This window comes from Betta splendens, chromosome 14 (genome assembly GCF_900634795.4).
Source record: "Betta splendens chromosome 14, fBetSpl5.4, whole genome shotgun sequence".
Taxonomy (NCBI): domain Eukaryota; kingdom Metazoa; phylum Chordata; class Actinopteri; order Anabantiformes; family Osphronemidae; genus Betta; species Betta splendens.
This window is the reverse complement of record NC_040894.2, coordinates 3,256,843-3,399,615: the sequence shown is the minus strand read 5'-3', so window position 1 is coordinate 3,399,615 and position 142,773 is coordinate 3,256,843. Positions and strand designations below refer to the sequence as shown.

The following is a 142,773-nucleotide window of genomic DNA, read 5'->3' as shown; positions in this document are numbered from 1 at the left end:
ATGTTGCCTAAAAGTAACGTTATCGAGCCGGCGGCTTACTCCATCCAGGCTGCAGGAGCTCCACGTGTATTTATAGTGAGAGCACTGTCGGGACAGCATGAATTATTAATAGATCCTGATGCAGATTTATCGGTGACCTCTAGGCCACCTGGGCCCGAACACACACAAACACACGCATTCGCATACTCAGTCAGTGTTTGTGTTTGTGCACTGAATTAGTGGCTCCAGTGACTTTTTTTCTTCTTATGACTGTGTGTGTAGTCCAGTGACCCACAGGAACAGCCTCCAAGGCCATCTTCAAGCCTTCCGTTGGTCGATCTGTTCATTGTGGAGGCCCTCAGGTATAAATTAGTACGGCACATACTTACAGAACATACGTTGGGCCTAAACTAAACGCACACATACGTACTACTTATGTCGGAGCAAACCTCTTTTTAGGCTTTTTCATAGGTTCTGTCTTGACTTTTAGCCTACTGTCGTTGGATTCGACTGAGTTCACAATTTTCTCATTTTCACTGCAAAATTCTTGATCAAAAAACATACAAACTGATCCGTGGCCTCACTCTTCGACGCCCCCCCCCCTGTCCGGGTTCCAGGCTCAGAGGCGGTACTTTCTCAGCAGGTCGGCCTGCCACATGTACTTCCTCTCCGGGAACCTTTCTGGGATCTTAATCTTGCGGAAGTCTTGGATGCACTTTTCCAGCTCCTCCTCCACCGTCAGCTTCTCCTTGGTGGGTCTTTTCTTGCAGGTGCTGGTGTCGCGGGAGCTGGCCGTGAGCGTGCGCAGCAGGTCGCTCTTCCGCCGGTGCTCGGACTGCTGCAGCATGGCCACGGGGCCCTTCTTCGGGGGCCTGTCCAGGGTCTGGACGTTGGCGTGGGGGTGCGCTTGGCGGCTGACCGGGCCGCAGATGACTGTTCCCTGGGGAGAACTGGCCTCGGACTGGCTCTCGGAGCTGGAGGTGGAAAGCTCGTTGAACGAGGTGCCGCTCTCGCCGTCGCCTTTGTGGTTTTTGCAGCAGCAGTCGCACGGAGGCGAGGACCAACGCGATGGACCACCTGGAAGGAAAAACCAGAGAGCGCGGACATTTTATTTAATGTAGAGCTATTTTTTCCCCCACCTTTTTTTGTTTCTTTCTGGGTCAATCAGCATGAAGAGAAAAATGAGACAGTGACACAAAGAGAAGCACAAATTAGCCAGACAGGAGAAGAAAGGCAATGTAATAAGCACTGACTGCGGACAAAGAAGGAAAGTCAGCTAATGCCAAATGACTATCACCTAGAACAAAGTGACATGACATGAGGGACAACTGGCTTCCTTCCAATCTAATCATGGGAGTGAACCCGATGACTGTGACAGACTGGGTATTGTTCACAGAACCAGTCTCGTGGACCCACGCTGTCAGGAAACAAGTGGGAGCCTTGTCACATGAAACACCGGCAGACGCACAACGACCGTCCAGATGTGCACGCTGCAAACAGGTTCACACCAAACACGCAGAAGCTGGACTCATTTAAAGACGCTGCAGCACAAACAGAAGACCTTTCAGCACCTCGAACACTCGCGACGCAGTTACAAACCAACAATGAGCGAAGCTGTCGGATAAAAGAGGAACAGACGCCAAACAGCACAGACGTGTGCAGTTTGAATGCATCAGAGAAGCAGTAAAGGAAGATCCATTAGCACTGATTCACTGACTCACTAGTCAATAGTTCAACGCCTGGGTTAAAACAGCTATATTCAGTTTGAAGATGATGTAAATCATTTTAGAAGCATCAAATTACTTTATTTCAGTGAATTCCAGACTTTAATGAAGTATTTAAACTACTTTATTATAAACCTTGAGACATCTTAATTATACTACTCTACATACACTTGATAACATTTTCAGCTGATCTGTGCGTAGAACAGATGTGGTGCAGGTCAGAGGGGAGCTTCTATTGAGCTGCTTTCACCTACGCGGTACAGTGTCTACAGTAGCACTACGCAGGAGGTTTTATCAAAAAGCTGCAGTATCTCAGCGAGTGAATGAAATCGGAGCAGCTGCCCACAAGTTGTGGTGTGAACCAATAACGAGACAAAAGCACTGATCCACAATCATCGCTCAAAGGAATCAATGGCTCGGCCAAACTCGTGTGCGAGTGCGCAGTAAGCTGCAAAATAGAGGGGAGAAGCCGAGCGGCGCGGCACCTCTCACTCCACGAAGCAGCCATTCATTTTTGATGCTAACCGCCTGAATAATTGAAGGGGGATCTGTTGCTGATGGACTCCTCTCTGTTTAGACGAGGGAAGCGATCAAACCCCCGAGGCAAACACGCATGCAGCTGTGTGTACAATTCAGACTCGTGGCTCCGCCCCTCACCGTCCACACACACACACACACACACACACACACACACACACACACACACACACACACACAGGCCTCAGCTTTTCTCTTCTGCAGTGCCATCATCTCGTTTCATGTGCTGCCGATAGTAAGAGGCTATAAATAATGCTGCTTAAAATAAATAGCCTCCTTGCTTTTAATTCTCTTTGCTCTTAGCAGAATATTTGACTTGTTTATCGAGAGGTTACAGAACAGACATCAGTTCATCTACGCACTATTTGCTCTTGAGTCTCGGTAATAAACAGCCACACACGTTTAATGGGTATAAATAGAAGAAGCTGTTCCTGGACTGTTTGACACAGACTCCCACTGTTGGTCTAAAGGCAAGTGTACCAACACTCAGCTCAGTATATACTCACACACAAACATGCACACTGCTGCCTGCAGCCCTGTGATGTAAACATCACTCATCAAATGCAGAGGCAGAAATCAGTTTGGAGTCTGCAGTTCATCACTGCAACTACAAACCGTGTGAGCCTCAGACCCAAACATGCCATCGTCATATAAGAAGCAATCATTGGAGTGATGTCATGTTTTAGCAGATGCTCTAATTGATTTATACCTACTTTTGTTTCAGTACAACCACAGACGAGTGCAATTAAAGCCAATGGTGAAGCTGCAGCATCAACTCCTGTCTCGTACAGTATGTCTCCAGCGCTTTGCTAAGAGTTTGTGGGTGTGTGACCGTACAAGTCTACGTTTGATAAATGACTCTGAAATTCAACTTTGGCATCTAGTAGTTTAATCCACCTCCGATCAGGTCTTTGTTGTATGAGTCTTGACAGTGATGTGCTGCTTTAAATTGCAGATATTAGATGTAGCTATTAGAGTTTCCAACACGGCGCAGGAGAGGTCTGATTTATCATCCAACTGGTTCCTGTCAAACTTAATGACAAATTGGCTGACAAATAATGGGAACATCTGTAAAACACAATCAGCGAAGCTCAGACTTTTACAAATCCCATTGATACTATACAGTAATTACATACCGTAACACAACTGTGTGTGGTGCTGATGCTTTGAAAGAAACACACACTTAGTAGTTTAGGCATAGATGTGTGAAACACAAGTTAGCATCAGATAAAGACTTTCCTGAAACTTTGACTGCGATTTTGCAAACAACATTTTATTAAGTCAAACGTCTAATGAATAAATGGAAACTAAAAAGTCCTGAACTGAGGTGCCCCCAAAGTCAAGACTGTTCTAAAATGTTACTTTGCTCAAAGCTCCACCACTAATTTTATTTTTGAAAAAACATGGCACTGATGTTTACGTTGCACTGAACTAATTACGCCTCAAAATGTTTGCCTGAAACTTGATATTTCAGAAGCTCCCAAGCTAATTCAGCCGAACCACAGGTGAATGATGCATTCCGGCAGCGTGTTCTGCAATATACAAATGTACACTGACGGAGGTGCCATAATTAAAGGTCAAGGTTTCAGGCTTTCAAAGGCTGTAGCTGCTCCACAGGCTGACTGATGTAATTATACTGGTGAGGAAGGATGCATCCAGTTACAGACGACGCCTGCATCCATCACTCAGGTGGACGTTTGGAAATGGAACTGTGCTTATTATTCCTCGCTGATAAATTTTCCTGCCCGAGTAATTGGACAGTGTCGTGTTTGGTGTAATGGTTGTGGTTTTTACCAGGTACCGCGGCCAAGTTCCCTTCTGATCTGTTTCCTGTCATTGTTGTAGATTAGCTACTTAAAGTGTTTGTCTTTGTGACAGGTCCACGTCTCCCTTGCATCATCCAGTCACTCAACGATAAAACCTGGTTCATTGTTCTCGCTCAGGCGTCACGGGTGGAGCGTGTTTCCCTTCCTGTCACTCACTCCTGCATGAGTCCCAGCATCTTTTCACATCCAGAGGATAAATCCCATGGGTGAGAAGCGGGTGAGGTTTCTGTGGCAGGAACATGTCTGGATTTTGGTAGGATCTGAGCTGAGTAACATTTTTGTTGCTTCCGTGACCTTTAATGTTTTTGCTTGTGAGGAAGTTCTCACATGCAGACAAGTGCAGCCCAGGCTCCTACATTTACCTTAAAACTAAGGTGTTTCATGAAAGTGAGGCTATAGGAGCGTGTTTAGGTGCGTGCGTGCGTGCGTGCGTGCGTGCGTGCGTGCGTGCGTGCGTGCGTGCGTGCGTGCGTGCGTGCGTGCGTGCGTGCGCGTCTGCCTGTGGTCATTCCTCAGCGTGTAAGTGACTTTGGCCTTGGAACTATTATCTGTATGCCGATGGGCAGAGAAAAGGAGGCTGGTGTCAGGTGGGGCTCCCACTCATGTCATCAGAGGTGACAGACTGTCGGCTTTGCCTCTGGCCTTCCGTGCACACGCACGCACCAGCCGATGTGTGCGTCTGTGGCTGTGCTGTGTATGTAGAGCAGCTAGTAATTCATGATCTCATGTTTGTTCTCCAGTGGAGGTGGGCAGGCGTGGGTGTAATGATCAACACACACACACACACACACACTAATAGACAATGAATCTCGACAGGTGCTCTCTGCTCTGATGTATTGATCGCAGCAGGAACAGCCACAGCTTGTGTAGCTGTGGTCAGTAAATTAAACGGACGTACATGCCCAGTTAAATTGTGTGAACGCTTCCCTGCATCTAAAGCTTTCATCCTTCTATAGGTGTTATTGTCATGTGCCCTCACATCGACATGGTTGAGGCTGTGTAACACGTCCTCTGACATCCAGCTCAGTATAAACTGCTTCGTTCCGTGTCAGTACCTGTGGTTCTGTAAGTGAATGCAGGCGTTTGTAGTCCTGTCAGCGCTCTGTGTCTCAGCACCGATGCATCATATAATTTCCAGGCCATTGTCTTATTTTGGGCATCAAACGTTTTACATTTGGTGAATGTGTAGAATAGGCTTCATGATGAGGACCTTTTTTTTTGAGGCTCGTCTCTCGTGCAGGTGGTGATAGCAGTTCGTTCCAATCGAGGGCTCAGCTCCGCACCTCCACTATCAGCCGCTCACCTGAAAATAATCCCTTCCCGTCGCAGCCTCTGAAAGTTGGCACCAGCTAAAACGTCAGCCAATCAAACACCATGTCTCTAATTCTGCTACGTTCTCACAGCCTCAGTAACAAGAAACACCGCTGGTGTTTGGAACACTGAGCTAGTCATAAAGCATGATTCAAGCCCTTTGTTCCACAAAGGTTGGATGGAGACTTCAGTGGGCTCTTGTTTATTTCATTATGTTGTTAAATAGTTTAGTTTTCCTTCTGGAAAAGCAAAACTTTTACAGTTAGTTTTTTCCATTCTCCCCTCTCTCCCTTAATGCCTGTATCGATGGGCCGGCGCTTCAGTCCAAGTGTATGGACGATTGCCCCCTGATTGATTTCTGTCATACAGCCTCTCAGCACTGGGAGGTTGTTCACCGGAGATAAATGATGCTGGCACAACAAAAGCAAATAAACCTTATCTATCCATCACTCCCTCTCCCACCGCGGCTCCTCTGCCTGCATCTCTAAGCTCCCGGGTCTCTTCCCCCCAGACTCTTCCTTTCCCCGTCTTTATCGTTTTTGTGTCCGTCTCTCTCACTTAGTTACTTCCCATATTTCATCCTACATGTTTCCTCCTAGCAGCCGATCTGTCTTGTTTGATCTTGGTTGTCATGGGTTAGATACTACTACTCAAACTGTCACTTTAGTGAAGTGTTATAGTCGAAAGAGAAGCTGCACAACCAACAGATCGACTCATTTGTTATTTCTGGGCAAAATATAAGTTAGGCAGCAGTTGGGCAGAATCAGTGAGACATGAATATGAAGTCAGCTCAGTGAATGGAAGGGGCTTAAACGGAGCCGTTTCTGCTTTGGCTGAGATTATCAGTGCACTTACACATGGTTCCATACCATTAAGGCTTCAGATGAAGTGTCCTAATGAATGGTTTCCCTGCTGTTCAGCTACAGAATTACAGCCTTTTTTTTTCCTTTGGAAAAGTAAAACCAAATATGCCAGATGCTGAATATTAGTGACAAATGTCTGCCCCTTTAAACGTTTGAATCTGGTGCAACAAAATGTTAAAATTAAAATTACATCATAAAATAACTAACTCTAAAATACAGCTAACTTTGATTACAATATTACAAATAAATATTTGAATGCTAACAAATCTCAGTTCTCATATTGCTGCAATTCCAAAGGCTTGGGTTCATTTAAATAATCATAGTCCAAACAAAGCAAGCAAAGATACTGTGTGGCTTCTTCCTTTCTGAGCATCCGATCATCGTGGACCATCAAGGACCACAGAGAATCAAGCAGAAAATAGGGCAAATAGAATGCTGGATGAACTGTGTGTACTTTTCTGGGCACGAGTCGGTTTTCTGGTTCAAGAATGATTTAAAAATGTAAAAAAAAAAAGGATTTTGTGTTAGTTCAGAAACTTAGACACGCTTTCTTTAGATGTGCACAGTCACTGCTCTTTGTTGCTGCTGCAGCTGAGCAGCGTCCAGCACAAAGGCGAAGCCGATGCCTTCACAGGTTAAATGTAATAAAGCATGTGATAATGTGTTTATCCCTACAAGGAGAATGTCTTTTCACACGCCTCGCTCCGCGGAGAGGTCACAGGAACAGCAATTAAAGTTGGCAGTGATTCAGCGCCTTGCCCAAGGACACTTCAGCATGACAGATGCTGGTCAAGCCCGGAGTCTGGACCTGCTTTACATCTCAGCTGTCTGGTTTTTAGCCCGTAGGAAGAAGCTCGGTGGGTCAGATATTGATTAAAGTGTCCCGGGCCCTGGGAATGAGCTGTGGACAAAGATGTCAGCTGTCAAATCAAAAGTCAGCGCGCTCAGGATGCACGGGCCGCGTGCTGCTCTGCAGATTGTTAGTTTGAGCTGCATTTGCAAGGTTGGCATAATGGATAACGAGAAAGAAGCACCTCCTCTCCCTCCGCCTCCGTGTTTTTGTCTTGATGCAGCATAATTAGTTCCTCACACAGCAGCATCAAATGATGTGTGACTGCTCAGGCCCTTTTTTATCCCTATGTTTTCTTACCAGTGTTTAAAGACCATGCACCTCTGTGTGTGCGTTTCCACTCACTATTTGTTTTGCTTTTGAGGTTTGCTGAATGAAAAATGCTGCTGTTTCCCCCTAAGCAGGTGTTAAAGTTAATTTGGCTTCAGAGAGCGACGTGCTGTGGCCAGAGTTACCGTTTCTCTTTTTATGTCCCATTCTTTCTGCATCTTGATCCTTGTTCTCGCTTGTTTTTAAACCTTACTGTGTTTCTGGATTGATCAACAGTCTAAACCTACATTACCTACAGTACAACTGAAATGCACAGGCAGAGATTAAAGCAGGTTCTCTGAAAAACTGGCACAACCATGAGAACAAATGATGGATGGTGGATTTTTATTACTGGCTTTTGCTCTAGTTTTATTGTAGAGGCATAAGAAGCTGTTGGTAGCAAAGGGAGGAGCAGAACTGAAGCAGCCAAATGAGTAGAACAAAATGGATGGAGTTTCACTGCAGCATAAGAAAATTATAGAACAACACCCCACTCTTCTCAGCTGAACATGAGAGATTTGTAATAGAGAGGACTAATGTCGCCACAATGAAAACTTCCTCTTAGAGAAACTCAGCTCATATTGTTACTGCTTACAGTATATTTAGCAGGTCTACATAATTAGCCTGGTTACATTGATGGAAAATGTTGGAAAGGAGAATTTCTGCAATCGTACAATCTGAACATATTTAGACATTAGCCGCATGTGTGTGTGTGTGTGTTATGTACTGTAGCTACAGTCAAAACATTTGCATAATGTTTTAATAATGGAGAATCAAAGCAGCGACTCCTGAAGTGTCTTCACGTGTGATATGCAAAGAAGCCTAAACTCAACAGTTTTATGTAAATTGTGTCTGTGGTAATAAAAGCGCGGCTGACTCCTGATGAACAGAAGTAATCTGTGTCTGCGGATGAATTTCCCGTAGATGATGTCAGCACAAACAAACAGGCTGTAATCAGCAAACAGCATTATCGCTGCCCAGCAGAGCTCTCGCTCGTCACGATCTCCAGCTCTTTGTCGCCCGCGTCCATTCATTATCCATTTGTTACACTCGGTGTCGTCAATCAAGTTTCTTAATATTTTTCGGTCTTTCTTGGGAGATTCCGAGGTGTTCCCAGATGTGATAGGATGTGTAATCCCCCCACACACACACACATGCACACACTCAAGTTCTAGCAGCGAAGGAGCAGCAGCATCGCATCTCATGGGAAAATGTAGCCATTCGTTTTCCCAAGGGCTTTTATTTGATGAGCACCAGCATCCCATGATCACGGGTGCAGGTCGGATCCTCGCTCCACTGGAAAAATCTAAAGCTTTGCTTTACACTTCAGCTCCCACTTCACCACATCGGACAAGAAGAAGCAACTAAGCTGTCAATCTCATGGCGCCGTTTCACCAGCGGCTGTGAACCAGACGCAGAGAAACTTCACTCGCCTCATTTGGGGAGGAACTTCCTCCCATCCACACGAGAGCAACCCAGCAGTTTCAACCCAGCGCCGCGGTCTTAGGCCTAAAGCCTTCGTAAGGCTGTGTGCTGAAGGTCTCGGTCTGAGGACAGCGGCGGTCAAAGCTCCACCAACAGCTCAGCTGAAGCTTGTGATGAGGCTCAACGCTGACGGACTCACTGCACATTCACTTGGCTCATGTAAAGTAGATGAGCGATTGGAAGGTTGAATATCAAACTCAGCCTTTGCTGAGTTCAGGATAAATGGTTTCGTTTCATTATCTTTTAAATGAAAACTTATTAATTGTTTTGGTCATCATCAACTGATAATCTTCGTAGTGGGTCGGATCTACGTTTCAGTCCCATTCATTCTCAGCCTTTTCTCAGTCATCTGACCCCTCTTACCCCTTTCTGCCAACATAATAGAGTGCCTTTATAGACCCATCCCTCGCTCCGTCTCTCATTTCTATTTTTGTCCTCTCTTATGTTCTCATTGTTCTCTGTCACTCACTTGTTCTTTTTTTAGTAAGTCTAAGTGCCCCTTCTAGCTCCGGCTCCTATTGTGAATTGATAATGGATTGTCAGTAGTTTGCTCTGTCGACGGATGCAGCGGGAAAGAAGTCGCAGGACGTTTTGTGTCCATCGTAATGAGTGTATTCCAACCTCAGCAGCTCCAAATGTAGCAGAGGGGTTGCTAGTGTAGAATTGTGAGGCTCCACTAACACCAACTGCTAGTATTTAGCTATAAACCTGTGTTTATTAACTAAATGCTAACATTAAACCTGGCTTCTGAATATTAGCTCCAAAGACACTTTCACCACACGTCTGATCCAGCGTGATGCTGGATAGAGGCAGGATCAAGGCGGATGTCCACCATGAATACTTGGAACGATGACAGGATTGACTGAGAAGTAGAGGAATCAAAAGATTAAGAAAGGCTGTTGTTGGCTAAGAAAGGTGCACAGACTGAATCAATACAACCTTATCATGGTGCTAAATCCTCACACGTCCTGGCAGGACTCTCTGTACTTGGCTTCTTTATCTCTGATTCCATCATGCTCTCTTTTTACTTCATCTGTTTTACTCTTTTAATGCAGGCGGCCACATGGTCCCGGATTGTTGTTCTTTATTGAGAGGAAACAGATGTGATGAGCTCTGGAGCGATTTGGGCTGAGGCCAGAAAGGATCGTTTTCCATTAGCCAGGCTTTTGAACCCCTCGCGTTCGTGGAGTTCCACCTTCCATGCATTCAGTGCATGTGGCTGTGAGAGCGCATGCTTATGAGAGTTTAACGTCTCGTCCCCGTGACCTGTGCAGAAACAAAACACTACATGAACTTGAGAACTGCTTCTCTCTCTTTCCACTCCACTTCATGCATCTACTCCATGTTAAGTGCCCCGGCCTGCAGCACCGGCGCTAAATGGCTCGTCGCAGTTGTCCCATTTCACCTGGAGTATTCCCAGCAGGGAAGATTTAAAGAAAACAGAACAGGATGTGCAAGACAAGGCGTAGTGAACCAAAGGAGGAGGATCTTCCCTGAGGGGCTGTGGCATCTTTACCATAACCTACTATAAAGTTCTACATGTTGATTCTCACTCCCCCCCCCCCCCCCCCCCCCCCCCCCCCCCTCTCTTTTAAATTCTCTCATCAGTATTCCAGCTCATCCGTCCCACTTCGCTGACATCATCCATTGTGCTGCCTTTTCACCAGCATCTTGTCGTTTCTGGTGACGTGCTTTTTCTCTCTCTGCGGCCGCTGTGTTTTCTTGTGTCTCTTCGCTCATAGAAACGGAGCTAAGTCCACGTGTGCTGCTGTGAGCAGGAGGTTTGCGTTAGCCGTCTGTAAACAAAGGCCTGTGCAACACTTGCATCAAAGAGGAGCAGTGTCCACTAGGCCAAAGCCGTCAGTGAGGACAATGACGGAGCTGCGTGGCGACTGTAGCACTTCAAAGAACGCGCAGCCTTGAAGGCAGCAGCTTTGAAATCGACTTGGAACAAGAGGAGTTCTGGAGAACCAGCGCAGTGGACAGCTTCCCAGGGGCCTCATTAGGGACATGCATGATGTGTAGATGGAGGAAGTGGGGCAGAGCTATCAGACACACAGACGTGAGGTCGTAAACGCCCTCACGTGCACCCCATGAACGCCTCTGATGGAAAAGGAAGACGCGACGTCACCGAGATCTTTGTGGCCAAAACCACAGTTTGGAGGTTCGGCCTTTGCCGTGTTTGTGCCAGTGAATGGAGTGTTTTCCCGTGCGTTGGCGCCCGCGGGTCGGGTCGTTGGCGGCGGCACTTTCAGAGCGTCTCGTCTGACGCCGAGTGTCGTTAAGCCGCTCATCTCTTCACACAGCTGGGCGTCGCTCGCGTGCAAACGCGCTCTCCTGCAGATCTGACGGGTCCATATGGTGCCGCCGCCTCACACATCCATCAAAACGGTTGACTTATGCTTTTTTAATTGTCAGATCCAACGGATACTGTACGTACAGTACTTCCACCACCTGTGCGTCCAGCTTCAGCACTAAGCTCTGCTTGACTGTGTTCAGACTGTGTCTTGTTGGTGACTGCTGCCTGATTGGCGTCCTACTGTACCTACAGTACATTCAGCGGAGGCAGGAGATGTCATAATGAGGCCAGATGGCGCGGGGGGGGGGGGGGCTGCGTTCCTCCCCTCCAGGAGCAAACGCATTTACGAGACGTCAAACTGGAACGAACTCGGAGGGAGGCGGACGAGCGAAGCAGATTTTCTGTGCGTCAATTAAAAGTGCTCCACTTCAAACAAAGCCGTAATGACCTGCACCATCAACTCTGACCTATAGAGCCTCATTAGGCTGTAACACTTAATGTTACTTAATATGGAGCATTTGTCACATTGTGCATTAGGATTCCAGCACAAAGCGGAGCAGCCATCCGCCGCCTTTGGCGACACCTGTGGCCGAGCAGGACACCCCCCCCCCCCCCCCCCCCCCGTGTCCCGTCTCGCTCTGCTAAGCGTATGTCGCTTGTCACATTGGATTGGATTGTGTGCGGCTCCTGGCGGCCTGGAAGCCACGCGCAGCGCTCCTCCGCGTAGCTGCTGTCGGTGTGAGATACACCGCCTCCCTAATCTTCTAATTGGTAGGTAGCCTCGGCCGTTACCTGAGCGATGACAGGGTGGAATCGATAAAAGGCACAATGCTAAACGATGTGTCCTGCTGTTCTGTCCTCTCTATTTCTCTCAGCCCGTTTGCTTCTCTCTGTCACCCTCTCTGTCTAAATTCGCCGTATCCAAGGCAACTGACATTTAATCTCAACGCGGCACTGAAATAAACAGTCCTTTAATTTGTCTTTATTGCGGCCTCATTGTTCTTTTCTCCATCTCCTTTTCATATTTTGTCATGCAGAGTGAGTAAACTTCACCATGTGCCTCCATTCTTCATCAGCTTAGGAAAAAAAATCAATGTTTCTCAATCAGTGCCACCAATTTAAGTCCACGATGCCCTCGAGCTGCATCATTCACTGTCTGTCCCTACATGACATATTGCAGCCTACTTCACTAAAAGTTATTATAATGGACTTTAATGACAGCAATAAATGGAGGGAACCTGCTGAGAAAATGGACAGAATAGGACATTACAAGCAAAACGCACGGAATTTCATGATTTTTTTTGCAAGTGAGGATGAAAAGTAATAATATGTCTGTGCTGGTTTTTAGAGTTGCTCATCACAAGCAAATTAGCATCATCATAACCGTCGCCATCATCATCAACATCAGCTTAGCTCCATTCATCTGAAAGCACATAAAGCATTCAGCGCTGCTCTGCACTGAGTAAACATTCAGCGTTGGTCGCTTTTTCTTTGCAGTCTGACATTTTACGCTCACTGTTTGAATAAAGGTGCCGTCATTGCAGCCTCTGTGAATAGACCGCACTCCCTCGACCATTGTCACGTCTGGGTTTCTGGAATATGCGCATGCATACGGAGCAGAAAATGAATAAATTCCCCGGGGAGAATTATGTAGGGTTGAAAATGGTGTTTGAAGCCTGCAGCGAATGGTCACACCAGATTATTCTGCTGGTGCCAGAAAATGGTGACAATCAGTGATTTCTTGGCAGAACTTCATAAAGCTCTGTTATGGTCGACCAAATACCAGTAAACAAACAAACACGAACCTTAAAATAAGAAGAAGGTGATGATGGATGTTCTCTCGTTTGGTAGAAAATGAAAAAGCCCATCAAAGTTCACACGGAGAAAAGTGAGATCAGGGGAGAATTCATAAAGTTTATAAAATATTTTTCATGGTGCTGTCAATATCTGTCAAAGTCAAAACATCTGACGTGTTGTGACGCCAATATTATTTGTTTTCGCCATAAAACGACCTGTGTTTAAATTACATTGTAGAATCGCATCATTTAAATGTCAGAGGGGAGAAGTGGACGGCGTGCAGCTCCTCAGCCTGGGAACAATAAACAATTTAGTTGTTCTGCTCCCTATTTACTAAACATGAGATTTTGTCAGTCTCCTGGTATGAAGCGGCATCAGCCATTCATTACAGATTGTTCTCCATCTGCTGGGGAAACAAACAGCCAGGGGTGGAAAAAAGGCTCCCTCATTTTAAAAGCAGCAAAATAAACAGGAGTCTCAGGGCTGGAATGTGAGCGTCGTGTATCACTTCCTCAGCAGAGTTCAGTCCAACCGCCGGTGAGATCTCTGCAGACGACGAAGCTGCTCCGTTCAGAGCAGGCTGAAGCGGCTGCTCGATCGCGTCTGTTAATCAGGACGTTGTCGGAGCGGCGGCCTCGTAATCTGTGAATACTCCTGAAAAGCACTCGCCGGTTTCCAGACCAATTAACAGACGGCGAGAAAAACGGCCTCAGAGGAAGTGGCGCCTTCCTCCACCCTTCGTTAAACCCTGTCGGGCTCGGACAGAAGGAGCACGTGTGGAGCACGGGGGCGGATGTCACCACGGCCGGCGCTGTATGAAGGTTAGAGCACAGCGACCGCCCAGGTCCCACCCACGCAGCGCTACGTCAGGTCCCACCCACGCCGCGCTACGTCAGGTCCCACCCACGCCGCGCTACGTCAGGTCCCACCCACGCAGCGCTACGTCAGGTCCCACCCACGCAGCGCTACGTCAGGTCCCACCCTCGCTAAGTCAGGTCCCACCCACGCCACGTCAGGTCCCACCTACGCCGCGCTACGTCAGGTCCCACCACGCTACGTCAGGTCCCCCCCTCGCTACGTCAGGTCCCACCTACGCCGCGCTACGTCAGGTCCCACCTACGCCGCGCTACGTCAGGTCCCACCTACGCTACGTCAGGTCCCACCCTCGCTACGTCAGGTCCCACCTACGCCGCGCTACGTCAGGTCCCACCTACGCTACGTCAGGTCCCACCCTCGCTACGTCAGGTTCCACCACGCTACGTCAGGTCCCACCACGCTACGTCAGGTCCCACCCGCGCTACGTCAGGTCCCACCACACTACGTCAGGTCCCACCCACACTACGTCAGGTCCCACCACACTACGTCAGGTCCCACCCGCGCTACGTCAGGTCCCTCTGCGCTACGTCAGGTCCCACCACGCTACGTCAGGTCCCACCACGCTACGTCAGGTCCCACCACACTACGTCAGGTCCCACCCACACTACGTCAGGTCCCACCACACTACGTCAGGTCCCACCCGCGCTACGTCAGGTCCCTCTGCGCTACGTCAGGTCCCACCCACGCTACGTCAGGTCCCATCCACGCCACGCTACGTCAGGTCCCACCCTCGCTACGTCAGGTCCCACCCTCGCTACGTCAGGTCCCACCTACGCCGCGCTACGTCAGGTCCCACCTACGCTACGTCAGGTCCCACCACGCTACGTCAGGTCCCACCCTCGCTACGTCAGGTCCCACCACGCTACGTCAGGTCCCACCACGCTACGTCAGGTCCCACCCGCGCTACGTCAGGTCCCACCACACTACGTCAGGTCCCACCCACACTACGTCAGGTCCCACCACACTACGTCAGGTCCCACCCGCGCTACGTCAGGTCCCTCTGCGCTACGTCAGGTCCCACCCACGCTACGTCAGGTCCCATCCACGCCGCGCTACGCTAGGTCCCACCACACTACGTCAGGTCCCACCACACTACGTCAGGTCCCACCCTCGCTACGTCAGGTCCCACCACGCTACGTCAGGTCCCACCACGCTACGTCAGGTCCCACCCGCGCTACGTCAGGTCCCACCCTCGCTACGTCAGGTCCCACCCACGCCGCGCTACGTCAGGTCCCACCACACTACGTCAGGTCCCACCCGCGCTACGTCAGGTCCCACCACGCTACGTCAGGTCCCACCACACTACGTCAGGTCCCATCCGCGCTACGTCAGGTCCCACCCGCGCTACGTCAGGTCCCACCCGCGCTACGTCAGGTCCCTCTGCGCTACGTCAGGTCCCACCCACGCTACGTCAGGTCCCATCCACGCCGCGCTACGCTAGGTCCCACCACACTACGTCAGGTCCCACCCGCGCTACGTCAGGTCCCTCTGCGCTACGTCAGGTCCCACCACACTATGTCAGGTCCCACCCACGCTACGTCAGGTCCCACCCACGCTACGTCAGTTGAGACCATACTACGTCAGGTCAGGTCCCACCCACGCCTGCACTACGTCAGGTCCCACCCAAGCTCTGTCAGGTCCCACCCACGCTACGTCAGGTCCCACCCACGCTGAAAACGCGCTTCACATTTGTTATTAGCATCGGTGCTACAAAAGCGCTGTTCACTCATTCACTAAAGCTCCTGTTAATTGAGCTCTGATCAGCCTGTCAAAACTGTGCTGGGTGGATGAGGAGCTAGGCCGCCGACAGGCGCCGTCATTCCACTTCAAACATCTAAATTTGTTCTCAACATTTGATGTTCCTGTTCTTTCCATTCTTTCCGTGCGTTTCCCATGGGTCAGGAGGATGTTGCAGAGTCTTTTGTCCCAGGAGAGTCTGGAGCTTCTAGAGCGCATTCATTGTTTGTGAACTGGTGTTGATGTGTCTGCACACAGACTCTTATTATCTGCTTTCCGATTTTGGGGATCACATAATGGGCCGATGTTCCAGTGGAACGTTTAATCTGGTTACTGGTATTTCTTACATAGAGTGAGCACATGACTCCTGGGGGTTGGAGGAGTGCGGGTGTGAGTCAGCTGCCGCTGTGTCTGTCCACTGGCTGCAGACTCCTCTCAGTTGTTTGCACTAAGCTCTTTAACGATCTGAGGCGTTTTGATTTCGCCTCCGTTCCTTCCTTCTGGGTTTTGCATTCTTCGAAACTGACTCCCTACTTTACCTTTTAAGGGATCTGTGACTTACTGTGTGGCACATGATTAGAAGCAGGTCTGTACAGCCGTTTCTTGTGGGACTGCAGATGGGAGCAGTGACTCTAGCAGCAAAAGCTTGCGAACAAAGGACGGTTGCCAGGTTTGACACATTCGTGCCACCCTGCACAGGATTACAGGACGGCTGCATCCACCAAAGTCAAACAGTAGCAATCTGTGCTTTTCCTACATATTCTATATGTAACATGTCTTGTTCTCCAGCTATGCTCCAAAAGGTTTGCATTCTGGGTTCTGGGAGTGTTTTCAGTCTGTAATCAGTAACGGCATCAGTGCTGTGACTTCTGAAGCCTCCAAAGCTTCTAATACCTGTAGACCCAGTATTAGAGGAAGGGATTTGAGTGTCACTATGTAAAATAGGTAAACAGGCGAGCGCTGCTGTCTGCACATCAGCAGGCCTCCACGCTGATGGATGAAATGGCTTACAGAGGACACAAGCGCTTTGACATTGATGGACAGTGTGATATTGCCTCTCTAATCTCACCTCCACTCAGCCTCACACACACATTCCTCTCCGTCCCTTCACCTCCGTGTCCCACTTTATTTTTTGTTTTGTCAGTTTTGCTCTGGCTCATCTGTGCGCTCTCTCTCATTCATCTTGCCCCGCTGTATTATCTGCCTCCTATTCATCGTCTCATCACGTCCTCCCGGCCCTTGCGCAGCTTTCGGGCCGCTCGGCGCCTCCATCCACTCTGCCTCTCCCTTCAGCTCCCCTCTCTGTCCTTGTTTGCACACACCAACACACAGATTCCTATAATCATTTCACAAGATCAGACAACCACCACTTTGTGTGAAGGACGCGGGGGAAAAACGCCAGCCACCAAACCTGAGCAGGATCCACAAGAACACACACAAGTAAAAGGCTGCGTGTTTGTTCTGCAACAGATAATTCAACACTGTGTGACTTAAGTCAACCTGCTGTAGCTGTCCTGACTTAAAAAGACAGTTTCCATTTGTTTGTTGGTTTGCTTGTTTTCCGCAACGGATCTGATAACACGCTAGTGTATTTATTTTCTTCAGCTCTATTGTCATCTCATAACTAACTAACTTGAAATCAGTCTGTTCTGTAGGATGTTAGAACTCTATGTTTAATCAGCTGTTAGGAGTAATGTAGCAATTAATTATATAAATACATGAATTTATTGAGTTGATTATGTCAAAGACTGTAAATTATCACCTAACTGTTACTGTAGAACTTTACCTTTTCTTATATAATGAGGCTGTTACTGACAGGTAAATAATAAAAAAAAACGTTGCTACTAGTTATTACTTCTTCGTCTTTATGTATTTGTTAATGTTAATACCAACACAAGTGCCTCTGTTGTTAAAGTGTAATAAGGGCTTAAATTTTGTTAGCTATGAGTTGTCGATGTTTGGCAGACGTTAATTAGCTCCTTAAACATTAATTAGCATAAGTCGACGCACCTCGTTGTGTGTTTGTTTGAGGATTGTGAAGCGTGTTCCGCGTGTCTATAAGACGTCGCACGCCGTGAGCGCGTTCCATCTGCTGCTGCATCCATTGTTGCACTTTGTTTCATCTTTATTTATGTAGCATGTTGTTGCCATCTGCTTTGCTCTTTTTTTTCTTCGCACTTCCTCTTAGTGATACTCGAACGTCTCCGTCGCAGCCGCGTGCGGCGAAACACGCCTTCGACGGTTCGCATTCAGGTGGAGAGGAGTCGAGAGAGAGAAACAAATGAGTGGATTAGGTTTTAGTGGGTTCCTTGTGCTTTATAAGAGTCAGCCGTGAGGTTTGCTGTCTGAGCGTAGCTTTGGTCTCCTTCTGCTGTGAAGTTCTGACTTCCTATCGCTGCCTCTCTGCCAGATGATTAACCTGCGTGGACTTAGTGTCACTTGTCTCTTGGTGCCAGGAAGGAATATTTTCTCTTCCGAATGCATTGTGCGACGGCATAAAAGAAATAGACGTACAATAGGACCTAATTATTTTTGCATTTTTCCTTTTCTTTCTGGTTGGTGTTAATTTTCTCTGCCGCCCACGTTTTTTTTTTTTTTTTTTTGCCAGCAGGATGCTTTTGTGTTTGTCTTTTGTTTATCCGGTACCCGCTTCCTCGTTTGCTGCGTGACCTGGTTGTGCATAAAATAGAAGTATTCCAGCCAGCATTGGTGGAAGAAGTGGAAAACAGCATTATCCTCTCGTACGACTTGGCTGCGGCCCGTTTGATTACGACAATCAGCGATGGATGGAGGGAAGGTGCAGAGGGAGCGTGTCCATGTGTACATGTGTGGGGGCTGTGGGTTGGACACTCCAACGCACTCTACCTCACTCTTGTGCTCATCTGAAGAACATGTGGGACGACTATGAAAGAGAACACTGGCTTCTCCTGAAGGGCCCTGAGAGCAGCCAGAACCCAGCGCTCCGTCCCAGCGGCCTCACTCTGGTTCTCGGACTTTGTGCTGCGCTTCGTGGGGCGTCGGTCCGTGTGGGTGGTTCCGCTTGGCGCTGACGCTCTCCGTGGACATGTCATTGGTGCGCGCTGATGCATTACCGCCTCGCTCCAACAGCGGCTCCAGTGGAGCACGGAGCAGGTAAACCGCTCAGGAACTGAAATCGTCCTTAATCTGTTTCACTGTAAACACGGCGGTGCGCGGTGCGATAGTGTTTTTCAGGAGGAGGCATGAATCAGTGAGTCATGTGCGCTTCAATGTTTCCTGAATCACAAATTCCCAAGTCGCGTCTGTCTCTTACGTCTCCGCAACAACTGTTGCCAAACTCCCGTTAACAGGGCTGCATGTTAATCGGCGCGTTACACAACAGTTCCTTCAAATAGCAGCTCTTCAAAGACGAACGGCCACACAAAAATAGTCCGGCAACAGTCGTTTGAACGGCGCTGATTTGACCAAATGACTTTGCGAATGTGTTGATGATGCAACCAAAGATTCAGGAAACGATCTGAGCCACACACACCTGTTCACCATAGTCTGTCTAGAAGCACCAGCAGAATCCCAATGACTGGATAATGATCTCAGGGACGAGGAGATTGATCCTAGCTTTCGTCACTGTAATGAGAGATTATAAGACCTTGAACAAATTCCACTGGACTCCCAGAAGAACTGGCAGCAAAGACAGAGAACACGGGAGTCGACCCATTGTTGTAGCGTGCCTTACATAAACTGTACAGCTTCAGCGCCAAACAGCTATAGATTTAGTTCTCCACCAAATCCTAATGTACATGTCTATATTTCTTTGAGCAGTTGCAAACCTAAATTACACTGATTTTAATAATGGAAAATCTAAATTAGCCAAACATGACTTTAATAGCAGTAATATAATGTTAGCATGAGATTCAAAGCTCTGGCATCAAAGTATTTTCCCTTTGAGTAACATTCTTTATTTGTTTCTGTCATCTGTTAATTGCCTTGTGTGCTCGTGACCACATGTTGCATATGTGCTCGGTATTATGTTGGCTTTATTTGAAATGTAAATTACTGTTGGGTTCGTGGCCTCAATTTAACATCAAAGATGTTTCCAAAGTGCTCACTTCAGAGAGAGATGAAGGTGCATTTCCTGCAGGTTTTCCTTTTTTTGTCCCATAATCACAACCTTTCACTGGATACTTCGCATCAATAAAGGTACTGTAAGTGGCCTCCATCTGCAGGAGCCAGTGTAGTGTGGCTGTCCCGTCACTTAAGTGACCTTTGACCTCAGGCACTCATATGACATCATCAACCAGAAAACTCTGACGGTTGCCAGTAAAAACCTCGCGTTTTATGGGCTGTGAGGGGAAAATGAAACGAGGTTTTAAAGGAGTATAGTAAAATCCTGACAGACAATATTGAACAAACAACTTTAATAAACTCTCCCTCTCCTATTCCTGCAATATCTTAACCTTCGTCCCTTCCTCTGCTCTTGTAGAGTGTCTCATTCCCTCTCTTCTCCATCACTCTAGTACGTGTGCGCCTGTGACCTACTCCTGAGTCTTCTGCACGGCGATGGATTATTTATTCAAAGGGAACACTATAAATCATGTCATCCCGAGCAGCATGTGATGCCCAGTGAAGGAGAGCGAAAGAAATATGAAAAGCACGTGAGGAACGGTGCGACAGCCGGGCAGTTTCAGCACCGAGCGACCATTTTCCTCCAGAGGAATATTGTAACGTTGAAAACCGTTAGAATGAAACTTTACTGTAGTCTATTGTACAATGAGCCTTAAACGTGCAGTAGAAACCGGGATGAAGCTTTCCCATTGGTGGCTACTGGCCAGCTCAGTTTCAGCAAATCCTTGCATTGCTGCTGTATTTATACATTCAGTGGTGACCAGTGAGTGCATTTCCACAAACACAACCCATCAAGTGTAGGACAAAGGCTGAAAACAGCGACGTCTGTGACAGTTGGAGACGGTTTGAGTCTGCGGAGTGGGTACAGGTGCAGTGAGACTGTGAAACGCTGACAGGTGACGGCCGATGACAGCGCAGCGGTTTTATTGGTGTCACCCACTCTGCAGCACGCGGGCGACCAAAGCTGAGACAGTGTAGTGTAGCCACGTCTCCTCTCACCTGTCTGCAGAGACACAGAGGCTGAAAGTGACCGGGAGCGAGGCGGAGGAAGTGAGAAATGGAAGAGGCGAAGATAAGCTGTCGGTGGCTTTAAGTGCGTCGAAGATAAAAGGACATAACGCGGAGAAAGTGATAGAGAAGGGAGAGGCTCCGTGAGCCAAATGAGGATATAGCCATATATATAATTGCAGCCATTACCAGCATTAGTCTAGTGCTCAGATTCTCTCCCTGCCTGCACGATGCCCCTAAAATAGCCCCGCGCTCTAAATTATGCATGGTAATAGAAACAGACAAACTGCAGCAGGACAATTCCCTTTTCCTCTTACTGGCATATTGCTCCTTAACAAAGTTGGAAAACAGTGAAGTGTTCTTCTCAGGCACACAATCATTTCATCAATACAAACAATAAATGGAAATCATCTCTATCTCACATTGGCTCATTAGAATTCGTCAACTGTTTCAGGGCACAGACTTTTGATTTATTACAGGTGGCCGAGGCCACGGCTTCTCTTCCACCTGGATGAGTTCTGGGAAATGAAGTGAAAAAATAAATATGTTCAAAATACTGATTACATTTAAATCCGTTCATGAATAAACTCTTTAAAACAACATCCTGCGATCTTTGGGTTTCTGGCTTGTGGTGCAGTTCCTGCTAAATGACCACACCTTCAAGCCGCAGAGTCATTTTCTTTTGGAGTCAAAACATTTCATTACTCATCTAAGTGGCTTCTCAGTCTGCTAACCTCTGATGGTCTAGATGACTGAAGATCTCCACAGACACACTTTGGTAATACGAATGTTACACAGCTTCAGTCAAGCAGAAATAATTGGTCTTCTCTGGCTGCTTAGAAGTGAGGCGCTCACTCAGGAGCCTTCAGACGCTCCCATCTCCATACCGTTCATTGAATCTGTGCCACAAAAGCCCTTTAAAGAACCTCTCTACACTACGGTCCAGTAATTGGAGGATGTTCTTACTGTTGCTTTAAATGACCCTCGTTGCAGTTATTTCAAATAGTTACACAATTACGTTCTAAAGACAAAAAAATGATAATCGCTCAGCAAAGGTTCCTTTAAAAAGTCTGTATGGATTTTGCGCTGACTTACAAACGGTGGGTTATTGATGCTGTTACTACAAACGCAGCAACTCAGTATTCAGTCAGAGTCCTTCTCTAAGTGGGGAAGGCTGTGCGTGCGTTAGTAGGTGCTGGATTTTTTATTGCCCCAGCCTGCGCTGTTTCAGCAGAGTGCCTTTCCAAGAGCTCTCATTAAGAATGCAAATAAGGTTCGCCTCAGCAGCTACAGCACGCGGAGGCCTGAGACAGAGGGGGAGGAGGCGTTCAGGACCAGATCTACTGCATGAGGCCGAGGGAGGGAGAGACTCTAACCACGCCGTCCCCGCTGTTCGTTTCAGTGGGTGCGACTCGTGAGTGTAAAGCGCTCAAGGTATTTTCCATTAGATGTGCTGTGTGTTCATGTGCTTCACCACGCTGTCATCTCCGCCATTCAAGCCCCACTGAACAGGATTGAAGCCGCTACTGTACAGCGACATGTGCGCGTCTCCCCTGCGCTCGTGCACGCCCACACTCTTTTATGGTTATTATTACTGGATGTATTAGTGCATCAGTCCCTCCACACATTTTCTTCACCCACGGAGGCACTGGATGACGCTAGTGGTCACTTTCAAAGAGCGTGTTTAATATTGTGGCTCAGACACTGCACATGATCAAAGTGGCCACAGCACAAAAGCACATCAGCCTGAAGCACAAGGCACTTCTGTGACTACTGCAGGGAAGCTACATCTGTGGTAAATGCTTCATACAGCTGCTGACAGGTGTTGGCGTTAGTTTACATTCACCCATTCGATTTTCATACAAGTTCAGGGTTGTGTCAGAGCCAACAAGTAATGAAAAGGTTAAAGGGAAATAGCTAAAAGCACGACTTTCCAAAAAATCGAGTGTGGTAACAGGAGTGAGTGTCCAAACCTCCAGTTGGACAAGTAACCGAACCAAATGCCAAACCTGTGGGAATCAGGATCCGAGCTGCAGGTGGTCCCCGACAAAGCGTTGGTAAAGCGTTGCATCAGTCTGTGTAGGAGACAGCTTGAGGAAAACGGGCAAAGGATTCTGTCACTTCCTCCATTAGCGAATGGAGGCTGTGAATTTAGATGTTAAATGGGACTTAGAGGAGGATCATACATTACATTAGTGTCAGAGAAATTATTTTCACACCATCAAATTTCCACAATAATGGTCTATAAAATGACAAACAGTCACAACAGTCACAAAGGTAGATTTGATGAATCTGTGTGTTTCGACAGCTGATCAAATCATAAATATAAACATCGCTGAAGTAGAAAATTTGAAAAGTTGAGAAAACAAAGAAATGTTGCTGTTTCCTAATTAAAATAGATTTACTGCCACTGCCTCTTCATTTTTATCCCGTCCTCGGATGCAGTGCAGACGGGACCACCGCTTGGTGGATGTGTGAAGCGTTCAGGTTTCGGCCATTTATCAGAAAGTGCTCAAGACCCCGATCGATACTGTGAACATTCAGAAAATGGAGTGAGCCATTCTTTCACCTGGCTTTAACGTGAACATTGATTCCTGGGAGGCAGGTATTGCTGATCATAATGATGTGAGTGAGGCCATTGACTGGATGCATTAGACGGAGCAAACCTGTGATTCCCCCGCCCGGCTTTCATTTACTAGTGTGTAAACCTGCAGTTCTAATCACACACATTTGTTGTGTTTGATCTGGTTCGTCACTGCTGTGTTCTTTCCTTTTCCTCTTATTGTCTCATGTTGTTCCTTGCTACCAGTCGCTGCTGGAGGAGGCAGAGCGTTGGGGGTTATTTCAGGAGCACTTGACCTTTTTAATTTCCTGTTTTGTGGGAATACAATTAGCGAGAAACAACAGCTAAACATAACAAGAACCTCATTCAACCAGCTGCCAGAGCAAAGCTAGATATCAGTGTTTATGTAATTTGAACAGCGCTCCCTTGTAATTGGCTTTCTTTTCTCAGAATATTACAGGAAATGGGAAAACTGACTACAGTATGAAGAGGAGGTAATTGGATTGGTTATAGTAATTATCTGTGCGTGTGATGCACGGAGGCAGTCGGCTGCCTGTGCATGTTTGTGTTTGTGCGCAGGCCTGTGTTTGGCTGCTCCTAGCATGCGGGAGTCCTAAAACAAGAGCGAGCCCGCTGCATAGCGCTAGCGCTGCATGAGCAGACATAAATGGGTCAAAGAGTGGCTGAAAGATGTGCAGGCACAAACAACAACACCGGAAGTTCTCCATCTTTGTTCCACCAGACGCCTCGGCTCGACTACCCCCCCGCGCCCCTCCCTGCCTTTCCAAAGAGGAAAGCAACTCTTTTGTCGTGCATTAGCATCGAGGCTCCCACCTTCCACCCTGTCAGCTGTCAAAGCCTCCACCGAGGAACACTTTGACCACGCGTCAATGACGAGCCTGCTTATCGATGGCCGGAACGAGTCGGGCGCACAGGCGGCGGGAGGGAGCCGGAGGAAGACGTGCCTCTGCAGGGAGAAGCAGACAGATGCACGGAGGGAGGAGGAGAGGGAGCGGCGGGTGTGTCTGACATTTCTAGCGTTGGTATTTTGCTGTATGAGGAAACCCAGAGGGAGTGGACTGGAGGAGCGTGCGCCCACACAGCCCCCTCTAACATTTGTTTAGGACATCCTTGCGATGACTTGCCTCGCCCAATAAAGCGTGAAGGAGATGAGGACTTGTCGTCGAGTGGCTCTGAAACATAGATCAAGTAAACACAAGCATGAAACACAGCGAGAGGCAGCGGAGATTGATGGGATAAGACAATGGGACGGATCAAGTAATGGCAGAACAATTGCGAGGGTCTAAGGGCTTGTCGTGATGATGCACAAATCTTGTGCTGCTGCAGGGGCCAGGTTTGCATGCTGGCCATTAGCAGGAGAAAAGACTGGGGAGCAGCTCGACTCTGAGCAGATAGCTTTTCATGTAAGTGGTGCATTCACTGTACGGCCGTCGCTCAGTTCTCCCCATTAGCTGTTACACAGTGTAAAATTAGCATTGTCACTTTGTTGGAGATGTTTGAGGCCAGAGCTGCACACCTACACAATGTACCTCACAGATTTCATGGTAATAATTGGCAGGCTCCGCGTCCGAGCCCAGACGGGTTTGAAAGCCTTCGCCACAGAGCAGCAGACATAACATTATACAACTGTTCTCACAGGCTGAGTCGAACTGCGCTGAACTGCAGCAAGTAAACAAATTTGGATCTGACATTCTGCCGCGCTCTCCCCTAAGTAACCAGCCAGATCAGAGGAATGATCACAGCCACTGTTTCAGTGCTGCTGGACATTTTCCTGTGCAGCCCATCCATTAGTAACTGTACGCCGTCCACCGCTCCATCTGCAGCTGCGAAAAGTTCCGTCTCCAGCGAATTCGCCGAGGCCGCGCGACAAACAACGGGAGAGCGGAAACAAAGGAGGCCTGTGTTCAGCGACCACACGGATTCATTATTCATACAGTCCACAGCAAGTAAATGGACATTTAATTATTAAAAGCACAAGAAATAAGCATAAGATTCCTTCTGTCGTTTGAAAACAGGCCAGAAAAAATAAAGCTCTTGATTTCATGACGTGAAAAGTCACTTAATGCAAAGTGGTTTCTAGTATCTGTCTTGCTGTTCAAGCTCAGCTGTGTGACAATTGGTTGCACAAACTGCTGACAGTGATCAATGGGCAGGCCAGAGCCATGCCCTGCACACCTTTGCCTCAGCAATTACCTCCCTCTCCTCGCTTCATTTCTAGCCTCCCTTCATCTCTGCCTATATATTTGTTGTATCAGCAGACTAAAAATGCCAGCGACGATTGGGAGTTTAAAGGTCATCCTTGGCCCTTGTAGAGATGGGGGGTGGGGTGGACTAAATGTTATTCGCAATCTGGGTAGTGTAGCCAGTGCTTGGTCAAAGAAAAAGGGGGGTGGGGGGTCACAGGGTCTGATGAAAACAAATCCATCACTTTGCTGCTGCCTGGTAACAGGTCAGAGAGCTGACGGGTGCCAGGGGCCACAGGGAGCTTCAGGTCATGAAGGTATATGGAGGAACAGGTGTTTGAGGTTTGCTTATAGCTGACCAGGGTGGACGAGGCTGTGGCTGCAGTGGAGATGGGGAGTGTTTTACCTGCTCCGCGAGTGAATCTGTGATTCACCGTCATTTAAAATGCTTCTCTAAATGGATTCGCTCAGGCTGGGGTTCCTTAAGAACCAAATCCAAGTCGTTTTCTACACATTATTCACAAGGTTGTGAAAGCTGTCAAGCAGTTTTCACAACCTTGCTTCTGCCATGACACAGGCTGGTGCAAAGAGCTTCTTCCGGGGATTATGTTTAAAAAAAAAAAGGCCCACACACGAAGCTTCTCTTGAATTCTGACCTTGCTGGAGGAGGAGAATCTCCCCACCTTACCCCACATAACCGTTCCTAAAAGGATGTGATTCGCTCAATAATTCATATCACTTCGACCGCTCTACCACGCCCTCGTTTGTTACTCTGGACACATTGCTCGGTGAGGCAGGAATACTTCACAAATCACGATTACGAAATAGCAGGAATGTTGTGCATGTAAATGAATACAATCCAAGCTGGGCACCAGATGCTGTTCAGTGGTTTAGCATGCAGTCAGTGCAGCAGGGTCAGTTTCTGCACCGCATGCATTTTATAAGCATGAACATCACATAATGTAGGTGTTGGGCTTTATATTCACGTTAAAAATGGTAACAGCCACCACCAAGCGCTTAGTCACCCTGAGGGCGAGAAGCAGCTTCATTGTGAGATCTGCTTGGACATGATTGCTGACTCCAAGTCCCAGGAAGTTTAGCCAGACGCTGTAATTGCTAATCGTTCAAGCTTGAGACACACCTAACAAGGCATGCCCCTTGACTTGAGTGCATGCCATTCTCCAAGGCTTCCTGGCTGTAGTGAATGTGATAGGCTGCCCCTGGAGACCAGGGTAATGTACATCTTTCTGCAGCATCTAATGGGCTAATGGGGTGAGTGTGGGAAGGAATGGAGAACACCCTGACGTCGGTCCGGTCTGACGGGTGCTGTGATACAGACAACTAGGAGAAGGAAACAATAAAACTGCAATGAAGGGAAAAAGCCTGTGAGAATGCGATGACTTGATATAGTCTAAAATAAAATGGACAGCAGGATTAGAGGTGCTATGGTTGTGTGAGAGCGAGGGGGCAAAGAAAGAGGGGAGAATAGAAAGGTTAGATGTAATTATAAAGATAGAAGGCGGGTGAGTCCGATACGGAGCGGCAGAGAGATGGTGAAAGGGAGAGCGATAGCGCGTTGAGCGAGTCACAAACTGTTAGAGCGTTGAGATGTTGAGCGGAAAAGCAATTTAGAGCTTTAATCAGATTGCTTTTGAATGTGTAGGAATTAGACTTTTGGCCCAGAAGCTGTCTTGGCTGCGACCAGACGCATGCGGCATCCAGCGTCCAAGTACAGTTGGATCTGTGACAGACAGACAGCAGTAACAACACCCCAGAAACCATAGTGTGTGAGATGCTGTGGGGGAGATTAGCAGATGAATCAAAGGAGTTCAGCATATTTGTAACGGTTGTGCAAAGAAAGCGATAAAAGCCTGATACATTGTTTTTAATGTGCAGTCAAAAGCTGCTGAGACACTGATTTCAATTTATGAATCCCTCTGTGTTATTAATATTACAAAAAGAAACCCTGCTTAGGTTTATTCTTACATGTGGCTGAATGAGAGTGAGTTAAAGCAGCCAACACCAGCTGTTGACTGTTTGTGCATTTCATATAACGCTGGGAGGAGCTGACTCGGCTCACGTACAGTCTCGTATATTTCCGTATCTGCCGTCATGTAGCTATTTTCCTACTTTCCCAGCCTCACAAATTGCAGGCTGCCGACCCTTCCCATCACGTCCCATCCATCTGAACCCCCAGCCCAGGACAGGCGCCTAAGCATTGGGAATTATTTTCGTCACAATTCGCTGTCAGGGCAAATTAGCGCAGTGGGCTGAACTTGAGCGTCATGGGTGATGGAGAAGAGAAAGGATAATGAGGGGAAGGCGCAGAGGGGAAGATGGGCAAAGAGAGCGAAACAAAGAGGGCGATGGGGTAAAAGGGGGTTGGAGGCGAGGGTGATGTGGAAACGTTGGGAAGGTTTGACACATGGATAAAAGATGGAGCGTGAACTGAAAAGACGTAGGGGTGTGGATGCATGGGGAGCAAAAACCAGAAAGGAGGGAAGTCAACAGAAGAAGCAGCTTATTTGATTGTCGTTACTGGGATCAGGGCATTAGCTATGAATCACTTACAACAGTTGGACTCAGAGTTGCCTCCCAGGTCTGTCCTCCTTTCTATTCACACCACCACCGACAGAGAGATGCACTGCTCTGCTTCTCTACAGCCACTTGAACAGACTGTATTGATTGGACCTGACAGACCGATTCTATCCATCGTTCTGTCTATGGGCCAAGTTCAGTTTGGGGGAAGTGGTCCAGCAGTTGGTTGTGGTAAACGTGCGGCGCTGGCAAATGCATTTTGTCAATGACTGTTTTCACACCTATAGAAAACGCAATGTGAGCATGTGTGTAGGAGTGGATTGTGAGGAGGAGGACGAGGCTGTTGAAGAGGCGGTGTGCCGTTTGCTCGCATGTGAGGGAATGTGGAAGCAGAAATGCATCCAACTGGGGAGATTTGCAGTGCATTCTCTGTCTCTCCCTTATTTCTTTTCACCTCTTCCTTTGCGCCCTCTCACTTCTTTCTCTGTGTAACCTGACTGCTTTGATGTGCGCTAGACTCTGAGGGAAAACTTCAGTTCTTTCCAAAGACCCCAAACAGAGGAAGAAATGTTTGAAGAGAGAAGGCAAACTTGCCTAATGGTGTGTGGGTGGGTGGGAATCGCAAACCCTGGCAAAGAAATTGGTTTTTATTCTGTAATGCAAATGCAGAGAAATTCACTGTTTAATTGTATTGTTGATCTGAAACATCCTCTTATTAACGTTGGGGTGTGTAGTATACAGCTCGTGTGTATGTGTCCTAAACCCAAGCGTGTGCACATTCTGATGAACCGAGGCACAGAAAGAAAGGCAGGCTATGAATGTTTAGACAGCGTAAAGGAAGACTGCAGCTGAATGTTTCAGCACCACAGAGACTTTGTGAATATTTCAACACCACGGAGAGAGACATAAAAAGCCAAAGTAGCTGCGTCCCAATTCCACACTTGTCATTTTTAAATGAGAACTGCATGTAGTGTATTCGTTTTAATAAACATTATTCCAGCCTGATGTCACAGATGTCATGACATCACTGCACCAATAACACAGCCTTAAAACGGCAAAAAGTGGCCATTTTTAATGAATGATATTCAAAGAGAAGAGTCTTAAAGTTTAATTAGGGGTCCAGCTGTGTGTTAGAGCAGTGTGAGCCCAGCAGTGGTGGGTTCGAGCACGTTCTGGTTCAACACAGCAAAAATGTAGAGACGCTATAACAAAACAATTCATAGAGCATCACCCTAAACGGCTGATTTCCTTGGATTCAATGACTATTGATAGTCGTTTGATCAGTTGGTCAGTCTCAGGGAGCACAGCAAAAACCAACATAAGTTAATGTTTAGTTAAGTTAACTTTTAAGATTAGCTTCAAGTCAAAATATGTCTCAAAACCTCTAAGACCCAGGTTCTTACATCTGTGTGTGCCATAAATAGGTGTAGGTCCTAGAAACAGTGATGGTTTTATAATAAGACATGTAATTTTTAGTAGGTCATTGTCGCTCTTTGATCATGATAAAAACCACTGATTTGAATTTGTTTTTCCTGAAAGTGTAGCCTGAATGTTCGATGTGTGCTTACACTCGTGATGCCCTCGAGCACGGTGCGGTCTCCAATTGCTCTGTTTTAGCTGCTCAGTGGAAAGTTGTTGTTCTGGAAAAGTCCCTGAGGGGCTGATATGAATATAAAGTGTGTTGCTGTAAAGACCATGCTTGGGGAAGAACATTGAGATTAATTTCCTGGATAAATGAAGGTTGCTGATTATAGGGCGGCGGCTGCTTTCTGAGAGGAGCCGCCCTCCAGTCACACGGGCTATCAGTGGCATTTTTGTTTCAAGAAACGCTCCCCGCCTTTGTGTGTCTCCGTCTTCGTCTCCATCGTTGAGCACAGTCTCTAATTAATTAATAGCATGCGACTGTAAAATTGCTTTCACCCAGAGTTTTCTATTATATACAATGCCAAATTTCTGAAGCAATTACATTTTCTGTGCCATTGTCAGGAGCATGATTGAGTATTAGCCTCCTCGTTATTACATTAACTATTTTTAGTAAATACTTGCTATAATTATTCCTTTTGACATCATCATTTTGTGTTGTGCATTGCTTTGGGCTTGAGAGCCTGTTTATTTCTTTGAACCATGTTTGCACGCTCACGTTGTGGGACAGGTGCTGCTCAGGGTGTGCGACAGTGTATGTTACTGTGAGTCCTCCATCTGACGCTGTCACTTGAAGACAACAAGCTGTTCATACGTCATGAAGCTGATGGCATCTATCTATTTTTTCCACTGGAGCTCTTCAAACGAATGAGAAGCTTTTTTTTTATCAACACTGGCCATTTCTCAGGAGCAATTAGCTACTAAATACCTTCAACACGTCTGTTGGCAACTTGGCAGTAATTACATTCCTTTCTAGAGCCAGAGCGATCGTGTATCTATATGATTACTGACTCCGGTAGCGGTAATGCATCCATGCCAAGAGGAGGAGCTACACTACAGTAGTTTATGCACAAGTAGCATTTAGCAGTAAACATAATGCAACGCAGGCAAAGTCAAGTGGAAGGGGATCGTCGTTATGCACAATTTCACAAAAGGTGCCTTTGAAAGCGCTGGAGTTCCCTGCGCTGCTTTCACAGCAGTGACAAGGTGACGGCGCTGGTAGACAGACTCTTTTCAGGCCTAACTGCCACTCACCAAGTGTCACTAAAAGGTAGGCTCTCTCTTAAGTGCGCTCTCGGGGCAAGAGGGTGAGATAATTGCCTAAAGTATCTCAATCATGTATTTTGGTGGCTGTGCAGAGTAGCACTGTGGGCTAACATTCATCAAATGTAATCATCCAGGCTGGTGTCAGACGGAGGGTCAGCGCTTATCCAATCACGCACTTACATGCAAATGAGTTTGTCCATCGGCGGCCGCGACTTGTATAATTTTGTGCTTTTATGCAAATCATGTTCGCATGAAATTCATAAGTTGAATGAACCTCCTGGTTCAGCAGACATCGGACAATCGCGGCGTCCAGAGGTTGGGACGCGTGCAGTAATTACAGCGTGCGTGTTTTCTGATGACACAGAGCGGCTGAAGCAATAGGCTCCGCAGCGAATCCAATGCGCTCCCTAATCTGCTGCAGAGGCCACTTAAAGAGTGGGAATTAAATATATGGAAATGAAAGTATTGGGGGCATAATAGCTTGGTACCACTTTAACAATCTGCTAATTGCAGCTGTGCGTTCTGGGACGGAGCATCGCGCGTCCTGCAGGACTGTCCAACGCGCCCTCAATGCAACGTCTGTCTCTTTCCCTCAATGTCTTTTCCATTCGCTTTCCACACAGAGCGCCGTGGAATTGATTACACAAAACCGCAGGTCAGAACAGTCCTCGGAATTAATGGGAGGGAAACAGACCCTCTACCCAAATAAATAATGAGGGACCTGGCTCCATTAGGACGGCAGATACTGTAGATCATGTTTGCTGAGTCTGGTATAATTCAAAGTGTGCGTTTTGTAATGAAGGTGCATTTGCCAGATTCTGAGTGGATGGGCCTTTTCTCTGCAGATGTTGTCCTCATGTTTGCATGGAATTCTCATTTAACTGGTGACTCTTTTCTGTTTGTGTCTGTACGTCAGTCTGTCCATGCTGCGCCTCATTCTTCACCCAGTGGCAACTGGGATCGGCTCCAGCGCCTTCACGGCCCCACACACACAAGTATAAGCAGTTTGAATAATGTATTAATGGAGCTTTTAAATCCCACTTCAATAACTATTTATTTATGCCCTAAATGATCTCGCATCAGAGCATTTCAACTCTAGATGCTCCAAAATAAAAGGTCTCTATCGTCCGTGATTCTTCCACTGTACCCAGAGCACTGGGACACACGTAAATTGGATTCAGTAGAGAATTCCATCAGGGACCAGACATGTCCTCAAGCCGTCAGCGCCGGTATCATAATGTACAAAAGACATCCAGCATGTTTCTGCCAGAACAATCACAACTTCAAAGGCCCCCACCCTCAACGTCTGCTGTGAAAAATCATTCTCAGGCAAACCTCAAGGTCGCGTCTGTCGACTTCCTCTCAGGTGCTTTCAGGTTCCCTTCAAAACCAAGCTGGTAGAAGCGGGGCGTTTTCTTTTCCCAGCATGCCATGGGAACACTGGTCACTGATCACTGGTTCTCTCCCATAAGACAGGGAGAAACATATGGAACCTCTAAGCAGCCATTGAAGACCAGGGTGAACCGTCAGTAGTAGTTTGAGTTTAGTTACTGTCTTCCTGCCTGTCTGTCTGTTTTTATGTCTCATGCTCTGTCTGCCTGTCTGTCTGCCTGTCTCGTGCTTTGTCTGTCTGCCTGTTTGTCTTCCTGTCTGTCTTTCTGTCTCATGCTTTGTCTGTCTGCCTGTTTGTCTTCCTGCCTGTCTGTCTATCTGTCTGTCTTTCTGTCTCATGCTTTGTCTGTCTGTCTGTTTTTATGTCTCACGCTCTGTCTGCCTGTCTGTCTGTCTGTCTGTCTGTCTTTCTGTCTGTCTGTCCCATGCTCTGCCTGCCTGTCTGTCTGTCTGTATGTCTGTCTTTCTGTCTGTCTGTCTGTCTGTCTTTCTGTCTGTCTGTCTCATGCTCTGCCTGCCTGTCTGTCTTCCTGTCTGTCCACCTGTCTGCCTGTCTCTACTTCTCTCTCTGTTTTATTCATGTGAATCTACTGCAGCTCATGCTTCATCCGTGCTGCTTGTGTGCGTTGTGGCCTCTCCAGATGCGCTGCTGCCTGTCAAAGCGCTCCCTCATCTGATGATCCATGAGTGTGTGAAGTAACGGTGAAAGCCAGCGCACGGACTGGAAATATCGCCTGGTAATAGCAGATTCCCACTTCCAGAGCTTGTGACCTTGCAATTTATGGAGCGTCCAGCGATGGAGATGCATGTGTGCAACCTCCAGGTGAGACAGAGATTATATAGTGTATGATGGCTCCGACTGATGTTTTTGTCGGCTGAGAAAACAACCAGAGGGTGGAAGCGCATGAGTGATTCCCTCCCCCACTGCTGAGGTGCCTTTGAGAAACGCTTGTAACTCAGACGTGCCCCAGTCGAGTGCCTCAGATGCAAATGACAGGAAAGTTGCGCCCAGCGGCGAATAAAACAAAGCCGTCCCAGGAGGGAGACGGAGAGTTTCCTCCCTCTGTGAATTAGAGCTCGAACTTTTTTTCGTTTGATAAATGTGTTAAAAACCAAACAAACATCGTGTTCGTGTTAAAATGAATCATCATCCTTTCACAGCTTAATCACTTTGGTACAGAAAAGCAAATTCATGCTGCAGTTTATGCAACTTTCTGCTCAGAACTGGTGTGAGCACTTCTAGAAGAGTCACCATCATCATCACACACACACACACACACACACACACACGGACGGGTTCAGTGACCCGCGGGTCCTGGATCGACAGCAGAACCAGACGCGATCCACAGCTACAGCATCAGGTTCCCCTCGTGTATTTATCCTTTCTCACCATCGATGGAGGAACTGGCCGTGACTTGGTGCCACTCTGACATTGGAGAATAAGTTGAAGTGAACCTGTTGAGTTGCAGCGAGTTAACTTTAGAGGTCAGGAGCCGGAGAGTTCAAAACGGATGAAGCTATTGTAGCTTGTTACGCCATTGTTACACCATTCTCTGTGATTTAACCTCCTGTCCGAGTGGAAGAGGCTGCACGAGAGACGGGCCCTGATGAATGTAAGGCAGGAGTCTGCTTTTGAATATGCTTTAGGAGTCGTTTGCTATCGAGGGAACATGCTGTGAATCTGTTAGCAAACCCGCGCTTCCATCGGATTATTCACCCTGTTCTGGTGGTGAGCGAAAAGCTAAACAAATATTAACAGATAGGTGGAGAACGAAGCAGAGACTTCAGGAGCGTGTGGTTAAACTGGCGCGTAAAGTATTTCGCTAGGCTTTGATGTGGTTTAGTGGAAGTCACAACCACAGACTGAACCAAAGTTACAGACTGAACCACTGTAACAGCCAATGACGTCATCAGATAAAGTGTAATTGAATTTTCCCAAGCGTGATGAAATGAAGCACGTGCGCTGCAAAAATGTGTGAATCCCAAAGTTGTCCTTGACTAAATTTAAAAATCCCTCATAAAGTATTAAGGCTTTTGGCGCCCGGCCTCCCATAAATAAAGTCGTACTGAGATGCATTCATCACACCGTAACCAAGTTGATCGCAGGAAGTCCTCCACTCAGCATGAACGCACAGAGTCATCACTTCAGTTGGCGGCTCGATGCCGTATATGAGAGGCATCCATTCACATTAGCAGCCCACCCCCACATCACTCTCTCTCCATGCTGATAAAGCCTGTGTGTGTGTGTGTGTGTGTGTGTGTGTGTGTGTGTGTGTGTGTGTGTGTGTGTGTGTGTCTCTCTCGAAGGCCAGAGCAGGAGGAGCTGAGACGTCTACGGATCGACAGCGGAGGCTGCGACTGCTTATTCTGGGCTGCTGGTCTGTTCACCTACGCGTCCAACAATCCAACACTGAGCTATAAGTGAAGCCGCTGCGCAGCCGCTGCTCTGTGACGAGCGGCCGCGTTTTACAGGGTGTCAGGCTTCTCATATTTTGAGGGAGCTCGAAGTGGAAGCTGATCAAAATGCCGGTACTGTTGGATACCTCTGCAGAGCTGTTCCGAGCACGTCTGCCTGATAGCGGACCCTGGGGCAGACCCAGAACACGCTGCAGGGATTACATATCCCATCTGTCCTGGAGACGCCTCCGGATCCCCCAGGACGGGCTGCGGCGCTCAGGTGGAGGCGAGAGCAGCTGCTGCGAGCACAGCTTGATTCAGCGGCACCAGATGCATGAATGGAGCCGTTGAACGGGTGTCTGATGTTTGCTGGACAAGTAAAGTTGAAAACCACGTGTTAAAGGTCACTTTCATTCAGGGTCCGATGGCTTGTGAAGAATTGTTTTTGACAAGATGATGCAGGAAACGCACAACCTCTGCTCCCTTTGTTGTGGTTTCAGCCTCGTGTAGATGGAGGGTGATAGTGTGGATCAAACTCGGGTCAATAGATAAAAATAATCTGAATCAAAACCAGAGTTTAGCAGGAATGAAAGCTGATTTTCATTCTGTTGTATGTGTAGGTGCAAAAATGTCTGAATGTAGTAAAATAATAGATTTCAGAAAATCCTTTTCTCAAGCCTAAAACAACTTTTATCTTTTGGCATTTGTGCAGAAACAGCTCGCAGCCCCACTCATCCTTTTTTGAACAGACCTTTACAGGTTTATTTCACAAGGCAAAATGTTTGGTCCGTCAGAGTATTTATGTTATGCATCTTTATTGTAGGAGCAGCTGACGGCCACCAGGCGCTCTGTGTACAGAGACCCGTTTCAGTGCCTCACTGTGAGTCTGTCAACGGCTGAGAGACATCATGCAGCATGAAGCTAAATGTGCAGACGGACAGAGAGGTGGGAGCACAAAGGACCAGCTGGGGAGGGGCTCACTCCTCAGGCCTCTTCAGAGGAAAAATAGCTGGAGGCCAAGCAACTAAAGAGAAACACGAAAGTAAAGACGCGGTATTAAAAGGCAATCGTGCTGTAACAGGCTTCACAGGAGCGAAAGCCAAATCAGAGCAAACCTCGGGTGTTTCAGCAAGAAAATGGCAAAGAGGCGCCAGATCCCGAGAAGCCTGGAGCAGTGAAGGCAGCACAGACCAAACAGAGATCCACACACGAGTGAAGTGGGTTAATAAAAGAGTGGATGAGCTGTGGAAACGGGAGCAGTGTGGAAGGAATGCGCCGACGGCTCCGACTCCGACTCCGGCTCCGGAACCGTGCACTCCAGGAAATCAGCCGCGGACCAGTCAACGACGCTTCATGGGAAACGGAGGGCACGACACCTCCACGCCTCAAACGCTCCAGAGGAAACCAAAACACATGTGAAGCGCTCACAGCAGCAGAAACAGAGCAGAACAAACGAAGCCCACCGCCTCGGAACCCGACGCCCACTTCCAGGTTTCCATCCAAAACACGCTTTGGTTTTGCCAGTGATCTAAACCTAAACAGGTCTGTGTGTTTTACCAGCTTCTTCTTATCTGATTTATTTGCTCTCTCTCTTTTAGCTTCAGAGTGTTTGGACTGGTTGTGTACTGATCCATCTCTTCAGAGGTCCAGAGGAGGCGCTTCTGCGGATGTTAATGGCGTCTGAGGACAGAATCTAAACGACGCTTCTTCTGAGGTGTTGCTCAGAATCAGAGAAGTGAGATCTAAAAAGGCTCGTGTCCTTTGTTTCCCCTCACACGAATCCACTGCGACGCAGCGTCCAGAAGAGCGAGCGTCGCTCTTTAACAAGAACACGTCGTTAGATCACAGTTTAATTATATTATTGGTTTGTTACAACAGCCTGACGTGCGACATCCCACCACGTACGCACAAATGGAGCCTCTGCTCTCCAGAAATCAGAGCGATTGGATTCTCCTCCTCAGGTTGGACTGAAGCTCTGCTTGTCTCCACTGTGACAGACACGCATCAATTACCAAACCCTCCAAAGCTCTGACCGAGTTCATCTCTGCGAAAACAGCGCGTCTCTGGGCTTCATGTGTGACTAACACACACACACACACACACACACACACACACACACACACACACACACACACACACACACCTGTCCACTGACCACAATCACACAGGTTCACCAGCAAATCCTTATCTCCCCAAAGCTAATAAAGGCTCGTGTGGCTCGGAGGCGGTTCCAGAGGCCGCATGTGGACGAGCAGGTAGACACTCAGACAGACACCTCATTCAGACAGACACCTCATTCAGACAGACACCTCATTCAGGCAGACACACTATTACTTCTGCAAACAAATAATCAGACCCTTGTGTGGAACAGCGCTGAATAGTAAACAGCTAGATGGGACGGGATGATAGTGGACACTCTATAAATCATCCTCACTATGAGACAGAAAACACAGAGTCATTAGCCACAAGCTCTTTAAATCCGGCTCAGCCCAAACACAAGGTCCGATCTGATCCTAACTCATTCTTTCTGTTCGTCACAGTCTGAACTCGCACAGAAAACAAGTGATATTGTTCTTTTTTTTGTTTTCTGCTAATGGTTCTTCTCACACATCAAAGATTATGGGGATTCTACTGCAGTACATTTGTCAGGTTCTTTGTGTTTTCCCAGACCACCTGATGATGAAGATGCTTCGGCATCTTCGTCGCTGCTGAAGTGGATGGAGGCACCTTTAGCGGCTCCTCTGATGGAGCAGCAGGTGGAGGAACCCAGAACCGTGGAACGCTCCGCTGTGTGCATTTCCAGCCAGTCTTTTAAAGCTGCTCATTGTGAGGTCAGTCATGTTTGTGTAGGCGTTGTGTAGTGCTGCTTTATGCCTGCTGCCTCTTGGCATGTTCAGCACAACAGCGTCCACAAACCCGTGAGTTCACAACTCTGATATAATCTGATTTGTTCACTTTGAGCTTTGAATAAAAGGAAACGGATTAAAGCAACATTTCAGTCCATGAGGCTCAAGGTTCTGATCAATGATAGAGTTTTACTGATATTTTACATACGGGCGCGTATGTTGTTTACTAGATTAAACAAAATGAATCTCCATCATCAAGTGGAAAATGTGGGAGCGACTGCTTTATATTCCTGATAACTCCACAGTGGGAGATATTGTGCTATAACTATAGACAAAGTCTGGGTGTTTAAGTGAGCAGTCTGATCCATAATCTGCTTTCTAATGAGAGCCATTTTTCATCGGCGAGCGGCTGCTGTGAGTGTGTGTGTGGTGGGTGGGTCCCACAGTATATGTGTGCTTTAATGGACAGGGAGCTTCACAGCCACTTAGGAGTGAAATGGTGATGACAGTATGCTCCAGCGCGCGCTGAGCACCCCGCACTGACGGACGGATTACTAATGTGGCGCAGTAACAAAGTGGAGTCTACTGTATCTCATCCGTTGTAGCGCACTTCACCAACATGTGTGTCCGTGTGTCGGAGGAGGAGGTTTTGCGTGACCTTTATTTGTGCCTTGTCCTGTGGCGTTAATAAGAAATGATCCCTCCTCCATTATACATAAAACCTCTCATCTTTTTATGGACCATCGCGATATATCACATGCTCTCATCGCCGCCGACCGTCGGTGGTTTCGCTAATTTCCTCTGGAGCTGCTACATTAGAGCCTCTGGCGTTCTTAATGGACACCAAGACTTCATTTCCACGTACAAATGAAGAGCCGCTGACGTGGCGCCCTAGGACCGCATCAACACTGTGGAATGAAACGACGCCGTTATGACCATATGCTCGGCCAAGCGGTGGATCGCTGTGTGCGACTCCAATGAGGCGCGGGGGATCAGGGATTCATCCAAAATAGTTCAACAAGGGAGGAGTCTGAACATTCTCCCGGACAGAACAACATTAGAACCTTCTTTGTGAGGCTCTGATGAACAGCCGTGCTTCCGTCTGAACAGCGCCACGCTCCCGCGGCCCTTCGTGTGATTAGGCAGCCAATCAGCACGCGGAGTGGAGGTTCTCTGCGTCGTCCTCGCTCGCAGCCGATCTGGACGGGCGCGCGGCGCGGCCATTAAGGCGCCGGTGGGCCGAGGGCTGAAGAGGCTCTCCAGCTGCAGTCTCTGTCATTACGGCGGCCGCCGACAACTTATTCCAACACAACAGGGAAGAGCATCAGCATTATATCAACTGTGCCCACCGCCGCAGAGAGGATGGAGTGTTAGGAGACCTGGAGGAGGAGGAGAGGGGCTGACGGGGGGGGGGCGGTCGAGGCTTGTTGCTGGTGATCCACTGTTCCCTCGCTCTTTTTTCTGCCGTTCTCCTCCTCCCTTTGTCTCGCTCCAACTCTGCAGTTCCCTCAAATCCTCCAGGGGCTCGGGATTATGGGAATGTGTGCTGTGTAGCTGCTCTAAGCTTCCAGGGGAGAAGGTCAAGGGGAGACTAGACAAACAAGAAAGTCTGTCTTCCTCCCGTACGACTCGCTCAACGCAATTTATTCTCCCGGTTTGCGTCTGATTCGCTTGCTTTAACCTACAGTACAGACGGCGACTGAGTCCGCTTCCATTCAGAAATGTAACATTCGAACACCCACGGCTTCCATCGCTCTCATTCACATCGCTGTTGTTTCTCCCTCGTTTCTGCTCTTTCTGTGGCTGTTTAATCGCTTCCTATTAATTACTGTGCTCCCGTTTGTTTCATGTGAGTATACGATAAAAAAACATGTGCTTTAACGTCACAACTGCTACAATGTAAACAGCGCAGCTTGAAGTTATTACAGTAGCTGTTACCGTGGTGACCTTCTTTTTTTGTCTGGCATCTAATAAATATAAGCTTTGGCAAAGCAGCGACTGTAACAGTATTAGTGGCAGGAGTCTTACTGTAAATTTGCTGTAGCAGTCGTAGCCACAGAAGCAGCATCACCGTCACAGTCGTCCTAGTAACAGAGGCGCTAGCAGGACGCATTCATCACTTTGTTCCCCAGCTGCTTCCGTCCTCCGTCCCTTCTCTCAATCTGAATAATGCAGGGCTGAGGTGTGCGGTGGCGGCCTCCCCTGTGGAGCTGAGTCCAGGGTAGCAGCTGTCCCTATCAAGGCTCTCCTCAGAGCTGTCACGGCCTGTCTGCTCCTCAGCTAATCACTTCCTACAGGACTGCAGCATGGGACCGCCGCTAATGCCGGCGCTCGTAGCGCTAGCGCGATGCAGCTTCACGCGGGCGTGTGTGCGTGCGTGTTTGTTCAGTGCAGATGTGTTAGCTAGCAGCTCAGTGGGAGCGCAAACGCCTCGAATCGAGCAAAATGGGTTATTAACACACACGCTATGACAATTACCACAAAGTTCCCACCTAGCAAAACACATTTGTCGTGCGGAGTTAAGCGTGTGTGTGTTAACATGCTAATGGAACAGTGTGCGGCACAAACGGTCACGTCACAAAGAGGCCGCTGACTCTGACACGCATTCATTCCAGCTGAGGTAAAAAAATGAAGCCGGGGGAAACATGTACCAGCCACAAAATGTGATTTTCCAGTCGTCTCTGCAGAAAAGTTCCCTTTTTCTGCCACGCAGATGCTTTTGATGCTTCTGCTGCAGTGCTCCGTCGGGCCCTGCAGTGAATGCTACTGAACCCACTGTCAACACAGATGATTAATTATCAGTCACTCCAGCCATGCAGCAAATTGGTAAATACATTTGCCTTCTGGGGTTTTCTGGGGCCGGACAGAATTAGAATACGGGCGAACAGAGAGGGAGACCGATAGGTGCGATCGGAGGAGTGTGGAATCCAGGGCAAACGATAACAAGCGAGAGGACTGAAGGAGATAAAGGAGGTACAGGCTTCCGGCGAGAAAAACACGGAGCTCGTGAGTGGAAGATGGTGAAGTTGTGTCAGTCAAGCGAGGAATGAATCACTCGTCTTCATAAACATACCTGAGAAAGTTGGGCAGATTTCCTGAAAACACACATGTAGTGTAAGTGTATCCGCCAATATTATAAACTGATGTCTCATTGCGTCTATCTGCCCCCACGCCTTCAAGACGACTCCGTGGGCCGTAAACTCCGTCGTGAGCTTAAACGACGTGGGATAAATAAGAGAGAGAGAGACGCGGTGTCAGTGTAATGTCAGCGGCAGAGGAGACGCTGGGATGTAGAACGACGCGGCCGACGACGAGCATAAACAAACAGACAGACAGACGGGGGGCGAGGGGGGGGGTGAGACGGGGGGGTGAGACAGCGCGCTGAGGCGTGTAAATGCAACTGGTGCTCGGCCCGGCGGTGCAGGGAGCGAAACGAAGCTGGGACCGGGAGGCGGGGGGGGGGGGTGACTCCAGCGAAATGAGCAGACGTGAAAAAGGGAGACGCTGGAAGATGCCCAGGGGGGAGGATGGGGGGGAGCGGCGCGAGGAGCCTGCCAAAACTGTGAGAGGCAGATAAACAAGAGGCTGAGTGACTGCGTCTAATCCACTGGCGACTGCGGCGTTTAACACACTCCCCACGCGCGTCTCTGCGCGCTCACCTGTGCACGCTGGCTTTTGTGCGCAGGTGATTGCCACATTAATGTGCACGCCGTCGCCTGTGTGCGAGTCTGCTGCACCGCGCTGAGTTGGAGGCTCCGCGCTGAGGAGCGTGTTGCTTTTGTGTGTTGCTTTTGTGTGTTGCTTTTGCTGAACAATAGTCAACAAAGCCGGAAAAGCAGCTGCTGTTTGTCAGTAAACAAGCGTGTGCGTGTGTGTGCGAGTGTGTGCGAGTGTGTGTGTGTCTGTGTGTGTGTGTGTGTGTGTGTGTGTGTGTGTGTGTGTGTGTGTGTGTGTGTGCCACCACTTGATTTGGCTTGTTTGCACTTGTGAGGATCACGGGAGCCGAGGGTCCTTCAGTCATCGTAGCTGCCGTTAATGCAGCTCACTGAGTCTGAGCCCAGAGCGTCGTTTTGTGTTTTTTTTTTTTTTTTTGTTCGTTTGTTTGTTTGTTGGCTCCACAACCATGTGACCGTTTGACTCATGATTTATGAATGTGGAGGTGTGTGTTTTTTCCCTGAGGCTCATCTCGATCCGTGTCATCACAAGAGAATCTGGGAACAAAACTGAGGTTTTGCCAAACATCTGGACGACTGTTGAACAAAACACCTTCCACTTCCACCGTCTCATTCACAACTGTACAAGTTCACAATTAATTGCTTCACATTTAGAATGTAGACATTTCACAGTAGCAACTGAAAATCCTACAAAGAAAGACAAATAGAACATTGACGCCTGTAAGACTGGAGGCCAGTGTCTTGACTTGGGTGAAATCCGTTCATGCTCCACTGTGACCGTGGGACTCGCATACAGCGTCTACTGTGGTGTGGGCATTATTAGTGGATGTCCTGGAAGCTGCCTCGGCACAAAGATCCCAGCGCTGTTGGCAGCTTCTCCACTGTTATTTGTAGCCACACTCAGCACACTGTGCAGAGTTATGTAACAAGACTTGCTTTAATCTTTTGGGATTTAAACTTAGAAAATCAAAGCACTGATTTTCACATATGGTGAAGTGGTTTATGCTGCAGTCTGGGGCCAGAACAGGGTCCAGGAGGTTCTAATGAACTCAGAAATGGAAGCTATAGAAATATAGTCACAATTACACTGAGCAGAAATGTTGAATTAGTCTGACACCTCGTTGTGTGTGTCTCCATTTACTGTAGCGTTCAAAAACATCCAAGTATGAGGGTCGTAAAAATAAAGTGACACAGTCTGTTTTATGACAGCTATGAACGCGATACGTGATAAATAAAACACTATCAGATCAGAGCATATATTATTGCACCATCAAATCTTGCAAGAGCTGGCGTAAAAGTGGCGATAAGCTCCTCTCTGCCAGATCCTCAGCAGATACTGCGGGCCGCGGACGGCGGAGGCGCAGAAACGGGCCAAAGCCGGGAGGAAACGCAAGAAGGTGAAAGGGTGGAGTGGGTGGAGTAGAAAATTGCACGTTGATGGGAAATGCCAAGCTCCGACGACTCCGCGCTCTGAAGATTGGCTCCTCTCAGATTGCAGGGGAAATATTAAAATCTGGTTAAATCGCACGAAACGTGAAGCGCGAATGCTGCAACACGCTGTAACAGGTCTGAAGCCACGAATCAAAGCACGGCTGGTCAGTTAGGAAGTGGCTGGGGGACGTGACGGCACCGTTGAAGCTCGTTACCGGCGGGATTCTGGAAGATTCTGAATGAACCCACCGTGGATTTCTGACTTGTCTCAAGCGGAACGCGTTATAGACGCGTGCTTCCTGCCCACGCGCGCACACGGAACACGTGTCGCCCTTTGCCCTCGCGTCTCCGCCACCGGGCGCCCCACGCGCCGCACCGCTAAAGCGAGTGCGCCTTCTAGTGGCGCGCGCGCACACGGACCTTAAGGGAAAGACGTTGCACTTACGGTAGAAGACGTACTCCGTGTAGCTGGACCACACTTTGTCCTCGGTGTGCTGGTTGACGAACGAGGCCGTGACGGACGAGTTGCAGGCCACCATCTGGAAGCCGCACTCCGACAGCATGTCGAACGCGCGCTCCAGGTGCTTGAACTTGAGGTAGAACCGGGACGTGTAGCGATCCGGGGTCCGGTCCGGGTCCCGGCTCTCGTTCAGGGTCTCCCCGAAAACCTCTTTGGCCAAGGCCACGCGTCCGCAGATCAGGATCCGCGGCACCCTCCGGAACTTGGCGTCGGTCTGGCTCTCGCGGCCCATGGTGCACGAGCCCCGGTACCCCACGGTGATGAAGCCGCTCTTCCGGTCCGCGGGCACGAGCGAGGGCGGCGGGCACTGCCGGTGGTCGCTGCCCTGCGAGCCGTCCTCGTAGTCGCTGTGGAAGTAGTCGTCCGGGCTGTGCTTGACGTCCTCGGGGGTCAGGAGCTTCACCAGGTCGGGCAGCTGGAAGTACTCCGCCTCCTTCTTCAGCCGCCCTTTCTCCGGGAAGTGGTCCGGGAGCACGACCTGCTTGTCTCGGAGGTAGTCCAACACATACCGGAATAGAAAGCCGTCCCGGTCGATGAAGTACCGGCCCTTGGGGTCTCTCGCCAAGTCATTCGACGCGTCCTTTTTGGAGGAGAATATTTTACCGAGTAATGAATTCGGGGTGCCCACTAGCGTGGAGTGACGCGTGTAATAAACCTGCCCCCCCACGTTCAACTCAACCACATCTGGGAAACTGTTCTGAACGGACGCCTGCTCTTTGGGATTAGTCCTACAGTTTCCGCTCAGCGCCATCGTCCACGAGCAGCTGCACGCGCGCTACACGCCTATTTCTGTGGCAAGTTTAAAAAAAAGGAAAAACAAAAGGATCGATCGCTGTCAGAAGTTGCCTACGCGGTGCCCTCGGAAATTCTGCGTCGCGAGGCCTCTAACTCCATCTCACAGTGGTCTGAATAAGCATTTTTCATCGGTCTTTGCCCATTATCACCTACCAGTCTCTTCCAGTTGACGAAAATGGGGACGGAGGTGACAGTCCGGGGAGTCCCTGACTTCCAAATAGGAAAAAGAATCAGTGCTGCAGCAGGAGAGACGCGCGTCCGGGCGCATCCACGGTTTGCATCAGCGGCTGCAGGACTCCCATCGCTGCTGGGAAAAGAGCATCGCGGGCGGAGACGTTAGAGGCTGGAAGAAGCCATTTGCGTCACATGAGGAGAGAAACCTGAACTTCTCTCACTTTTTTCTCCTGCGCGTAATGTTCAACAAATAAGAACTTTCCACATAAACGCCCAATGCCAAAACGGAAAACGACAGCGGAGCTGGTTAAAGGAGAAAGTCCAATAAGTTGTTGGAGGACGTAATCCGATCAGGAGAAGGTGCTGGTGCGTGGCCGCCACTTTTGAGTCCTCATTTGTCCAAAAGCAGCGGATTCCACGGGACGTGCGGACGGACGCGAGGCGGCGACCGCGTCTCAGTGGCGAGAAACTTCCAAGAGATTACGCACGCGGACCTCGGGAGCCCTGGAACGGTTTCCCCGTAGCCTGCCACTACAAACACGTCGCTCCACACCGAAATAAACTAAGCGCGATTCTCGGAAAACATTTCCGACGTTTTGTCCTCGAGACGTGTTGCTTTCACTGACTGCTCGTCCACTTTCTTGTCCGTCCGGCAGCGCAACGCACAGACCGGCTGCTGCTGGCTGCTTGTAGCGGGAGCTGTCCGCGGTGCTGAAACGAGCATCTCCTCCCCCACTTTCCTCACCCTTCCACCCTCCCCTCCCCTACAGAGCTGGGTGGTGTCTTCGCGGCTGCCCCCTTCCCGTCACACACAAACACACGCACACACACACACGCGCGGCGGCGCGCGCACGCACATGCACGCGCATGGCGATTCCACGCTGCTGTGCAGGGGTAAAACCGATACATGGTGTAAAAACGGACACATCAAGTTGTAACTGTGGCCTCTCATTTATAATATAAGGCGACATCAACAACTACCTTATTTAATATCTGTTTGAGGAAGTTTGAGCCTCTCGCAGCATTCGTCTTTGTACCATTATTATACAGTAAGAAGCTAATGGTGAAATTTGACCCCAGCTTGAATCAGCGTGGGTGACGTTTTGATGGGAAATGTAAATATATAGGCTAATATGATTCTTTCGCATTGTTCTCAACATGATCCTGTTCAGCGTTTTCATTTTTGACCCCGTTTTCACGCATTTCATTGCCATTTGTACCCGAGACCCAGATAAATGGCTGATGCTGCCGCTGAGTTGTAGCATAATGTGGGCTTTCTGCCTTGCGTTTGAAGTGAGCAACAGCGCCCCCGTCTGTGCGGACGGCGACACGCACGTGATTTCCTCCTGTGTGTTATGGTCAGATGCTCACATGGACGACTAACATTCACCGTACGCCCCATTTATTCTTCACAGGCCTCGTGGTTTTATCCCCCATTCTGTTTTGCACAGAACAACTGAACAATGTGGATTTATTTTCCTCCTGCAAACCACAAATGTAAATATAAATATAATATAGAGTCAATTATAAATGCATTATATAAATGTATGTTTGACACAGATTAGTGTGAATTTGCACACGTGCTTATTTTCCTCTGGCTTTTATGTTTCCACTTTCACTAAACTTGCCTCAAGCTTAACTGCGCTTCCACTATTTCTATGTCTAAATGTGTTTTTCCTCTCATGTAATTATGGCCCTGCTTTTTCTAAATTACATCATGTCCTGTTTGCAAGTGCTGACTAGTCTGGTAATGGTTATTTTATTATGCTACACGGATCAGAAGGGTTTATTCCTTGTGCATAAAGGTTTCTCCGTTGTTTTTCATTTTTACGGGGGCATTAGCGTCTGCGCAGCGTCTCGAGTAGTCGTGTCTGTACGTGGCCTGAATTACCAATAACTCTTCCCTCGTCCCACATTTGTACTGCAACACTGAGTCCAAACATGTTTTAAATGTGCATATGATGAAACTGGAGAAATAACAAAACAAGAGTCACTTTGAAATGCAAACACATTTCCCAGAATCCCCTGACTGTTTAGTTTGTTGTTACTGGATTTGTTCCCAAATGGTTGTTGGTATTTTTGAAAAGTATAGGATAAACATATGAAAAGAAAAGACGTCTACTCTCCATCAGCACAGAATTTATTGTACAAAAAGGATCATTGTGTAATTTTTGGACACATTAGGAAACATTAGTGAACTACTGCTTATGGACAGTTCGCAGAGCACATTGAATATAGTCTTGATTGTCAAGTATATAAAAAGTCCTATGATTCAGTCAGAGTTGAAACCAAACAACCTGAATACAAGTGTGCGTGAGCAGCGCGGATGTGAACCTAGTCAGGACCCGAGCAGTCACGTAGAAGTGGCATCGAACCCTCCACCACCGCCGCTGCTGCTCTGCCTTTCCAGAGCAGACCGTCCACCGCCCGCTGCTGGTGCAAACGTAGTTCATTTCAAGCTCACGTCCTCCGTCCCCAGTGAGCGTTTGGGTTTGTGGCGTAAAAGCTTCAAAAACACGCGTCAGGACCCGTCACGGCAGCGAGCGGCGCGTTCCTCCGCGCTCTCTGTTCCGCTGCGACATCAGAACGGAGATCAAGGACCTCGCTGGAGTGAAGATTCCACAACGCTTCAGTGACTCGAATAAAGCCTGTGGTTTCTTTGATATTTTGCTGCTTTTTAATTTTGAAAACGTTACTTTGGACACGATATCCGAAAGAATTTTAAGTTGCAATCTGCAAATCCTCACCTCTTGACAGATCGACTCGCAGCGCAGTCATTTTCATTCTGTTCGGTGCAGGCTGGTCACAGATGGCTGAAATAAACACCACACTACTTCCACTTCAGTCCTTTATTACAGCCACGCTGAACGATGCCGGGCCTTAGATGGGAAATCTGCAAGTACAGCAAGCGTTCAATGCATAAATTTAGTGGGCTCAGGGAGGATGAGTCTTTACAAAATGAAATTCTCGGCGTGCTTCAGCCGTACTTCAGACGTGGACCATTATGAAGAGTCATTTGAAGGCGCTCTGTTTCAGCTGAACGCTGGATCTGGATCCAGCGAGAAACTAACGGGTGCAGGAGACGGAGGGAGGACGAGGTGTCTGTCAGGTGGAACAAGCGGCTTTAGGAGTGATTATAGATGTCACACAAAGGACAGTGCTGATGGCGCCGTGCCCGTTTATTTAGAACTCATCAGCGCTGCCAATAATGAGCCGTCAACCGCTGTGAGTCACTGCTAGATTAGATGCTCTGAAGGTAAACGGGGAGTGGAGGCTGAGAGGACAGTCTCTACCGAGCGAGAGGAAATCGTCTTAACGAGCTCTGTGACGTCATTCGTCGTCTTCTTCCTCATTTGTTGTTTGCTTATTTATGCTACACACAAAAATAGCTTTTAACCGCAGCACTTGCTTCATTATTGGATGTGTGTTTAAAAATCGAATAATCCTCCCCGTGTTTATTGCTTAAAACCCATGTTTCTGTGTTTGCGCTCTCCTTGTTGAGTGTGATGCTGCACATTCCAACCGCCGGTACGAACGGGATGAGTCACGCGTCTGTGCTTTGAGCTCACTTCAGACGTCTGCCGACGAACTGGTTATCGTTAAGGAGCGTCCTGTCTCTGCATTATTGATCTTCAAAGATGAACGCGGTGGAAATCCTCGTGGGGAATCAGCAACAGGTCCCAGTGCCCCAGATTTTTTGGATCCAAACGAAATATTTTTAGCAGACTCCTGACTTATACTTGCACCTGAATCCAACTCCAGAGTCAGTTCAGTTGAGGGAAGTAGATCCAAGCCTCCAATAAAAGTCACCTCTCACATGATAACGTCCGTCTTATGATGTATTCACATTTTCTGCTTCCCTCTGTGGCTCGTACGTGGACTAAACGCCAGCAGAGTGACAAATTAAGGACGTTTTTCTTCCAAATGCTGCAGCGCAAGACTCTCTTGGCTCCCGAGCAATAAAATTACAGCATCTTTGGATTTCTGCCTATTTCAGCAGGTCACGAAAATGAGTTTTCCGCGCTTTGTGTCGCTTTGCAGCTTTGCCCCTCAATCCCTCATCATCCACTCTGAACAGGCTGAGGCAGCTTTCCCTGCTAAACTGGGTCCACTGCTCTCCCTGGAGACAAGGCTATTTAACGGAAAGCCCACTAAACATTAAGGGCTTTGGCAGCTGAAGCAGAGCGGGGTGTTGAGGGACAGACAAGTGACTCCTGGAGCCGGGATAAGTAGAAGCCTCCAAGATGCCACAGAGAGCTGAGGAGTCTCAGCTTGTCGTCTGGCCAGTAACACGGCAGCGGAGCTGTCATCCCACTCACTAACACGGGACTCTGCAGGTGTCACCGGGACCGGTGGAGGCATCAGAGTAGAGGCTGTACCACTGGAGCCAGGCTGAAGCAGGGAGAGCGGAGCCAGAGCTATTTTGGATGCAGCCAGCTGAGTCTGGGAGTCGTTCTCATGTTTATACGTTAGCTCTAATTGTGGAGCTGGCAGCGACAAAGATGCACGGAGCCCTTTTATCACGTTTGGGCTCAGACCAAAGGGAAGCTGTGCCGCGTCCTCCTTCAGGATATACGATCTGCATATTTGCCCGGAACCAAATGCTTTTATGAGCATTAAACACAAGTATTTCTATTCCACGTCAGGTTTGGTTTCCGGAGTCGACCTTCTGTCCTCTTTGGGCACGTTTAAGTTGTTGTCACTTCATTCAGTGGTGCTGATGCTGGAGCTACGGCTCGCTAACGATGCAGCTAACGCTAGTGGCTACAGCTACGTTGCATCTGTGTGATAGTATTCATAGTAATAATTGTAATAGTAACAGAGACCTTTCACTTAATGTTCACGTTCTCTTTCACCCACTTGTGCCCAGAGAAAGAAAACGAATCCCAGAGTCAAACCAGCAGCTTTTATTTGCATCTTCCAGTCGCTGGCATTTTATTCCACTTGCGCCATGTGAGACTCAGCAAGCAGTTGGCCCGGATCAAGTTGTGGGTGTAGTGAAAGGATGGGAGGGGGCGGATCTGACAGCTCCACAGTGAAGGAAGAAATCACTGTTCATTTGTTAAGAATACAACATCCACTGAGTCAGACGGTGTGTAAATGTATTCTGACTCATGCTTCTGTCTGTTTTGCATTGGACACAGATGAGCCGTGATGAGCACGTACAGAGCCATCATTTAGTCTGATCCATGTCGGACCCGCTGCACATTGGAAGACGTCTGCACCGCGTCACTTCTGCTGTGTTTTCATTGTGCTGCTTTAAAAATAATCCCAAAAGACGATTCACGAGTTCCTGTGTTTTAACGTTTCTCCGTCCGGGCAGCGCGGCGCCGTCGGGCCTGAAGGGACCTCGACCCTGTTGATTTGGCAAGTCATGCAGATGAGATGTTGCTAAGCACCCACCAGTGTGAAGGCCACGTGGGAGCAGGGTGTGTGTGTGTGTGTGTGTGTGTGTGTGTGTGTGTGTGTGTGTGTGTGTGTGTGTGTGTGTGTGTGTGTGTGTGTGTGTGTGTGTGTGTGTGTGTGTGTGTGTGTTAGAGCACGTCTCTCCCTCCTCTGTCTCGCTCCCTTCGGTGGTTTCCCTGCATTACTGCCTGGCTCCTGGGATTAAAGGGTGGTTTCCACAGGTCCTTGAATGTGTGACAAATCACCCAAAGTCCTTTGAACCGTAACAATCTCTTTAAAATGATTGTATCCAATTTGCCTTTTTGACTAATACCAGCAAAAACTGTCAGATGGTTTTTCTGTATATACAGTAGTAAAGCTGCACATGATCCATTTCCCTCTAAATCTATTAGTCAAGATTCACAGACACACAGCAAAGTTAGGATGAATGGAACGTTCGAAGCGCTCGACACATGAAGTGAAAAATGAATAATTTCTGCCGTGGTGAGAAAGTGAATGTGACAGATGGTGAGTGGAGGATGTATAATTGAACGTGTGGTGGGTCTCGGTTCACTCCTGTCGCCAGTCATTTCATCAGGAATCCACACTGTCTGGTGGGGAGTCGCCCCCAACAAAACATCAGCAGCAACAGGACTCACTGCTTCCTACTGTCCAGTTTGATGTCCACATTTGTGTAAAAATTTCTATTCATCAACTCTCCATTGAGTAGTTGTAACAGTCCAACAGTGCGGTGGAACCGCGAGACGCGTGAATTCAGTAGAAGAGAAAGTGTCGTTTTTCCTCAACTGCAACCTTCGCAGGAAGAAGCGCAGCTAAGATCATACCTGTCCTCAAAGGGCTGTCAAGAAGCATTGTGGGAAATACGGGATGAAGAAGAAAATTGAGGTGACAGGTTGAGGGAATAGGCCCGCTGCCAAAACAAAGGAAATTGCCACACTTCGTCATCACTTCCAGAACTTCTGAAACGCTTTGAACGTCGTAAATTGGAGATATGAAACCATGGGAGAGGTTTCTGAGGCGCCGAGCGGCCGGACAGATGATTGGATAATGTACGTTAGCAATTCCACCCGAGTCCCAAAAGAAATCTATGCCTCTTAGTCTCGGACCAACTTTTACCCCTGCCATCAAATCATTTGTTTCAGCTGGATGGAAAAATGGCAGAAGAGGAGTGAAACGTCAGGCGGTGAGTGGAACCACACTGACTTAATCTTTCATGTGTCCTGCTCTGTATTATGTTTCTAGCAATGGCAGCTCTCATGCTCAGATTAACAAACACTCTCCTACTATAATGAATCTTTACATTATAAATTCTCCATGAAGACATCATTATTTCGACATCAAACCTCATGCAGATATAAATTCCAATTGATGTGTGCTCCACACATGTACGGCTTTAATGGAACGGGGCTTTAATTGAGAGGAGTTGATTGTGCATTCTGCAAACGCTGTGAGCGTTGGAGGAGGTATTGACTTTTGCCGACGGAACTCGAACCAATTATTGCACCGCTACAATAACACGTCTCGCATTGAGTAACTGCAACAAAAGTTAGGGGAAAGTGGAAAATGAAAGTTGGCAGCATGGCTCCGGGAAGAAGAAGCATGGCCATGCAACTGTTTGTAAGGTGAGATTCATTTTAGAGGCCTCTGAATGCGTGTTGACAGGTGGAACACTCGTGGGTCGGCTGCCGCGGTCCCTGAACGCAGCCGGAGGCGCGTGAGGAAGAGGATGGCGAAGGTCCACAGCGCGGATGCCAGGAAGCATCAGCGTCCAGTCCAGGTTTACCATTCAGAACCACAGGTTTACACGGGGTGACACTTCCTTAATGGTGCATGTGTTTGTAGGAGAGCGTCAACGTCACCCAGGGAACTGCTGTCATTTCTGCAATTCCCCATCAATTTGATCACAAATACAGTTTAAACATCGCGAGCATCGTCCGTAGATTCAACCGAAATGTGTTTTCCTGTTCATTATCGTTTTGTGAGGCGCTGCCACGTCTCGAGTGGGAGGAAGTCTCATTCTGGAGCAAACAAACTTGAGGCGTCTTCAGCTGCTGATTGTTATTTCTGTGCTCACTCACAAAGAGAAGAAAGCTGCTCCAGAGAAAGGGGCCACGCGAGCGCCACATGCCTGCTAATTCACGGCCTGTGCAACAGACACGTCAATGGAGTGCCAGCAAATTGAATTAGAGGCATTTAATCTTGAGTGTTCTGAGGAAATGTGCGCTTCCACTGCTACTGTAGATAAAAACAGCGGCTGCGCGTGTTTGGCGCCACGTTACGCAGAAGGATCTGCTACTGTATCTGCATAATTCATTCTTCTGAGGAACATTTAATAAGATAACTTGGGCATTTTCGCTTTCGTCTCAGTCCTTAACCCCGGAGAGGCAGGGCGAGAAATCTTAATGAAGGTACAGTAGGAGGTTGTGGGACGAGAGGATGCAGTGGAGGGGATTCAGCAGTTTTAATGCACTCATCCACCCAGGCAGTGACAGCAGGATTACAGCTGAGACTAAAAAAAAGGCAATTATGACAGCGTGTGGCAAAACTGCCCTAAATTCAATTACCCTCTCTAGCTCGCCTCAATTCCCTTATAATAACAGAATTAAAGTAGAGTGGCAAGTATAGAAATGATTGAAAAGTCAAAAGACAGAACTATTTTCACATCAAACCGTTTTTATTCGTGCAGAGGTTTGTTCATCACATTTTATGTTGCTTTTGTAATTGTTTCTTTCATGTATTGTTGTACTTGCCTGTCCGTCACCGTAAACAGAGACCGTCTTGGAGCTGCTGTGTGTTGGAGCGCGTGATTGGTCGCCTGGTGTGGAGACTTCATCGTAGCTCGTGTAAACTCACTGACGTAAATGTTTTGTGCTGTTTTGCCCAAAAGCTTTGTTTGTGTTTTTTTGTGCGAGACCCATAACTCAATCACTGTTTGTCTGTCAGAGACTGAAGAGGCTCAGTTTGCTGCCTGTGAATAATGAGAATGTTTCCCTTCATGTGCTTTTCCGCTGCATTATTTTCCTATTTCTGCTTCTTTATAACTCCAGGCTAGGAGCACAGCCAAGTTTATGTAATTTACTTTCGTTTCACCCGCCACCAGTTAATTTATGGTAAAAATTCAGACATTGTTGTGAACGCCAGAGGTGCTTTTGTTTCAGCATAGAGGGAGAAATAATACAGTATTAATAAGCCTTGGGCGTGAGGCCAAGGTAGAAGTCGTTATAGATGTCACACTGGGTAATAGTTTTGCAGTACAGTAGTAAAAATGTTGCTATTTCTTATGTTTTCTCTTGACCTCGACAATTCAGAAATGAAAAGTATATTGCACTGTGTCTGTGTGTGTGTGTGTGAGGGGGGGGGGGGTCTGTTTGAAACATTATGTGAGTTCACCAGGTCTTACATTGTCGATTATTTTTCTTATTTTCATACATGTATCATAATAATATAATATAATGTATATGCACTATAGTAACCTTTCAGTGGATCACTGGTGCTTTGATTCCCTTGTGTACATGCATCCCATTAAATCACTTAATGTGCTTTTCCTGTGATATTTACACACCGTTCACGGTCTTGTTAAAGGTTGATGTGCTCTTTGTCATGAGGGCAATCCATACCATTAAAAAGTCCATGCACTTTAAAGTTCTGACCTTTAAAACTGAATTATTACTGCTCCTCCTGCTGCAGCTGCTTCCATCATATCTCTCCCTCTCACTGAAGAAGTCTGTTTACCCAAACCTGTTGGAATAGTCAGCGTATCAGTCCTTTCAGTCATGTAAATATGCATTTTATAAACCTGAAATCTAGTTAGTTTTTATTTTAAAACGCTAAAAATCAAAACATCTATTTAATATACTATAATGTCTGTGGCTAATGTAATACCAGCATTTGATGCTAGAGGGCGCACTAGATTTGCAAAGATTATCGCGTTAGAGTCCTTCACGGCTTCCGTTGTCTACATATCATCCCGGAAGCTCTACCTTGTCCTGACACGTAGCAACCGCGACCAAGTTGGCAGGTATGTGTTATTCCTTGCCATAGTTTGGTTTTATAAAAGCATTGTTTATGTAATAAATGTTATACTGAGTAGAAATGCCGGCGCTGACATTCTGCGCAGTTCTCCTACAGTTAGTGTTAGCTAAGCAGCTAGCCGAGCAGTTAACGGTACCTTAGCCACATTAGCCTACATCAGCTGTTTTATTTGGGTAAAACCGGTTATCTTTTTAAGTGTTTGCAGTTGTCGAACTATTAGGTAGTTGTTTGTGTTGTTTATTATTTCACAGCATGCACATTAATTCTTTTTTTTGTATGCATCTGCCTGCGTTAGCCTCATCAGGATATTAACGTTACAGTTAGTTAATGGAAGAACTCTTTAGCACTTTGTTCCTAATAATAGCATACAGTATAGTCACGTTGTGACGCTTAACATTTCTTAGTACTTTGGGGTCAGTCAGTGGTTTGTGGTTTGTTTTAGCAGACGAATAAATAAAATCATTACTAGATTGACTGCAGGCTAACGCTAACGGCTCTGTTTGCATGCGTGGACATGCAGCTGCAAAGATTTGTGCACCTCCCGGCACTAGTACATGCTTTGTCGAGTTTTGTTTTTCTTCGGCTTGTCTCCATGAAGTCGCAGTCTAGTGCATCTGATTGTTCATGAATTTAAAACAGAAAAAAAACAAAAGTTGATGAAAGTATTTCCTCTTTTAACAGGAACATTAAAGAAAGCTGTCTGTGACCTGCAGCAGCTTTATTTGCCTATTTTCTCATTACAAATACCCCAAATATCATCATGATGATAAAATATGTCCAATCTACCGACTGTAGGGTGGTAATGATGATTGTTCTTGGTTTTTATTTTTCTGTCACAGTGAAAGATGTCAGGGTTTGACAATTTCAACACAGATTTTTACCAGTCCAGCTACAGTGTAGATGACCAGAACCAGGGTGGCTATGGGTACACGAACACCGATAACCCCTACAACAAGTAAGTGAAGAAAGCCTTTCTCACTGGCTGTTGACACCTACACCATAATGTTTGCACGCTGTCGCTACTTTGTTCTGCTGTTATGTTTTATAATGATTTTGACTGTTGTTTCTCAGGCAGTATGGTCAGTATGACTACTCGCAGCCCATGGGTTATGCCTCCCCAGGGATGATGCAGCCCCAGCAACCATACACAGGACAAATCTTCCAGCCTACACAAACCTACACACCATCACCTTCACAGTCCATGTATAGTAGCAGCTTTGATGACGAGCCACCGCTTTTAGAAGGTAGGTAAACTACACCTCCTGTTTTTGTTCTTCTTACACAGCTTTTGAAAAGTCATGATTAGCAGTTTTATTCTGTTCAATACAATGTATCCCTGCTTACAATAAATTGTTTACTTCTTTGCCTCATTGTTTGTTGTCTGTCAGCCGGAGATTTGACTTGTCATTATAGTGTGTATTGCCTTTTTGCTATGCCTCTGTCCTGTACACTATGACAGTGAGCCAATTTGCACACTTCCAAATCTGGACTAAAGCCAGAAAACTGAATCAGCATTGTTAATTTCACTTTCTGCTTTTACTGTGAAATGTCAAAATGCCCGTGAAAAAATTCTGTTGCTAGCAGTTTGTGACTACACTATTATATCAGCAAATTCACTGCTAACACTTAACGTTCACAACACCAGCTGCCCCAGAGCTCTGTCTTGTCACTGCCATTCAGTGCTGTCAAGATGTGTTATGTCAAACAAGATAAGATTAATTAAAATCAATTAACCTAAATTAGATTAAACTAGATTCTCTTCATGTTTGATCTAGCTCACACTGCATTTACCTAGAGGTTAATCTATACATTTAGTCTACTTGTTCTCAAATAATCAATCAAGTGATTATCTGTCAAATTTATCCTACGTCTGTTGTGTCATCTCATGGGGTTTAATTAGTCTTTAAATTATTTGATTTTATAAGAAAGTATTGAATCTCATATGTCAGATAAAGTCAGTTGAAATTCAATTCAAATCTTGTGAGAATTTGTACAAACATGTTACACGGTTCTTCTCCACCCTCGTCAAATCAGATGAGGGAATTTTCTTTTTGAAGAAGTGGTTTTCTGTCTCCAGTAAACAGGACGTGGCTCAGCATCTTGGAGTCATAACACACCAAGCTAGCATATCTATCTGAAAGTATGTGCGATAAGGAGTTTTAAATGGAACTGGGGTGTTTTAGTCATATATGGTTGCTCAGCTAAACAGAGAGGCCTGTTGACTTTTGATTACAGCTTTAATATCCTACGTCACTGTAGCTTTGAACTTTTTTTATCCCCTGTGCTAGAATTGGGAATCAATTTTGACCACATATGGCAGAAGACTCTCACAGTGCTCCATCCACTGAAGGCAGCAGATGGCAGCATCATGAATGAGACGGATCTGGCGGGCCCCATGGTTTTCTGTTTGGCCTTTGGAGCAACACTTCTCCTGGTAAATGTCATTAAACAAGCCTTAACCTTATCATTTACCTTTTGGTATAAATACAGAAAGGATACTGCACCTGTGTATTCACCTGCACATGTTGTGTGTATTCATTTACTTTTATTTCTGTCCAGTCCGGTAAAATCCAGTTTGGCTACGTGTATGGCATCAGCGCTATCGGCTGCCTCGGCATGTACTGCCTGCTCAACCTGATGAGCATGACCGGCGTCTCCTTCGGCTGTGTGGCCAGCGTGCTGGGATACTGCCTCCTACCCATGATCCTCCTCTCCAGCTTTGGAGTCCTCTTCTCTTTACAGTGAGTGCCTAAGACACCAGATCGAGTACTATCGATCACGATTTAATAGAAACAGCATGTGTCTGAAGGATAACTATTAATAAACTGATCAAAGCTTTCTTTTTTTTTTTAGGGGCATGATGGGAATAATTCTAACGGCAGCGATTATTGGCTGGTGCAGTTTTTCAGCCTCTAAGATCTTCATCTCTGCGTTGGCCATGGATGGACAGCAGCTCTTAGTTGCTTACCCCTGTGCTCTCTTATATGGTGTCTTTGCACTTATCTCTGTCTTCTAACCGTTTAAAAAAACTACTCTCCAGTTTCTGTAATCTCAGTCTAATTGCACTCAGTGTAACTAGTGTAGGTATTGGCTAATTATGCTGTTATTACAGAACAGGAGCTATTTAAAATGGCACTAAGCCTTTTTTTACGAGTCCCCTTCACTCACTGCATCTTGACATGACTGTCAGCAGACTGGACTTGACCGTCTCACTCATGTCTGCTCTCCTCCCTGGCTCCTCCACGCGCCCCAAAGGACACACAATCCTGGTAAAAAAATAACTGTACTGTGGACCTCTTCAATCCTTCATTGTCCCTGTGTTTTTTAGGGCATGAAGATGCAGAGGTGAGCAATTAGTTTACACAATGGAGACCGGAGGAGAGAGATTTCATTTGATATAGGCAGGAAAATGTTCTTTGTAAACACTGCAGCTTAATTGAGAGCCAGTGAATCGGCCACATATCATACTTTTCTTTTCAAAAACCTGGTGTGAGTCATGTTTGGCAAACATAGTCAACATCTGGAAGACTAAGGGAAACTTGCTGTCAATCTGCACAAGAAGACAGTGTCCAGGACAGTGATCTGATGTTCGATGTTTTTATTATATTCTTATGATATTCATTTGAATTTTGATGCCTTTCAAGAATAAAAAAATACAGATTGCTCAAGAACTATTTTCAAAACCAGTTTTAATTAAACTGTCTATTGGTTGCTATGGTTACCATCCTTATCGTCCACTCGCTTAATACGCTTTGATGTGTCTGTTGTTCATGTCTTCTCTTACACATTAAAGTTGTCCATGAATGTTTTTTGCCTTGTCATAATCAAAGGCAGGTAGTTGTAAGTAGTGGTACAACTTCTAAATGGACTAATACACACACTGTCAGTGTCTTTATAGTATTTGCTTTAAAACAGAAAAAGCTAACATGCCCCTAAGGAAGTGAAATTATATTTAACTACAGAGCAAAGTTTGATCCTGGGTTGTTTTATGAGAAAAGAACTTAAATGTATCATTGTGTTAGATCTGAGATCAGAGTCTTCAAGGTTTCTGCTACCTGTACACACACTTGTTCAGGCGTTAACCACACAGTTCCGCCACTGCCTCATGAGTTGGAGTTTTGTAACCGTCAGCCATCATCCAAGCAACATAGAATTAAGAATGTGGTTTCTGAAGTGGTCGACTTACAGGTCAGATGCGGTGATACGTTTTTAAGCGATTTTAATATTTGACTACAGGTGAAACAGAGTGTTATGGGACCTATTTTAAACATTTACAGCCCAGTGCCTCTAGATGACAGTGTTGAGTCACGTATCAACAGGCCTCACATGACTAATGGCTGTGTTTTTGGCAGTAACTACATGCCTCCCTCCTCAAACCTTCCTTACACTCAGTTGGAATAAGATCTGCATCTATGAGTAGTGTCAACATCGTGGGGCAGTAACTCACCACGGCTCATGACTCGCTCTGTTTGTTTGTTTGACTCAAACCAAAGGCCGCCTGCCCTTCCTTACGTAACGTGGTCTAATCGGTCGATATCCATGTTGCTGATTGGCATAAAACAATCCTTTGCTTCAGTTATTAAAAATGTCAGAGTATTGGTCTCCGTCTGCGCCGTAAGCTGTTTTACAGTTGACCGCTCTGCTCGTCTGCACCGTGCATTCACGTTATCTAATGGAGGATAATCTCACCTCCATCTGGCTGGTCTGAGCCACAGTCTGTCTAAGGGGAGAGATAGAATAGAACAAACAAATCACACGCTGACTTCAGACGTAACACTAGAAACTTTACTTTGAAGAGTCACCTGCACAGTAAATATAAGTTTGTAAGTTCCATGACATAAAATTCAAAGGTTACTTCTGCTTCTGCCACAGATGCTGCATGTAAAAGGTGGAGGTTAGTTTTAAGTGGCAGCAGCAGATGTCGCTGGCTCAGTGAACAGATGCTGCCTGTGTTCGGACTGAGATGCGCCTCAGAAAGCCTCCGCGCAACCAGGATAATGTCTTGAACGAGGGAGCAGACGAGCGACAGGTGGAAATGTACCGATTTGTATTCAGCAACGCAGCGCCGCCTTTTAATGCATCTGCAAAGCCACGGGCGCATGAATATTCACGGGCAAACCGTTAGCACAGCACTGTGTGTGATTTGCTCCTGCACCTCATTAGGCTAATTGTCCCCCCTCGTGGCACTGCGGATTCTTCCTGCAGCGCATTCAGAACTCCATGAACTAACGCAAACACTGAGTCCGGCTCGTTTGTTTGGTTCAGTTCACTCAGGTTCACTTTTGGACGCGCGTGTGTTTACTTCCTGTTTTTTAAGGAAATGTACACATCAGATTCCTTCAAACCCATTTGCTGTATGCAGCAACAAACTGATTTAAGTACCAGGTTAAAGGCCTCTGTGAGATGTATTTGAGTTCCCTGCATTGATCCCAGGATTCCAATCTTAAAGTCGTAATATAAAAAAGTCACATTTCCAAGGAACAGTCATAATTCTTAGATTAATGCCTCTATTCAAATATTTATATAGTGACTCTAATCCTGTGGCACTAATACATTTGTGAGAGCTTTTCCTTCGTGAAGAATCAGCAGACAGTCCTGACGCTTGCTCTTATTTTCCCACTGGGAGGAACTGGCAGAAATGTCTTCATTGTGTTTGGCTGATTCGTTGCAGGTGAAGTTGCACCTGTTAAAATGGTCAAACCCCCGGATGCCTTTACTGCTGAAGCCTTTGATCGCAGATATGTGTATTTTCAGAATCACCTTGTCCTCATTGTCTGTGAGAGACATAAAAATGCACCGAGTTCACTCCTGAAGAAGCGTTTGACACATTGAAATAAAAGCGGTTTGCATTCAGCTTACGCTGGGATGCATCCAGTCTAGAAGAGACACTTCACCCCTTCAGATGATTCTGTTTGCTCTGGGTTCTCCACAAAATGTGTGTCCGTTAAAGCTCTCTCCTCTTTTCTGTGAGGCAAAGGGATTAATGAGATGAAAAAAGCCAAACAAAGCAATAAGGAAGGATAATCTGGACGCCCTAATGCTGAATGACCCCAGCGTCTGCGTGTCTGCTGGTTTACGGGGCAAATGTGAGTTCAGACTTTACTGGACATGACATAAGTATGATGGCAAATATTCATGCCATTCCATATTTGTCTTTATCTTGTTATGCTTAAAGTATAAAAGTGCAAATCCTAAGTTTACATTTGGCTTTAATGGTCTGGATGATCATTCGATATGGAAACAAATCCTCAATAATCCTTTAATGTGAATAAAAAACTGCAGTCTAAGCTTCATCTGGCTTTCGCTCAGAGCTTCAGGTTGAGTTTTTTCTATGTTTACCAAAGCCTGGCGTTCTCACTGCAGCCGGATTCATCTACCGCTGCTCAGTGGAGTAAATATAACGTCACCCTTATTTCAGGAGTCATTAGCTCAGTAGGTAAAAGTAGCCGATGCAGAAGTGGCCTCACTCTTTCTCTCTCCCGTCTCCAGGAACCTGGAAGTATCTGCTGTGATGCTGCGGAGCTGCAGGATGATGATGGGCCAGCGGGAGAACCTGGACCAAGGCAGAGTATGACAATAGTACAAGCAGTGAAAGGAAAATGAAGGTTCAAAGTCAAAAAGCAGCACAATTTATTTTAAAATAAGGGTGTCTTCATGCGTGCATTCTGAACCAAGAGCCTCCAGAGCTGCGTCTGAGCCGCTGCCGCTCGCCGTTCTGTCCCTGCGCTGGTGGCGAACAGTAAATCCAGCGCAGCAGCTGACACTTGGTCTTATTTATGGCACAAACAGGGCCCTGTTATGCAGCTTATCAGCATGCCTCGTATCCAGGCTGAGCCGCGTTTGAGCAGCGGAACAGCAGAATATGCACTGGGCGACACCTGGCAAACGCCTAAAAGTCCCGCAGTTACTTTCCTCCAAGTCTGGACGGCGGCTAAAAGGTTGCAGCGACAATCCGGCCATTTGTCTGCAGCGTGACAAGAGGTGTTAGGCATCGAAAGATGACAGGCCATCAAAGGCCGCGCTGTTGGGCCGAGCAGACACTGCACAATGAGTGGCCGCGGTCCAGACTGTAATGGAAACAGCTCCCAGTGCCAGTCTGACATTTCCCACAACTAGAATGGACTCGTTTCCTTTAATCAGTTGAGTTTTCGGATTAAGTCCCTCGCGCGGTCGTAGTCGCACACGTTTGTGAATGTGGGTTTACAGGATCTACTGTCTGTGTGTGAGGATCAGGCTCAGTGATAGAAAAACAATCTGAAGCTAATTTCACAGCTTTTGCTTCATAGTAAATTATTCCTCTCTGAATTCCAATCAACCTGCGAGAGACTGCGGAAGGTCACTGATTAATATGAAGAAATAGAGCTGAATAAATTGTTGGTATTTAGTGATTAGGACTAATATAATGTACTAAAATGCAAACTCATTATACTTCTAGTGCCTGACACTAAACTAAATGTACTCAACAACACGGTTTCCTCCTCTCACCCTCAGTACTGTACAGGCAGTGCCTCTGCCTCATACAGTTAATGGCAAATGAGATCATTGTGCTCTGACTGTTACGCTGCTGTTCACCCAAAGCAGCGATCCAGGACTGTGTACTAATATTTACTGTATAAAATAAGTACCGAAAAGGTCACAGACACCTGCTGATCCGTACGTCACAGAACAGGTTCCCAACACGTCTGGGAGTGATTTTAAGCAAACCAGAGTAAACAGGCTGTGTTGAGTTTGCAGGAGCAACCTGACAGGTCTTTAAGTCATGCTTGTTTGATTTTATTTGACCCACAGCATCATTTCGGGACCGGCACCTGATCGTCCATGCAGCCAAGTCAATATGTCATTTTCCTCCTCTTCCTCCTCCTCCTCATCATCATCATCATCATCATCCAGACTTTGTTGTCACATCCTGCTTTAAGCCGCTCGCTCTGCTAATATTTAGATGAATAATTTTCTCCCCTCATCCTAAAAGCACTCGTCCTTTTATCTTGGGGCAAACTGTGCAACGCAGCCTCCATAACGTCTGTGTCCAGCCTGGAGTAGCCATGGGAACATCCACTCCGGCTGCATCCTGATTGCAGATTAACGCACTATGACTGTAATTGAGGCTAATTTACACATCTAATTACTCCTCCTAGATAAACAAGCTTCTCATTAGCGCAGCAATTAGCCAGGTAATAGAACCCTTGGTTTTGGATGACTTTTGGATCAATAAAGAATGGGACGGATCAAGATGAAATGCAACGCTTCAGTAGCGGGGACAGCTCTAAACAAAGGGTATATGAGGAAAATGCTTTGAGTCACTAAGAGGCTTTTATTTTGAAAGGGGATTTATCAGCTGCTACGAGAGCATTTGTGCACGACAAACTAAAACAGGACCACACAACTGAGTCAACACATTGTTAATTTTTTTTTCTCAGAGGCAGAATCAGCTGATGCACAGGAAGCACAATAAAAGAAATCATTAGAAAATAGTGGCATGCTGTGACACAGAATGTTAGAGACCGGCTCCACCGTTTTTAACCTGGACGTTCAGGCTGAGAGGCCGGACTCCTCCTTTGAGTGCGGATCCACCGCAGAGCGAGAACAGACGCTGCGCCTGCGAAGATGATGTGTGACTAAGAGGAGTCACGTGCTTCCATTCATCAGTGACCTGTAGCTGCATGTGGACCCTCAGCGCTGGTGTACGACATCAGGGCCTCGCGGTTCACAGCAGCAGCGGTTGTGATGCTCTCCTGTGTTTGTGATGCTCTCCTGTGTTTGTGGTGCTCTCCTGTGTTTGTGATGCTCTCCTGTGTTTGTGGTGCTCTCCTGTTTTGTGGTGCTCTTCTGTTTTGTGGTTCTCTCCTGTGTTTGTGGTGCTCTCCTGTGTTTGTGGTGCTCTCCTGTGTTTGTGGTGCTCTCCTGTTTTGTGGTGCTCTTCTGTTTTGTGGTTGTCTCCTGTGTTTGTGGTGCTCTCCTGTGTTTGTGATGCTCTCCTGTGTTTGTGGTGCTCTCCTGTGTTTGTGGTGCTCTCCTGTGTTTGTGATGCTCTCCTGTGTTTGTGGTGCTCTCCTGTTTTGTGGTTCTCTCCTGTGTTTGTGGTGCTCTCCTGTTTTGTGGTGCTCTCCTGTGTTTGTGGTTCTCTCCTGTGTTTGTGGTTGTCTCCTGTGTTTGTGATGCTCTCCTGTGTTTGTGATGCTCTCCTGTGTTTGTGGTGCTCTCCTGTTTTGTGGTTCTCTCCTGTGTTTGTGGTGCTCTCCTGTGTTTGTGATGCTCTCCTGTGTTTTGTGGTGCTCTCCTGTTTTGTGGTGCTCTCCTGTGTTTGTGGTGCTCTCCTGTTTTGTGGTGCTTTCCTGTGTTTGTGATGCTCTCCTGTTTTGTGGTGCTCTCCTGTGTTTGTGGTGCTCTCCTGTGTTTGTGATGCTCTCCTGTGTTTTGTGGTTCTCTCCTGTTTTGTGGTTCTCTCCTGTGTTTGTGGTGCTCTCCTGTTTTGTGGTGCTCTCCTGTGTTTGTGGTTCTCTCCCGTGGTTGTGGTGCTCTCCTGTGCGAGCGTGTCGGTTCAGGCCGAGCTGTGTGTGATGGAGTGATCGTCCGTGGACGTCGCCGGTGCGAAGCGTCTGACTCATCGCAGCCCATTTGGCTCTGTTCATGCGGAGGCCTGTCCCCACAAGCGCCTGGGCCGCTAACTGCTCCCTCCAGCATCCGTCTGACACATTCCTTGATCGCTAATGTATGAGGTGTGGCGGCGCAAAGGAGGCGAAAGCGTTGATGGAAACACGCAGCGGACGCTAAGACGTTCGCGTTGTTTGTGGAAATAGTTCTGATCAATAAACTCCTGAATGACTTGTGACTCAGTTGAAACGGAGGCTGACTCACTGGCGTGAATCACAGTTCTGTTTTTTTTGTCACTAGCATTGTGTTGCAGCTTTTGACGCCCACCGCGGCTCCGTTAATGGATTGTGTAATTGCACTGAACGCGTGCAACTGGTCCTCAGGCTTCTGTAAAAAAACACAAGTTTCAGTTAAATTTTAGCCACAAAGGGAAAATAAGAAGATGATTGAATAATGATTGAATTTATTATTATTTTCATTTTTCTTGTTGTATAATGTTCATTTGAGCCAAGACAAACAACACAGACAATTTAACGGCGTTGATCCTCTCCAACAGACACAGAATAATAATAAACCCATTTACACTTGATGAGTCCAGGTTTCATCCTCTTGGCTTCTTCTGAACGTAGACTCAAAGCCAGAGAATTATTTTGCTACACACATAAGCAGCCACGTTAGATAACGTGTGCTTAGTTCCAAGTTATTTGATCAATTTTAATTTGATATGTTGAATAATGCAGCAGATTTCATACAGTTCATGTGAAATCTGTGACTCTTGAGGCGGCCTGTGTCTAAAACAACATGTGCTGGCTTTTCAAACAACATCCTGCCGCTTCCATCTGGTCAAACTGGAAACATTTTACTATACGAGGATGTCCGCTTGTTGCCAGGAAGGTGCAGTGGTTTCATGATTTGGGTTTCTGAGCAGGTCTAAAACATAACAAAGCTGTCTGCGCACACTGTATGGAAGCACTGTGCATGTGTGAGACTGTCCCATGTGTCCCTTTGTGTGAATAATGCCCGACTCAGAGCCTTCTCCTCAGTCCTCACTGCATACCTGCCACTAAGCACATGATAGGTCGGACCCGAAAGGTCAAAGACGCCGCGTTTCCATGGCGACAGCTTTGCCAGCCTGCAAACTAAACTAAATCACCGTGCAACCTCGTAAACGCCTTAACGCATGCAGAAAGCCGCCAGAAGGGAAAGAGTGAATGAGTTTAACCTGAACAGCCTGAAATCCACGATAAGCTGCAAAGCGTCATTTCACATAATGCATCACATTCATTCCTGACCTATTTATGTTTATAATGTCACAAACTCCAGAGAATGGTATTAATCTGTGAAATGTTTATTTTTGTGCAGCTGTACATGAATGATGTAAACAGTCGCTGTAGGTTTTCTTTGCTGAACATTTTGAACCATCAGCACTCGAACATAGGACTTTTCTCCTTTCGCTGAGTCTGGATCACATGTGATCCCTTCATATTCCCTGGAGCTTATTGCCTCTGTAGCTGTGGGAAGAAGGAGCTCAGGGCACACGCACAGACAACATTAGCAAAACTGATGCCAACTTCACCGAGGGCAGAACTTACAGACTGTGAGTAAAGGTAATGATATTCACAACATGTAAAATGCACTATGATCCATTTACATCAAACTGAGGATTTGTTACCTGGTTCAGCTTCACTCTCTTTCTCTTTTGCATAAAACACCGAGTGGGATCACTGTCTCTGTCTCCCCGTCTCCCACTGCCAGATGAGTGAATCAGCTGTGAAAACAACAGCTGGCTAAACTCTGAAGCTACATAAACAAACACCTTATGGGGTTTTGAACAAACGGGCCTCCATCATACGCTATCATCAATAGCAGAGGTAATGAGCAACCGCTAGTTAAAAATAGAGAAAGAAAAACTCCCTCCGCGTAGAAGTGGAAAATACTTAGCAGAGACTGGCTGCTGGTTATGAAGAATGAGCTGTGGGGGTCCGGCTTCATAGTCATAACCAACTACTCAGATCCAGCACAGAGCGTAATTAGCGTTGGTTGGATTTCTGGCTGCTTTGCCAGAAAAGCCACAGCCAAAACTGTTAGTTTCACTTTTACTGTAGAACCTGCAGACGCTGCCAGTAGAACCGTTAACCCCCGAAAAGCCGCGCGTCGGCTGCGAGCGGAGGCGAAGGAATCACGGCGCCGCGGGTTCATCAGCGGAGCTCGTTGGGTCCACTTCTGAGAGCGAGCAACTGGTTCCGATTATCTTCATCATCGTCATCTGTGGACAGCGGGGAGTTGCTAATCTCACAGCGCCATAAATCAGCAAATACAGATATAAACACACTGAGAAAAACTCCGTCCCCGTCTCTATTTTGGTCCTAAAATTATAGGCCTCTAATAATTGTTTTGCTGCAGCAGGTGGCCAAAGTTGAATAAATCTGGTGTTGCTAAAAGTGTTCAGCTTCAGTTTTGGGCTTCTCTGTGTTCCTCACTTTCATTTTGAGTTTTTAAATATTAGATTGGACCGATCTCTCACAGTGAAGTCCCCTCTGGACGCTCCACCGTCTGTGAAGCCCCCGATCGCTCACATTTGCCGCGAGCCCTTTGTACCTGTGCTTGTTCAGAGTGGAGTGGGTTGGACCCAGGCAGGAACTGGGGCGAAGTGCAGCCCGGCGCAGCGCAGGCCTTTTCCACTCCAACCAGCGCTATCTCGGAGGCCAAATCGAGTTTGTGGGTTTAGACGAAGAATGAGAACACGCTGTCCTTCCTCGGGCTGATCTTCAATTCAATCTAACAGCCAAAAACCTCATTACTTGAGGTTTTCCTCAGTTCAGCTGACGTGCAAGCGACAGGGAGTTTTTTTTTTATCTGCCACTAACTGTTGCTTGCATCTTTGATGGCATCGCCCAGAATGAACGTCTCCTCCTCCCACTCATGAGGCCGTGCACGCCGTCCCCCTTCTGTTTTTGGCTGCACAGTCATTCAGATAAAAAGATGCACTATCAGTGGATGCAGTTCGTTTGCTCTGGAATGTAAACAGCACTTTGACCTCCGCTGCTCTAATTCCCCAGATAGAGAAACGGAGAATCTGACGCAACGCTTCCTTACATGTAAAACCTTATGGGAAACGTTTCACCTCTGCTGAATCCGGTGGGCGAGACCGAGTTGTGGACACGAGCACAGGCCGAGTCCTCTCCTGAGCTGAACTGGGACATGAAGACTTTCCGAGCAGGGCTGACTTTTACACCAGCACCAATGCAAAATGTTGGCCCGGCTCTGGAGCCACTTTGAGCTAATTGCAGCCTTGTCGGGCTGATCTCCGCTAAACCCCTCTTTGGCTGCTAATAGATCATATTGCTTTGTGAACTTCTCAATCCAAAGGTCACTGTGGTCAGCTGACTGGAAGCCCAGCGCCGAGTCACGCTGCACGCTTTGTGCTGGGTTGTTTCCACAAATTTAATGAGTGAGTGGGATGAAACAAAGCGAGACCAGCTACCGCTCCATTTAAAAGGACTGTAGCAAGTGCTGCTTTATTTATATTCCTGATGATGTACGACTAAGCAGCTACCGGACGCCTTTGCTGACTGATGCATGGCTCAATGGAGAAGCAGATAACGAGTCAGTAGCTCAGTCTGATTCACAGAAGACAAGCACAGGTGCAACTAAAGTGTGGTTATGTAAATAACAATTTATACCAGACTCAAGCAGTCATATCGCAGTGCATTAGCACCTAATAAATAGCATACGGGGTCTGTGATATTCAAGAGCTCGTCTGCCACTTTCCACTATTCATGCGCTGCTTTAGGTAATTTAAGACTAAACGGTGCCGCCGCTGTCCTGGAGATGTTTCCTGGCCGACCTTGGCCCGACCTTGGCCGGACCTTGGCCGACCCGGGCCGACCCGGGCGGCCCGACGCTCGGCTCCTCGCTCTGGATGAGCTGCCGCATGTGGGCATGACTCACATATCTGAACCAGTCGTTCTGCTCGCAACATCAGGAGCTCTTTCCACCGTTTGCAACATGTTAACTTTGGAGCCAGTGTCACCACAGACCACAATAAAGAAATACTACACTGTACAGAAAGTGGAGTATCCACACATACATAGGAATGTAGTCTGAACCTGAGGAAACAAAAGAAAAAACCCAATACTTAAAGCGACAATGTCCTGAATTGTGCTTTAAGTACAGTCTTATAATAGATTTCCTATAATTGTCTGTGACACTATTGTATTTCCCAATATTCTTCTCACCACACCCACCTTGCATAATGAGAATTCTTCGCCGTCACGGTTCATTCCACGTATCAGACGTGTGGGACAGAGACCGGTGGAGACGTGGAGGCGTGAACCAGCGCTTCCTGGAGCTCTGCGGGAGATGGTGCGTCGGGCCCAGACCCGCCTGGCTCCGGGCCCACGTTGGAACCAGAGGGATGCGGGATGTAAATGATGCTGCTGCATCTATGAATAACTGTGTGAACAGATATGTGTAACCGTATCTACACAATGCGCCGACTTGGACGGACTTCCTCATTTCTGGTCCAACGCTTGTAAATGTCGCTGTCCACATGTCAGGGTTTTCTTACATCACACACGGCGCTGACAGAGGATCGCTTCATGCAAATAGAAGTTCAGCGCAAGGATCGGTTCTCATGAGGCCTTTGATTAGGCTTGGGTGGATGAGTTCCAGGCGGTTTCGTGTGGAGATGAGTCTCTGGACGGTTCTGTGTGCAGCATCTGACCTGCGCTGGACAGTGGTTCTGACTCTGTTTACTTTAGATGTTCAGAACCAGAACAGAAAGACAGAATTAAGTCCTTTCTGGACTTCATCCTTAAATCTGTTCTTCCTTCCTTTCTGGACTTTCACGCCAAAGTCTGATATAACTTTGTTGCGTAATCTCTGTGTGAGCAGTGGTTGATTCTTGTAACTTCTCCTTTTGTCCCCGGTTGAAATTCACACAGTTGAACTCGGACCGGCACCGGTCCGGCCCGTGGGCCTCCCTCACGCACATGACATGAGGTTAATGGCGGCTCACATGCTGCTTCCAATCACACGCTCGCTTCGCTAACATCTAGGGCCGCCGCTGTTTGAGCCGAACCTTGATCTGCATCCTTTTTTTTTATTTGACTGTAATGTTTGACTGTGTAGGAACGAGCACGGACAATTAAAGGGACCGCTGAGGCCTCATTCAACCTCCTCCAGCTCCAGTTTAACTCTCAAAATACCTGCAGATTTTAGTATTCTATCACATTCATTGGGACTGTATTCTCAGTGCTCCTTGTGCTCGTTTGCTGGTTGGACACGCTCGGCCTGCGAGGCCGGAGATCTTGGCGGCGGCGGCGGCAAAAACAAATCTGACGCTAGCTGCTAACACGGTGCAGCCTTTTACCCAATTCACCTCCATTAACACCGGCTAATCGAGGGCCGTGGAAACGTGCCCCCCCTCGGACGGCGAACGAAGCCCTGACGCCTGCAATGAGAGCGTTGGGTGCGATTGGGGAGTTGAGCCGAGGAACAGGGGCGTTGTTGCTGCAGTGCCATTAGACTCGTAGGAGGGTATTTTTAGCCCCGTGAGCACCACACACAGATTCCTCCCGCTCCCATTGTACTGTATGTAGGTGGAGGCAGACATTTCAGAGCCGCAAATACAAAAGGCTCTGCAGACGAACCACACGCTGGAGGGACTCTCCGCTTAAGTCGGACGTTCGGAAAAGGAAAAAGCTGCCAACGACGTTAGCGGCGTGTTCCTCTGCTCACATCCACACGTTCCAGCGCAGTCAAAACCCTGCGTTTTGTTCTGGTCGGACGCCTGTCGTCCAACAGGATCGCCCGCTCTTCACCCGGCGACAAAAACTCACCGTGTTCCCGGCCATGTTTTGAGAACAGTGTGGTTTTGCGGGGCCCTGGGGAGCTCCCGCCGCTCTCCGGCCACGCTCGCTCCTAATGAGACATCCACATGCGCCGGACACACTCCTGCCGCCGCTAATGAATTAACTCGCATGGAGGGCCACACCTGCGCCCCCCTCTCCTCCTTCTCCGCTCCCCTTCTTCTGGCTGCTGACATCTGCACGTCTGCACGGCCGGCGCCGTCCACTCGTCCCACGACCCCCCCACACACACACACCTCCCCCCGCTCCCTGAGCCAACTTCGCTACATTCATAACTCAAATTGGTCCTCGTTCTGCTCCGGTGAAGTGCCATCAGGGAAATTAATTCCTAACCAGAGACCTTGTCTGGAGGAAGTGACCAACAGCATCGAATACCATTTGTAGAGTTTGTCTTTTAAGTATATATTTTAGGAAATTCCACCAGAACTACTGTAAAAGTGGTAAGATAAAGGAGACTGACGGTGCTCTATCTCACCCAACAAGATGAAGGCCTCCAAACCTTATCCCTTCAGGCAGAAACCATTGATGTCTTATCTACAGCACAGGGCGAACGCAGCCTTCAGGACTCAGGTTTACCTTAAGGCTCCCGCTGTGCTGCAGCGAGCTGCCAAGTGACCCCCGCTTCCTCCTGCAGCAGAGGCCTTATCAACACCCATGATTAATGCCCCTCATCTAAGAATCCACCCGGGGAAGCGTGTTTGGACGCGGTTCTGCTTTCTTCGGGGGCTGTGTTTCAGGTCTTTTATCAGTATATGCCTGTGCATTCATTTGCATTGCAGGAACGTGGGATGAATGCAATCGGAGCTATAATGTGTCTAAACACGTTGCTCTCATATTTCTTACATTGCTTGTGTTTTAGTAGCTGGAGCCTCGTCCGCTGTCTGACTTGGTATAAGCTGAGTCTGTCACGACATCCGCTCACAACAAGTCAGCGTCATAACATCTTCCAGACTCCTTTCCTCGCTCACAGGGGGTCACATTGCCTCATCCTGACCACAAAGTGGCCTTAAAGGGGGATCTCAAAGCTTTAAGTGGGTCTAGAGTAACCGTGGTGGTTTCGGTGGTTGCAGGGGCAACAGCAGATCTTCGTTAACTGTCTCCTCAGTCCCACCATGCGTGACGGCAGTCGGAGACACGTTCTCACAGATTCCCCAGCACTTTGAGTGGGGCAGGGGGCGTTCACCGGCAAGTGTCAAACTAAAAGTGCGTGAAGGTCCCACAGACGGACAAGTGACAGGAAAACGGGCGTTTCTGCTTAGAAATAAAACTACCAATATTACGCGTGGAGGCATTTAGTTGGTAAGGCAACGATTTAACTGGGGCGCCTCGCATGGAAATAGTTGCTCATACGTATAATTTAAAGGTAATCGTGTGACATTTAGGACGACATTAAACGCCACTGCGGTTTTATTTTGAAGGTTCTAGGCGGAAGCGCTCCGCCTTCAGTCAGTTTGGCACCGTGACTAACTGTCCGCCCTGCCCTCTCTGAGTTCGCTGTCGAGTGCGCCAGGGCAGCTCGGCTGAAGCATATATCTTTAATGCCCTCGCTGTTTTTGCGGCGCGGCGGCCGAGTATTGCGCCACGGAGCCGCCGAATAGCCGTGGATTTACCCGGAGACGGCGAGCGGGAGAGCGGCCGACGACTTTATTTCGCTCGGCGCCGGCAAGTTATTGACAGATCGGCGAAACGGCGCACACGGCGTGAGTCGCCAGCTCGCGCGAGCGCAGCGGCGCAGTTGACTTTAGTTATAAAACAGTTGATATTGCGGACAACAATTTTTGGCGCACAGGCAGCTGACACTTCACGCAACACTGCTTCGAGGAAGGGCTACTGTTGCAAAGGTTGACTGGACGTGGCGCTATTCCTCCGATGTTTTTCCAGCTGGGACTTATTGGAAATGACCTAATCGGTGGAAATGATTCGCTTTTCACTACAGGTACGAGCCACTTCCACTCGTGTGTGTGTGTGTGTGTGTGTGTGTGTTCCAGCAGAAATGTTGAGTGCTTGTTGGCGGTGGTTCCGCGGAGGTAGGCCGACGGCGAGCTGCTCCGGCGCGGCGACGCGACACGACGCCGCCACCATCGCCGCCGCCGCACGAGGGAACCGTTTTGATACGAGGAAGAGAGAGTGTTGCACAAACTTCAACGGACTCGTCTTATCGCGCTGTCAGACATTGGCTGGAGGCGGCTGCAGTTTCCTCTGGCCGCCGACAGGTTGCACTAATTCCGCAGTCGTGCGTTGCGCGGCACTGTAGGAAACGCACCGGGGGGAAAAACCTGAAGTTCAACTTCAACACAGTTGAATCCGCTCGCAAATGCGCCCGTTGGATCAATTTGGTGCCAAGGGTTGCGCGTCAAATGGTCCAAATGCAGCAGCTGCAGCCGTGTGCGTGGAGATCCGTGTGTAGAGTGGCGTGGGCGGGGAGAGGTGGTGAAACCTACTGTATGACCAACACGAAAACCTTCTCAGTCTCCACCGCAAAGTGCAAAATGACTGTTCATTCGGCGTATTTGGGAAACCAGCGGCAGCCTCACGTGGTTCCCACACAGGTCTTTGCACGGGATGCGCAAAGTCCGGTCCGCAAACAGTTGTTGCTGGAGCTCGGAGTTGCTGGGTGTTGATGTGCGGGGCTTCGAGGACGAGTGTCACCGCAGCTTGAAGCAAAAACCGCCCGAAAGCGGAGCCAGCATTGATTATGTCACAGGAAACCGGAGTTATATCACGCTGGCGGCGGTCGAAACGCCAAGTTTAACGTGTGATGTTGACTCAGCGCACTGATTTTGACGCGTGTCACGTGTGGCAGGCGTCGTAGTTAATGATCAACAGATAAACGAGCGAACTTCCATTTGCAGAGGCGGCGTTTTTATTGGGTTTCCATTTCATTTTAATCATCAGAAGCATCAGATGCCGACTGCGTGTTTATGTGTAGAAAAAACCCGTCTTTGCGCCTTTTTTAGTGTCTGAGGCCGTTTGCGGCAACGCGAGTCCTGTCTGGGCATGTCGCGCACTCCTTGACTCGACTCATGAATGTCGTCCTGTAACGCGCGCGCTTTGATCAGGTTGCCCTCCGTCTCCTTCAGCCATTTCAGCCTCTGCCATATTGTCCCAATGTGGGCGTAAAAAGCGGAGATGGCTTTTTGTAATTTGGCACAGGAGTCATGAGATGAATCTGCTGTTTATGGGCTAACCTCTCCCCCCTCCCTCTCTCTCTCACTGTTTGTGTTGTGGCCTCCCTCGCCCGCGCCCTCCGTCCTGCCAGGATAACGAAATGGATCAGGGCGGACTCAAGCGCAACGGTAATCGAGACGACAGCCTGACATTTGGGGAGACGGGATCCAAAGGAGGCCGAGGTCCGGGCGACGCGGCCGCCTCGCCGCCCCAGCACCTGCCCGGCTCCGGGTCCATGGGCCACCCCGCGGTGGCCTCCAACGGGCGGGGCCGCATCAAGGAGCAGGGGGACTTCGGGGGCCTCTTTGAGCCGCCTCAGCATCTGGGCCCGAGCGAGCGGCTCGACGTGAAGGAGGGTAAAGTCGGCCGGATGCAGAAGCAGCGCCAGGACGTGGGACTGTTCAGCGTGGACGACGGCCTGTCTCTGAGCATGTCCGACCTCGACCCGCTGTCCACCTCAGTCATCAACACCTCTGAAACCTCGGTCCTGGGCAACCTCCCCCTGCCTGACCTCTTCCCCCAGAACATCAAGCAGGAGGGGACCTTTTCTATGTACAGTGTAAACCCGGGCTCCGGCTCGTGCGACCTGGACGGGAGCAGCGGCAGCCGCCTGATTGAGGAGACGGCCATTTGGCAGGACCTGGACCTTTCCAGCTCCCTGCCAGAGATCAGTGATTTTGAGCTGGATTCGGAGGTGGCCCACTTGGATACCATCCTACACGATGCCGGCGGCGCTCGCGACGGCGGCTTGCTGAAGGAGAGCAAGGCTCTGATGGGGAACGGGACCGGCGTGAACGGCACCGAGCAGCAGCAGCCGGTGCACCATCACCTGCTGGCGCCGCCGCAGCAGCGCCAGGTCCACCACCAGCCGCCGTCGCTGCTCTCCAGTGACATGATCAAGGAGGAGAAGGACCCCAGCGACGCCTTCATCCCCATCTGTACTCCGGGCGTGATCAAACAGGAGCGCGAGGACGGCGCCGGCTTCTGCCAGACGCAGTGCCTCCAGGGCGGCATGGGCGCCCTCCAAGGAGGAGGCCCCATGTCCTCCATGGGCGTCGGCGGAGGGCCGGCTTACGCCTACAGAGCCCCGTCCTCCTCCAGAGTGGACCTTCAGGATCAGAAGCCTTTCGGCCTGTTCCCAAACCTGCCGTCCGCGGCCGAGAGCTGGGCCCGGGAGAGCCGGCACGGGGAGTGGCCCGGGATGCCGCGGGGGGGCGACGGGCTGCCCTCCGCCCCGGCCTCGTCGGGCTTCTCTGTCAACTTCTCCAAGTAAGTTTCTTTCCAACTATCGTTCTCTCACCACCTCCCGAAGTTGCTTCCTTTCACGTCGCACCGTTGGCTCGTGATACCGGGAAGCTAGTGGGACGCAGAGCGTTGGGAGGCAAAGGGGGGTCCTGTGCCGGTCCGTGCGCATCACATCAGATTTTAGGGAAAAACATGCTGAGGCCAAACGTGCGTGTGATCTTATTTTTTTACAGGATTAGTTTCTTGTCAGTACAAGTAGATCGAAGAAAGAGCGTTTGGCTGAAGACCTGTCGGATTCCAGAAGGAGGGAGCGCTTCATTTTGGTGGCTTGGAATCAGAAAACCCTTTTTTAGAATGCATTTCTATTCACTCTTCCTCCTCACGGGTCCGTGGCTGCCGACCTTCTGGCCCGTCTCCGTATATTGTGCTCCTGCGCGGTGTGATGTATGAGCCAGCGTGCTCATGTTTAATGCAGGGGCATTGAGTCCTGGGAGGAGGTTGTGTACCGTGGGCAGCTCTGAAGTAGCATCCGCTAACTGCAGCGTCGTGGAGGATCGTTAAGACAGATTTATTTGCTGATTTATGGTCTTCCCTGTCAGGACGACCGATGCAGGCTTATCTGAGGCGGTTCTGTTCTGATGCCACGAGGCGCTCGGATCAGGCTCCTCGCTCAGATGTGGAGTGGGAGCAGCGCAGCCACCGTTTGGCCGGATTGTTGCCTGTAGGGTACGAGCTGTGACCTCACGCAGCCCGAGTCCCTCCTCACTCCGTTTTCTCCACAGTGCCTGATCTTAATTACACTGCGAGCGTTGTAACGCAGGAAATCGATGCCACCGTTAACACCGCGGCGAGGCTGCAGCCAAGTTCTAGTTTGTTGGACAGGTTTTTAATTTTGAGATTTGAATTTTCTTATCGCGTTATCTGAAATGTGTTTTTGCCGTTAACTGGGTCAACGGTGGAACGTGCCCTCCATTTAATTTATTTATTGTCCTTTGCTCCGTGTGAGGCCTTTAATTTTTTATTTCAGCTAATTATCAAAACGTGTGAGTGCTGTTATCATCACACCTGCTGTGCAACCTATTGTACCCAATCAATTAATCAATCTTTATTTTTATAGCACCTTTTATACAATAAAGATAAAAGACAAAGTAAATAAATAACTGAAATAAACCAAAACACCACAACAGTGTAAAGTGGTCACAGCAAATGTGACACAAGGATAAAACAAGAAGAGAAAAAATAACAAAAGTGAATAATAGATAAAAGCTGTAATTAAGGTACGTTTAGTTACTGTATGTTTTTCTCTAAGGTCAGTTGTTTCTGTTCAGATCGTTGTAATTTGTTTGTCATGTTTAATTAATATTCCACTGATTCATCTGCATTCTTCAGAGCAGAATGTGCCGTTCGCTTCAGGTATAGACTCCTTCTACACACAGATGCTGCTGCGGTGCACGTAGTCCTGCACCGAGTCCTCTATGAAATGAACTTGTTGCTCGGCACCAGCTGATATTTGCCGAGGCGACCTTGCGTCACGTTGTGCTATATTGCATTTGTCTCTCGTGATGTGGAGGGTGTTATTCTATTATTACCCTCACGTCGACCTGCACGAGAGCTTTCATCCGACTGTAGATGGAAGCTGATCACATTGCTCCCAGCCTCGCGTATAACTGTTCATCAAATACAGGATGAAGTGAGACCCTGAATTTAAAATGATGCACGATGCTTCTTTCATCAGGATGACTGTGTGTGTGTGTGTGTGTGTGTGTGTGTGTGTGTGTGTGTGTGTGTGTGTGTGTGTGTGTGTGTGTGTGTGTGTGTGTGTGTGTGTGTGTGTGTGTGTGTGTGTGTGTGTGTGTGTGTGTGTGTGTGTGTGTGTGTGTGTGTGTGTGTGTGTGTGTGTGTGTCCACGTGTACAGCTCTGCTCTAGAGCACTGCTCTCTCGCTCTCTTTTGATTTTATCTTTTCATCTCTCTTCACGTGACAACGTCATCCATACACATACACACATTCTCTTACACTCTCACATGGTGTGATGTAGATTGTGGAAGTCAAATGTGCAGACCTCGTTCTAAAAACATGACGACTGACACTTTTGGCCTCCTCCAATGGGAGCTCGTACTTTTCCTGGCATCTCTTCTGCCTGATATTTTGGTAGCAGCCATTCAGACCCTCGGCTCACCGATATCAGCTGCTGTGGCATGGGAAAGAAGTTTATAGGAAAGTGTCTAAGTGATGCACAAGGTCATTGTAGAGTTTTATTAATTGATATAAACTATACTAATGCGAAAGCTGATGATGGCAACCGGAGCATTTATTCTTTTTATCTGCTCATCTGCCTGATGTGACATTTTGTTGTTACGAGGCTAAAATATTCGAGATTTGTGAACACTTATGTTAAATTGGAAAAATTAACTGACCAGTAATTTAAGTTTTTTAAGAATGATGTGCAAACCAATGATTTTAACAAGAATAATAATCATTTAATTGATCAATGAAGAATGAGCTCAAGCGTCATGATAATAAAACGTTTGATGAAAGTCTGGTAGAACTCAGGTGTTTGTGACTTTGTGTACGTGCCACCCATCAACAGTCAACACACAAAGTGCACGCAGGCACTTTTGCGTCCCACGCTTTGTTCTCGGCGGTCGTCTCACGCGGGTATCGGCACATGAAACGAGCTGGGGCTGAACTAGGTCAGGCGCTCGTGTGTTGACTCAGTTTCCTGAATTTGAAATCACTTAAGATCCTGCCAGCCTCAGACCCCGGTGTTTGTTTGGCTGAAGGCTTTTAAACTTTTTAGACTTTCTCCGGCGCGTTTGTCGCCGTCATCGGCGGCTGTGATGGATTTGTGTTGTGGATTTTGCCAGTCAGACGTTATTGATGTGGAGCATAAACATCCAGGCTGTTGAGCTGTGCTCTGCCTGCATCCTGCCACTACTCTATCAAAACCAGCTTTGCCAAATGTGTTCAATAACTGCTGCTCTGGAGCCCGGGCTGATTTCCATCGATCTTTCGGCCCAATCTGTGTCCGATGGCTCCTCACACCTTGTGTGGAGGCCGACATCAGCAGAGGGAGTTTCCCAGAACGATGACAAGCAGCTCCTTCATTCACTTTGCACCACTTTCCGTCTCCGTGGGCTACTGTCGTAGGCATAAGTCATGAATGCACAGTGCATTGAGCCGCTCTTGGATCCAGCAGCCGAGCCGTTTCTTTTTTAAGGCCGGCCGCTGACTTGTTTACTCTGGTGTTAGGTGTTGCAAACATTTCCGAGGCCTGTGTAACGCGCCACATGATGCATTTAACCCATTTAGCACCCTCTGGAGCATTATTCGTATAAAATGTGAAAACAAATGCATGAACTGCACAAATTAAAAGACGACGATGATGATGATCCTGGCACAATAAATACTGCACGTTTGCAGGGAAATATATTTGATCTAATACCTGTCAATCAGGCAGGTAACAAACAAGCTACACAAGACAAAAGGCGTGAAGCTGTGAAGAGAATTCCAGCCGCGTACAGTACTGCCTGAAAAGAAAACCGTGACTGAGTGATGATGACAAATATACCACGAAGGTGCTAAACGTTCACATAAGCAAACTTCTGTGAGCAAACTGTGCCAGGTTATGACAGAAGAGAGGATAAATTTAGCCCTGGCTGGTCTGAGTCACTGTGCTTAATAAACAGGCAATGAGATTATTATGTTTGGAAGCAACTCAATTAGGAAACAGGAAGTGCGGAGTCTGGCGAGTGGAGCGGCTCAGGCCGTCGCGGCCTCGGCACCGTCCTAAAGCTTCTGCTTATTCATTCCGTCGCTGCTCGTCCTCGTGTCTCGCTTTACTTGTCACTTTCTTGCTCTGTTGTCACTGGGTGGTGAGCGTTGGTTTTCCTGAGCGTTTGTAATGTTTGTCCCAGGAGTTCAGCTGCAAAAAAAAAAAAAAGTCAGGAGTTACGTTCTCATGAAGCAAACGAAAAGCAGCAGCAGCGTCTTTGAAAACCAAATCCTGAAGCTACAGGCGCTGGAGATTTGCATATCAGGCCGGCCCATGTGATGGTGATCATGGAAACACTGGTGGGCTCAGAAGTTTGATGCAATGCTTCTGAACTTCCAGGCAATTTTACATCAAATGAACGGCGATGCTTTGAGAGATAATGCAGCTCAGACGCTTGTTTTGCTCACGCAAACGGGAACAAACAGACCAACGGATGCTTCGCCTTTTGGAGTCATTAATGTGGTGAAATAAAACCAGCTCGAGCACATTTTTCCGTTTGTGCACATCAGATTTTGAATGGAGCACAATGTTCAGCGAGATTCCAGCGTTGCGTCGCCCGACGCCTCGCTCCTCCCGGTTTCGTCATCCGCGTCGAGGGTCAAACCCGGGCTCGTTCAGGCGTTTTGCCGTTGAACAATGGGGAACTTCCATTGTGAACGCAAACCGTACAAATGGGCTTTTAGGCGCTTCGGTGCCAGCGCTGTATATTCTTCGATTTGTCCCGACTTGTTTTGCGATCGATGAATCAAGCGGGTGGAATTTCCTGCCTGCGCTGTGTTCCAGTGGAACCCATGGCTGTAAAAAAAGCCCTGGGAGCAGTTGGGCACGGGGCCATTGACTCGTGTTGCTCGGCGTTGGAGCCTGCGTGCGTTTTGAACCGTGGGATGTTTTACTGCTCTGTTTGTGTCGTGCAGACGCGTCGCTGTCTGTTCATCACTTCTTCTCAGCATCCACGACAGATGCGCTCAATTTCATCTGCCCTTCCTCCTGCGCATAGAAGGGGAAGGCCCGTCTGCTGAGGAGCGCCTGCAAATGTGACCTCAGGGATTTTAGCTGTGTTGAAATTGTAACATGATCTATAAAAATCAATTTTAAGCTTTTATTGATTAAATAAATCTTACAGTACAAACAGGACTCCTCTCTGTTTAAGCTGTTGGAGTCTTGAGCTGCTCTGGTTCCTCCTCCACATGGTTGAAGATTCGGGAGTTTTCCTCTACCTCATCACCTGCTGCAGGTTCAAACCGTTCTGGCTCCAAACGTCCAACCTCACAAAGTGTGAGGAACTGAATGAATCCCTCTGGTGTCAGATCTGTACGTGTGAGCGCAAGTAATAAGTGAACCTTTTTCAGGATGACGTGGTTGGACACGGCCGACTTTCATCAGAGCGGAAAAAACGATGACGCGTTTTATAGCGTGTCAGATTTAGATTGATCTTAGAAAACCTATTTTTTCCCACAGTATTTTGAAACTCCAAGTCTTTTGGTGGTAATTATTATACAGTAGGTTTGTCCAACAACCTCCAGTAGAGACTTGCTTCCGTCTTTTATCACTGTCCTGCCCGGTTCATAGGTTGTCACCAGACAACGCAGGACACCTTATGCCATAATGAGTCAATGATTTATCTGACCAAGTTTACTGCACATATGCAGTCAAACATTCACCCCTTCCTCAGTTTATTCTCATGATCTGTTGCAGCTGGTTTCAAAGAGGGGGGAAAAAAATGATAATGACCTAATTTTTCCATGCTTAAAAACACGGAGGGTTTAGTTTCCTGGATGACTCACGTCTCATTGCTTTGTTTGCTGAGGCTTTGCCAGACCCCAGGGTTGAAGGCGGATCGTGAGGAGCTGTCAGCCGGTCCCAGTAAATGCTGCATACTGTAGTATGATCATATTTGATGTTTGTTTCCTCTAAAAGCTGAAAATGCTGCGTTATAGTGCGTCAGCGGCCTTAATCTGAGAAACTACATTTATGTATGTGCAGTTATTAAATATCACGACTCCTCGAATCGGTCACCATGTAATTAGATTAATTATTAAACTGTACCCAGACCGGTCCTGTGCAGCCGGAGCTAAGCCTCCACTGACGCCTGCTCAGGGAGGATCCTGCCTGAAACGCAGTTTGGAGCTTTGCAGTTTTGCTCGTACGTTGCTGTGTTTCTATGTGTGTTGCTTCCCTCACAGTTGCTCTATGGACGTCCAAAGTATAATTTTCATTGCCTTCTTGGGGGATGGAGGACGCTCCTCCGTTTCCTCTGCAGCTGCATGTGGCACGCGATGCCGAGTCTGACGGACACGCCCCGGTTGCTGTGGCGCCTTCTTATTTTCCAATACTAGAAGCAAAGTAGCGTCATTGATAACCACCACCCTTCATAGTGAGGTATGCATGAAACCGGCAGAACAGTGCATGCGCTTGTCTACAGTCAGTTTGAATTCAGAAGTGAATTATTCAGAATCAATGGTTTTTTTAGTTGCTTCATTGGTATTGGCTCCTTCCAGTCCCCTTGATACTGTAGCTGAATGTAATATTGACCCGTCTCACTGCCAAAGATGCTCGTGTCTAGATCCGCGTTGGTTCAGCAGAGCTGCTATTTTTAAAGCTGCTTTAGGTTGTGGTGATGATGCTTTGCACGGTGCCAGTGCTTCTCCTGCCAAAGCATGTTGAAAGTAGATCAGTGTGTTGGAAAATGCTTCGTGCCAGACATATCACATTTGTTGCTCAATTAATGCATGAGTTGGGCAGATATCAGATATGGGGCAGCATCAGCAGGATTCAAAGCCTGTGCTCTTTTAAAGGTGTTGTTCGTGTCGTGGTCGGAGCTGGTTTGTTGTTGTGTTGGCGCTGAATCTCTGTGAAATGCAAACTCATCGGATTGTGTTTAAAAAGCATTCATGAGTTTGAAAATAGGCTCTGGAATCTCCCTAGAAGTTGCTTTTCTGACTTCTGAGAGTTGGAAGAATTCCCCAACGAAGACCTCAGGATCCAAGATGGCCGACGGTGGGAGCTGCTCCGCTTTGACTTCGTAACCGGCCTGACTCGCTCCGTGTAGTTGCTACTGTTTAATTAATTTAATGATTTACAGACCAAATGCACAGTTTTGCAATGTGGCTCCATTAATGTTCAATCTTCCACATTATTTCTGACAATGTATAATTTAAAAAAACAACATTTAGGATACTTTGCTCTAACTTTATTTTGAAGGCAACTTGTTTTGGACCTGTTTTTATTTTTTCTAACACCCACTCACGTACCCTCTTCCTTTTCCTCCAGACTCTTTGCAGTTTTTATGTCTCCTTCCTTTCTGTTTGCCACCTCTAGCCTCCTGGGGCGCCTCTTCCTGCTCAGCCCAGGCGTCGCGCTCAGCGGGCGTCCCCTTTATCAGGCGACTTGTCTTTATTAAAGCAGCGCTTCATACAGAACGGACAGAAACCAGAAGCTGGTTCTGCAGAGCAGCGAGTTTGCCCGCGAACGCGCTTCCTTCATTTCTGTCAGGCGTGTCGAACAGGTGCGCTGATTGCTGGCAGTAAATCAACCAGCTGACAGTTTTACGGCAGCATTAAAGTTTGTTTGTTTTGTTCCCTTAATTTTTATTTGCTGAGGATAAAGGAGCTCTGCTCCGTGGGAGAGCGTTGCACGGTTCAGGGGTTTCATTTGGAACACACCCAGAAATGGGACTTTGGGCTGATGTTTTCAGCGCGTCAGTCAAGAAGCAGTCGAGTGGAGTGAGGATTGTGAGATGTACTAACGGCTGCTTTGAAGCGGTACCGCGCCGCTGCGAAAGGAAGAGGGGCAGATCGTCCGGTACCGAGCGTCTCCCTAAATCAGTCACCGGCCGTAAATTCAAATTCCGCCCTGACACTCGAGCCCGGCATCTCGGGCACCAGTGGTTCCATGACGACACCGGCCGCGCATCAGCGAGCGCCGCCGCCGCCTTCGTAGCGATGCGATCGCCGGCGTCGCCCGGAACTGCAGCCAGACTGGTTCCAGGGCGGTCCGGTGACCTGGAAGGAACCCAGCGCCTGCAGGCGTTCAGGCCAGTCCTTTGACAGAAGTGAACTAACGTCGCCTCCGCCTCGTGCTCCGGTGACGTCCCCCCCCTTTTTTTAACCTCGTAACTGAGCCCCGGAGAACCAGCGCCCGCTGTGCTGACGAGCGCCCGGCCGAGCCGGGCCGAGCCCGGAACCGGCCCCTCGCCGCGCGCCAAGCGCTGCTGCCAAAGGGCACGGCGTGGGGTCATTCTGATGCTGGGCGAGTGGGGCCTCCACCAGCCATTCCCACCGTTTCCCCAGCGCTTTACAGTAGCTTGGACCCGAGTCCATGTGATCTCATCGGCCCGTCGTTGCTTCACTCGCAGACAGTAATGGGCCGCGGCAGCTGGAACCGGCGGCGTGTTTGGAGGTGAAATGTGCTCTGCCGGGATCGGCGAGCGCTCGCGGCTCTCTTTCTGGGCGCTTGCATGCATTTGCCTACCTACCTCCCCTTTGCTCGGGCTGGGACGCCCGCCAGCAGTGTTATGTAAGCGCTCCCCCCCCTCCCTCATGCAGTTTAGCAGACTGGAGCAGCTACTTGCCGCCCTGTCATGCATACCTTGAATGCACCACAGAGGCAGCTGCCTGGAGTCCTGGGAGGCCGTTTATAGCACCAACGCTCACGTACAGTTGATGGTTATGGAGTTTTCTCATTCCTTTAAGCATTTATTGAACGTGGCTTTTTCAGTTTTTAAATGTAGGCCATTCTTCTCCTTCACTCCAGGAGAAGAGGAGGAGGAGCTCTACTGTTAATGGGCTATAATCCAGCCGGGCTGGATTATTGGTTCTATATCCGTCTCTGTCGGCAGCTTTCTCCCTAATGTTTTCTTTCACTCCCACTTCTTAATGTTTCCCCATCACCCTGTTGTTTTTCACGCACCTTCCCGCACTCGTGCTGTCTATTGTTGGATTTCTCGCCCTTCTGTGTTTTTTTTATTTAATAGAGTTTCCCTGTTTGTAGCTCAACATGATCCAGAACCAGTCTGACCACTATCTAGCAACGCTTGTTTGTTTCCCTTTACTTGCATGTTATTGGAGACACTCGTCCTTGTTATTGTTCTATCGCTGTGAACCAGGGCTGGAATTCCTCACCGTCTCTCTATTCCTCACATCTAGGCCTCCTCCGATCAGAGCCGCCCAGAGATGTAGGTGAAACAGATCTGAGCGTTTGCGTACCGGCCAACGCATCATCCCACCTGCTCGCCCGTTTTAACATGTTAATGAGCCACCTGCAGATGCATGCAATGCATGCCACGCTTGCGTGACCGGCGCTCGTGATGCTTGGAGATCACGAGCGCTGACGTCCTCGTCTGCGGAGCACTTCCACGAGTTTGGACTCGGTTGCTGGTTCTTGCATAATCGCCTGCTCAGCTGCAAACGTCTGAGGTCCTGTTCCGCTGTCTGTCAGTACCCCGGCTCCACATCGGTCATTAGCCTTTTAGCTGCTCATTAGCGCTGACCCCCCCCCCTTCAGTTTTCTATGGATGCTTGTTCTCCCAGCCGATTTTCAGATTCTTGTCAAACGCAAATTGGAATAGATTTGTTTGAAACGTTGACTTTCATCGCGTTACTGTTTCAGCTCATGATCATTTGAACTCCCTGCTTCATTCATTAGGAACTACGTTGGATTAATAACGTCCCAGGTGGATAATTATACGCGCTGCTGTGAGCAACACGACGACGTGTGTAAATCCCTGTCCGGTTACTCACGCTCCGCCCGGGCTCCTCCCTGAAATGTCACGCACTACAATTAATGAAATATGGTGCGAAACCTGAGCTGAGCTGCGCGTCACATGCTTGTGGGCAGAAGTTGGGTATTAACAGGAAACATTGTCTTGTTTACACACTTGTGGATGTCCGCAGGCTGATGTTGGTGTAAAACATCACACTGTGGGTGAGACTGCCTCGCTTGGCTTGCCCGTGCCGTTTCCTCGGCGCCGTTGCTATGGAGCCCAACGCCAGGGACTAGTTTTTTTTTTTTTTTATTCCGCTATTGTTTCGTAGAATCTGCGGTGAATTACGCCTTAAAGACGAGCGTGCCTTCGCCCATCAGTCATGCGTCTCAGCTGTGAGGAGCACAGAGCGCTGGAATAAAGCCAAGCGCTGTTGATTGGAAAATACCGGAGGAGTATTTATGTGATGTATATTAGACAGAACTTGAGTTTTAATGAAGTGTGCATGTATTTTTATATAATAATAGTCAGGACAAACAGATCCAGGGTTGAACCCTCATGAATAAGAGAGTCTGAGGTTTTGTTGAATGATGTTTTTTTCATAGCATTTATACAAAACACATTTGATCCCCACAAGAATCTATTAGCAGAAACAGACGAATTATCATTTAAATGAAAGGTGGACTTGAGTCTACAGAGCTTCACCCTCGTAATGTGCCGCTCTCCTCCCAGCCCTTCAGGTAAGAATGCACTAACCCCTCAAACAAGAAATAATTGGCCCTCTGTGATTGCTCGGAAGGGCAGGCCTCGATTAGCAACCAGTAACTCCATCGCTGCCAGGCTGCAGTGAGTCAGGGTCAAAGCAGGCAGGGGCGGCGATCGCGTTCGGCACCGACAGAAGGTACTGGAAATCAGCGTTGAAACCCGGCAGCGCGACATCAGGGCTCGTTCACAGACGAACGGAAGGCTGCTGCACGTGTGTGGCCCGAAACACTCGGCTTCAGCTCCGTGCAGGCGCTTTCCTCAGCATCTGGTCCAAATGCTTCTTTTCTGGCTAATTGGTGGTGAATTTTAATGGCGCCATCGTCCCAGAGTCTGAGTCAGAAAATTCATTCACTTGTTTGTGTGATGAAATGAAAGGAGCTCGGAACCGAAGTGAAGCTCTGATGAACAGCGGGCTGAAATCATTAATGGTCGGTCCATTAATGTTGGACCGCGTTACTTTTAGCACTAATGCCTTTATTTCCTGTCTTGAATCGATGCTGCGGTCGCGCCCTGTTGTATTTCGGTTTGCTGAGGTTCGTGGTAAACGCCTCCAGCACGTTTCCCCCTATGGGTTCATATGTTTGCTTGTCCTCATCGTTGGGGCTCTGTTCCAGTGACCACACTGCTCTTATGCTGTTGACAGAGGCAGAGGTCATTTCCTAAGGTACCTGCCTGCGCTATCGTGTTGTTTGGACGACAGTAATGGGCGACGGATTCACCTGCGGCTTTTATCATGTTCTTCTTTATATCAGTCAATGGGTTCAGTCCAGAGGAGCGTCCCTCCCTATGGAGGGGCCAAAGGCCGCCGCGGAGGCTCTGCCCCCACCGGTCGTCTCACAGGAAGTCCTGTAGCTGATCCAGAGTCAGCGCCCCCCCCTCCTCTGCTGCAGCCTGTTGTGGAGATCTCTGTTTTGAATTCCTCTCGCTGTGCTCCCCTTTGGATCCCTTCACATCATTCACTCGCGGCGGCGGCTGCTGCTTGAGAAATCGCAGTTATGAAATCTTGCAGAATAATTTGTGCAATCTTGTTGTTTTCTCCCTAATGCATTGCTGCTATAACTAGTTTCCCACTTTGTCTCGGGATCATTCTCCTGCCTCGTGCACAGCTCCTGCTCGGAGAGTCTCCCCCGGGGAGGAATGCATGAGAGGAATGTTTAGCGTTTCTGTTGGGATAATTGTCCCTCTTTCATTTCGCGCGTCCACAGGTGAACTTTGTGCTGAGCTGAGCTGAGCTCTGCTGTTTTTGGATCATTACCCACAGAACTGTGGCAGCAGAGAGGAGCTGGGCTCCAACTCAGAACACATGTGCATGTCTGCGATGTTATTTTCCTTTTTCCGCAGAAGCTGTTTTTTTATTGTTACAGTACTACAAGTATCTGGTTCTCTTGAGGTTAATCCGGGCCAAAATCCATCGCTCGGGTCTTTTTTCGTCCTCCTCTGTGGTGGTTTGACGGCCGTTAAAGACAAACAACGCATTGTTTTCTAATAACTGCTAAATATTTAACTGCGGCCTGGTTGTAATACAGCAGTCTGCATTGTTTGCAGTGCGCCCTGGGCTGGGGTGGAACCAGATCAAACACACATTCGTGCAGTTCTTGGCATGCCTTGTTGTCACGGACCGGTTATATAATTTTAGAAGATGAGCCACCACAGGTGTGGTTTTTTTTTCGAGCTCTGCCTCCTAGCAGAGCCTGCAGGCAGCATGGGCTTCATGCTAAGCTCCCCCTGCTCGGCCTCGGCCCACGTCACTATCCGCTGCAATCCATTAGATGGAAGTCAGAACATTTTCACACATCGGCATCAGACGTGCTGATGAATTTCAGACTATGATCTCAAATGTTCTGGAGTTGAGAAATGTTTATTTTGAAAAGTAAATAAATAATAAATTAGTTTTATTTAGACATGGCTGATTCCTTTGCAAACAGCGTTTTCAACACCCCAGTGAGGTTATAATTATGTGTAATAAAACCTCATTATAGTTATTTGTGGGCTTTGACACGTTTGACAGGTCGACGTAAACAAGGCACGGAGCTTGGTAAACTGGCAGAACCTCAGTCGATCTGATCGTTAAAGCGCCTGTGCATTGTGTGTGTGTGTGTGTGTGTGTGAGGAACTAAGTAGAACAAGGACCAACGCAGACGCGTCTTTCCAGCAATTAGCAGTAAAACTTTCTGCCGTTTTTGCATAAATGCCCGTCAGATTTCCTGACAGCCGTAACTTTTGTTGGAGCCGCCGTCTCCGCGTCGCGCCTTCAGCTCCTCTCCCTCTCCCCGTCTGCCGGCGGAGGCGGTGGGTGTGTGCAAACGTCCGCCGGGCCGTAAACGCCCGCGGAGCGTGTGACCCGCTTAGCGGCTCTCGCCGCCGCCGCCTCCTCCCACGGCAGACTTTCACATCTGCAGAGCGGCCGTTAGAGTTGATGTAAACGCTCACGCAGACGTTCCCGACGCCGCTGCGGATGCAGGCGCTCCACGCGGGAACCGCATCCAACAGTGAAATGAGTTCAGCGTTGGGGTTGAAGCCAGTTTAACTGGTCGCTAGTTGGCGTGTGCGTACTGTAATTGTGTTATTTTCAGATAATCTCCAAAGATCAGCTTTTCTTCAGCCTCTCAGCTCTCTCTTCTGCCGTGTTGTGTATTTTGTGTGTTTCAGTCCAGTTGCTGTAGTTTAAACGCTGGAATAAACTGTGGACTCTGTTTCCAATGCACTTCTTTTCTCCCCCTTTTTTCCTTGTTTGACCTGGACGCTTATTTGGCAATAGACAAATATTTAATAACTGCCACTGACATAGCAGTTTGAAATCTCCTTTTAATCCTTCAGACTTTAATGTCAATGTCTTGTTTCTTTTTGTGTAAAGCCTTAAACACACACTGTTCCACATTCAGTGGATTCTGATTTTACCTTCCAGGTCGTTTCTAGTGCGTTATCTATGTGGTTTTGGCTGCAGCCGCTCACGGGACAGTTGCGGTATCATTGTGATACTTGTGGTAATAAATTGTTGCTTTTGCCGTGCGCTGCTGCGAGTGGGTGAAACGGAGCCGGCCGTTTGTGGGGGCTTTAGCACCAAGGTGTTAAATGGAGGCTAATTGCATGAGGGCACCGGGGAAATGGGTGCAGCGTGTCCCGCGGCCGTCTATCCGATTTAAGACGCACAATGTGTCTGTAGCAAATCGAATCTGCAGGAAGCGATTGGAGGCCGCTTCGCTGTACAACACGACAACAGCGGCTTTAACATCAGCCTCAGTCAATAACCTCTATGAACTGAGGCGGCGACCGCTTCATGGCGGCTCACGGTATTTAATGGTTTTATTCCTTTATTTTGTCTTGTTTTTGTTAAAGAAGCAACTTAAATGACTAATTGCTTGATAGGTGATAGGACTAATGGTTATTGGTACAGTTTCAGGAGACCTGAAATCAAGCTGACCCACAATACTACAAGTTCACAACAAGTGATGTACTCCGCTTTATTACAGAGAAGACTCTCGCTCACATTAATTGTTCCTGTAGTTGGTGCCAGTAATATTTCACCTTGCTAATGCATTCGTTTGACTTCTACTTTCAGTTTACTCCACAGTTTGTGGCCATGTCTTGTCTTTAGGTTCCTGTTCCTGTAGAATGAGGTGAAACGGCCGCTCCGGGGTTTTTCTCATCTCGTCGCGTCTGATGAGCAGCCTTTAGCAGAGATGAGCTCAAAAGGCCGAGCCCTCGCCCTCCGCTCTGCTTCCTGTGTGTCTGCACCAAGTGGCCCAGTTTCCTGTCGAGCACCAAATTCCAGTACAGCATAGCTCCGCTCCAGGGATTCAGCACGTGACCTCATGTGAACTGTGACCTGCTCGCGGGGGAAACAGGAGGCGCGTTGTGTCCGACTCGGCCGCTTTCAGCTGCTTTACTCAGTGTTTCTGCACGTGGGCTGAGCCGCTCGACCTGGAGCAGACGAGCTGATGCAGCCAGTTGAACCATCGCTGTAGTGAGTGCTCTATAAACCCACAGTGCATCTACAGGGGAGCGAATAGCTCAGAAGGCTGACGGGAAGGAGGCAGACGGCTGGAACTGACCTATTTCAGGATCTGAATCAAAAGCTGCTGCTTCACTTTCAGCCGGGGGAAATTACTGGTAATGCGAAGCCCCCGTGGCTGCTGTGATAATGAGTCTTTATGGGCATCCATGCCAACAGAAGAAGCCCAGAGAGAGAGGCACAATAGAAAACAAAGGGGGAGGGGGGCACAAGCCTCAACTGTCACTCCATGCATGAGAGGAAGTGTTTGTTGAGCTACAGGCTTGTTTTTCCTCATTTAAGCCGGTGCCTGTGACTCACCTCGCTCTCTCGCTCATCACACAAAAGCTCAGCAAATAAAGCGAGAGGCGGCGGTGGGCGATTCAGGGCGCGGGATGAAAGCGCTTCCGCTCCGCGTCAGCACGGTTTATACGCCGTGATCTACATCCGAGGATGGAGCGGCCTCTCGCTACGGGCTGGAAGCGAGGCGCTGACTCATCCTCCGCGCCCAGACGTTCCACCGTTGCCTCCGAACGCAGCGTGCACGGAGCGCGTGCACGGAGCGCGTGCACGGAGCGCGTGGCCTCGTAAACGAAGCAAACAGCAGGTCGGCTCCTCTAGTTGCGCCTCATCTCCGTCACGGGATGAGACGAGTTACGTGGGAGAGGAGGAAAGAATAGGCCGACGCCGTGAAATGTTGATGGAAGTGACAGCAGTGTGTAGGAGAGATGTGAGGATGTGTGTGTGTGTGGGGGGCGTCACAATCACGTGATGAGTCCTGGAACAAGGCCGCTTTCTGAACGTTCTCCTCTAACGACGCAGGCTGCACATACGCTGTACAGGCCCGTCTCCGGTAGGTGAGCGGGATAATCCCAGGACTTGCCTGACCCCCCCCCCCCCCCCCCCCCCCCCCCCCCCGCCAGGGGTGACACTCGATTGGCTGAGAGTCTGCGTGGGGGGGAGGCGGGCGCTCCGGCAGCAGCAATAGGAGCATTACGTAACCTTGGAGGATGAGGTGGGGTGAGGGGAAGAGGAAGACGGGGAATGAGCTATGAGAGGGAGTCGGTGAGAGAGACGGATGTGATGGAGGGAGGAAGTGAGCGGAGGGAGAGGCAGCGGGAGGAAAGTACAGTGAGGGCTTCAGCTCAGTCACAGCGTTCATTGAAAACCTCTCGCCTGTCGTCCGCACGTCGGGCTCGTGTTGCCCTAAAATGGCCGAGCTGCTTGTTTTGCGTTTTGAATGCAGATTGCAGCCTTTCTGTGTAGGTCGCCAATAATGGGTGGCCTTTGAAGGAACCCACGCACTATTAGCGAGTGGGCAGAGCGTGGAGCTCTGATTATGATCATGAAAAGGATGGAAATGCAAATGTGTGAGCACGTTGACTTACTGTAAGTGTATCTGCCAGCACCACGGATTATTAAACAGATCTTCAGTCTCCACATCCGTGTTGATGTCGTCCAGCTTCATTCTGCTCCCACACGTTGGCGTGAAGCAGCTTCCATCCTAATGGCATAAACATGTTCTTTGTTCCCACTGGTTTATGGTTCCCCAGTGACGGAGCGGGTCGTTCCCGGTCAAACGGCCCTGCTCAGTCTCGTTCTAATTTAGCTGATTTTTTTTTTTTTTTTTTTTTTTTAAGGAATCGCACGTTTATGCTTCCTGTTTGCATTTTTATAGGCCTGTTTACAGTCTGTGCTCATGGAGGATTTGAACACAACGACGACGACGACGGTTATACAGTAGATCATAACATTAACGACAGCAGCTTATCAAACAGCAGATCGGCGGTTGATGAACCTACTGTACGAGGTCCCTCAGGGTTCTGTGCGAGGCCCACATTCATTCTTCCTGTATAACTAGTTTACATATGGAAATTGTGCTTATGACTCTGCTCCTCCTTCACTGTTCAGCTCTTTTATCTACTGTAAGTTTGCACTGATTTCACATTTGATTGTTATAACATTAGATCGCAAGGCCACCGTGAGCTTTCATGTCGACTTTGACAGCAGCCAGTCTGAATGAGTGGCGTCTGTATTAGCTAATTAGTTTAAAGGTCTGTGTGTTTGTTTCTAGACTGCTAAACGCTGAGGGATTATCAGGTCTGTGAAGGTTAAACTCGCTCGTTTTGCTGTTCTGTAAGTGCATGAGTGCTGCACTCTGCTCCTGTGTGTGTGTGTGTGTGTGTGTGTGTGTGTGTGTGTGTGTGTGTGTGTGTGTGTGTGTGTGTGTGTGTGTGGTCTGACTTGTTTTATATTACAAGTCAGGCTTTAAACATTATAGAGTAGAATAGAAGGATTAAAATGTGATGATTGTAATGATTTAATTCAGACAAATTAAAAGATTAGCATTTAAAATAGAACACATGATGAATCACAGGTTAAGCTCCGCCGTCCGATTAGTCAGAAAGTTGCACAGCAGCTCGGTGCATGTCCTACCTCTGATTACTAACTACTGCTGGGGCCTGAAATGATTATTGGAAAGCATAGAATAATCTATGGTGTGATGAATGCTGCACTCTGCATCTGTTGAATAACATGTTTCCATTTACTCAGTTTGTAGTCTGTCTGTGGAACCTAGTTTTTGTTATTTCCTGCTGAGAGTTACTGTAAAAAAACAAAACAAAAAAGTTTCAGACCTTGGAGCTGCTCAGCTGCTAATCATTCAGCTCTGTATGTTTTATTCATAGCATTCTGTGCTCGTGTCCGTGCACCGGCGTCCTGCTGCACCGTCCACCGCCGAGTGGAAAACTGCTTTCGCTTGGATTCTCTCCTTCGCCGCCTCCACATAACGTGTCCTCTGTGTGACTCCTTTCCCCCGTCACCCGTCTTGTGTTTACCCCCGCGTCTGCATGTGTTGGGGGATGATCCCGACTAGTTGGGCGTTAACCCGGGGCCAAGCGCCTTAGCCGGGCGCCTTCCAACATCCACCACCTTTGCTCTGTGCAGGCGACATAAGTGAGTGTTGTCTTTCCAGCGACCGCGAGACTCTGGCTGCCGCGAAGTTAGGTCACTCCTGTTTGGGGGGAGGGAGGGAGGGGGGGGGGGGGGTTATTTATGTAGTCCCTCCACTCCTGTTCCTGCAAACATATCTCCATAGCCTTTCAGGAGAAATCTGATGCTGCGTCCAGCAGGGTTGTGATGTCGACGGGGGGGGGGGGGCCTGACCCTCCTCTTACATAATGCTCATATTCCAACATTCCAAGTGGAGCAGCACCAAAACAAAGCAGGGAGGAAACCCCATCTAAGTCCCCCCCCCACACCCCCACGCTGGTAATACGTCTGACAAATTACCACTGGTACCTTCAATTAGTTACAGTGGCTGCGTTACCTTCACCGCTCTGTATTGTGAGTCTAATTATAGACGTTGGAGATAATGACGGCTCTTTGTGTTTGCAGTTTTCTCAAGCGCTTCAAACAAGGCTTTAATTTGCATGGTAGCAGATTTGGAGGCCTGGAATGAGATTTAGGGCTTAGTTACCGCTCAGTGGAGCTGTCAGCGGGAAAGTGGCCTCACATCTGCACCAGCCCTGCACAGCTGGCTCCAAATCTCCCCGTCATCAGTGGAAGCACAAAGACTTGAGGATGAAATCCTCCCTAAATAGACGACGTTGGTCCGGTTGGTGCCGAGGTGAAAACGTGGCTCCATTCATCCGTACTCACACTGCGCTTTGTGTCTGTTGCAGCTCGTCCCCCCGAGCGGCGGACACCGGCAGCTCCGCGGGGCCCGGCCCGTCCAAGGCCGGCGGAGCCGCACACAAGATCTGCCTGGTGTGTTCTGACGAGGCGTCCGGGTGCCACTACGGGGTGGTGACCTGCGGCAGCTGCAAGGTCTTCTTCAAGCGGGCCGTGGAAGGTTGGTGTCACACGCCCGCACTCACCGGGCTCCACTCCCTGAACTGCTCACACACTCACCCAGGCTCGACGCACACCGAAAGAATTGCACATTACAATTTACGAGGTGTAGGAACTGACAAGAATGTGATTATGATTTAACCTGACGCCGCGGTCACGTTCATGCTTTGTGTTTATTCCTCCCCAGCCTTGTACACGTGCACCTGAAACCGCTCGTTTCCTCCTCCTCCTGTTTTATTTAGTCGCCAAAATGAATTTAGGTTTCATAACTCGGGGTCAGAGCTGAGTAGGAGGGTTGTTGTCAGTAGACGCACATGTTACAGGTGGCGTTTTGTGGGTTTGAGCTTCAGTCCTAGCGTCCTCCTCTTCCTCCTCTTCCTCCTCAGCCCCTGTGCTGAGCTCGTGCCACGTTTTCCCAGAGCTGCAGCGTCGGCGGCTCTGAATGCCGTGACAGACTCGCGAAGGGAGGGGCCGGAATGCGTCTGACGAACAGAAAGTCATTTGTGTTGGAGCCTTTGTACCGTTCCCGCGTTTCTAAATCCTCCGATAGGCGTGAGTTTGCACCTGTGAATGGATTTTCCTGCTATGTGACGCCGCTGACGAGGCCCAGGACCACAGTAACTGCTCTGTTCTTGCCCCAGAAGCCTCAGTGTCGTCCCTCCTCGTTCTGTTTCTAGGGTGTCTGTCCTCTTTATGTGGGGAAATAATGCAAATAAACATGTAAACATTGTTCTGAATGGAAGACGACGCGTAGAGTACAATTGTTTGACTTCTAAATCACTTGAGACCAAACCAGTGTCGTTTTGATTTTGGCCCCGGCCTCCGACTAGACACGACCCTTTATTCTTTTAATAAAAAGCCGTCGGTGAATCTGAGCTCGACCGTCTGCTGTGACGAGCGCCGACAGCCGCCCGCGTGCGTCTGCGTTCGCTGACGTCGATGCCGAGCACTTGAAGTGACGTGTACGTTTCATTTTGTAGCACTGACAAAGTTACATGTGTTACTTTTGTTTTTCTCCCCCGTCTCCATTGCCCGGTTGTCTCTATGGTGAAGGATGGAGAGCACGGCAAAACACAGATGGTAAATAAATGCACTTTTAATAATAATAACCATGATCGTAATACTATGACCTCTGATTTCCCATGTCCCTGTATTGCTTCAGCTCGGTGAAACGAGCCGTGTGCCTGGACACATGCATCACCTCTTCCACCTGTTGTTAATGCATGCAGATGATCTGTTGCAGTAATTGAGGCTGCATTAATTACCTGGCAGCAGCTACGACATTATGTACTGATGTTGTGCTCTTCATTTCTGTTGCAAGCGCTCCACCTCATCACTGGTGGTTGGTCCAATAAGTGAAGTCACACTTTGTCTCTAATGAAGACTTTTCTTCGGCACTCGACCCACATTGACCCTCCTGAGATCTGACATCCAAAATCAATCCTTCCTTTCTTTGTCTTGCTGCTCGTGTGTCATTGTAGCCTAAACACTGTTACCTGTGGAACCAACGAGTTTTTTTATATCACCAGCCGCCTGTGTATTTAGCAGCGTAGATCTAAGGAATATGCAATGATTAGTCCTAATGATCTTTGAGGCAGGCTGATCACCAGTGTCTTCATGGAAACCCTGTGGTCAGGTTCAGGGCTGCGTTGGCTGCGTTCTGACCACAGACCACTAAACAAACAGGCATTAGACGGAAGCCGCCAGGTAGAGGCCCCGGCAGCCGGCGGCTCTGAGCCGATCAGGGCAGGATGAGGGAGGGAGGCCGTGCGTGGGATTCCAGCTGGCACATGTGACGCCGCAGATGGCCGCTCGCGCTGCCGCGTCTGCGGCCGCTTCCTGGCGCGTGGACGGAGGCGGGAGGAGCCCGTGATGCGGCTCCGCTGGTGGCGACGGCACCTGTCGGCATCGTCTCGGAGGCAGGAGGCTTTTGGCTGGAGCTGCCGCCGATGTAGGGCACCTCCGCTGTGTCATTAAGCCGAGCTAATCATTGGCTTGATGTCCCAGTTTCATTGTTTGCTGCCTCACAGGAGGCCGCGCGCGTCCAGACTGCACGATTCACTCAGTTAAACACGAACCAGGGCGAATGCACAGGCGGCGCCGCATCAGATGTGATTGGGGTTTTATATTTAAGTTTAAATATAAAATATAGATGGTTTCATAGGCTGCGTATCACAGATCGGATCATTTCTTATTGTAGTGATACAGGATAAAAAGTACTCAAGTGTTCACAGTATTGTCGCATTGAACATTATTTACTTATTTAAACTCTAAATAACAACGAAGGATCATTTGCACCACTGGCCGTATATGTAGATGTGCAGAGAGTCGGCAGCAGGACGACGTCCACAGTGAGTGGAGATGCTCAGCTGTGTTAGAATTTAGACGTCCTCTAATGCACAAGGGCCATATTGACTTTATTAGGACATACTTGTGCGTCATGGTGCTCAGTGGAGGAATGCAGCCCCTCGAGGCAGCGAACAGACAGAACCTAAAGGCTTTACGCACTGAGGCCATGACGGCAGCACAGACGTGGACGTGGAGCTTCAGCCGGGATCCGTGGTTTCACTGCCGTTTCACTCCTTCTGTGTTGCGTGAACTGAGTAAAGACTCATTAATGGCTGTTGTACTGGGACTGGAGGGGACGCCCGTCAGTTGGCAGGAAGTTCCTGAGGATCTTTGCTTGAACTGAACCCAGAGTGAAGTGTTGATCCGTCATGGTCCAAATGCAACACCACCGAGGGCACGGTGACACGCGAGGGTCAACAAAGGCGCTGGTGGTGTCTTCATACGCAGTGTGTTCAGTTTCAGCTCCCTCCTGAAGTATTTATGGGTTTGCTCTGATCTTCATTGTTGTCCACAGGCATGAATGAGCCTCTGTTACTGTACGCGGGCCGACATGAACGCGGACAGTTGGTTTTTCTCTGGTGCCACATACACTAAATGCCTCCTCGTAGAAAAAGTCCCCTTTGGTCGACATTTGCCAAAACCTTCAGGGCTCGAGTCGCTTTGGGACGTCAGCTGTTTGGGTAGAAAGCAGAAAGTTCTGTGAGCAGACTAATTGTTTGACACTTTTAAGTGCTGTGACTGGATCGTTGCTTAGAAACATTTGTGGTTCATAGTTGTGTTCACATCACACAGGAGGTTGACTCAGCTTAATTCTGAGAAAAGTGTCGAGATTATGTGGAGTCGTGTGCACGAGCACGCGTGGAGGAAGTGATGCGGTCGACAGAAGGATGCAACAGACTTGTCAGGCTTACAGTAGAATCAGCAGGTGGTTAATATGGTCATAATACATCAGCGCTCGGGCTAATCCTGCTCAGAGCCGTGTTATCTAGCTAACGCATCCCCTTTCTCCTCCCCCGTCCTCTTCCTCTCTCCAGGCCAACACAACTACCTGTGTGCAGGCAGGAACGACTGCATCATCGACAAGATCCGCAGGAAGAACTGTCCCGCCTGCCGCTTCAGGAAATGCCTCCAGGCCGGCATGAATCTGGAAGGTAACGCTCTCAATGAAGTGACGGTGGAGCGCTTGTTGCGATCGGCAGACCGAACCCGGCCACCTTCACCTCCGACGTAAACAGGGAGAACTCAACAGAGGGGTTTTGTAATGGAATAGGTTTTGAGAGCGCGGAGCAGGGACAGCTGATAAAAGCAGCTGACTGTGTCACGGTGGCAGTGACACAGCCAAACAGCCTTTCCCTCTATTATCTCCAGATTCTCCTGAAGCCAGCGCCACTCAGGCGTGCTGGGAAACGAGCACATGCCGGTCACACACCGAACCGACAGCCAAACATTCATCTTTAAAAATTATTATTAAAACGATGAAGAGAAATTGGATTGAAATGACAGAAAATTTATTGTGAATTTATTATGAAGGAAACTTCATTTCTAGGACTTTGAGGTTTTAGCTCATATTTATGCAGAACCGCAAGCGAGTGGCGAGTTATTACCTGCTGATGTAGCTACTGCTTTTAAAAAAGGGTAAAAATAGGCCGTTTGAACATGAACATTTAGCGTTGGTGAGTTCAGACGAGTGCACTTTGCTTTGGCTGTGGCGCGCGTGCTGTTGTCTATAATGGTCGTCTCTCCCTGCACATGTGCCGGCATGTGGGCCACGCAGAATGAGGGGGCGCCTCATCCTCCTCAGCCGCTGCCAAGATCAGATAGACACCTGGTCGAGTTTCACTCGACTCTGCAGCGGAGACGGGCGCGAAGGGAAGCGGCGAGGAAGCAACAGGTGGAGGAGCGGCCGCTCGTGCGCGCGGCTGCTGTGTTGTTTTAGCGGAAGCTCCGCGGCGACGTGGAGTAGTTGGTACGAATCAGTGTTGAGTGAGGCTGCGTGCGAAGCCTGCAGTGTCAGTCAGTGTTAGCGGGGTGAAGGTGCTTCCATATACGCCGAGACACAGACAGAGAGAGGGATTTGATGGACGTCAGCGCAACAGCAGACAAAGTCGCACCAGAAAGGCTCTTAGTTGCCATGGAAACACCAGGAGAGGAAATTAAAAAAGGTAGAGGGCTGGAAAAAAACATGTTTTTTCATGCTAACCCTGCAACCTCTGGCATGTTTTGCACATTTAGTGGGAAAAGTAGTCAAAATAATGGCCAGTTTGTGCAAACACGAACCTATTTGCATTTGCTGCAAAAACAATCAGCTGTGAGAAATGGCTGAATCATTGAAGACTCTGGGCGCCGTTGTCTCGTTCACCTGCAAGTCGAGTGGGGTTTCTCTTATTTGAGTCATTTATTTGCTGTTTTAAACGCTGCTTAGACTTTTCCGTCCCTCCCTTGTGTCTCTTCTTTTCAACCCAGCGAGGAAAAACAAGAAGCTGATTAAGATGAAAGGAGCCAACCAGCAGCCCGGGCCCCTGGAGCCCGTCAGCGCCCTGCCCGTCCCAGTCATCCCCAGGTGCATGCCCCAGCTGGTGCCCACCATGCTGTCGGTGCTCAAGGCCATCGAGCCAGAAATCATCTACTCCGGCTACGACGGCACCCTTCCCGACACGTCCTCGCGCCTCATGTCCACGCTCAACAGGCTCGGGGGGCAGCAGGTCGTGTGTGCGGTCAAGTGGGCCAAGTCCCTGCCAGGTAAAGGACGGCGCGCCGGCTGCATCGCCGTTACAGCGAGATCCCCAGCGAGCGAGCGACACCCCCAGCGAGCGAGCGAGCGAGCGAGACCCCCAGTGAGCGAGCGAGACCCCCAGCGAGCGAGCGAGACCCCCAGTGAGCGAGTGAGATCCCCAGTCAGATCCTCAGGGTGTCGCAGAGTTAAACAAAAGCCCCTGTTTAGAGAGATTCAAACACTGATGTTAGATTTTACTGCGATTCTAAGCCGCTTAATTAACGTCATAAACATCAAGACGACGTAATTGCTGGGTTTAAAGCCGACGCACTCTACAATCCATGAAAACCGACACAAAGCATTTTATAGCACAAGCGCTTGTTTCTAATCATGAGAAAAGAGGCACATGACGCGATAATCGCTCCAAGTATTTGCACAGACGCCGCTCGGGTCACGCTGCAGATCAGGCCGGATTCCTGCGAGTCCGTGTGCGTCGACGCGGTGACGAGGACTCGGGCCCAAGTTTGACGTGCGTGAGTTGGAGGCAGCTTCTCACGTGGTCGACCCGTGAAATGCATCCGAGGCGTCGGCACCGACTTAACTGGATCATCCTTATTATTTCAGCAGATCTTTCTCTGTAATTGCGTTTTAATGATTTATTAAGCAATTACTTTTTCTCCTCCGTCTCAAACTCGTTACGATTTAGAAAAGTGTGTGTGGATATTTATTGAATCTGTCTGACTCACTTTGACTCTGGCCCTGTGTCCTGTCCTTCGCAGGCTTCCGTAACCTGCACCTGGACGACCAGATGACGCTGCTGCAGTGCTCCTGGCTCTTCCTCATGTCCTTCAGCCTCGGCTGGAGGTCGTACGAGCAGTGCAACGGGAGCATGCTGTGCTTCGCCCCCGACCTCGTCATCAACCAGTGGGTACCGCAGCCGCGCGTTGCATCCAGTCCACTCGTTTTCACTGAACTAGGCCCGCTTTGAGAACGTCCGCCAACAAACAGCTGCATCTCCATAAACATGAACAGGTTTTGTTGACGAGTTATTTGCAGGCAACTGAACCTGTGGGTTCATTTTCCGGATGTTACTTCTGTTTTTCTATGTTTTTGCTGTTTTTCCAGAGCACTGACCAGAATATTACAAAAACAGACGCATAACTCCGTTCTTATTTTACAGTTTGAGACAGGTCAGTGCAGATGTTACTGCCCCAGTGCATTCAGTGCTTTCAGGATAAATAATGCAGTGTGTTAATGCGCAAGCGTTGAACTGAGCCGTTTGAGCAGAACGTTCATTACAAACAGGCTCCTTAATTAAGGCGGCGGCTGTGACAGTGGACGGTCGGTGGATGTGTGTCTCTCCCCCAGAGGACACGAACGAGGCACAGCCACGTGTCACGTTTGCTTGTCTGTGTCTGACGGTGCTTTCATCAAAGCTCACCTTTCAAACACTCAGGAGAGTAAAACAACACTGACACATTTAATCCCCTCGTTATCTGGCGTTCCGCGCTTCATTAGGCCTGTTGGTGCTTGACGGAGCTCCTGGCTCTTGTTCGCATTCACTGACTATGAAAGTTTACTGTTCTTTTGCACGAGCGATGAGCGCTTTTTGTCTTCGTGCTCATCGGCAACGGGGCAGCAAATCCGCTGAACCTGCAAAGGCCTGATCCTCCACACTGGAGATACAGACACTAAAACAGAGGCTTGATGTCACTGCCAAACGACACAAGGAGTAAAAATAGAAGTGAAAGGTGAAGCCGGCGCTGCCGACGGCCCTGCGGCCGCTCAGGATGAATGAAGCGGCTCTGAACCCGAGGCTGCGGATCGACACAATGCGCTGTATTGATTTTAGAGCCTGAAAGTGATGTGAGCTGTGTGTTTTGTGTAAATCCATCAGGGTGGATTTAACGGCCCAGGTCGCTCCCACAGGTGTAACGCGGGTTTTATCAAGAGTTGAATAGAAAGCGAAACGGTTCGCGTCCGATCCGTACGTCATTCACCCTGAAACATTTCCCCTCGTCTCCGTCCAGGGAGCGCATGAAGCTGCCCTTCATGACCGACCAGTGCGAGCAGATGCTGAAGATCTGCAACGAGTTCGTCAGACTGCAGGTGTCCTACGACGAGTACCTGTGCATGAAGGTCCTGCTGCTGCTCAGTACAGGTACGTACGGCAAGACGCCGCTGCAGCGCCGGCTCCACCATCAACAACCAGCGCTCGCCCCCACAGCCGTCTGCGAACAGATTTATGAAGCCCAGTCATAAACGGAGGAGGAAGCGAGTTGTCTGCTTTACATCTCTGAGGAAATGGCTCGTAATTCAGCAGGCTGCGTAATCGTCACAATCACAGCCCACAAAATAAAAGCACTTCATGTGCTCATTACAGCAGAACCATTTTCCAGTTTTGATTATTTCACAGAGAATTGGATTCTTCTGATTTAATGGTTTTTCTAGGCAGTAATTTGTCTGGTTTAGTGAAGGTCATTAGGTTTGGGGCTAACTAGGCAGGAAGTAAAATGTTTATTAGCTCCAACTTTCTAAAATGGGAGTAATGGGTAGTTTTGGAAGCCCGGATGAGTCTGGTCCAGCTACCGCGTATTATTAGCAATTACAAACGCAGCAAATAAAGAAGTTCTGCTAAATTAGGCTTTGTCCCGTTTGTGTAAATGTCCATCGAGACAGTGAACTGTGTTGAACAGGGGTCGTCGGATTAGTTTTTCTGTGTGGAGCAAAGCAGAACTGACTTTCTAATCAACACAGTCTCAGCAGGGATGCATTAAAAGCAACCACAATAAGCTCTGTCACTCATTAAGCCGTCGTTTTCATTTTTTCCCTCCTCTTTCGTGAGTCACCGTCTCTGCTGCTGGTTTCATTGCAAACGTGCGCCTCTCTCTCTCTCTCTCTCTCGCTGTGTGCCGCGCGTCTAGTGCCCAAAGATGGTCTGAAGAGCCAGGCGGTGTTCGACGAGATCAGGATGACGTACATCAAGGAGCTGGGGAAAGCCATCGTCAAGAGGGAGGAGAACGCCAGCCAGAACTGGCAGCGCTTCTACCAGCTGACTAAGCTACTGGACTCCATGCAGGAGGTGGGACACGCTTTTTAGTCTGTGTTTTGACTGAAGCCTGAATACATCAACAGGTGTAATTCCTTTGACATCTTTAATACCACCCAGGCTTCTTCTTTCATGACATTAAGTACATCAGTAACTGTGTGTTCCTCTAGTAATTCCTGTAAAAGCCTGAGGTGCAGCGTGTCCCATTCACATCTCACTCAGACTGTTCCACCTGTGCCGTTGAGCCGACTCTAACCTGTCGCTGTCTCCGCAGATGGTCGAGGGCCTCCTCCAGATCTGCTTCTACACCTTCGTGAATAAGACCCTCAGCGTGGAGTTCCCGGAGATGCTGGCGGAGATCATCACCAACCAGATACCAAAATTCAAAGACGGGAGCGTCAAGCCGCTGCTGTTCCACCAGAAGGGACTGCCTTAAACTGTGAAGCCATGCCTTAACGTGGGCCCCGCCCAGCTTCTGCCCCGAGCCCCAGCTACGCCTCGGTTGCCCGCCGATTCCATCCCTTCAGGAGAACATTTTCACCCGACTAGGAATTCTGCCATGACCTCACAGCGACTAATCCAGATGTGGCCGCGGTTCAGCGAGGCCGTGCGGCCGTCGCTCTCGGCCGACGCCGACCGGCGAGTCGGTCTGTTGGCTCCAAACGACTTGTGAGCAGGACACATTTTGGAGAATCTATTATTTTGGACCCGACCTCCGTCCACGACCTGTGGTGTCATCAGTTTTCACCCGCCTCCTGCTCTCGCCTCCGGACTCTCATCGCTGTTTTCATTAATCAGACGCCCACGATTCCCGGCCACTAAAGCTGCCCAGCCTCTGGATCCGGCTCCGGCCCCGGGTTCGAGCCCTCCCTTCTTCTGCTCACCTGCCTGGCTTGCCTCCGTTTGCCCTCCCCGGCTCAATGTAATGACTGTTCACGTGTGGTTTTCAACGAAAAGGGCAACCCAAAAATTCGAAACCTATTGTGGCATGAGAGAAGATTCTTTCCCACCTCCGGACCCAACGAGGATGAAAAGTTTCCTGCCGTGAATCAGACGTCACTTCGTATATGAAACCAATCAAATTCATACATCTGACTAATGGGAAAAAAAAAGAATATTCTCAATTTATTTTATGCAGACCTGTATTTTTGACCACACATGCAAAGCTACACTTTGTGGCACACACTCAAAGATGTTTACACAGAATGTATCAGAGAAGGGAAAACCAGTGCCTTTTAGCTTGTACAGCTCTACCTGAACCGTTTATTGCGTTAGTATCAAACATTTCACTCACAGTACGTTCTCTCTGAACGCTGGCGATGGCCTGTTTCTGACATGGCAGGTCTTTGCTCCGATGGAATGAACCGCTTAGAAACCTGTAGTGCAATGTAAAATGCTAATATCTTAAATTGTAGGTCTTAACCTAGTCTAGTCTTTTACCGGCTAATTCACAAGCTCGCGTTTAACCAACGACACAAAATTAAAAGCTTGTAAGAAGCTTAGTGCTAAATGGACACTACTGGAATGAAACATGACAGACTGGCTCCTTTAAACATTCCAAGACTTTAGATCTTATAATATCAGCGAGTGGCTAATTGGAATGAAATTTGTTTACAAATATTTTGCAATTTCTTCAAATGCATTTGCGCAGATACTTTTTTTTTTTAAGTACAAAAAAATCGGAAAAAAACACATCCGCGCTGTTTCTGCGTCACTGCGGTCCTGCAGATCCCAGTTGGATCCATCATGAGGTCATAGTTCATGCGACGTTATTTTTGAAATAGGCTTTCATAGAGCTGCACTGCAGAGGAGCGTCGTAACCGGGGAGCGATGGACTGGTTGAACGTTTGAATGTAATGCTAAATAATTCCTAAACATCTAAGAAATGTATTTATATAAACCCAGATAGGTTTTTAAGAGTGTGACGCAAATACAGAGGTAATTAGATTCACAGTTATAATTCTATAGCTTATTAGTCAGTTGTTAGTAAGCTCAACGTTAAAGAGGTAAATATATATTTATTTACACCCACCTCAGATTTCTCTACAAGATTGCACATGGAAAGTCAAAACCTTTTAGCGATTTGTGAATTACAGCTCAGGCTCCGATTGCTCACGTCGGCTGGATGTGTCCCACTAGTGCCAAACGTACCTGTAAAGTTTTCTACGTCTTTATTTTCTAGAAATGTGAAAGAGTGATGATTTGACGTCACGCGGCAACTTCAGGTCGCTCCGGTGTGAGAAAGCTGTCCGTTCCGTGTCACACCTACACCAGCTCAAAAGTACTGATTGTCGTTTGAGTATGATTTTATTTTTTTTTTATTTTATTTTTAGGAGGACGATGCACAAATTAATGTATTTTTAAAGTAAAGCAGAACTTTCTTCTGGCAATCATTTGTAATGTAATAGCATGATTGTACCAGCTTATGTCATAGCCAAAGCAGGATAGATTTACAGCGGAGTCGCACACTGCACAAGCCCCCCGCCCTCACCCGCCTCCCCCCGCCCTCACCCGCCTCCCCCACCCCTGCCCATAATAGACATTATTCTTCTTCACTGCCTAAAATGTCGAGCGTATAGATTTTCCGCCGCCAACCCTGAATGGCAGTTAGCGGAGCAGGTAGGCGGTTGCCATGGCGACTGGTCATCTGCACGTTGCCTGAAGTTAAGGCCACAGCAGGATGTAGGTGTGCATGAGCAGTGTTCTTCTGTCACTCGGCCGCTGGTGTCGCGCCTGTGGCTCCGGCCCAAAGCGCGGCCTCTCGGAGCCGCGGCGGTTCAGCTGCAGTACTTTGACATCGCTGCTCATTTCTATATGGCCATAGGTATAAACAGTCCATATGTAACAGCGACATATCCAGTGCAACGTTAACACTGTTATTTAAAATGTTTTATATAGACGTAACCTCTACACACACGTTTTCACTTTTACCACATTTCAGCCTCATGTTCGATTAAAGGCCTTGAAAAAGGGAGACAGAGAGCCATAGAAATAAGATTTAAAATCAGGAACTAGTTAAACCCTTAACTCACAGCTTTTGAAGATCGATCTGTTGTGTAAAAAAAACAAAAACATATTTTCTGTGATTTTGAAAACATCAGCTTGATCCACTTTGATAATTTTACGCAATTCTGTTTTTATACTTTGAATGTGCCGAGAGAGTAAATATTTTTTTTTCCTGTTCATTGGTTTGTGTTTGATAAAGTTAGTTGTGTTGAATATGTTAGGAAGTGTTAAACACGTCTGTCTTGTGAAGTACATGTAAATTCTTCAATGGGAAAAGTCCACAAGAACGCTCACTGTGTTTTTAATCGTGGGGGGGGGGGGGGGTTGGAGGGACTGGAGGGGGTCCGTGTTGTCACAGTGACCAAAGCAGAAAGAAAAAAAATGTAAGAAGTATTCAAGCAGTTACATTATAAGTAGCACTTATTTACCAACTTACGTAGTACTTCTTTTATTTAAATGGTATCTTTTGTAAAAGTCTAGGCTTTGGATCCCTTGTATATTGCTGTGAGCATTTACTGGTCACTTTAAAAACAAAAAAAAAAGAAAATGGATGAAAAAAAAGTTGATCTCTGCGTGAATCTGCCAGAGTCTGATGGAATTGCACTACCCACATACTGGTTGATAGTCTATTTTGTATAAAATACATGCAAATATTATCTTTAAGATTAAGGGCAGATCATGTTTCACTGGTATATATGGCTAATGGCTTTCATTAAAATCTGTTTTACTCATATTTCAGTTATGTAAATGTAATCCAACTTAAAACAAACAAAACATTTGTTTTAAAAAAAAACAATAGTTTGTATTACACCGCTTCTGTAGTCAGTGTCAATATTTCCACCTATTTGATTAAATGTTGAAGTTATGTGTCGTTCCTTGACATTGGATTTGGCATCGTGTCGGCAACATCACTGATGAGGTTTTTCTCATCACTTGTTAAAAGTGAAAATTCAGAAGAACTGATTTTTCTTTGGTTCAGACATCTTACACAATAAAGTATCCTGTTTTTCAACTCAAGTGCTTTTCTTACTGATCAGTTATTGACAAGCATCTGAAAACTGCTTGTACGGATGGATCAGCCTGGGAGCTACTGCACCAGGCGGCCCACACGAAGCGCCATGCGATGTAGTTAAAGGTAAATTACTGCAGCGATCAGAGGCCGATCAGACAGCGTTATGACAGCGTGACCGATTCTGATTACTTGTTCACCAAGTGAGGAACGTGTCTGACTTCTCACATGGGAGATAGGAGTGATCATAAAGGCTTAGTGGGGTTCAAATCTCACTGACGGTTTTTAGTATGAGCACATCAATATCCACAAGTAATAATGGATGATGATAGTAATTTAAATTTTACTGTGGTTTCACCGTGGACTGATTTTCCCCAAATAACAAGTCTCTTTAAAAGGTTTCATAAAATATTTTGAAAGAATTTGTTGCAGGCCTATTTTGATTTCATTCTTTTTTTAACAAACCATTTACTTTGTATTTTATAATTTACGTGCCAAAACAACACTACTCAAACCACATGTATAAATAACAGGCACTGAATAGGCTCATCAACGTTTACCTTTAATTCTGTACAGACTTATCAATTCACCAACATCTGAGGGAATAATTAAGGCTGTAGAGAAACTTAAATGATACAAAAACCTGGGCAACAAAGAAGCAATCGAGGAATTAAGTTAGTATACTAAAATACAAAATATAAAATTTTCATACTTAAAAAACCTATACCTCATTAAATGTTGTATATTTATTTACAATGTCAATAAAACCCCTCACCAAAGAATAAAGTTCAGGATTGTGCATTTAGGAAAATCTTATAAATAAGAACTTTAGATATGAACAAAGTAGTCTCATTTCACATTTAAGTTTTTGAACCTTTAAAATTTGCTGATATGATGTTAATTTAATATCCAGTCCTACATGACTACAATGTAATAAAGGAAAAGTTCAGATGTCATAAGAACCTGTAAGTGGCTGGAGTCTCAGCCCAGCGTTCATACACGTATCTAAGCGACATGTTATTTATCTCGCGTCACTGTCTCATTTCATCGTGAATGACGGTGCTGTCTGTGAACTCGTGATGTACACAACACGGCCTGTTTTGAATTTGAAATCTGTTGCCTGAGCTTAAAGCCACTACAGCGAAGCCATCGATGAATACAGTGATCGATCACGATGTGAAGCTCGAAAAGTTTCCTGACAGTGCCTCAACGTGACTCAACGCTACAACGAAACAGGATCCAATTATTTCCAACAATAAAAAAAAAAAAGACCGAGCTGGAGAAGCAGAGTGAGGCCTCGCAGCTGTGCTCACTTTAACCAGCAGTAATCACTTATCGCTCCCACACTGCAACATAAACCGCTGATCTGCATGTTTTACATTTTTCTGGTGGGGGAGGGGGGCTGGGGGGGGGCGCTCTGCAGGAAGGGACAGAGCCAACGCCGGCCCTTTGGCCGAGACGCTTGGAGCTGTGACACGCTGTCCGGGGGAATCAGCGGCTGCCACAGCGAGCGCTCAGCAGCACAGTTAGAGCCATACAATAAAACCCAATCATCTAAATCTGCTTTGAGTGCGGCGGGCCTCGCAGGGGGAGTCGCAATCATTCACCATGTGAGCTACTGAAGCCGGTCAGACCTCCTGGCTGATGAAAAATGCTTAATAATTGGCAGTGCAGCTTAAAAAAAAAAAAATCACAAGGCTCACAGCTCAGAAATATCAAATCATTTGGACAGGTGGAACCCTCCAGACACTTCCTTCACACACAGCATCATTACTGCAACTTTTTCCCAGGAATGAGGAAGCCAGCGACACCAATGCCTCAACAGCCACAACCACAGTGGGACTCCTCCTCTCATTTCCTCCCGTTATTCCAGTGCAATTAAGTTTCTGTCCCGTTCGCTGCTCACTTTCACAACCATTTGTTCTGCTTGGTCCAGTTTTAAATCACAGTCTGCTCAAGACAACATCTGCCTCAACAACAGGCCGGTCCAGTAAACGCTCCCAGAGCTTTGTGCAGTCAGATCTAATCTCCTCCGCTCTACTTTGGTGAGCTGGCATCCAAACGGGGCTTCCTGCAGGCCTGCTTCATAAAAACTCCACATAGTTTTCTGGTATCAGTCCCGTTCGACCGTCTAGCGTCCCTTCCAGCCAACCCGGCTCCCTGGAGGCATGAACTGGAAAGAGAGAGAGGAAAAAGTGGAAATATTCCTCAAGGGACACAGGACATAAAGACACTTAATCAAGAAATGCAAGAAGTGAACGTGGGAAAATGGCAGACGCAGGTAATGAGGGGACTCAACACAGAGGGAACGGAACTGAGGGACGAATTCTAATAATTTAATATTAAGAGTAATGAGGAAGAAATTTATAAACACAATCAGCCGTGGCATTTAAAATGAAGGAATAAATATTCTGCTTTATTTTTAGGTCAGCAAATCAAATGTGAACACATTTATGGCAACAATTATGTTAAACCCGTCTTGACTTTCATTCATGTGACTGAAAACTAAATCATCTGGGACGCTGCACTCCCGTTAGCAGTAAAGCAGCGTTATGGGGCTTCAGGACGAGCGCGCTGGGGCAGACGCTCCGTCTCAGACAGGGGCGTTGACACACGCTACAGGGATTACATGTCCCCAAGGTCGCACTTTAACCCACGCCGCCCCGGTGCCGCCGCTGCCGTTACATAACTAGCCTCGACTCAGCAGCTATTTAGAGGGCGAGAGGCCGTGTGTCAACTGGCATTACCAAAAACGTGGATCCTGAGGTTTTAAGCGACAACTGGGTGGGAGTCGTGATTTAGAGCTAAACGTTGGCAAAGCCCGAGAGCCCTTGATGTAATGCTATGTTTTTAGCAATACTTTACACATTAAAATATATTTTTAACTACAAATAAACGGAGCTCCAAGGAGAATAACAAACCCTCATTCCTTCCCTTTTCACGGTCCAGAGCCTGACTCACCGTTTTCGAAGACGGTCCCGGCGATGAAGGACAGCTCGGAGTCGTGCTCAGCCTTGCACGCGTACAGAGCCTGAGCCTTCCTGCCTGCAACACTGCAGACATGAGGGAAGGTTAGAGCTCCTCCACGTAGCAGCTAATGCACAACTGTGCCCGGTCGCTTTAAAAAGCTACACGATTATCAGGCGCCAAGTGGACTGTTCATGCTCTGTCTGCTATTGGTCAATGGATGTACGTTTAGCAGTGGACGACCCACCTGTTGTTTAATGTATATGTGGCTGCTTCCCAACATGTTATATCGTTTCCTGGGGAGCTTTTTAGCTTTTAAAACGCGTTCTTTGGTGGGAAACGCCAGCAGTCACGGTCACCTACATAAGAGCGTGTCAAAGCTTGGAGACAGGAGGGTTCCAGTCAAGCTTTAATGCCATTCACCCAACCTCATGAAAACACGGGGAACTCAGCTCACGTCAGCGTAGAGCGAGCGCTGCGGACCGACCTGACAGGGGACGAGTCGCTGGAGGCCGAGGACGTGGGCTGAGGACTGGATGGGGCGGAGAACATGGGCCAGGACGGGGAGTGCGGCGACGTGGGGCTGGGGGACGTCGCGCTGAGACACACACACACACACACAAGCAGAGGCGACACATTAGCAGGCGACACCGGCAGGAAGTGACACGCGCACGTTATTCCTGCAGAACTGCCGTTCATTAATGAAGGACACATTTTGTTCTTACATGGTTGGTATGCTGCCGCGGCTCTTTGGGTTCAGTCTGCAGACACAAAATCAAATGAAGACTAAATGAACTCATACTTTGCAATAAGCATTTCCAGGGTTGTGAAGCCAAAGGAAAGATTTTTCTCAGCCACAGATTGATTTAGACATAATGTCTCAAGACATTATTTTACTAATGGGTTTTCCCCTCTACTTGTCATTTGTTCCTGATCCTGGATTCATACGTAGACGCTGACAAGTGGGACTGGACATCGGGCCACAGCACGTCACAATATGGTGCAGCAGGAATGTGTTTTTGAGCACGACCTGCATTAGCATCAGAGCAGAGCCGCAGACTCCGCAACATCTCTCAACGGGTGAGTTGTTCAATTCGCTTCAGCTCGGACTAAAAATAACAACCTTAAATGAAGCCAATGGGCGCGATGACGGAGACGCAGCTTCACGGGGAGCCGTGAAATCAAAACCAGGCTTAATTACACAAAGGAGGTGCCGTTTACATACACGTGGCCTGATTGAGAGGCCGACTCGGTTCTTGTTGTTGCTCAGTCTAGTTTAAAACACGCCGACGTCCCTATAATCAGTGACATTTGGACGTGTGGAGTGAACTCAATGGTGCTATTAAGTGGAACAAAGAGCACTAACCTGCAAGCTGTAAACAGACTCGAACTCTCACCTAATGATGGCAAAATTATATTTGTCCAAATCTGGAGGCATTTTATTTATTTTTACTTGTGTTTTGAGTAGTGGATGTGACTGTAAAGCACTGGAACGGAGCAGAACGTCAAAACAGTGAAATATGATAGAAGATATTTAAAGAGAGTAGAATGTTGAAAAAACATTTTTCCCTTTATAGCACAGCTGCAGAACAAGCTGCCAAGTCACAGAAATAAGGTTGGTGGAATTTGATATCGGAGGTAAAAAGTTCATTCTTTGCCTTTTTTGACACATTTTTTAAATTAAAATCTATAAAGGATTATATCACATCATTCATTTGCTTTTGGAAGCTTGTACTGTTACAGCTGCAGCCCTGAAGTCAATAATTAGCTCATTCTCCTTGCTGACATATGGGACACAAAGAGAATCAACTGGTTTGACTGGCGAGTCTCTCCGTCCCACTTGACAGCAGACTTCATTAAACGGATCCGTCTTCTCCCTCTCCTCCTGACAGGCCATCTACTCAACAGTCACTCCCTGCATAAACATGACATATCTGAAACCCTGACAAGCTGCGAGACCGTAAACGTCTCTCCGGACGTTTGGAGTCGTGCCTTTTCTTGTCTAGACCAATGTCAGAGGTGTCGCTGAGCTTCATGTAATCTATATGTTGACGATAGATGACACGGGACGAGACGGATCTGCCTGTGCCGTTACAGATACGGTGCCTTGAGGCTCGTTAAGAGCTTCATTCCTTTTAAAACTACAGGTAATTTTATCTGTTACCAACTCTTCATGCCATTACCTCTATATGCATTACAATAATTAAAGTAAGTAGATATAATGACTCATGCTTCATTCCTAATCACTGGACTTGAGGCTTACATGTATAATCCACACAGCAAGTTGAAACACACATCATCATTTGACTTGTTGTTTTGCATCATGGAACTTGACTCACAATGTGGAGACGCTGCTTTAAAAAGCGCAACCCGGCAGAACCTAAAAGGCTGGATATGGATTCTCGCCTGGGTCGCTCCCACCTGACTGACTCATCCAGCTGGATACTGTACATTTGGAGCCACTTTCAGCGTCGTGTTTACATTGTGGGCGGTTGTTGAGTAGCTGGAAATCATTCAAAAGCATCTATAAATATGGAAACAAGAAACATGCTCCACTAAAGGCGGTTTGACTGCACGCTGTCCATCATTCATGCATGCAGAGATGAGGAATGAATGAATCAAAGAGCAAAGAGCATAATCTATCTTCCATATACTACAACTTTTACCAAAAAACCTTCTGGGCGGCCTTCAGGCCGTAGGACCGACCCCTGCTTCCTGAATCATGTATTCAATCCGTGGCTGTATTTTGGAATAAAATTGACTTAATGTGCAGTGTGCCATCATTGCTCTGTGCCACTCACAGCGAGCTGGGCCGGACGTGCCGCGTGTCCAGCTCCCCGTCGTTACTCGTCAAGCTGTGCCTGGGGGTCCGGCCTTGGCTGCTGCTGCTGCTGCTGCTGCTGCTGCTGCTGCTGCTGCAGCAGTTGGCCGAGGAGGAGACGGGCTGCTGCAGCTCACCCACCGCCACGACGCTGTGCCTCTTGTTACCTGCGACAACACGAGGCCACGTTCAACGTCCGTTTTCATCGCGTTTGGTTCACGTGAAGCGCTTCGGCTCACCTTTCTGGAGATGTGTTGGCGTGTGGAAGAGAGTGAGAGGCCTCTCGCTGCAGGACGGGGGTTTGCCCTCGTAGCTTTTCCTCCTGGACAGATTTGGCTGCAAACTGGTCAAACTGCCCGCAGAACTTGGCGTTTCCCTGAATATCTGTACAAACCAAACAGTCCAGAAACGTCAGCCAAAGGCACAGCGTTGCATATTCATCGTTCTAATGCACCACGTGCGCAGCGTCTCACAGCTGTAGTCCTGCAGGCGTGTCCTTTACATATGTCCACCCTTTCAGCAATGTGTCAGCTACTAATGTAATACGAGGAGCCTTAATTAACTTCATGTCTAACCAAACAATGACAATTTAATATGAAAGCTGGAGGTATATCTAATAACAGTCACTGAGCTTTAATTTCAACCTTTGCAGCTGCTTGCTGCTGACTTTAAATGGCAAATAATTACATTTGAAGTAACAAAAAGTCAATATCAAACAGCTCTACTGGAAAAAAAAGACATCATCTTTGAATCAAACTACAAATTCAACTCAAATAACCTGACGCACACTGGCGGAGCCCTTTCACCTTGTCGTGGTGCTCGATGAGAATCTCCACCACAATGTTCTGGAATTTGATGTCCATGATGGCGGCGACCGTCTCCTCCTGCGGACGGAGCAGAGTCGGCCCAAACACCACGCCCAGGTTGGCGACGGTCATCAGGTTCTGCTGATGGTGACTTGCCACGCTGCTCAGAGGCCACACAGACACAGGAAGTGACGGGAACGTTCCCACTGCTCACAGCCACACCTTTCTACACTGAGACGGGTCTCTGATGAATCCCATTGCATATTAATATTAGATTTCCTTAATTTCAGGACAGGAGCATGAGGTCGAGTAGTCTGGATTTCCAAAGCACCAGAAAAACACGTGTGGATCATGTAAACACCTTAGCACAGCTTCCACCATGTGAAGAGAAACAAGAGTGAAGAAGGGAGTAACGCCGGTCTGCCTACTCACTCATTCCACGTCCTGTCACTGAGCTTTAAAAGAAGGGACAGAGCAAGGCCAGTGTCATATTTGATAGTTTGAGACATGATGTCGCACAAAACCAAGTTTTATAACTACATGAAAAGTCAGGATGGAAAGATTCTGTCCTTGGTTCAGCTTCATGTAGACGGAGGTGACATGTAGCTGCATAATGAAGATTGAAAAGAGAGTCACATCATTGTTTGATGTGATAAAGCCTCCTTTCTACAGGAGAGGATTAAAATGACATTCACAGCTACTTCACATTGTGACGGGGAAAACTGTGCAGGTGTGAACGGGCTGAAAGAGCAGCAGCAACAAACAGCCTGTGAACGGCAGCGAGTTACAGGTCACGGCACTAACTGGGAGGAATCAAAGTCATGCAGCAGGTGAGCGGCTGTGCACAAGGGCTACAGTTCATTTTCACCTGTTATGGAAAGCGTTGGTAATGCATTTTAATCCGGATGACACGCCAATAAAGCTCGAGTGGCTCCGGAGCGAGAGCTGGACCGCAAGAAAATCACATTAGAGCGGAATACATTAAGAAATTTAACTTGTAAATGCTTCCATTTACAAAACAAAGGAGGGACGGAACGTACTAACACCTAACGCCAAGTGAAGCCGCATGCCTCCAGCTAAATAAACACGGCTGACGCCACGCTTGTCACACGCTGTATCACGCTGCTGCTGCTGCTGCTGCTGCTGCTGAAGGAGAGTCACATAAAAGTCCCGGGCTTAGATGTGGGATTAGCATGAGAATACAGGTCCCATTCGCTGCATTAGAAGAATAAACACACATAAGCCGGCTCTGAATACATGCAGACATTTGACAGGCGTTTTTTTTAAGCGTTTGGAACATAGATGGGGTTCAATTTGGCTCAGAGGACGATTACTACAGCGAGAGCAGAGAGACGCGAGTAAAAATGTTTCCACAGGACGCGCGTGAGCAGCTTCCTACTCTTCCATATGTGCATTCAGGTGTGCGAGGTCTCCACCTACTTGGCCAAGTGTTTGATCAGCAGCTCCAGCATCTGTCTGTTCTTCTCAGGCAGCCGATGGACCAGAGCGTGTATCTCCATCGCCCGGACCTCCGGGTTGTCCATTTCTGGACAGAGAAGGACACAAACAGAGACAGTTGGCGAAATGCACTTTATGTCCTCAATGCCACATGCCTGCAAACAAATGGTGCACAAGTGGGAAACAAGCAGGACAGGAACAATAAGAACAGTTTATTTTATCATTACTGATTCAGATGTTCTAGTTATTTCACTGCTCTAGGTCAAATCCAGGCCTCCTGCTATTCCACGGTGCACATCAGCCTCGCCCACCACCTGATGTACTAAAGAAAAGGCCTGAGCAGCAGTTCTCATTTCAAACAAACACGTAGAAACGCACCAAGGCAGAGTTGAAAACTAAACCTGTAAGACCAGAGAGACATTGTTCTTCTGCATAGAGCGTGCGAACAGCTATTCACCGGACACCAGCACCACGTCGCTGCTTCAGAACAGCCTCTGTGTGAACGTAGCCCGGAGCAGTCTTCATTTTATCCCCATCAAGCCTGGTGATAGGATTAAAACCAGCAAGGAGCTGGCGGTAACAACTATTCTCTTTGCAGCTTTCAAACGTCTTCATGGAAACATCCTTTTATTGTTTTATGTGTGGTTGTTCAGTGCTACAATTATCACCTCAGAAGAAGAACCGTACGAAGGCAGAGACGAGCTCCGAGCCTCTGGTAGTTAAAAGTGGGTTCATCTGCAGATGGGAGAAGATCTGCGTCCTGGCTATCGACAGGTAGACAGGGCGGCAGGGCCGGTGCCACAGTGAAGCAGATCCAGTCGATAAATCGATGACAGCCGCCTCGCACTAGCTCAGCCCTCAGGGCCGTGGCTGTCAGCAGCAGGCATTACAGTGTCAAACAGACGCCAAGACCCACATACAGAGCGAGCATAGTCCAGATGTTCTCACACGCACGCACACACGTTCTATAATAACGACATGTCTTTGAGGAGTTTAGCTGCACATTCTTTCAGTTGCACTAGCTCCTCCCCGGCCTCGCCTCCGTCTGGAGGCACAGAAGATGATCTACTTTGTCGGCTATTTATGCTCCTCACTCGCTCTTTTGACTCACTTCTGCACCACTGATTTGACTTTCATGGAGGGGAGCTCTCAAGTAACACTGATCCCGCTTCTCCAATGTCTTGTGGAAGCGGTTCACCTCTAAATTACTTAAAAGTCTCCTCCATTATTCTCTGCAGCTTTATCCTATTCCTCCTGCCCCTTTTAGCCACACATTTGGTTACAGTAAATAAGTGAAGCCCAGTCGAGGCCAGGAAACGCCTTCCTTTGGACACAGGGATATGGGGGATGTTTGTCTCAGTTTATTTTCAGAGTGAGGGACAAGCAAATCTCCAGTTGCAGTATTGTGTTTCATGTGTTCTGTTTGTTCTTCGACTGGGCCGCACACTTGGAGCTGCCTGGCAAACACTGGCAGCAACGAGCAGACGTATCAAACAGGAGATGAAAAGGCGTAATGTTTGACGACTGACTGGATGCAGGCTGGAACGACACCACCTGCCTACCAGCATCACTGCACTGCCAACATCGCTTCGTGCAAACAAAGCAAGTCTGAATTATTAAGTGCGGCGTTTCTGTTAATAAGCGCAGCGCCTGCTGGTTCCGCTAAGTGGAAAGACGTTGTTGTCAGTCGAGCTTCCTTCTCCTAATGTGTTGTTGTTTAAAACCCCTGCGCAGGCACACACACGAAGCAGAACAAGGAAAACAGACAGATATCACGCTTATATTACGCTGAACGTTTGTGGTCATCCTTCAGCCCAGAATCACTCCTCAGCCTTTCATCGGTTTTAGCTACGAGGGCAAAGCAGCAGCAACAACCCAGGTCAGCGTTTGGCCTCTTTACAAAATAATAATATTGGCTAAATGAAACTTCTGTCTTTGTTTTGTAGCCAGAAGCAGGTAACTGTAATGCAGCTGTCGCCTCCCCGCCCTCCTCCGTCACTCCCCCTTTTTTCCCCTCCATTTCCTCCCTTTGTTCTCCCGTCACCTCAGATATCTGTTTGAACCAGAGAAGCCTGGGATGGCAGAGCGTGAGCTGAGGTGAAACCAGACGAACAGAAAGGCTCCGAGCTCCGTGATGGGAGGAGCTGGAGCGCATGGGTGGAAGAGAGGAGGAGGAGGGAGGAGCCGAGAGAAGGAGTTCAGCTGAGGACGCTGTCCTCGTAAAACCCGGCTGCTTCTGCAAGAATCTACCTTGGACAGGAGACAAAAGCACATTCTCAGATGGGGATGCTTTTCTTACGGATATGCATTCAGGCTGAATGGCAGGAGAAAAAGGAGCCAATAAAGCAAAAGTGGTTAGATAAATCACAAACACAAATACTGTAGCTGACAGGCACGTTATGCTTTATGATTATTACGAGAGCATAACATAATGATGGTGGAGACGTCTCCAGTCGATCTCCACCTACATTACAACCATTTCTAGCAGTGCCAGAGATAAGGTCATTTGTTGGAGTTGCGTCCTCCGACTTTCAAGCGGTTTAACCATGACTAACAACGAAAAAAACATCTGGACTGGAAAAGACAGAACCGCACCTGCGCTTGTTGAATTCATTAATATTTAGGATGCACAACAGCAAAGATTTAAACTCAAGGTAAAAGGCCTAAAGAAATAAAATGCCACCAAACCAAGCCAGGCAAATTATACCGAACGATGATATTACAGTTTGTACTTGCAAATGTTTGTTTTGTTGCCTAGGAGCCGCACACGCAACAGAATGCATTAAAACGATTGCAGCATCAACTGTCTTGATGAGTTTTGCAAACACAATCGCTGAGGACGACGCGCCCATCGGGTGCCGGGACCGAACGCAGGGACATCGGGCCACAGCTGCCGCGGGACCCGGTGGGAACCTCACAGCGCAGCCCATTTGGAGGGTTCTCCCTTTTAGATCAGCCTCTCTCACGCCACGCCAGTGTGAAAACACAGGGCGCCGCAGGTCAGCAGCACGCTGCGTTTCTCACACGGCACAAAGTGGCACAGCCAGTGGGCTCCAGGCTAAAGCAAACAGGATGACAGAGGATCCGGGGCGGCACGGCGGGGGTCCTGGTGGCGCGGTGAGTGAGCCCTTCATTTGCAAGCGGTTTGAGAGCGAGTCAGGGCATCAATTCATGATGATTTCACAATGACACCGTAGCAAAGCTTATGAAATGAAAAGCACAACAACAACAAAAAAAAATCCATTCATAAACTGTGCAGCAGGAAATAATCCCAGGAGATTTGATGTTGAAACACTAATAACCTAATGTTTCATATGAACCCAGCACGCGAACGATGTGAACCACGTGACTACGTAATCCAAGGTGAATTCAGAAGTAGCTGTTTTATACTTTGCTCAATAAAACATGCATTGGTGAGGCAAATAGGACACAACAGGGCGATACTCACTAGCAGCCTTAATGAAGCTCCTCTGGTACTGGTATGTCATGAGAGGAGCAGGCAACATTCTGAAAACAGAAAAGAAATTAAGCAGGGCTGCATCACAAACATCTATGAAAGGAGGAGGTTTGGATTAGAAATTCCACCTCTCTTATTTCTCCACTTACAGTATGTGCCAGTGAATTATACATGCATGTGTGTGACAAACATGGGGACGTCTGTGTAGCCGTGCGTTAGTGATTTGAGTTTATTCATTCATTCACTTGCTGTACAGTAAATTGCGCACAGCTTGAGTTCTACCCGTCCATTTGTGCATTTCTCTCCCACTTAGCTGCCGGTTCCTGGCCTCCCACATCCATCATCCCATGATCTTTCCCCGTTTGCCTGTTGTTAAAATACTTTTGAAAAGTCATTTAAATGTCAGCTGCTGTAGCGCAACCAGCGGGTAAGACTGAGAATGTATTCAAAATCCATAATTGCATGTAAATGTAGTGACGCTAGAACAGATGAAAATATCTATATAAAATAGGTTTAGATGAAAAAAAATTGTGAGAAACAATAAAAGATGTGGAAATGAAACAACAATTTCATTAACATTACTTTAAAATGCTGCAATTTCAATATAGCTGAATTATTAAAAAACCTTTTCACACAAACCTAAGATAGTGCTTGATGGAACTTGTGATGGTCTTAATCTCCCACTCTGGATTATCCAGCTCCACGTCGGCACACGTCTTCGGATCTGAAGGGCAAAAATGAAAACAAACTAATTTAGTTAGAGGAGAGGAGATCCTCCGTTGGGTTTCCTGCTGTATGTGAGTTAGTGATTACCCATAGCCAGGTTCAGCAGCTTCTGCACCCTCGAGTTCACGCCGACGATCCTGTACAGGCCTTGTTCATCGATGCCTGAGAGAAGCAGGAGAGCAGAGTTACCGCAGCCTTTTACCAGCTTTGTGACACGATACTGAACAGAAAGAGAAGCTGGAAATCCACACGTATGTGGATTTTACCTCGAGTGTCCACTGCATAGATGAATTTTTTCATCACATTGAACCCAGTCACGTCCAGCTGGGCCACTGACAGAAGGACACGAATGCAGAGTTAGCTTCAACGTGAAATGAGAAATAAAGTAGCACATTTTTATAAATATGAAATATACTTACTTCCTTCTGCCTGGTTGTCTTTGTTCAAATTGTAGACCTACAAAGAAAAACATGTCTTAGTCGTAGTAGATCATATTATATTTATACATTCCACGAGGAGTCTACAAGATTGCCAGTATCACAGCAGTAACTCGATGCACTTCAGCAAGAAGAAATGGTCACAACGCTCTGCTGGCGTTTAAGCCAGATGTTTGAGCATTGACCAGATGTGCTACAGCTTTAGAAACCACACCGGTCCAAAGTTGGTGGTGTGATGGAGGAAAAGAATATTTGCTTGGCACACTTTGGGTGAAGGGTGTCTTTGCTGAGCCTGTCTGTCTTATAACCACAGTATAACCGACCACTAAGCTCACTAGGCTGTAGTACCAGACCCTAATCCAATAGAGCAACAACCCAAAACAAGCTAAATGTTCCTAATAGAGAGGCCGGCGAGGCTAGAGGTTTTTCTACATCTGCCTATTACGCTTTGATTGCTTGTTAGAAAAACTACATATTCCACTTATGAGGAAACCAGAACACATTAACTTTAATTCACAAGGATGGAGAGGAAAACAGACTTCATTATCTGCCTTTGCGGTGACCAAAAGTGGATTCTGGTTTCATTTGTTTTTCATAATAAATAAATAAATATTACTCTTGTTCTAAAGAGCACGTCGGTGGCTTCCTGTTGACCGTTCAGGTGAAGGTAAAGAAGCTGTCGCAGAACAGAGATCATCTGAAGAGCTGCCTCCTGCTCGAGCTTGCGCTGGGTTTATTGATGCAGATTACTGCATGTTTGAATGCATAGGCGAGGGTGAGGTAGGTGTTGAGACATGAGCAGGACTAAATAAGAGCGTAAACAGCTGCGCGCGCACACACACACACACACACACCAAGTTTTGGAGAGACGGCCTAACAATCAACTCTCCCACTGGGAAAACAAACAGAATAATCTACAGCATAATGAGTCTCAACCAATGATGCCACGTCTGCTACTGATCCCTCATTACCTGCTGTGCTGTAAGCAGCTCACAACTCCTTTCTCCTGATATTTTTATTTTTTTATTTTATTTTTAGACCTGCAGTGAAAAAACTCCTCTTTTCAAATACCGTCATTAATTTGTGTGAGAACAGATTCATCCCAGGACTCTCAAGCTCTCAGACGATTTTTGATTGAAAATGACAAATCATGCTATGCGAGATCAGAGAGTACCGAGGGAACGCTGCAGAAGTCAGGCCAATAACACAAAAATAATTTGATGTCTTGCAGTCAGTCACCATTTCTCCACTTTTCTTGCACGTAAGCACAAACCAGTAACCGTGGCAACCCACCGGTTCTCTCCCATCCATAGCCTCCATCCACAACCTGCGGTCCTCTTCAGACAGTGCCTGCATGGTGATGACGCCCGACCTTCACACACACATAAGAAGCATTTCAGTTAATCATATAGGTATTTAAATGGAGTTTGATGATGTCATGGTGAAATCTAACCAGTATTCAAAATAAAATTCAGCTGGAAAATAGACAAAAAGAACGTAGTACGTGCAGAAGGATGAATCTTATTCAAGAGCAAACTGTATTGATTAAAGGCTTCTAAAGGCATGACCACAGCATCAATTTCCAATATAAATAGATGAATAGACTGTTTTTCCACCATAAAAGGATCAAAAACAGAAGGAGCGATTTGTCTGCTTAGATTATGGAAACTGCACACATTTCTTATTACTTCAAAGCCCACGTGCAATAACCTCACAAGGACAGGGAATTCTCCGCCGCCTGAGAATAGGCTTGTACATTCACGCTGAGTCTGACGTGGATTTATTTCACTAGGCAGCTATTACCCTGTTACAGCGTGATACCCAGCGCACACACACACACACACACACACACACACACACACACACACACACACACACACACACACACACACACACACACACACACACACACACACACACACACACACACACACACACACACACACACACACACACACACACGTCATTGCTCATGTCCGTCCTCGTCTTCTAAAAGGTTTTCAATCAGTCCATCTCTGGCATCACACTCTTCTTCAGCTGTCACCATTGCAGATACAGCCTTTCTCCACACACACAATGTTTTAGTCATGCTGTACAGTCATACTGATTCAGTGAAGGTGCACATGCTATAATAATGTGCAATAGTGTGCATCCACAAAAGCAAAGTAAAACAAAGTTTACAAAACTGAGGTTGTATTTACACACAACTGTGTAGCAACAAAACAGAATGTACATGTAAACACGCTGTAAATGGTTCCATGTTTTTGCAGCACACAGCAATTTCAAACTTATTGAATCCTGAAACAACAAACAGCCCTAAGTCCAAACCAACTGAGCAGCACCCCCCGGTGACTTTTACCTGTTATTACACCACATAGAAACACCTGATGAGAGACAGGACAGCTGCAGTGACATGACACACACACACACACACACACACACACACACACACACACACACACACACACACACACACACACACACACACACACACACACACACACACACACACACTGACCTGTCCACAGCTTCCACATCAAAGCAGAATCGTTTTTCTATCGAGTCAGTCTTCCTCCTTGTGCATGACTTGAGAGTAAAGCTCTCCTCCTCCCCCTGACAAAGAGAGAAAAGGCAACGAAGTATTAAAAAGCAGATTAAATCAGCCAAGCTCACTCGGATGACCACGGTTTCTTGGACACATAAGTTAAGTTAGTTAATAAACAAACACAAATTCCTTTTAAATAATTAACACTGTTTTTAACAGTTAATATAACATAACATTCTGTGTTATACAACCATTCACTTTAAATTACTTCAAAATCGCCAAACTTCCAGTTGGAAGAACATCAAGAGGAGACAAACACTTTAAGTGTGAGGTGGGAAACAAGTAAACCTTTACAGAGGATTAACAAGACATAAGGAGTGAAAGATATCTATGAATAACAAGGACATTTAGGAGTGAAAAAAAACACGAGAGGGTGTCTAATTACAGACTGAACGATCATCTGGTGCCGTGAAAAATAGCTTCTCTCACTCCTAAAACTAATAACTCAGTGCATCTTAATATGTCAGTATGGAATTTAAAACAAAAAAAAAAAAAGCAAAACAGAGTCAGAGCCACCTGCAAAGCAAACAAAGGCACAGCATCCTGAAACCCTAAAGCAAACCTCTCATTTCAATTAGTAATCAGTTATTTAGTAATAATAATAATAATAATAATAATAATAATAATAATAATAATAATAATAATTAGTCACTGTGATATTTTCTGTACACTGGGACTGAATGACCGGAGATACTCACCACTTTTCCTCCTGATTTAGGGTCAAACGGTACCATGGTGACCCTTTTGGGGTCACGATGGTACGTACAGTAGTACTTCACCCAGCTTGATACAAATGATCCTGTGGAAGACAGATATGAAGATAAATAAAGACGAGTTAATGAGCGACATGAAAAACATAAAATTGTGATGTTAGGGACAGGAGAAGGACACAGAGTCACAGCCAGCACGAAAAAATAAATAGGGCTGGGTCTTAAGGTTGTTTTAGGGCTAGATGTGTTGCTATGGTAACGGCACGTGGTCAGAGCTGCTGTCACGTCTCCAGCAGATCAGACTGGACTTCATCAACGGTGGCTTCATTACAGTTTGTTTGTTCTGCAGCTCCGTCTGTGTATGTGTGTGTGTGTGTGTGTCACTGCAGAGCTAAGGCGCACACACGCACGCACGCACGCACACACACACACACACACACACACACACACACACACACACACACACACACACACACACACACACACACACACACACACACACACACACACACACACACACACACACACACACACACACACAGTGGACACATACGCTTCTCCTGTACAAACAGGTATCCCTCCATGGTGTGGTGGCTGACGCTCTTGTGCTCGTGTGGATTCTCTTTCATCTTCCTCATCAGACTCTCCACCTCCGACCGCGTGCTCTCAAAGCGGTTCCTCGTCTGCCCGAACACAAACAGAGGTGCACCCAGATTGAGGGTTGGATCCTGAATTGTCCCAACTTGCAGCATCAGTAGAACCTTTACAGTAGTTAACATACTTTCAACACCATTAAATTACACATGTTGTGGATTATGACTCAGATGTCAGAATGCTATAATTTACAATAGATAAGCTTCTTATTGAACCACATTGATCTCTCGAAGTAGACAATAGACAATAGCTAAATGAGTTAAGAGTCTTGTGTTTCCATGTGTTCTTGGTCTTACGTTCTGTATGCTGATGGTGAGATCAGTCTTAAAGTGGTTAAAGTCCTTTGCCAGCTCATAGCCATGGTGATAGTAGGTGAAAAGGCCCTGGAGAAACGCCAGCAGCTGAGGGAAAACGAAAACAGGAAGCAAGTGAAGGAGCGTTACAAGGAGAGAGGGGGAATAAATGTTTAGGCACAGTAGGAGAAAAAGGGGAGAACGAGTGGAGGAAGAAGGAAAACACAAATGTAAAGTTAGACAAGAGGAAGTGGTGGAAAAAATGCAGGAGGGTCAGCATAGAAAACATAAAGACAGATGTGGAAGATGATTTGGATTAAACCAATAATGTGTCTTCTCACAGGCTCCACAAAGTCAAACATCTTCCTTTCTTGGACCTCCTGCACCTTGAAGACGTATTCCAGGGATACTTCATAGAAATGCTGTCGTACATTATCCACCTGGTTGTCTGCCTGCAAAAAGGAAGCCAGAGATGTGGGAGAGAAAATGACTGGCGGGTGTATAGTGAGACGATTAAAGGTACTCAGGAGCCTCTTACATCCTGCAGATGTGACTCCTTCTTCTTGGCTGAAAGGCTGAGGTGCTTCTCAAGAACGGCACAATACTTCTCAGTCTCCTTGTCATACTTTTTCTTTGCTTCCTGCAAGAGAGAAAACACCAAACATTATTCAGATGCAGGATTTCTGTGATTTTAATAAACCTTATCTAATTCCCATCATATGAATCGTAACTTGACCAGCTGCTACATCTGCGGTAGTCAGGGAAACTCGGAGTTGAAGAGATTGCAAACACTCTTCATTTTATATAAATTGTTGTTGGACACTCGAGGGAGCACAGCTGCAAACAAAACAACAGACCATTTCATCAGCAGTGAGATCACGGACATAAAAGACAGATGAATGGGAGAAAGCGGGGACAGATGGAGCGTTTCCGTCGTCTGCTTCCGAGAAAAAGACGTGGGGCACGAACACGCCGACGGAGGGCGGGTCAGGGTGGGGCTGCTGCTGCTCTGCTCAGAGGCTCCAGGGCGTCGCTGCATCCCTGCCCCAGCCTGTTCCTGCCCATTATTGTTTTTCAAACCCAGAACATGACAGGACTGAAGCGCCAGAAGCAGCTAATTAAAATGTTTTAACATGTGATGTGTAAAAGGAGGCGTCACAGTTGAACAAACTCCAGATGAACAAGCTCACGTGAACAAACTCAATTTTCATTTGATGAGAATTTTCAGAGACTTGTGATGATACTACATTAATAAAAGGATGCAGCACTGGATCACGTCTTCCTCCCAGGCTGATTTCGCCTGGGTGAGGTAGTTCATCCCACTCCCCTGGGACTGAAGCAAACCACCCTGAGACACGGCATCATCGTGCCTGACGTGCGCCGTTAACCGCTGCAGCCACAGGAGACAGGTGTTTCCACTGCTAAGCCAGTCTCAATAACAAGCAGAGTCCTCGGGGCCAACGGTGGAATTGACCACAGCTGCAGAACGCATCAGCGATGATCAACATTACTCTAAACAACAACTCTTCTGTTTAAAGTTTGCCTCAGACTATGGAAATCCCCACTGCTGGTTCTATGGCTCACCCTCACTTATAAAATCATGATGTCATGAATCTAATACATCTAAAGGATGCAGTAAGCAACATGACTTGAGCCCCTCTTCCATCACTGCCAGTAGGATTCAGTCTGCACATTCCTTCTCTTGAAGGAGGCAGCTCAGTGGTTCACATCAAGTTATTCTAACCCTCAGCCAGCAGGTGGCAATGTCCTCACAGTATGATGCTTGATCTGTTCATCATACTGAAATATTAAATTCACATAAACCTCATGCAGGACAGTAGATGAACAGGTTTTAAGTCTGCGCTTTCCCTTTCATCGTTGTACCAGTATAAAACGTCCTATAAACACGTGTTTATAAAAGGTCTTGTGTCAGACAGTGGAGTTTCAGGACCAGGTGCAAAGATGTATGAGTTCTTTTAGGGCTAAACTGGGATTAGTATTTCCACAGAGATTATGCGTTCACTCCTTAATCTGGCCTCCATGTCACCATCAAACAATGACCCGCTAAAGGAGGATGGATTATCAGAGTATTGACTCAACGCATGTTCAAGAGTGCATGTAAATATGAGCAGGGCCACTCATGGCTCATGACTGCTCAGGGTAAATGCACCATGACCTGCAGTAAGGAGATTATAAACACTGAAACATGGCGTATTCCGTAACAGAGCAGGGGATTTACCAAAAACTGCAAAGCGAAGTGCTTCTCTTTGAACCTCGAGCGATGCTTTACTTATTTTTGACACTCTAAACAAAATCGCATTTGGAGCGAGCGACTCCCTGAGCAGTCCTCCCCAGTCCTGTCCTTTAGTTCCTATGCGTCCAAAGCAATTAAACTGATCAGACGCTCAGATCCAAGATACAAAGACTAGAGAGTAAACATCCTCGGCTCTATCTGCTTCCTTGCGTTTTCTTTACTTTCGGTCCAAGGTTTTTGAAAACCTCCCGCACGCAGAAGATTTATCCTCCCTGAAGCACTAAAACAACAGCGGCTGTGCCTGAGGGAGCCCTGCTGGCCTCCAGGACCCCCCAGTAGGAAGGAGTGATTTATGGCAGGATTATTGGGTTCCTCTAATCTCCTATCCAGGTCACGCAGTGACAGGCACTTAGACACTGTAGCAGAAGAGACTCGGGCACTACCCTTGTAGAAGCACCGGGGCATCGTGTGTGTACGTGTGTACAGTAAATCTCTTATGTCACCAACGTCACCACCTCCTCACCTTAGCGGCACTGATCTGCTCCTTCCTGAAGCGCTCGAGAGGCAGAATCAGAACGTCATTGGCGTTCTCGATCTGGCAACACACACACACACACACACACACACACACACACACACACACACACACACACACACACACACACACACACACACACACACACACACACACACACACACACACGATTACTTAACATTTCAACAACAGACATGTTTCTCATACCTTGTGTTGATAAACACTAGATGTCCTTGATTATGAACATCAGGGACGTCTCAGACATTTGGCAAAGATTTTATTAATTAAAATAAACATGCCATCGCTTACAGCACAGCAATATCTGCTGGGTAATGGGCTTAGTCAGTAAAGCGACTTGAAGTCATCCAGGTGAGATCACTCAGAGCCTGAGTCATGGCCACTGGACGCTGCTTACTCATCCACGTAGAGCAAAGTTCACAAACAGCCCCCCTCCTACAACTCATTAGGTCACTCACCATCCGCGTCCTCTCGTCCTCCAGGTTCTGCAGCACTGCTGCAAACTCTTGGAGAGACTTGGCTAAAGACAGTAAAGAAAAAGACAATTAGCACAAACAGAAAATGAGGGAAAGTGGAGCCGGTGTCATTTCTCTGACCTCTGTCTAAAAGCATCACACTGGAAATGAAACCACATTTTAGCGGACTAGTTTGTGCAGCTCGCTGCTCGTTTCCCCGTGCGCTCGCAAGATGAGGCACCGCTTCATTGTTCTGGTCAGAGTTTCCACTTCGACTGCCTCTGTCCCTGGCTGACACCTCACACCCAGTCACAGCTCATTGTTTAAACAGTGGATAACAAATTAAAAACTCATGCAGGCAAATAATACAGAGGAGCTCACACTGACTCTGCTGTTGGATATTTGTTGTGTTTGAGGAAAAAATTATATTGTGTGATTTCACATTTTGCTCAAACCCTTCATCACATTATTAAAGAGGAGAATAATGGAAAAACAACACAGTTTATTCCATTTTCAAATTCTTAGCAAATAATTAGTTTTGCCTCTATGCGGTATATTTGGTTCGCATGATAAACAGTGCAGCAGCGTGGCCCAGTGTGAGCAGCAAGCTGTTCAGGAAAGATAGCTGGGGCTGGTTCAACAACACTGGGCGGGTCAGGCCAGTGAGGAGCTGCAGCCTGCACGGACAGAGCCCGGCAGCAGAGAGGGTGCGGCCATGACGGCATGCTGCACAGCGGGTCGATGGGTCAGCAGGATGCCAGCGCTGTACGCTGTACACTTCATTGTAAAAGAAATCACTTCTTTTACAGTACATTATTTATGACTAAGTTCCATTAGAGTCGATACGGAAAACAGATAAAGACTCTTTCAGATTCCTAAAGTCAAACTGGTCTTTACGTCATTGATTTGTTGCTTCCTCTCCGACTCAACGTGACCCAGGACAGGCCTCCATCCACTTACAAGCCTGCATGGAGATCCAGTTTCATATCAGCTCACCTATGCATATCTCATCATCAGTCTCGGCGTCGCCGATGCACTGGAATTTGAAGTCATTGAGAGAGTCAGCGAACTTCCTCTCGGCCGTCGACAGACCTGCGAGAAAGAAGCAGAAAGAAAAGGAGGGAGGGGGTTTTATTTTTCCAGCGAGGACAGTTTCCAGAGAACACTTTTGGCTAAAGCCATATATCTTGTTTACTGCACCTTATTCTGTGGGAGTTCTTAACGAGTTAACCACAAACTCTAAAGCACTGCTTCCACTTGAATTAGTAAAAGATCATTTGTCATCATCATGACACTACTGGTTTCATTTCTGATGGGAAGTGCGAGTGCATCCACATTCCCAATAAACCAACGTGAGGCTCAGACAGATGGACGTCTGTCGCACCACACAGGAGGCACTCGGCTCCTGGGAGGACGCACACTCGCAGCGGGTTCGGCCGGCTGTCATTTGAACTCAAGGCTGGATCGCCTCCACCGACGCTTCCTGTTGCAGGGTGGGCCAGCACCAGCCACCTACACACGAATGGTGTGACAGGGGAGTGCTGGAAGGAGGATACGTCGGAAAGGGTTCGAACACAACACGCGATAACCAGGACAGTGAGGCATTAACAGGGTTTAGGAAAATAAAGATGAAAGCATCAATACTGGGGCTTTCTATTACTTCTTTAGCTTCAAAAAGATAAAAATAAAGACCGATAGTCTGTCACAGGCTGAACAAAAGCAGAGTTTTGTAAACAATGCATGAAATGTAATAAAATCCAGACAAGGATTCAGTAAAAAGGAAGGCAGATCAATAGTTTCATGGAAAGACAGATGGGAGTCAGGAAAAGGACAGCGAGCATAGAAGCAGACAGACAGACAGACAGACAGACAGTCCCTCCTCCATGCACACCTCTGTGTGTGTGTGTGTGTGTGTGTGTGTGTGTGTGTGTGTGTGTGTGTGTGTGTGTGTGTGTGTGTGTGTGTGTGTGCGCGCGCGCGCTGTAGTTCGCCAGTGAAGGAATCCAACACAGGCTGCTGGGTGGATGTTCTGCCAGAACACACTCACACAAACACACTCTCACTCACTCTCTCTCTCATGATCGACTCACAAAAACACTGCTGCGCGTCAGTGAACAGCGAGTCACAACGGCTCCGGAGCAGCGAAATAACACTGGACCAAAACGCAGCCACACTGTGAGCTTGAAGGATAAACTGTGGTTTCAAAGCTGTACGTTCATGTAGCTCATTACCGCTAACACTCAGAAATACATGAAAACAAAAGGTGTAATAAGTGTGTGAGCTGGACTCCTGCCCACTGAGGCAGCTCATTGTCCAGTAGGAGTAAAGGCCACAGGATTTAAAGGATGCATTGGTAAAACAGGCTGCTTCTGCAACAGGACATGAATAATTCAGAGAAATATGGAAAAGTCATTACAACAAATTTCTACCAGAGCTGAATTGTCACATTAGGATTGTGCTACTGCCTCTAGTGTACAACAACGCCGTCCGTGTGTAGATTTGTTTCCTACTCAATCTTAATGTGATTTGTTGCAATGATATTATTAGAAGTTTATAAAATGAACGTTTGTTTTTTACCTGCAAACCGATGCAGTGTGTGGAAACTATCGTGACACTGTTGTTTGTCAGTTGTACAAGAGCGCCGCTAATGAAACAATAACAAATTCTTGAATTTGATGTTGTGTTTACGTAACACAGCAAACTATTTCACTGTTTGTCTCCACGTTGGAGCCCTGACAACCGAAGTACGACCGCTCTGCTCTGGAAACAATGACTTTAGGGTGTTCCATTCAGAACTGGACTCAACACAGAATCACAACTGTGTGCGTTTGTTTAGCTTACTCAGCCTCAGCGCATGTCTCCCTGTACAGTTTGGCAAACGCAACGATGAGGTCACGTGTTTTCTGGCTTGTATGTGAAAATACATCATATGCATCACATCGCGCCTAATACCATGTACTGAAGACATGCTGGCAAAAGCAACGCGCATGAATATTACACACTCGCATCCAGATTTGTATAAACACACTGACACACCAGCGCAAAGCAGTTTTCAAATCAGAACCACATTGTTGGACACAAATCAATTACACAAAGTCCTCTCTAAGACTCGTTCTGCAGTAACAGTGAGTGAGATGCAGCAGCATCCTTAAAATAAAGCGCAGACGTGCAGCTCGAAGGAGAACACGCGGCGCTGATGCTCTGCTGTCATCGCTGGTAACTACTTGAGTATGTGTGCATGTGTAAGTGTGGAGGCAGGAAGGCGCGAAGGCTAAAAATAAGTCACCCCGCTGACACAGGCCTCTGTCCCCTTCTCTCCGCTCTCACACCATCCAGTGGAAACACAAACACATGGGTAGTGCCTATCCAAATGATATTATAATTATTTATTAAAAGATAGACTCACTAAATGACCATGAAGGTCTTACTGTTATAATCACTGGAGTACTTGCAAGTTAACTATTATGATCTGACGACTGTAGGAACATTTGTTTGAAGGGAAATCTCTCCATGATGTGCATCAGGCCCAGAGAACAATTCAGCAATGACATTTGAAGGACAGGAGCCTGGAAACTGCTGGAATGAGGCGTCCTGCCCCACAACACAGTAAACTACACACAAGGAATCTATAATGACCCACAAGCATCCAGCAGCACAGCACAACGGCCCGTTATGAGTACTAACGCGCACACATGCGCGGTTCAAGAACGAGGCTGTGCGATATCAACAGGATATCCAGCAAAGCGTGGACTGTACAGTAGCTTTGTTCCCCAGGCATGTGAACAGAATCCCTATTCATCAAGTGGGACAAACACTCACACACACATAAACACACACACACACAAAGACGGAGCTCAGTCTCCTCATTTAATTCTTTACATGACCTACCAGTCAAGCAGCAAGAATTTGTGGACTCAGGAGGCCGACAGATACTGTAATAGGCTCCAGAGTTAACTTTCCCTTTGCTAAATGTGCTTGTTTACTGGGACGTCAAAACAGTCTTTTAAAGAAAAGAGCCTAAAACTTTTCAATTCAAAATTTTAATTAGATAAGAAACGATTTAGGAAAATACATAAATAAAACAGCCAATGAAAGTGAACATCATCAAACAATGGGCATGAGCCCACAGTGCACGTCTTCGCTTTCCTGTCGAACAGAGCACAAGGTCAGTATGACATTTAGTGGAGGCGAAACACTGGTCACAGCAGGGGGGAGTGAAAAGCCAAGGAAGAGGAGATGGCTGCTTTCAAGCGTTGCCATGGCGAGTGCAAGATGGGTGGAAGCGGGGCTCAAAGGTCACCCTTCGTCTGTTCATTCTGCTTAGTCAGCTTTATGGGAGGAGGAGGAGGCCAGTGCACGACAACAGAGAGCATCCACCTCATGGGAAATGGAGGTAAAACTGATCAAACTCAGTGTTTCGCTATGGCCTAATCTGGATGAATGGAGGAGACGTATTTAAGCACGTCAAGCGTGCACAGCGGCCGTTTCAGAAAGACACACCCGTGCACGTGCACGTGCACACACACTGTTTCTACAGATCTATCAGTCAATCGCTAATTGCAGCCAGTTGTATAAATAACCCTACTGCTGGTTTAACGGCAGACCAGGGGTCAGTCACAGAGAACCCCCCTTTAAGGCCCCAACGCCAGCCAGTGTCTGTCATTTTAAAACATCCGTTTAAGCACAGAACGCAATGAAGAAGGAAATGAGGTAATCGCAAAGCTACAATTTACCACTTAAGTGTGACACGGATTCAAAATGTCTCTCTGCTTTTTAGTCAGTCAATAAAACTGCCTTCACCACTGTATGATTTTTAATGTGTATGTGTGATAAGGCTTAAAAAAATGTCTTCTCTAAAAAACAGTTGTGTTAAATTGTGCAAGACAGGAGTTTTTACATTTACTGTCACAATGACGAGCACCTAAAGCTTTGTGTGTTTGCCAACAGCTCGGGCCAGTAAGAGGAACACACACACACACACACACACACACACACACACACACACACACACACACACACACACACACACACACATACACACACACACACACACACACACACACACACACACACACACACTTCCAAAGGCATGGGCCAAAGGCAGGCAGACATAGGCCTACACATGACACAGCATTGGTGCTGACAATGGGAGCGCGCGCACACACACACAAACACACACACATGACACACTACCTCTGCTGACCTCAGCAGATGGCTTTCACCACATCTGAATGTGTCAAACTGTCCACAGAAATGATCAGATATCGAAAACTGAAGCCCTGTTCAGTTAGTCACGTTCTGCTGCCTTGTTGATCAGAGCGAAGCGGTGTTCAGAAGCCAAAAGAAAAATAAAAAACAATGACAATACAATAAAATACAATACAATGATGACTAAAATAAACAGAGTTCAATGGAGAATGGTGGAAAAGAAGAGATGGGACTTTTATCTGAAGCTACTGTTTTCTAGTTGAAAACACAAACCAATGCCCGTTAAATGAACAGAAACTAAAAAGGTCAACAGTCTTTTTAATGGTTGTTGTTGCAGCACATCTCACCATTCACTCCCAAACAATGAAACATGAAGCTTCCAAACATTTCCAGTGTGTCCAGACAACCTTCTATTACAGAGCCTACAATCAAGTGTAATAGTTGGAAATTATCAGTGTAGATCTTCTCTCCAAGTGATAAACGTCATCCATCACTGAGGCCTTAACATTTTCCCTCGCCGCGTCCCGGGCCCATAGTTATGGTCTCCTAGCAACAGGCACAAAGCAGGCGGCGGCCGGCACAAAGAGCAGGAGGCTCACTTTCCTGCTTCCAGCCTCTCGTGCAGCATTTCAGACTCTCGGCGTTCGCTTTCTGAACGCGTCCGACCTGCGCCGCGCTCTTATTTTGGCGCTGCCACGCCTGTTGCTGACACAGCGTGCGCAGACAAACCGGGAGGTTTTCCTCTCTGCTTTTTAGAGAGCTCCTGCGGGGTGAAATCATCGCGCGCGCTGGAAAAATCCACAGCAGGAATGTGGGGCTCTCGCTTGGAAGCCAGCGGTGCCCAGAACCTTGTAATTCTAAGGAAACACCACGTTTTCATGCGCTTTTATAACATTCCTGCGAGGTGAGAACACAGATGCCACAAGTATTTGTGTCACCAGTTTCTTTGCTTTAGGGCTCCATTCATGTTGCTGAAGTAACGGAGCCTTTGACTTTTAATTATTTACAGTTCAAATATTTGAGTTGAGCAACTACAGCATATCATGTGATTTCTGTGCAGCGTGTGCCTCACCTCTCGCCACACGGAGACTGGCTCCAGGATCCTGGTTTGGATGGAGGAAAAGTAAAGCAGCTCTTTGCCGATTCCAAAATGACTTGAGTTTTTTTTTCTACAAATACTGACCCATTCTCCGCTGAACAAATTGTCTCTTAGCATCGCTGATGTCAGAAACATGACCTAGTCCACGCTTTCCCCAAACAGGAAATGTACCAGAAAGTGACTTTCCCTTCAGAGATCTGCCCATCTGCACACACACACACACACACACACACACACACACACACACACACACACACACACACACACACACACACACACACACACACACACACACACACACACACACACAGCCCTCTCCTAAACAAGGTGAGGGACATAAGAATGATGACAGCGTGGGCCCAGGCTCTCAGCTGCCTGGAGACCGTGTTGTCCCACTTGAGGTCATCGCCATTACACGACTAAATGCCATTCCAACACAAACAGTGGAAAAACACAGTTCTTCTTTATCATTATGTCAAGAGGTTTGGAATGATTCATATTAAAGCAACTTCGCTGGGACAGCTTTGTTCACACATTGTTTCCATTTGCTTTGCCCAAAACCTATTGCATATAACACATAATAATAATATAATACTCAAGGCTGACGGTTACTTGGCCTGTAGTGGAATAGTATTACACAAAAAGAAAAGCTGCTTAAACCACTAAAAGCCATTTCCCCCCTTGAACTGTAAGAGATCTAAGCTGCAGTCAAGACTATAAAGTCCCGTTTGGCACGTGATGGATCAGAACAGCATGGCAGGAGAGTGGTGACAGGAGAAAGAGAAAAGAGGGTGGAGACCACACTAACCAGATTAGTGCCAGTCTCCAAATAGCCTTTGTCCACTTCCTCCCCTACGGCCAACACAAGCCTGGTTTCTGTTCCAGCAACCTGAAGCAAAACACGAGTCCCGGCCGGACTGGGGCACCAATGAAATGGCTGTTTATGGCTGAAGCTGTTCTATGCAGATGACCAAGGCCAGACGAAGTCATCTAAGCAGCTGATGAAGAGCAGACTCGAAGGTGAGTGGTGAAATAAGTCTCTAAGCTAAATGACAAGCTCTACACAAGTGGAACTTACTCCAGTGGTAATAACTGCATGTCAGGCTTGAATGACAGCCTCACCTACAGAACGACTGGATGCAGAAGCAGCTTCCGGTGCCAGAGATTTGCCGTTCATAGAAGGGAGCAGCTCCAAGCACAGACACTAACCAGGAAACTCATTAGCAGCGTAACTGGATTGGCAGAAATCCTCCATGACCTCATTCTATCGGCTCTTATGAGACAGAGAGTGCAAGTGACTCCAGGAGCCGGCGGAGAAAGTTATAATAAAGCGGAATGATGCAGCACCGTGAGGAAGAGCGGTGCTTTTGATTTCATACAGAGTTTTCAAATGCAGCCACTCTGGCAGATGAGCGAGTGGAAGTGATTGGCAAGCGACAAAGCCTTGTAAATTGTGATAATTGGTAGTGAACCGAGGTATTTACACTGTGGCCTGCGGGCATTAAATTACAATATGCTGATCTGAAACCTGCTTTAATGGACCATGTGGAAAGAAAGAAAGCCTCAGCTCATGCCAAGAAAATGTACTCTTCCAAAGGCAGCGATCCATGTTTTATGTTCACATATACTTTTAAATATTTAATATCAATCACTATAGGAAGCAAAACAGAGCCAATAATAGCAGCAACCTGTAACCTGCAGCATTCGGCAGGACAAGTCTTCCCAGGTTCATAGTGGCCACACTCCATAGCTCTAGAAGTCTGAAACAGGAAGAGCCAAACAAGAACAGGAAGAGGAAGTTGGTTCCCAGCAAGTTTTCCAGAGACACAGAACCCACATGCCACATAGAAAACATGGAACATTCTGCTTGATTAGAACACTGGCGCTCGCTCATTGACTGTACGGCGTCCTTTTCTGACCACATTTCCAAGGACCAGTCATCCTCTGGACACACACACACACACACACACACACACACACACACACACACACACACACACACACACACACACAATAATCTGTGCGCCTCCTCATCACACCTCGCCACCTTCTAGGTGGCAGTGACAGTGGTGAATTTAATAAATCCAAGGCCAGGGAAAAAAAAAAAAAAAAAAAAAAAGGTCTTACGTCCACTGCCTCCAGATACAGAAATATGCCTTTGAATTAATTTCTCCTTTGGCTGCAGGACCAAACCCCAAACCCGCTTCCATGGACTCCCCGACCACAGCCAACGCAGCCCCAAGCTGTGATCTCCTCTCCCCCCAGTAAAGGCCCGTTTGCTCCCTTTCCACCATGACATCAACAGGTTATCAGGGCAATACTTCAGAAAAAAGCAACTCGTAGCTTCATGTGCACATTTGCTCGTATGCAAAGCTCTCGTGCATGTGGTGACTGTAGCTGCAGGGCAGACGCATGGCGCGTGTGTGTCTTTGTGCGCATATGTTCATGCTGCGGTGGAGAAGCATGCATGTGTAAGCAAGCTGTCCCCGACACCTGCTCCAGCCGGGGGGAAGCTGCTGGAACAGGCAAAGGCCGCGGCCCAACGAAGCAACATCAACGCGTTGGTGTGGAAGAATCATGCAAATGTTTGCAAAAATATGTTAGAGTCATTAAAATACACATGTCTTTACTGTTCTCTCACCCCAATCATTTGAGGCAGACAACTATACTTACATAATACAGTCAGCTTTAATTATAAATGAAAGCAGTACTGATAAGTTAGTCACATACATCTAATTTAAAATAGAGTCTACAGAAGCAAACTAGAGGTAGTCCTGAACATACACTTTATTAATATCCACCACACTTCTCATTTTCTACTGTTCTATTGCACAAATAGCACAGATAAAGTGCGAGCGAGTCTCTGTGTCAGACTTTTATTTCAGCCCGTTCGCTCGCTCTCTCTCTCTCTCTTCTGTCAGGATGCATCCCAGCAGCCCCCGGGCCGAGCGGCTGATTGGCTGCTGCTCGCTGGTCAGTCCAAGTTCATCCTCCGAGGCCCGCGTGGAGCGGCGACACGAGACACGCGGGAGAAGATCGGTCTCGTTTTGCCTTTTCGACCTTCAGATGTCGCGTGGTTGAGAGCAACTCAACACAAAGTGCTCCGATCTGCAAGTCCGATGAAATCTAGCACTGCACAAACTGTACCCGATTAGTCACACGCTGAAGCCTGGCCTCCAACACGTTCCACTAAGCGTCATCCCATCACCTCCACTAACACTTGGCAGTGCTTGTGATCACAATCTTTCATAAAAGGTCTCACACAGAGATGGAAAACCAGTCAGTCCAAGTCTGCAAGAGTCGATCTGATCAGAACATGAGGAGACACTTCGTCTGTGTTAATGTGTTCAGTACAAAGTACATTTGCTATCATTCTCCACAGACGGACGCCATAAATCCCTGCCCCCCCAAATGTAATCCTCTCCCACCGACACCCCAGCGCCCCAGTTTTCTACCATAATCTTGGTTTACCCTTAGAATATGTCCACAATCGGATCTTGACAAATGTGACCAGATTAAAAATAAAAAGGAAAAAAAAGTATGTCGAAAGCTGGAGCAGAACAACAATTAAATGTAAATTAAATAAAATCTTCTAGACCCACAAATGATTTCCAGCCCCCAGAGCAAAACCACAGCTAAACGCGGCGTGATCCACAACAAAGAGCCCAGACAGATGAAAACAGCAGCTACTAGATTACCCCCACTAAGCCAGAGTTGGCTGGTTAGAAACTAAGAGGCTCCGCCCTCTGAGCCGTCGCTGGGCGCTGGATGCACATCAAATGTGTGAGGCTGCGATAAAGAGCAGCACGGAGGCAGTAGTAACCTGGGGATTAAACCTGCTTAGCGGGGGGTTATTCTGGGAGCAGAGCGGATGGGAGCTAAATGCAGACATGACACGGAAAACACACACACGCTTCCATGTCTTCCATGCCAGCGGGCTGCGGTTTGTTTGGGTTGGCTCTGGGAGGAGACGAGTCCTCTCAGCCCACCCTGCACGTGCTCCGTCCTTCACTTCCACGGGAGCACGGCGACACCGGTGCAGCCTTACAATAGAAGCAGAACGCATCAATACCGGGGAGGAGGAGTGGTGCAATGACATAATGCATTCAATTATAGCACAACATTCAGTGCGTATTAGGCTGTGACTGGGAGGCTGCCCAGTCAACCAGCTGGGAAACGCTACATGCTGGATGTTTGACAGCAGAACGCTTCCTTCCCCAACAAACACTGAAGCTCCAGCTCCAGAGACAGACGTGGAGGATCTAAGGCCGACGCTCATCTGCTCAAAAAGATGGAAAACCAAAAGGTTATTTGGAGCCGATAAACAACTTCATGATCTCTGGAACCAAATGGGTCGTGAGCTGCTCTAATTGCCTGCTCTGCTGACTCTCCACTAAGAGAAGCACGCCTCAGCTCCGGTCACTGCTTTGTGCTCAATAATTCAGAGCATCTGTTCCTCTTGGAGACCTCTTTTGAATTGAACCCCGACTCCATTTCCCGCAGAGTTTAATGTGGTGCAGCATTAGATGGATGGGAGATTTACTAGACTGGATGGTTGCTTTTCAATCTGCATGTCTGAAACAGAGAGACAATCTAGCGCGTGTTCGTTTTCTGAAATACAGGATTACACAAGCCCACTGTTTGCTTCAGTATGATCTCACCACCACCACGGTTTGCTCATGTCTCATTGTTATAGGAATAACACAACCGCTGTCAAGACGCTGTGTAAGGCCCAGTCGGGCAGAGCTCCTACGTGTGCTGTGGTAGGAAATGAAACAATGAGACCCATGGAGGAGGTTCGAGCCTCCTGCGCGTCATTTAACACACGCTGCCTCCGCCTCCTGCCATCGTATGTCCAACTCAGGCCGAGTCAGGTCTCTCTGCAAGCACTTATCCCATTTCAATAACACAGTGCAGACTTCAGACAAGGAAGCAGGATGGGACAGAGAATTGAGGGCAACACACAGTTATGTCAGGCTGACAAAAGGAAATAATGAAGGACAGAAGGCTGGGAAAAAGAAGCCTGAAGAAGGGCAAGGCAAATGTGTTTATCATTAAATATGAGCAGACAGAAGGAAAGAGGAAGAGGGAAGCGGATGGAGGAGGAGAAGGGGAACGCAGAGTCATTGTTCTGGAAGGTCACCTGTCTCACAATATAAACCTCAAGGACTGACTCAGCATTCACTGCTTGTTTAAAATACCCCAATAGCATTTAGAGTGTGATTAGGAGCCTCGTCAAGGTCAAGAGTGGGATGCTGACCAGGACTGGACTTTCCTTAAAACATGTTTGGGCCTCTGAGCCTTCAAAGCTCCTCCCTGTGTTGTTCACCTTGAATCTGAGGCCTGTTTTCACGGGACGTCCTTCAAATAGATGAAAGCAACACTAGCGCGCCGGCTTTGAACGTGTAACGCCGGCTCTGACTCACCTCAGGAGCTTTCTGCTGGAATGAAAATAGTTATTTTATGAACAACATGTGTGAGCATGCAGGTGTATGTGAGCGTGGGAGAGCATGGCAGTGTGGGTGTGTGTCTCTGCCTGCTTTAAGCCACGCTTCAGACTAAATCACCTACTTTTTCCTTTCTAAGGTTTCGGGATAGTCCTGCTGAATACAACACCTGTTGCAAGTCTGGGCAGCGACGTCTACCGCGGCCTCAGGTTTCCTGTGGGGTAGCGATCCACAGCCACACCTTTCTCCACTGCGGGCTGAGAATTTCAACTTCATTCTCAGTCTTGCACTTGGGACTGACAGCTCAATGCTGCAAATCTGTGCAGTAAGTTATGACCCGGAGCTGGAGATTCATTTCTAAGAAGTTCAGCCCGTCTTCCTTTAACATTTCTCTTTCCTGTGGGGCAGCGAACGAACACGCTAAACCACTTCAACCGCATCAGGCCCCGGAGCTTCCTGTTTGTATGTCCTTGGCATTGTTGCACTCAAGTCATTCAGGTCTTGTGATACTTTATACACAGTAACAGCTTCCAGGCGCAATTGAAACTGTGAGACGGAGTCAGACAGTATGGACTCAAACGCAGGCAGTCAAATCTTTACAGGGGGCATTTGGTCCATAAAATTGTGGTGGTTTTGTAATAAATCTCCACAGTGAAACGCAAACTAGGCATTAAACTTTAATCTTCCTTGTGACACCTCGTGCAGGAGGACGAGGAATCAGCTAAAGTAACTCACCCCCGTTCTGAAGTTCCAATTAAGCAATTTGCTGCCGTCACCGTCAGGAGGAGAGAACTATAAGAGGCTGCGAAAAGCACAGCTGCTGGTTTATGGGCCGACAGCAGCGATCAGGTAGGGGTGTACAGCGCGAAAGAGCATTCCTCTGGGTTCATTCCTCTTTTTATCATCTTAGGAGCGCAGTAAAATGATCACATTAATGGGCTCTCAGCCCTCACTCCCAGAGGAATATGATATATCATAATATGCCACGACTGCTGCATTGTTAACAAGTGCACCTTTAAGACTGGACTAACGCTAGAGGTCTCAAACAAGCTCACGACTCGTTGGCTGCGATGCTTGACCACAGCTGAAGGTGACGCAGCGATTCTGTGGAAGAGCGAGGGATTTCTGGGTACGAGTGCCGTGTGTGCGAGTTCCACTTCCTGTTTCACAGCTTCTTACACACAACCGCTCAGAATTCAGGTGCGGCTCAAGTGCATTTTTAACTTTGTCATGAGACACACGTGTGGTCGGTTCCTCTTTCCAGTCCTCCGTTGACACATCGTTTCTACCTCATGCTAAGCGATCCCTCCCAAAGCGTTGCATGTGTGAACACGAACTCGTTTGAAAGCCGCAGTGGCAGCAGACAAAAGGAAAACGTGTCAACGTGAAACATCCCCATGCAGTCGCATCAGCGAGGTCTGCCCTGTAATACAACACTGTATTATTGGTGTGCACTGTAAGCGAATAGGTCCCTGAGCTTAAATATTTAGCAGCCTCAGTCCAGCTGGAGTCCTCAAACACGCCGCTAACGAGGTGAAGCAGCACGTCAGGTTGCAGTCTCACCAATTAAGCAAATTTCAATTTATCGACCTTCAAGAACTCAACAGACTTTGAATGAGCATAATAGCTGATGCACTGGCCAGATGTTCCTAATGAATGCAGCCTGTTGATGTCTGGTTTCTGCCAAGAAGTCCACATGTGCCACACGCACCGTGTGACAAGCTAACGCCTGAACAAGGGCTCCATCAAAAGCTGGTGTTCTGTGAACAGAATAAAAGCACAGAGTGACTTTTATCGTCTCATTCAAAGCGAGCGGATAATGGAAAACACTCAGCAGTTATGCTGCAGGTCTGCACACTTCAAAAACTTATGGATGTAAGAAGAAAAAACATCATCATAAAGATAGAGAGGAACAAAGGTTTCCCCTTCTAATCCAGCGTGGTGCTGCGAGGCAGCTCCTGACAAAAGGGAGCCAATAACAGCACAGAGCCGCGCCGAGTCGTGCCCTAATTTCCTTCTCCTCCACGTCTACGCCACAGGAGGAAGACCCCCAACCCCCACTGCACTGCTGCAGGGACGACACGGGAGCGCGCTGGTGAAACCACGCAGCCTCCTCTTCGTCCCCACGCAGCGCATGCACGGGAGCTCCCTCAGACCGTCGCCATCCTCCGCTCCCCGACGTCTCCACAGGCCGCGAAAACAAGGCCGAGCAGCTTTAAAGCACCCCCACCTCGTCTCTGTCTCCTTTCTTTTGCCCCTCGGCACACACTCTGCTCTCGCCCTGAACCTTTCATAGCGGAGCCATAATAGAGGATTAGCTACGGTGCACTGTGCATTTGTGTGTGTCATCCATCAGCGCCGCTGACAGCCCAGCCGCTCAATGACAGCTATTACCCTCATGCTAAAAGCAAAGACAGGAGGAGGGATGCGTCGCAGCAGCCCGTCGTCCGTCGGAGGAAATTCCCACCTCTCGTCACGATCCTCAGTTTGCCAGAAGCTTGTTTGTGTGTGTGTGTGTGTGTGGCTCAAAGTTCAAGTAGAAGTCAGGGATGGCACACGAGGCCATTATCAGACTGGGCTGCTCTGGAACCAGTAACAGGCTACAGACAATGAGGAACACATGTCTGGAGAGTGAACACATTCCTTACATATACATGTACATATACACACATACGTTCACGTTAGTTTAGAACGCGTTTAAGAGTCAAAGCGTCGGCCGGTTCCCTAAAAAAGGGCCTGCGGTCAAAGCTGCGAGTCAATAGAAAAGCCTTGCACATTTCCTTGCTTCCGTCCTGCCGTCACGTCAACGCTCCATCTGGTTCCAGGTCAGGGTCCAGACGCCATCAGCCTGCCGTTCACGGTGCACGCAGGGTTCAGCGGGCGCCGCCGCTGCTCGTTTGAGTCCCAGCTCAGCCCTGATGTCAACGCACACATTCACACAGACAACCGGCCAGCTGCATTTCCTCATATGTCGTTCTTCAGGCCTCCTGAAATCCCGATTTAATGGTTGAGGCAAACGGCCGGGTCCGACTGCCAGACGACTCCGAGGCTGAAACATTCCCATCGCCAGGAAGCGGACAATGACCTCACTGAGAAAAACCTGACAGCTGAGCCTCGGGACTCACAACAGGCACCAGAGAACGCATGGTTCCAGCCACGCAGTCAGTACAACAAGACGCACGTGAGCCGTCGTCCTGGACTTTCACAGGAGCGAGAGGTGTGCGTTGAGACGCAGCAGCTGCGCAGACACTGGGAATCCCTGTGCGTTGTCTGCAGAGTCACGGGCTCAGAGTCAGAACCAGCCAACGGCGGTGAAACGGGTCGCGCCGCTCGACTTCTAGACCACATCAATGCACAAAGGCGGTCTTATCTTTGCGGCTCGTCAGCTGACGGAGTTTGTGTTTTCAAACAGTACAGGCGATAACGCGGGGTGGAACGTTCACGTGAGCCGACATGCTGGTGCCCCGGACTTTCCAGGATTCGCACCATCATGAGCATTGGAATCAACTGATTCGCTCCCATAATGCATTGCACATCATATGTAGAGTTGCCGTGCGCATGCAAACAGACAGCAGCTACTGAATGTAAAGTATGATTTCCAGAAATGTGTGTTTGATGTGCTCTGTCACATAATAGTGAACTAAACTATTTCCTTATTACGCTTTGCCAGGAAATAAAAATCTGGCTGTGGCTTCATACATTATGTTGTCTTAGAATTTGTGAAGCCAGTTCAGACGCACAAGCCCAGCTGAGATTCTTTCCTAAAAACCCAAAGCCAAAACAAAACAATTCTGATTTCCATGCCGAACCCGGACCTTCCATTAAGAAGTGGGTCAGGCAGCGCTTCATGAAGCACCCAGTGTCTCCCGCCATGTTTTCATTAATAAACTGCTTGCATTAAAAGGGGACAACGCAAGATGCTTCCCCTGAACGCCTCATGATGTAAGAGCAACACTTCCTACAGTACAGATGCTCACACACCAACAGCGCCGCTTGTCCGAGTGATGCCAAAGTCAAGCAGACAAACCCAGAGGCGTCTCAGCTCGGTCTCATCCTGCCAGAACGCGTTTGTGTTGATGAGGACCCCCCCCCCCCCCCCCCCCCATCCTCATCCCCTCCATCACTTACTTTTCAGCGCCTGGATCAGCGCCTTGCCGTCTTTGATCAGCTCCTTGATGAACTTGTTGGTCTTGTCCAGCTCCAGCTCGTGCGACTTGAGCCGCTCCCTGAAGTGCGGGCTGTCCAGGTAGCAGTCGCTGAACTCCAGGGCGGGGAGACCCATCTTAGTCCGGACGGACCAGCACCGGCACCGGCACCGGCCTCGAGGCAACCTGCACCCGGCTACAGGCGTCAGACAGGAGGGGGAGGAGCCTGACCCACCGCTGCTGATAATATTACTACCGGAGCTGCTGCTTGAATGATGGAAAATCCAATTAGAACGTGTAAACAACAGGGCGGAGGTGCGGCTGCGTGTGAGTGACCTCTTACTTCCTTGTGAGACGCAGCCGGACTGAATAAAATCACCCGAGCCGAGTTAAAAGCCCAAATGTCCACTTGCTCGGGGGAACCGGTGCTGCGTTGCTCTCCAGCCACTCATTCTGGACCCGGACCAGATCAGGCGGGGGGCGCGGAGGGAGGGAAGCGGGCCGAAAATCGCCAAACTACGCGGCGTCCTCGTAAACGCGACTCTTCCCAGGGCGGTATTTTAAACGCGCTGCTCGCTCCTCAATCCCGCTCAGCGCAGCGCCGCAGCCCCTAATCAACCTACCCCGGCGCGGATAAGCCGTGATTGACGTCTCTTTTAGCCAATGACGTCAACGGGTAGGAGCGCTGTCGGTACGAGGTGGGCGGGCGTGCGCTGGGCAACGCCAGAGCTGAATAAAAAACAGGAGGGTTCACTCTGGTCAGGTTCGTGGACACGTTGCGATGAAGAGTTTGAGTTTAAATCACGCATCCCGTATTTATTCAGTGTTGCATTCAAGTACACAAGTGTCATGGGTAATTAGTATATTTTATACTTCACATCATAATTTTACTCATAATTACTACTTTACATACTACTTTTTGCTTTTATATGTTAATTCTTAAAATCAATCAAAATCGACGCATTTTTTATAGTGGCACACCTCCTGCAGCATAGAGCATCTTTGTAGGCAGCGGGCTTGCAGCCTGGTTGGTGGGAGGAAAGGCTGACGTCATCGTTTCATCCAGACCTGGGAATTTCTGAGAGAGGACGTCTCTGTTGGATCATAGCCTCCTCCGCTGTCTGGCTCCCTCTGCTGCCTCCATGCCTCAAAGCATCACACATTTATTTCTATTTATATTCAGTTATTTTCTGCTATGGTCACATCAAACTATCTCATGTGATTTTTTAAGGTTAAATGGTGATTTTCATCACACTGTGTTTTAATTCCTGATCTAATCTCATGTACAATGATCCCAGATGACAAGAGGATAATTCATCAGCAAACTGTGCTTTACCTGGTTGTAGACGTGTGTTTTTACCATCAACCCGCTTGTTTCTGTCACGCATGTCATTTCCACACGAACACTAGGTGTTTGTGCTCATTGCATGAACACAGCTCAGATTTAGACGTGTCACTTCCTCCGCCGGAGCCGAGGTCGGAGTCTGGCCGCGTGTCTGTTTCTCCATCTGCCACGCTGTGGTCTACAGAGATAGCGTTTGCAGGAAATGACAGTGTGCCGCTTGTCGTGTGTATTCTAAGATATGGACTGTTGGACTAGACTAGACTCGAATTAACCTGTTTATAGATAGTTACATGTGGGAAACCAACGCACGCATGAAGCTCTGAACAATAAAGGCCCCGGAACGGTGCGATGCTACCACATCGTTTGAGCTCTTGTTCTTATCAGTTCTTTTGGACGAATTTTGATGCATATTCCATCATTTCCACTAATCAACTGATGCCTCTTTGCAGGTCAACCTGGTTTAGTGTAGTTAAGATGGCTGAATGAGCTAGAGAGACCTCACCTGTGAAACTCACTACCCAAACAGTAGTCGGTAATAAAGGGCTTGGCTCATTAAGCCATAGTGATGGCTAATTATCAGCACCTCTCCCCAGCTTCATGAGACGTCGCTATCATGAGCGTGAGTCTCTCTAAGTGGGCGTCTCACGACTCCTTAACTAAAGACCAACACTTCATTTTCACATGTTTTTCAATAGCCAACAGAGGTGCGACTTGAGTTTTACACTTTCACAACTTTGCTGTGGGTTTATGGTGAAGCTGTTTTGCAGTTTAATTGCAAACGGAGTTGCACACATTTTTTTCTGATTCTGCCACCTTATGGTGAATAGAGGTAAATGCACCGTAGAGAACTGTTTGACAGATCCACACCTGTTCTTTTTTTACACTTGCAGCGCGTTCTCTGCACAGTCCAAAATCTAAACATCATAAAACTAACAGCGCTGAATTAGTCAATAGACAGAAATAATTCACAGAGCTCACACTGATATTTACTGACGTGAACACCTTAGAGTCAGACGGCGTGACTGGAACTGGGAGCGGCTGCAAACATGAGACGGTAACAACATTTCATTTCATGAATGCATCCTGTTTGCATCTGCCAGTGTACATGTCAGCCAAGTATCACATACAGAAACTACTTGGGAGCGTGTTCACTCTGACAGGTAAATATTTTAGCCTATAGGAACGTGAAGCATGTCCTAGAGCATAGGCTGCACCTTGACTTTGACAGGAGGCCATTCTCATGCTGTGGCTGGAGACGAACACAGATGTTCCAATCCAATTGAATAAACAACGACTCAGTCGATGGGAAACAGGTGGAGGGACGGACGGCGGACTCCTAATGGGAGGGACTGTGCAGAGAACCAGCGGGGATGAAGTGGATCAGAACCACAGAAATGACCCACATTGCATTGGGTTTAGTGAAGAAGCTGTGTGATGTTGTACAGCGTCATGTTTGTGTTGCACACATATAAAACCACGTGTTAGACGTGTTGTTGACACGTGGTTCCCTCCAGCAGATGGCGCCATTGCTCCAGGTTCTAACTCGGCCTGGCACCCAGCGTGTCAAACGCTCCACTGTTCCAGTCTCGGTTTATTATCGTTCAGGTCCCACCGAATTCCAGTGAAAACAAATCACGAGCGAAGTGAGTAATCCAAGAAACCACAGCTGCAATCGATAGCGTGTTTTTGGCCTGAGGTAAGTGCTGCAAGTGGGTTGGAGGGTGCTGGATGACAAAGGAAATGATCTCTTTCAATTAAAAGACAGAGTAGAGGAAAAGGTTCTGTCTGAACTCTGTCAGCTGAGCTCTGTTCTGTTGGATCCCTGAAGCAGTTGCTCAATTTCCTCCGCGGCGCAGCCTTGTGCAAGTGACGTTTATTCACCCC

At 47.7% G+C, this 142,773-nt stretch overlaps 4 protein-coding genes and 1 long non-coding RNA gene across 13 annotated transcripts in view; 3 read left to right on the top strand and 2 right to left on the bottom strand.

Annotated features, from left to right (window-relative positions):
• LOC121202752 (uncharacterized) overlaps nt 1-37,826 on the top strand; it is a 71,802-nt gene extending 33,976 nt beyond the window's left edge. Inside the window, exons 5-8 of one of the 3 annotated variants that reach the window (XR_008696638.1) lie at nt 32,729-32,910; nt 34,395-34,465; nt 35,308-35,975; nt 36,083-37,826. This is a non-coding gene — a long non-coding RNA (uncharacterized LOC121202752). The remainder of the gene's footprint in view (nt 1-32,728; nt 32,911-34,394; nt 34,466-35,307; nt 35,976-36,082) is intronic. The other 2 variants (XR_008696639.1, XR_005898634.2) reach the window with 2 other exon arrangements.
• The window catches only part of kctd16b (potassium channel tetramerization domain containing 16b), a 48,441-nt gene extending 3,736 nt beyond the window's left edge, over nt 1-44,705 (bottom strand). Inside the window, exons 1-2 of the mRNA XM_029174773.3 lie at nt 42,881-44,705; nt 1-1,056 (exon numbers count right to left, since the gene is read on the bottom strand). The exon at nt 1-1,056 is cut by the window's left edge and continues 3,736 nt beyond it. Of these exons, the coding sequence (XP_029030606.1) occupies nt 599-1,056; nt 42,881-43,706 (1,284 nt within the window). The 5' untranslated portion in view covers nt 43,707-44,705 and the 3' untranslated portion in view covers nt 1-598. The remainder of the gene's footprint in view (nt 1,057-42,880) is intronic.
• An 8,515-nt stretch (nt 44,706-53,220) lies between these two features.
• On the top strand, nt 53,221-57,170 carry yipf5 (Yip1 domain family, member 5). Its single transcript, XM_029174780.2, has 6 exons — nt 53,221-53,348; nt 54,202-54,317; nt 54,434-54,606; nt 55,651-55,796; nt 55,922-56,103; nt 56,216-57,170. Exons 2-6 carry the CDS (start codon nt 54,208-54,210, stop codon nt 56,376-56,378), a joined length of 774 nt encoding a protein of 257 aa, XP_029030613.1. The 5' UTR covers nt 53,221-53,348; nt 54,202-54,207; the 3' UTR covers nt 56,379-57,170.
• A 13,125-nt stretch (nt 57,171-70,295) lies between these two features.
• On the top strand, nt 70,296-103,457 carry LOC114870082 (glucocorticoid receptor-like). Of its 2 annotated transcripts, XM_029174765.3 has the most exons (10): nt 70,296-70,762; nt 72,086-73,263; nt 91,155-91,324; nt 92,377-92,403; nt 94,707-94,823; nt 96,136-96,411; nt 97,165-97,309; nt 98,416-98,546; nt 99,310-99,467; nt 99,709-103,457. In XM_029174765.3, the coding sequence occupies exons 1-10, from the start codon at nt 70,742-70,744 to the stop codon at nt 99,868-99,870; spliced, it is 2,385 nt and encodes a 794-aa protein (XP_029030598.1). In that variant the 5' UTR covers nt 70,296-70,741; the 3' UTR covers nt 99,871-103,457. The 2 variants fall into 2 exon arrangements, with proteins under 2 accessions (XP_029030598.1, XP_029030599.1); XM_029174766.3 differs by lacking the exon at nt 92,377-92,403.
• Nucleotides 103,458-105,126: 1,669 nt separating this feature from the next.
• LOC114870083 (rho GTPase-activating protein 26-like) lies at nt 105,127-140,169 on the bottom strand. 6 transcript variants are annotated; one of them, XM_029174768.3, is made up of 25 exons: nt 139,888-140,166; nt 139,528-139,811; nt 124,642-124,737; nt 123,649-123,710; nt 123,161-123,232; nt 120,922-121,023; nt 120,725-120,835; nt 120,387-120,491; nt 119,990-120,119; nt 119,425-119,525; nt 118,640-118,734; nt 117,415-117,493; nt 116,104-116,140; nt 115,951-116,016; nt 115,772-115,846; nt 115,598-115,682; nt 114,950-115,008; nt 111,484-111,589; nt 110,044-110,203; nt 109,477-109,621; nt 109,218-109,404; nt 107,142-107,177; nt 106,904-107,014; nt 106,411-106,502; nt 105,127-105,622 (listed from the first exon to the last, which is right to left on the bottom strand). In XM_029174768.3, the coding sequence occupies exons 2-25, from the start codon at nt 139,679-139,681 to the stop codon at nt 105,534-105,536; spliced, it is 2,355 nt and encodes a 784-aa protein (XP_029030601.1). In that variant the 5' UTR covers nt 139,682-139,811; nt 139,888-140,166; the 3' UTR covers nt 105,127-105,533. The 6 variants fall into 6 exon arrangements, 5 of the variants coding, with proteins under 5 accessions (XP_029030601.1, XP_029030602.1, XP_055370522.1 ...); XM_029174769.3 differs by having other exon boundaries at nt 139,528-139,808; XM_055514547.1 differs by lacking the exon at nt 107,142-107,177 and having other exon boundaries at nt 139,888-140,167.
• Between the last annotated feature and the right edge of the window lie 2,604 nt (nt 140,170-142,773).

What these genes read in the sequence shown, in the direction of transcription:
- LOC114870083 (XM_029174768.3), bottom strand. Translation starts at nt 139,681, where the DNA reads ATGGGTCTCCCCGCCCTGGAGTTCAGCGACTGCTACCTGGACAGCCCG. An exon ending in AGGACGAGAGGACGCGGATG is followed by an intron (nt 123,233 to 123,648) that starts GTGAGTGACCTA and finishes GTGTGTTGCCAG; the next exon opens with ATCGAGAACGCCAATGACGT. An exon ending in CTATGGATGGGAGAGAACCG is followed by an intron (nt 116,141 to 117,414) that starts GTGGGTTGCCAC and finishes TTTTCTTTGTAG; the next exon opens with GTCTACAATTTGAACAAAGA.
- yipf5 (XM_029174780.2), top strand. Translation starts at nt 54,208, where the DNA reads ATGTCAGGGTTTGACAATTTCAACACAGATTTTTACCAGTCCAGCTAC. An exon ending in ACCGATAACCCCTACAACAA is followed by an intron (nt 54,318 to 54,433) that starts GTAAGTGAAGAA and finishes GTTGTTTCTCAG; the next exon opens with GCAGTATGGTCAGTATGACT. An exon ending in TTGGAGCAACACTTCTCCTG is followed by an intron (nt 55,797 to 55,921) that starts GTAAATGTCATT and finishes ATTTCTGTCCAG; the next exon opens with TCCGGTAAAATCCAGTTTGG.
- LOC114870082 (XM_029174765.3), top strand. Translation starts at nt 70,742, where the DNA reads ATGATTCGCTTTTCACTACAG. An exon ending in TGATTCGCTTTTCACTACAG is followed by an intron (nt 70,763 to 72,085) that starts GTACGAGCCACT and finishes CCGTCCTGCCAG; the next exon opens with GATAACGAAATGGATCAGGG. An exon ending in CCTGCTGCTGCTCAGTACAG is followed by an intron (nt 98,547 to 99,309) that starts GTACGTACGGCA and finishes CCGCGCGTCTAG; the next exon opens with TGCCCAAAGATGGTCTGAAG.